General features: G+C 45.1%; 6 protein-coding genes and 6 long non-coding RNA genes across 19 annotated transcripts; 7 read left to right on the top strand and 5 right to left on the bottom strand.

Moving 5' to 3' along the window:
* Positions 1-6,620: 6,620 nt before the first annotated feature.
* Positions 6,621-7,856, bottom strand: LOC124657376 (putative F-box protein At2g02030). Its single transcript, XM_047195939.1, has one exon. It carries the CDS (start codon positions 7,854-7,856, stop codon positions 6,621-6,623), a length of 1,236 nt encoding a protein of 411 aa, XP_047051895.1.
* A 6,281-nt stretch (positions 7,857-14,137) lies between these two features.
* On the bottom strand, positions 14,138-15,795 carry LOC124654598 (protein STAY-GREEN, chloroplastic-like). The gene is made up of 3 exons (XM_047193594.1): positions 15,148-15,795; positions 14,707-15,054; positions 14,138-14,503 (listed from the first exon to the last, which is right to left on the bottom strand). The coding sequence occupies exons 1-3, from the start codon at positions 15,274-15,276 to the stop codon at positions 14,138-14,140; spliced, it is 843 nt and encodes a 280-aa protein (XP_047049550.1). The 5' UTR covers positions 15,277-15,795.
* Positions 15,796-38,144: 22,349 nt separating this feature from the next.
* On the top strand, positions 38,145-90,104 carry LOC124657377. Its single transcript, XM_047195940.1, has 11 exons — positions 38,145-38,183; positions 38,289-38,386; positions 85,515-85,706; positions 85,813-85,955; positions 88,485-88,630; positions 89,058-89,119; positions 89,280-89,348; positions 89,431-89,604; positions 89,689-89,813; positions 89,900-90,055; positions 90,087-90,104. Coding segments are annotated over exons 1-11 (1,185 nt in total). The 5' UTR covers positions 38,145-38,181.
* On the top strand, positions 44,101-46,294 carry LOC124657838. The gene is made up of 3 exons (XR_006988897.1): positions 44,101-44,234; positions 45,983-46,113; positions 46,233-46,294. It is a non-coding gene; the product is annotated as an uncharacterized LOC124657838 (long non-coding RNA).
* Positions 48,888-54,593, top strand: LOC124657835. Of its 2 annotated transcripts, none has more exons than XR_006988893.1 (6): positions 48,888-48,988; positions 49,084-49,247; positions 50,377-50,485; positions 51,201-51,298; positions 53,593-54,004; positions 54,401-54,593. It is a non-coding gene; the product is annotated as an uncharacterized LOC124657835 (long non-coding RNA). The 2 variants fall into 2 exon arrangements; XR_006988892.1 differs by having other exon boundaries at positions 48,899-48,988; positions 49,074-49,247.
* On the top strand, positions 54,603-56,470 carry LOC124657836. Its single transcript, XR_006988894.1, has 3 exons — positions 54,603-54,879; positions 55,021-55,130; positions 55,789-56,470. It is a non-coding gene; the product is annotated as an uncharacterized LOC124657836 (long non-coding RNA).
* On the top strand, positions 70,699-72,893 carry LOC124657839. Its single transcript, XR_006988898.1, has 3 exons — positions 70,699-70,832; positions 72,581-72,711; positions 72,832-72,893. It is a non-coding gene; the product is annotated as an uncharacterized LOC124657839 (long non-coding RNA).
* On the top strand, positions 75,380-81,129 carry LOC124657833. 6 transcript variants are annotated; one of them, XR_006988890.1, is made up of 6 exons: positions 75,380-75,587; positions 75,673-75,846; positions 76,976-77,084; positions 77,802-77,899; positions 80,195-80,606; positions 81,002-81,129. It is a non-coding gene; the product is annotated as an uncharacterized LOC124657833 (long non-coding RNA). The 6 variants fall into 6 exon arrangements; XR_006988887.1 differs by having other exon boundaries at positions 75,683-75,846; positions 80,146-80,606; XR_006988888.1 differs by having other exon boundaries at positions 75,683-75,846; positions 80,985-81,129.
* On the top strand, positions 81,203-83,070 carry LOC124657837. Its single transcript, XR_006988895.1, has 3 exons — positions 81,203-81,479; positions 81,621-81,730; positions 82,389-83,070. It is a non-coding gene; the product is annotated as an uncharacterized LOC124657837 (long non-coding RNA).
* Positions 90,105-93,165: 3,061 nt separating the features above from the next.
* Positions 93,166-93,858, bottom strand: LOC124653435 (NDR1/HIN1-like protein 12). The gene has a single exon (XM_047192502.1). It carries the CDS (start codon positions 93,856-93,858, stop codon positions 93,166-93,168), a length of 693 nt encoding a protein of 230 aa, XP_047048458.1.
* A 1,599-nt stretch (positions 93,859-95,457) lies between these two features.
* Positions 95,458-96,114, bottom strand: LOC124652596 (NDR1/HIN1-like protein 12). The gene has a single exon (XM_047191631.1). The coding sequence runs from the start codon at positions 96,112-96,114 to the stop codon at positions 95,458-95,460; it is 657 nt and encodes a 218-aa protein (XP_047047587.1).
* Positions 96,115-96,717: 603 nt separating this feature from the next.
* Positions 96,718-100,660, bottom strand: LOC124658268 (two-component response regulator-like PRR95). 2 transcript variants are annotated; one of them, XM_047196648.1, is made up of 8 exons: positions 100,363-100,660; positions 99,465-99,626; positions 99,243-99,373; positions 98,957-99,112; positions 98,731-98,866; positions 98,323-98,638; positions 97,236-97,929; positions 96,718-97,138 (listed from the first exon to the last, which is right to left on the bottom strand). In XM_047196648.1, the coding sequence occupies exons 1-8, from the start codon at positions 100,535-100,537 to the stop codon at positions 97,046-97,048; spliced, it is 1,863 nt and encodes a 620-aa protein (XP_047052604.1). In that variant the 5' UTR covers positions 100,538-100,660; the 3' UTR covers positions 96,718-97,045. The 2 variants fall into 2 exon arrangements, with proteins under 2 accessions (XP_047052604.1, XP_047052603.1); XM_047196647.1 differs by having other exon boundaries at positions 98,323-98,641.
* Between the last annotated feature and the right edge of the window lie 35,739 nt (positions 100,661-136,399).

Here is a 136,399-nt window from a genome sequence, read left to right on the forward strand (position 1 = left end):
CTGGGCGGCTAGGGTTTGGTGAGAGGGGGCGCCGGCCACTATGGGGTGCGGCCACCTTGGTGGTGTTTGAGGTGGACGGCCCCCTCCCCTTGGCCCCTCATTATATAGGTGGAACCCCAAGAGTTGGTGTCCAAGTCTTCGAATAAGACCCGAACCAAAAACCTTCCAAAGGGAGGGAAACCTAGCCAAGCTAGGACTCCCACCAAAGGTGGGAGTTCCACCTCCCATATGGGGGGTGGCCGGCCCCTAAGGGGAGTCCACTTGGGACTCCTCCCCCACTAGGGTTGGCCGGCCATGGAGGTGGAGTCCCATGTGGACTCCACCTTCCTTGGTGGTTTCTTCCGGACTTTTCTAGAACCTTCTAGAACCTTCCATAGAACCTTCCGCGACATTTTAATTCACATAAAATGACATCCTATATATGAATCTTATTCTCCGGACCATTCCGGAACTCCTCGTGATGTCCGGGATCTTATCCGGGACTCCGAACAAATATTCGAACTCCATTCCATATTCAAGTACTACCATTTCAACATCCAACTTTAAGTGTGTCACCCTACGGTTCGTGAACTATGCGGACATGGTTTGAGTACTCACTCCGACCAATAACCAATAGCGGGATCTGGAGATCCATAATGGCTCCCACATATTCAACTATGACTTTAGTGATCGAATGAACCATTCACATACAATACCAATTCCCTTTGTTTCGCGATATTTTACTTGTCCGAGGTTTGATCTTCGGTATCACACTATACCTTGTTCAACCTCGTCTCCTGACAAGTACTCTTTACTCGATACCGTGGTATGTGGTCTCTTATGAACTTATTCATATGCTTGCAAGACATTAGACGACATTCCACCGAGAGGGCCCGAGTATATCTATCCAGTCATCGGGATGGACAAATCCCACTTGTTGATCCATATGCCTCAACTCATACTTTCAGGATACTTAATCCCACCTTTATAACCACCCATTTACGCGAGTGGCGTTTGGTGTAATCAAAGTACCTTTCCGGTATAAGTGATTTACATGATCTCATGGTCATAAGGACTAGGTAACTATGTATTGAAAGCTTATAGCAAATAACTTAATGACGAGATCTTATGCTACGCTTAATTGGGTGTGTCCATTATATCATTCATATAATGATATAACCTTGTTATTAATAACATCCAATGTTCATGATTATGAAACTAATCATCCATTAATCAACAAGCTAGTTAAGAGGCATACTAGGGACTCTTTGTTGTTTACATATCACACATGTATCAATGTTTCGGTTAATACAATTATAGCATGGTATATAAACATTTATCATAAACATAAATATATATAATAACCACTTTTATTATTGCCTCTTGGGCATATCTCCAACACGATAAACTTGGACATGATCTCTTTTGAATTAGGGTTTCAAAAGAGGGGAACCATTTGAATTCAACACATACAATTGAGTATTAGCATTTGAAATAAGTTTGAATTGAGTTCAAACTTAAACATTAGTTGATATAAAATACCATGTATAATTCAAACAAATAATATTATATAGAAATAATTCAAACAATGTAAGAAAAGATAAAAGTTACAATTAGCTCAATAGATAAACTTTGAGCTTTATTAATAATCACACAAGATACATTGTCAATTACAATATTCAAACATATATCAAACTAGATGATTCCCCGCGACGTTGCTGCGGGAATAAAATCGAACTTGATGCCCAAGAAAATGTTCTAAGTATTATAGAAGGCACATTGAAATTTTGTAATGGCAATATATCCAAACACATTACATGGCAGATGCATAATTTTTTTATTCAATATACTTTGAAACAACATGAATAATTTATTGAATGATCAAATGATTTACACATACAATTTAAACTATTGTGCACAGTAAACAAAAAACAATTACGGCAGATGTCCATGTTCAATATGCATCAACTGTGCAAAACAGGTCCTTTTCAAGAAAAAATAGATGTATGTAATTTTTTATGAGTAGAAAAGGTACTTCTGAAACTTAGAAGAACAGACCAATTTGCGATGTTCAAGTATTGATGAAAAAATATACTTATATAAATATCCAGAAAAAAACTGTGGTTTTCATACCAGCCTCATTCCTGCATAATAGATAGTGTCACACACCATATGGTCGAATTGAGCAGCGATCTTTCTACAATAAAAAATGACAACACCATATGGTCCACATACTAAGGTACGAAATACGGAGTAGAATTGACAAAAACTTGGTAGACTTGGTCATTTAGCAAATCTTGCTTTCTTACTTTGAAGGAAATTAGCGACGATGCTACTGCAAATTGGTGTCAAGTCATGATCTTCCTAGGCCCAACTAAAGAATGGAAGGCAAAGGTGTTGCCGTGCATGCGCTTGCTTCTCCAAAGAATGCCAAAACAGAAGCACAACACCCCACGGTAGACGATTAGCTAGATGGAACTACAAGCGTGGAATCTGCAAATGCCTCATCTTTGAGGAATGTTTTGTTTGGAAATGCTTTGAGAACTATCGTGTACCTGAATTGGAGAGTCTGTCATCTTGTAGACAGCGGCGCATAAGCTCGAGTAGACTGGGCATTGAATGGGAGGAGGATGTGATATTAACGGGGGCTGCTTGAGATTTCACCATACAGATGGAGGGCAAAACATTGCAATGGGAAACCGAGTATTTATGCATTGAAGTAGGGGCAGAGGGGACCGGAGATGCAGCCGCATGATGGCATGCCTAGTGATTATTTCCGCCCGATGGCATGCCTCACTAACTAATTATGGGGATGGCTCGTTTCCAATGCGGGGAGTTGGGAGAGGAAAGGGAAGCCTGATGGCATGCCTCATTGATTAATTCTAGGAACGGCTCCTTTCTAATAGGCCGCATGCATGTGTAGACATGGACTCAAGTTGTGTGATATTGTGGGGCCGATGAGGTGGCATGCTTGCATGTTGAGAGAATTCAACTTAGTGGGTTGCTCCTATTTAGGTATTATAGATAAACATTTCAGAAATAAACAAAGAAAAAGAAAAGGGAAAATTACAAGTAAATCAAGTGACATATTCTAAAACCTAGCTACTATTTTTGATCTTCTTGATCATCCAGTGGACTTTGTTGATCTTAAATTCCTGCAAAAGATGATACAAGTACAAACATAATTGCCAATTGGTAAAGCCACTTGGAGATCAAAAAGAATTACACAGGGAGGATAAGCTCCAAACCAGCCGAGCTGATCCATCCAGAGAACAAGTTACAACATGGAACACCCACACTGCTCACAAGGCGGTGTGCATGCTGAACAACACACAAGCCTCGGGGCTAGTCAGCAACACCACAGCACACTGCTGTCGAGCAGAGAAGACATGGAGGGACAGTATAAAACCTTTTCAGCAGCCAACTCCAGTAATTCATCGACATAAACCAGCAAGAACAACTAGAACATCAAGAACAGCTAGTCCAGTACTCATTCCACCAAGAATAAGTTAATGTTGAATCAAGCCATGATGGAGTAGCACCATCACAAGCCAGCAAGGAGGAGCGGGGCAAGCATCAGCCAACCACACTGAAGCTAACCACTACATCAGCACAAATCTAGGAGCTGGAGTGAGGTATACCATTAAACATGAACAAACCAGATGGTTTTGTTCACCATTTGCACAAACATGCTACACACCAGCACACAAAGGGTGAAATTACCCTGTTTTGATCATCATTTGGTCAAGAGACCAAGTGAAGCCTGGTAGAAATGGCAAGGACCAGAGATGAATCAAAGCTAAGACCATGGTTATGCCAACCAGGATCGTAGCATCTTCCAAATGAAAATAGAAGGAAAACTATCCCAAATACTTACCAAAATACCTAGACTACACTAGCTCTTTTAAAAACCATCAAATATGCAAAATATATATGTATCTGCAAATAATTTTCAACATCAAAAAGGCTGCTGGCAATCAAATATGATCACCCAACAAGCTATAACAGATTTCCCAACAAGCCAACAAAAGGGAGAGCCACCTAGGCCAGCAGTTCATTACTGCAAAGGCTAACTCAATCCCCAAACCTTCCAAACCATCAAGCTTATTCAAACATCATCACCCAACAGGGTTTAGTTTGCAGCCAGGGTCCCCAACAATAGTTGGCATCCATCTAGCTGTAATAATACAAGTAAAAGAACCATCACTGCTAAACAGTTCATCTCATTTATCCACTAGAACAAGATACACTGCACAAATAAATGAATTAGTTAACTAACAAGTAACAACGACACTTGCTAAACATCAAATGGAGCACTGCAAGCATACACATGCTTTTCCAATTTGAAAGAAAAAAACAATTATGTCTATACCAGAACCATCCTTGGGTGGTTTATATGATAAATCATGTTCTGCAGTACTGTTTTCAGCTTTTGCCTTGTCATCAACATCCAAACTAGTATTCATCTTGTGATCGACTAGATCATCAATTTTCCAAGAGGGAGATGCATGATCCCTCAAAAAGTCAAGATTCAAAGTGCCCGTTTCTTGTTGACTAGATCATCAGTTTTCCTTGAATATTATTCAAAAAAATTAACATTTTAAAATAAATTTTATTTTTATTTTTCCTAATAGGTGTATCTACACCATGAGCCAAAACTCCTTGTCCCTTCTTTCACTACTAAGATCTTTTAGCTTTTTCGCACAACTTGTATCTACTTATTTCGGTCCATATCTAATCAATTCTGAAATATGTGAGAGGTTTACATTAGTGAAAATACACACAAAAATATGTCTAGATATATCTATTTTTAAATACTAATTATTTTGAAGCAGATGGAGAATTTTTTTAGGGGAGGGGGAGGAAATAAATACAAGGGACCCAACTACCCAATCCTATTGGACCGGTCAACCCTTCTCAATCAGTTTTTATTAGAAATATGAAAATGGTTTTAAGCTATGGGGCTGTTGAGCCTCTCGAACAAACTACACTTACATCGGGGCCTAGCTCGAGAGGGCACCTTCTCTTCTTGAATTTTTGTTCTTTAAAAAATAGGGAAATAAGATTTCACCCTGGTACGACAAATTAGGGTGCCTTCTCCTCTTTTATCCTTCTCCCCTGTATGAAGCGGTGGTAAAAGAAGAGGCACTGCTTGGTCAACGACAAGGGATTGGCTCCATCAGCTTGATCCGCAAGCTGTGGTAGGAGTTTAACATACAAGTCCCGCTGGATGTCGATGTTTTATTCCGTGTCGCCACCAGCTCGGTTGTTGGTGATAAAGAGGACATTCTATTCTTGGAGGAGGTTTGATTTACAGCACTCGACATTGCGATCATGTTCGAAAGCTTTGGGGTTTATGGTCCGCTTATTACAGAAGGTCTCTTGATAGGTGATGTTGGTCCGAACCTCGATGTCGCGGCGATTCATGAGACCATCTGGGCTAGATTGCAGGAGGTGGAAAAGCTCATAGTGGGGATGAGGGATGTGTGTTTTGTTGGGCATGGGAGAAACATGGGAGTTGCGGCCATATCTGAGTACATTGTCTTCTTTGCGGGAAGGAGAAAGGCGTGGCCAATTCGATATGAGAGTATCGGATACCTCTCAATGGTCACTTCTTTGTGTGGCTTTCTTCGAAGACCCGGCATTAACGGCAAAGAGACTTCCAGAACGTAACAATTTTGGTGATGTGGGTGATCTCGAAGCATTGGAATGGCATTGTCTTCGATGGAGTCTCATTGGTGGGTTCGACGTGAAGGATATGCGTGCTAAATTTGGGGAAGATAGTCAACTATTTTTAAAAATAATGGTGGCTTCCACCGCGCTGGTACGACATGTTGTACTCTTGTCTTATGTGGACTATCCTCTTTAATAACATGTTATGTGTGTTCTGAAACGAACAATTAGAGGAATCAATTAGCATCTTATATTAATGAACGGAAGGAGTATTAATTGGGTTGACTAACATGAAACGAAACGTGTTTCAGCTTGACGGTTAGGAGTAATAACTTTGAATGATCGATTAGGTACTTGTGTTGCAATATATTTTTTACCGACTCATGTTGCAGCCTTCCCCATCATGGGTCCAAACAAAATCAATCGTTCTTGCTGCCAAAATAATACTATAGTAAAAAATCCATTCAAACATGAAGGTTCATTATTTAGTCAATATGCCAGATTATAAAATTAATAAAACAAGCCAGGCATGTGGGGCCTATCAACATTGTGACGATATCACATCTATTTCGCAACAACATAACATTGTGACAACATGTCTTAAATATTACCACACACGTACGTTCTGTTGCAGTACCTACTTTTGCAACCAAAAAATTATATCAATGAAATAAAAACATTGCAATGTGTTTTAAATATTCGCACGAGCTGGCATTTTGTTGCACTAACTACCCTCTACTGCAACAAAAGTCTGCTTCCCACAACACAGTAAAATTGTACATAGAGTTGGTGTACATGCATGCCTCTTTACACCTGACGCTAAGATTTCCAGACTAATTAATTGTTCACACTGAACTTTTTTTGAGGGGTGATATTCACACTAACGAACTTGTTAAGGGTTTTTGGACTACTCATGATTATCAGTGCAAAACTCAAACCTTTCTTGCAGACTGAACTTAGTTACGAGCTTACGAGTGATGTCCTTCGACAGTGAAGTTTCTGATGGAGACGAGACTCTCCCTGTATGGGACGACGTGGCGAACATAATTGCCCTCCTCCAAGTCCAGAGCCTCTTCCAGGTCCACCACTTCCTCCACACCTTGGCTCTTCTCGTCACACCAGTACAGCGTCTCGTCGGACACCATCACCAGCATCCTGCCCCCGGTGGCCCAAAGCGGCAGGAAGCCGTAGCTCCCGAAGCACTCGTCGTCGTCCCCCGGATCGATCCGGCAGCGCAGCGACCACTGGGCTGGTCCTGTCCCGCCGTCATCCGCCAGCTGCCACACGTCAAAGGTCGTCAACGAGGCCCCATTGTTGACGTAGCACAGCTTGCCGTCTAGTTCCGCCAGATGGTCGAGGGCAGCGTGGTAGCCGAAGTTAGGAGGACATGGCACCATGTCGAACGTCCTGTGGCGCAGGCTGAACCGCAGCAGCGAGCTCGGCCGGGGGTGTTCGTCTTCATCGCACGCCCAGTAGAAGGCGTCTCCCGTGTACACGGGTCGAGTGCCGCCGATAGCGTGAGGCGGGTCCGCGGTGAGCTCCCAGGACTCGCCACCGAGCGTGAAGATCTCGTGCCCGATGTCGTAATCAAGCTTGCCGCCGGACTCGTCGTCGTAGCACCGGCGCCGGTAGAAGTACCTGGCGACGACGTACTGGTTTCGCCACCGGTCGAAGCCGATCGCCCCCGATGGAAACTTTGTGTTTTCCACGTTCGGGCTGCCGAACGGCAGCGCGACGAGCTCATTTGTGGCCGGATTGCACACAAACACCTGATCCGTGGCGGTTACGATGGCGACCAGGCCATCGCAATGCGTCGGTGAGATCGCCGCTTCCAGTGGGCACGCCTTCTCGAGCAGCAACTCCGCTTTGACCTTGGACTTGCCCGGTGTCTGTCCCAGCCGCAGGCGGTAGAAGGTGATGTCCCCGTAGGGTTCTTCTTCGTCTTCGGTGGAACTCTTGCGCCCGATGAGGAGCATTGACGGCGAACTCGCGCGGGAGAAATCACGGTGGCGGCGGACGAAGCCGGCGTCCGCCATGCCGACGCACCAGGAGCGGCAGACAGATTTGAAGCGCAGGAGGCATTTTGCAGGGAGGCGCACCAAGACTTCCATGAAAAGCAGGTCGTCGGGGAGGGCGATGCCGGCAGCCGGAGGAGGCGTTATTATCCTGCGGCGTTTCTCCGGGCGTCGCCGCCGATGATCCATCTTCTAATCCTTCGTGGCTTCCTTTGCTTGAGCCTGTGTATGCCTACTCCGAAGATTATGTACAGGTTTTAGATAGGTACTGCATTATGTATGCGCCAGTAAAAAAAACCTTCCAAATTAAAAAATGCTTTATATATTTCGATGTTGACTAGATACGTAATGACATGAATGAACACACTAAAGTATGTCTAGATACATATAATATTAAAAGAAAAAAACTCTCAAATTTGGAATAGACTCATGCCACTATACGAGGTAAAGCATAATTTCGTTCCCGTATATTCTCATGCGCTGGCGTTTGTTTTCTGTTCGACTTCAGGATTTTTGTGTGCTGGTTAGCGCATGGACTTGCTGGCATGGACGGATGGACCCAGCTTGTTGGTCCTTCCTTACTTATAAATAAGAGTAACCTAAATACTCCGTACGTAAATATTTGTGAGTGCGGCTTTTGTAGCCAGGGCTACATGTAGGCCACTTTTCAAAATTTTGAATATGGCATTTTATTTTCTAAAAAAAAACTGAAATTTTTAAAAAACTGCAAATACTCAACTCGAATTACCTTATATTCTAATAGATAGTGTAAAAATAACAAAAATGGATATCTCAAATAGTGAACAATGCAAACTTTGAAATCTACAAAATAACCAGATTTTATCATTGTTGTGTTGCCCAAAATACAGTGGTGTTTGAAATGAGATTTTATATGTTCATAGAATACAACAGTATCAACATCGGGATTATCTTTCATAATTGTTTGAAATTTAATATGTGAAAAGTTATTTTGGCTTCCGAGCACCAGGTGCTCTCGGCATATTAGAAAATTTAAAAAATTATATTTACAGGTTAAAAAAATTATGAAAGAAAATTCTAAAAGTAGATGATGATCTATCCCACTAACATGCAAAATTTGAATTTCAAATATTTTGTAGGCAATTATGAGCAAACAAAAATGACAAAGTATGTCCTTTTTAGAGATTTAAAATCACTATACCCACATATACACTTTGTTATTTTTGTGTATCCCAAACTACACATTGTTTCCAAATAAAGTTTTGCTCGTTTGTGAGATACAGGCTACATCATGCATCTTTCAGAATTTTTTTAAAACTTAATAAAAAAAATTGAATAAAGAGATCATTGGTGCCCATGTGTACCAAATCTATGTCCTTTCATATGTCATTTTCAAAAAATAAGACTTACATGTAGCCCGAGCTACATTTGTAGTTTCTGAATATTGTTCCGCAATATAACTATGGTCTATACGTGATAAACTCATCATAGACTAGAGCGACGGATGTGATTGATCGCTAATATTGCATCGTAACCCCTCGCATCGCCCCCTGTATGGCGATCGAGGGGAAGCCTTAGCCGCCGCCTACCTCTCCGTCCCCTTCCCACCTCCCACCTCGTTGCCACCAGAGGGTGCGGCTAGGCAAAGCCCTGGTGGCGGGGCCTCCCTCGCCCCATCACTTGCGCTCACTAGCACGGGACGGTGATCTAGGGTTTGGGCGTGGTGATATGGGCATTATCCTTCGGGTAACCCATATTATGTTACCTCCTACAGCCCAACCAGGCGCCCATGAAGATCATCCATCAACCAAGGTGAGCCGCTATGTCGGTTTCGAAGAAAGAGACTTGATGAACAAGGCAAGAAGGCAAAGAACAAGGAAAGTCTAAACGTAGAACTCTTTGTAACTTAGTCGAACCCGGACAGAACTCTCGGGACTCGGCTCACAATATAAAGGCCGGGAGAGGGTCTCGCCGAGGGACACACAATCAACTTAGCTAGAACCACCGAAATCTTAGCTTATCGACGAGATCTTAGTCTTAGCCTTCGGCTACCCCATTGTAACCCGATAGTTCCAATAATCAAGATCACAGGAAGTAAGGGTTTTACCTCATCGAGGACCCTGAACCTGGGTAAATCTCTCTCCCCGTTTTTTGGTATCCGATGTCTCGTGTTAGCCTGCAGGATTCCGTCAACCCTAAGCCCCAAAAGGTGGGCATTACCGATGAGCTGAAGAAGAAGCTGAAGGAAGAAGAAAAGCTATGAAAGGGAAGAGTGGTGGAAGTAATTTTCTTCCCTCTCCTTTATAAAAGAGAAGTTACCAAGAGAAATCTGTGATTAGGTCACCACGCGTCGTTGTGTCCATTATAATAAAGGACGTTTTCTCCACCACGGTCAATGCGCAAGGACAAGTCATTTCCTAACTTACCGCGCAGAAGCGGGGTGGACCCGTCAGGTCACGTCCTGTCAATTGAACCGCCGCAGTAACCACGTCATCGCTGATGTCATCAAAAGTATCGACTCGTAGTGAAGCATCCGAAGAAGTTTATACCATTCGAGTAGTTCAACTTGAGTCTACACACGGTTGCAAGCATCCGTGCCTAGACTCGGGGGCTACTCCCATCGGGAGCGCTGGACGCGCACCCGATAAAAACATGGACTCGAAGGATTCAGAAGACCCAGAATCGTGCCCGGGGACTTGATTCTGAAGTAGAGTAACATTGTTTTGCCATTGGCAGTTAATCAGTATCGATTCATCGAGTGAAACTGGGCATGTTACTCAAATCCCTTACGTATCATCAATTGGCGTGACTTCATCCGAAGGTATTGAAGACCCGATATACAAAAGATATCGGATGATTGCCATAGCTTGCAATGACATATCGACAGTTGAAAACGTTCGAGTAGTACAACTTGAGTCTACACACGGTTGCAAGCATATGTGCCTAGACTCTGGGGCTACTCCCATCAGGAGCACTGGTCGTGCACCCGATAAAACTGAAGTTTTATAGAGATCAAGGTCTTCCGAAGATTATGGATGTTCGACAGAAGACAACTTTAGTCCCTGCTCGAAGCTTCACTTCGGCCGATCACTCGGGGGCTACGATGTGGGCATTATCATTCAGATAACACGTAATATGTTACCTCCTACGGCCCAACCAGGGGCCCATGAATATCATTCATCAACCAAGGTGAGCCGCTATGTCGGTTCCGAAGAAAACGACTTGATGAACAAGGCAAGAAGACGAAGAACAAGAAAAGCCTAAACGTAGAACTCTTTGTAACTTAGTCGAACCCGGACGGAACTCTCGGGACCTGGCTCACAATATAAGGGCCAGGAGAGGATCTGCCGAGGGACACACAATCAACTTAGCCAGAACCACCGCAAGTCTAGAGCTAGGTCATACGAAATCTTAGCTTCTCAACGAGATCTTAGTCTTAGCATTCGGCTACCCCATTGTAACCCGATAGTTCCAATAATCAAGATCAGGCAAGCATGAAGTAAGGGTTTTACCTCATCGAGTGCCCCGAACCTAGGTAAATATCTCTCCCCGTTTGTTTGGTATGCGATGTCTCGTGTCAGCTTGCAGGATTCCGTCAACCCTAAGCCCCAAAAGGTGGGCATTGCCGAGGAGTACCCTCGACACGTGGCGTGGACGCGCGGCATAACAGCGCGACGCCCTGCAGCAGCACGGAGGGTGGCGGACGATGGTTTCCTCTCGGTTGATGGCGGCCGCATCCGTCGTCATCTGGGAGGGAGGGCGGCGAGCGGTGCAGACTTCGTGGCTGGTTCCCGGCAGAGTCTGTGTGGTGACAAGGCTGCTAGGTCTCGTCTACGGGCCTAGGCACATCATGGTTGGCATGCATCCATCGAGTCTCTCTCGGGTGGCTGCATCATGGATCGAATGGTGGTGATGTTGTTGGATATGTGCCCTAGAGGTGAATAAATAAAGATGTTTTATTGTAATATATATTTCGTAATAAGTTTTATGCAATGATATAACTGTATTAAGTAGAAGCTTTAATACACGTGTGGTATGTAAACAAAACCTTAGCCATTTGTCACCAAAGCTATTTTTATTATGTGGCATATTTAGCTTTTAGCAACACTATGGCTGCTCTTATGTCATCATTTTTCTCAATGAACGGATGGTGGAGCAAGGTCTCCGACCCCCGCTTCACACATGTTTCACTTCAATAAAATATCACACTCTCCAATCTTTTTTGTTAACTCGAATTTAGTATAAAGTTGTACTAAATTCTAATCAATTAAAAGGAGTAGGAGGGAAGGGAGTCCCTGTTGACCACCAAAACCCACCGACGAGTAGCGACGGGCAACACGTAGAGCCGGGAGGCTCCCAGAACTGCGGTAGGCCCTGGTCCCTCGGGCGACGACCCGCAATGCTCCGGCACGCGCGTCCGATGCTGGTGCAAGGGCGTGCCACCTGACCTATACCTGGTCAGGAAGGTGATGGATTGCTTCGCTTAGTTTCCTGCATGGCATACACGTAAACATTAAATACGAGCCTCGATCGGCTCTCAGGTTGTCCTGTGAATCGGCTCAAGGAGCCGATCCACCCATGATCCGTATGAGATCTACGATAACATGGTGGTCCTGCTTGATCAATATTAAGTTAAAACGACCTACGACGATTTAGGGTTTTCACCACATAACCGGAACGTCCTACACGTAATTGAGCCTGGCAGCCACGCAGGATGATAATAAACCAGCCCAAGATAAGGCCTAAAAACCAACGTGGAGTTGATTCTCGGAACATCTTCTCTAGGGCTAGCAAACTATACCCTACGTGCTACTGGATCCTTCAACCCATTTGCAAGACCTAACTATGTAGATATCAAACTAATCCTTGAAGAACAAGGAGCAATCATAACGGATCGGATCTACTAAACAAGGATCAAGCAAGGTGCTGCCCTTACACCTAAAATAGGTGTAAAGGCAGCTAGACGTCTAGGGGATAGCATAGATAAAAGCATATATCAAGGTAAAACAATGCTAACCCTAACACATCTACGATAACTACGTTGCTCGCCATCAACAAGGCTTCAACACGAGCAACGCATGAACAACGAATAAACGTGATACTGCCTAGATCGCGAGATGCGATCTAGGCAGCATGGTGCTTACCCGGAAGAAACCCTCGAAACAAGGGGTGACGATGCGCCTAGATTGGTTTGTTGTGAACGTGATCGTCCTCTATCTCAATAACCCTACATACATATTTATAATCCGTAGACTTTCTAACGTGGGAATAATCCCAACCGTGTACGAGCCAAATTCTACCTTTTAATCCTAACCGACACGTATCCTACTATATTTACAGATACATGGGCAAACTAGCCCAAACTCTTGTACAAGGCCGATTCATGTATATTTTCCGTGTATATTCTCCAAGTCCATCTTAATCACGGCACACCTCTGACCCGGTTAAATTCTGGTGATAACAGTCCCTCTATTCAAAATCTTCTTTTTTAGAAAGCTATGCTGGTTCCGGTAAGAAAAAGAAGGGTGTGTGTGTGTCACCTCAGAAAAATGCAACTGTAGTTTAAAGAAAAGTGTAACTCGATCTAGTTGCACATTTCTAATAGAAAAGTGCAATTGCACTCTTTTAACAGAAAAGTACAACTCAGACACTTTTTTATAAATAATTTAGATCTAAGAAAATCTCAGTTATCTGAGACGTAGCAAAACCGGAAAAAGAAACGACGTGGTTAGCGGTGAAGCCGTACGTTCTGGCGGTAGAAAAGTTGGCGAAGCTTGTACGCATGAACAACCACGGCTGGCTGAAGACAAAGTTGCAGATCCCAGCGATGACGCAAAACAAATTGAAGTAACCGTTCACCTCGAACAGCCGTGTCTCGGTCCACTAACCCAGTGATTCTGAATCGACCAACTCGACTCGATTACTCGTGAGAAAGTTCCCGGCCAGCACTCTCTCTCCAAGCCGGCACGCAATCGCCGACAGCTACCGCTACCAACACACTTTCAGAGTACCACGCTGCCGACAGTTGCCAAACTCGGAACGACTCCAGAGTCCCGAGCGATCTCGGCACCTTCCGATCGCGACATGGCTGAATAAGTTAACAGTTGACCATTTCGAGCTAATTACATGGTTTATTTCGCTACACAAATACATCCAAGTGCCAAACATTGTACAAATGAAATGGTGGATCTTGCTTGCTACCTAGTAGTGATGTGTTTGCCAATCGTCTAATAATTCTATTTACAAGATGGAGTATACAATGCTACTAGATCACCACATCCATGGCGTTAATTAATTAACTAACCTAGGTAGGAGTATGTGTGTATTGGCTAGAGCTGAGCTAATTAAGCTACCAATTAAAGAATAGCGCAGCGCATGCAGATGGGTGTTGTTGACGCCACCGCATGCGCTGTGTTGGCTGACCCGTGTACTTATGTACCTGCGCGGCTGCGCGAGCTGAACCATCCGGCTAGTCTATCGAAGGGCGTACATCACTGGGGCGGCGGCTGGCCGGCGTCGGTGGCCGCCGCCATGTCGCGCTCGTGCGGCCAGGGGATGAGGCACTCGGGCGGGAAGCAGCACTCGCACTTCCCGGCGCACCGCCGCGGCCACTCGCTCGCCGGCGGCATCGTCTGCGGCTCATCCGCGGCCGTCATGGCCATGGTAGGGTCGGCGGCCGGCGCGTCGACGGCGACTTCGTCGTCGTAGGGCGCGGCGGCGTCGTGGAGCGGGCCCCAGCACTCGACGCGGTTGAAGCGCGGGAGGTTGGAGTGGAAGTAGACCCACACCGTGGCCTCCTCCAGCTCCGGGTGGCTGCTGAACAGGCTGCCGTCGCCGTGCACGAACGCCTTCAGAACCTGCATACGTGAAGCAGAGTCATCAGAGGATAACACTAGAACTTGTACAAGTATTTCCATGAAACTCCGCACATTTTCATCTGAGAATCCGTACGAGAACAGAATAATGGTGACACGGCATCAATAAAGGATGCCCATGTCTCAACATGTTTTTGAGAGACACCGTTCGTCCATGGAGTTGTGGTCCAACGTCGGTAACCTACCACGGGTAGCTCCTTGCGGAAGATGTAGTAGCGGAGCGGCGCGATGAGGTCGAGGAGGAAGTGGCCGCCGGAGATGTGGCAGTGGACGTGCAGCGACATGGCGCCCTGCACCTTCTTCCACTCGGCCACCACCTCGTCCCGCTGCAGCCTGTTGTACCAGCCCTGCAGCTGCGCGGCGTGGATGGTGTGCGACACCGCCAGCGTGAGGCGCGCCGTGACGTCGCTGTGGGTGAGCGTGTAGGTCCGCGGCAGCTTCCCCGGGTGCTTCGAGTTCTCCTCCTCCACCCCCACGAACAGCACCTTGAGCTTCGACGCCTCGAAGATGGCCGGACCGAACAGGCGCGCCCTCTGCGTCACACAAAAAACAGAGCATCCAGTTCGTCAGCCGATCGAGTCACTCAACAGCAGACCAAAGAGATTGTCTATCCAGATGGTTCTTACCGGCACGACGAATCGCTTCCGCCGCCCGAGCACGAGCACGGAGCTGGCGCCGCCATGCCGGCGCTGCTGCTGAAGCTGCTTGAGCTGGGAGAGCGGGAGCAGGGACATGGTGGAAGCGGCAGTGGCCATGTCTGCCCTCCTTGGATCAGGCTCTCTGCTTCCACCTCGGAGGCTAACCAAAAGTAGGAGCTGAACCAGATGCCAAGAAAGGAACCCTATGAACTAGGTAGGATGGGCTCGATCGCGCAGGGTCGCCGGCTAGTTAACCGGCGTGGAGCAAAGGGCACGGTGTAGCTTGCACGCCTCAACCGGAAGAAATTAAGCAACGACCAGATCGATCCAGTAGCCCCAAGACTGCAGGAGAGAGCGGTAGATCGATCGGTGGAATCGCGTGTGCGTGCGGCACTGGCAAAAGGGAGAGCTCAATTGGATTCGTCGTTTGTTCCCCAAGTGGCTACTGATTGGATGGGGCAGCAGGTTTTGGGGAGTTATAGGAGGGCGGTTAGGGTCAAGGAAGCGACAGTAGGTGGTGGTGGTGGAGTGAGGGCTCGGGAAACGTCGCGGTTGTGTGTGGGAGCCGGCAAACGAAGAAGAAGCTCTGGATGCTCTCCGTCTCTCTTGTCCTCGGCGTTTCATCGGACCGGAGCGGAGGAAAAAGCGGCAAGCGATGGCGTGTCGGGGACTGGGAGCGGGGAGAAACTAACGGGATCCGTCCATCTCCCATGATTTTGGCACGTCCACGTTTGCGCCAGCGTGGAAGAACGCATGTGTGTTTTTCTTGTTATGGCAGGTGGCGCCTCCTTGTTGGTGCTTGACACACGCTTCAGTTAACCATGGTTTACCTCGGGTTAGAACACTAGATACTCTTTTGCGGTGGTACCCATGTGTCAGCCACATCTGGCATTAGGAAAACAGGTAATTTAGCTAGATATTGTGGATTTTATTGTTCAATATTTTTACCAGAGTAGTTTAGTAAGATCTCTTTGGCTAGGTTATCGACGTATCCTGTGAAACTGACCTACTGGTGCACCAGCTGAACCCGTGCCACTTGAGCTGTTAGATTTAAAAGTAAGGGACATGATCCATCGAGCTGGTCGCCTGCTGACACATTTCTACAAGGGACCTTCTAGTGTCTCAGATTACAACAAATCATCCTCGCCGAACACAATTTGTCTCTTGCTCTTTATCTCATGTACCTCTCTATCTCTCTCTCTCACCGGCCATGGATGAAGCTCCTCCTGGAACACCACACAAGCTAGGGTTAAGAAAATTGGGAATCGCCTCCCCCCTTATACTTTACCTATCTCTCTCTCTCACCGACAATGAAGCACTGGTGCCTAGATTCCAAATCACCCAGACCAGCGGGCCAAAAAATTTGGGAGCTTAAGAAAATAGAATCCACCAAAATCAGATGAGAAGTTGTAGCTTGAACAACTCAGTTCGTGCGGTTGAAGGGAGACATATCTCGATTGGTATAGGATAGGTAGCAAACGAAAGGAAATTTCTTAATCTGGCTCGCGTTCGTGGAAGATCTAAGAAGCTTTCCCTTATTCGCTAAATTTAGTGGGTCTAAAAGGTCCAATTTGTAAAATGTACCGCCAGCCCACCTCCTAACAGGATCAAGTCCCTCTATTTCAATCCAAGGGACCACTTTCTAGGGGTGCAGCAGGTGCATAAATTCTATCGTTTCATCGGATACGTTCTCGCTCGCTCCGCTAGTCATGCATGGTGGTGTTATCTCAAATAAAAGTTCTACGGCTCCAATCACATCTGGGTGATGCTTGGTCTCGTGTTGCTAGGGAGTTTGGTAGTTTTTTTTTTCAAAATCAGAAACAAAAGTTTTGCCTAATCTCAATAATTAATAAAGAATTTTGAGTCGTTGGCCGACTCCGATAATAAGGGAGTAAACCGGCACTCTTGCATTGCGTTTAGGCCCACCTTGCCTGGTGTTAATCTCGGGTGCTTGAAACCAAGACTAAGTGCTCTCCCAAAACCAATTGGAATGGTAGCATTTGAAAAAAAAAGTGTCGTGCTCTCGGGTGCTTGCTTCCAAAGTTGGCAAAGGGCGCAGCTCGGACATCCTCTTCTCTCAAGCATGCCAGCTATCCACACATTGTTTTGGGTAGTAAACAAGCAAAGAGCTTGCACTTAGGGGCGTCCAATTTTCCGGCACACAAGGGCTCGTGCGAGTGGATTCTGCTCCAACGAGCTAGATGTTTTAGGCCGACTTGGAGGAGTATTCACCCAAAGTCATCAACGGATGAGTGATGTCATAGGTCAAGCCCTCGTTGAGGTGGATGTCGCGAAGCAAGGTCCAAAGCTTGATAAATTCTGCGAGGTGCTTGATAATCCCCAAGAGTAGGGGATCACTATAGCACCTCTCAATGTGGAAGTATGGGTATCGAACCACGTGAGCAAGAAGGAAAATATATTTAATCTCTCCAACTAGAGTACCACAACTGTAGTTGCCTATGCACTAAGAAAAAACAAACTAACGAAGAGGTTTAACTTGATGCTTCAAAGTAAAACAAAACAGAAAATGCAAAAGTGTCTCGATCCTCTAAATGCAAGAGAAAAAGATGTATGCTTCCGCTTATAGGAACAATTGACCTCGAGTTCATGGTTTCACTTGATCTTTCTATCTCAAACAATGGTGGATATCATATTACAAGATGGTAAAAGTATACACAATTGCCATGCTTGTTTAACTTTTATAGAGGCTACATGTACTAACACATATAGTTCAAAAGAAGTTCACATATGACTGTTGTGTCATGCAGCGTGATATTATTGTCACTTCTCCTCGTCATACTTATCCCCTTTTAACTTCTAGACGGTGGTACAGTTTCCATCACTCGGCTATTCCATTGTTATCACTTGGCTACACCTCTCATCTACATGCATCATAATTCTTTATGTAAAAACACACTACAACACTACGTCAATGGTTTTTTTTATTGTGTGCATACCGAATCTCTCTCATCAACCAACAGTTAGTGTTGTCGAATGCCTCGTGATGTGGAAAGACAAGCCATTACCGCTAGCATTATCCCAATGCTTATGTGACATATATTAACAAACCAGTGCATAGAGATCATAAAAATGCTTCCAAAGTACGGCACCCTATAAAGTCTCAACACAACGGTGTATGCATAACATGTATAATCTCATGCCACAATATCTACCATAGGATGTGCGCTTCATGGACAAGATAATTTTCTTTTCTAAATTAAGAATATTAAGGGTGAAATATCTCTGGGCTTGCAAGCCATCCCCAATAGTGATCTTTGTGGCCACATAGAAAAGCTCCATGTCCTCTTCATTGCAGGGATTATCTAGCCCCACACATCCACAGTCGGGGTCATTCCATTTGAACCAAGTCCATCTAAGTGGAAATGCTCCCGCAAACGTTTCTTGGAAACCTATGACCCCTTTGTTTGGTTCACTGCACACATGATTTTGTGGGAGGGTGATGCAAATCGAAGGCGTTTGGTTGCCCACATTATCTTGCATATGGTTACCCCGTTCAAAATTTGGTGAGCTTACCATTAATCCGATCATACGCACAAGCAACAAGAACATAGAGAAGGATCAGAAGAAGAGTTGATTCACTATCACCATCAGCAGGACGACGATGATGAAATCTCTTAGCCTAATCTGTTGGGCCTGATCAGGCATTACCATATCTACGACATCCATATCTTGAACAACCATTACCTCCTCAATCAAGAAGTTCTGGTAATCCTCATCTGCCTCCTCGCTATTGTCATACCCTCTAGATTAGTTGTTTGGGAAACTATTGACTTCATCTAGGCAGATCCTCTGAGAACTGTAGAATCCTAGGTGCCCCCCTCTATACACAGCATACCACTAACATGGAACATATATACCAAGTACAACATCGCAAGCATTAAAATTTCACAGCAAATGATGAACTAAAGTGAGCATGTATGATCATTACAAAAAGGGGAGAACAAGTTCATCCTAGTTACCACTATGATGTTAACCTACCACCACATCAAAAGTGGGTGTCATCTTACCACTGCACATGACGGGTCAGTATATACCACCTCATCAAAATATACATGCCATAAGAAGTTTGTAGACCCTAGCTACCACGACTCACACTTTTGGATCAGGAGTCCCAAATACACGGGTAATCCACCGCATAGGATAGCTTTGAGATGGACCTAATATAAGGAAATTTGAATGGCTCAAAAGTGACATTATTCACAATACAAGGGAATAACAGTATATGCACCTAACCATACATTTAAGTGTGGACCCTCGCTGCCCCACAAATTTAATGTTGGCCCTCTTTGCTACCACACCAAACTGAATGTTGGCCGCGCTGAATTAGAAGGTGTTAGCTTAACATGTCAGCACAACATCTGGAGCGGGGCGGTGAAGGACACCAGGGCAACCAGCCTGGAGAGGTCACTAGGGCAGCCTGCACTACTAGGAAAACGCCTATAGGTGGAGGCAATATGTGCCGGCGCACCACCTTGCACGTGCGCCGGTGGAAAGTGTTGCCGGCGCACCCCTTTTCCGCCGCGCCGGCGATGGACCTATACTGCCGGCGCACAAAAAAAATTAGTGCGCCGGGGATAAAATTTGAACAGATCTGGCCGCCCTCAAAAATTCTGGGCACCTTACCCCCGGCGCACCTCTATGGTGGTGCGCCGGTGGTAGACTATTTACCACCAGCGCACCACCATAGAGGTGCGCCGGGGGTAAGTTGCCTAGATTTTTCTCTCCACCCCCCCCCGGGAATCGCCTTTTCAGTTTTCGAAAAAATAATAGAAAATGATAGAAAATTCAAAAAATAAAATCCTTTGAAATGCCCATGTAATATGTGATCTAGTTTTAGGGAAAATTTGAAAATTTGAATTTCGATGTATTATGCAAAATGGCATCATCTTTCGGTAAAACGGGATTTACGGTTGCATACGACCTCCGATGAAAAACTTTTTTATATCAAAATCGATCTACTCGAAATTTCCTACTCGAATTCAACCGCCTACGGCCGTTTGGAGAAAAAATGGATTCGTCAAATTCAAAACAGAAACAGGACTTTTTTCAGATTTAAGATTTGGGTGAAAAAAAAGAAAAAAATAGCCCCGGCGCACCACCCTACTTGGTGCGCCGGCGGTAAGGAGCGCTATATAGGCACAACTCAACCCGCGGTGCTCACTTTCCCCTTCTCTTTTCCTCCTCCTCCTCCTCCTCCTCCTCCTCCATCTCCTGCTCCTCCTTCTCTATACCGAGCATCTGCGGCGGCGAGCTACTCCGGCGACCTACTCATCCTCCTCCTCCACCGACGGCCACGACGTCCTCCGACCTCCTCCACCACCTCCAGCCTCCTCGACGTCCTCCGACCTCCTCCAACATCTCCGGCCTCCCCCATCACCGTCGGCCACCTCCACCACCTCCGGCATCCTCCGGCATCCTCCGGCATCCTCCACCTCCTCCGGGCTCCTCCACCTCCGGCCTACTCCTCCTCCTCTGGCCTACTCCTCCTCCTCCTACACCGGCCCGCCAATCTTGGGAGCTTCCGAGCATCCTCATGAACCTCATGCACCTCCTACATCGGCGCATAGACGACAACCTCGGTTGACTAGCTAGATCTAGATCTAGATGCTGGATCTAGATTTGAATTTTTTTGTTTTCTTGTATAACTTACCGCCGGCGAACTAGACAGGTGCGCCGGGGATAACGCGAGATACCGCCGGCGCACCGACTGGTGCGCCGGCAATAAGCTATTATCACCGGCGCGTTCGCACCGGCGGGCTCTTGGTGCGCCGGCAATAGCCCATTTTGGTGCGCCGGCAATAAGCCTTTTCCTAGTAGTGCTGGTTGGAGAGGACACCGGAGCACAAGCAAAGAGAACGGCCAACGGCCACTGGGTGTGCGTCATATCTTGACAAGGGATTCCGTCGATGTATCCCTGCGACTAGCGCGTCAATGCGCCTCACACACTCATTGAATTTGTGAGGGATGTGGGCTGGTTGGCGTAGTCACCGGTAAAAACTAGGGCACGACATCCTCCTCTCGCTGGATCATTGGAAGCGGGCGTCATGCTCACGTGGCCAGGAAACCTCCACCAGATCTTGTTCTCCTCCATGCCTGGGTCCTGAGGTCATCGAAGTCCTCCTCGCATGGCTAAGTGAGGTATACATGAGTTGAAACCATGAGCACCTGGGGAGACCATGCCACGATGATGGGAACACGTCGATCCCGACGGCGTGGGAACCTGCGGTGGCGGGGAACCAAGTTGGTCCAGGTGGCGTGGAACGTGAAGAGGAACCACGGCGGTCCCGGTGGCATGGAACACTACACCGGGGACCAATGTTGAGGATGCGAGCGAATAGAACAACCTCCAACAAGCTATCGACTTTTGTGCACTGGTTGAGTATAAAAGGCACGAGTGAGAACCAAATGAGATGGGAATGGTTGAAGAGATGATGAAAGCTCTAACAGGACTGATGAAGAAGGAACCTGAATAGTGAGCATTGCATGCTATCGTACACGACAACCTCCAATGGCACTTTTTGACTTGTTTGTATCGAGCAGATGCGAACATTAAACATGTGGGTCTAGGTCAGTTAGGATATTATCTGGAATATATATAGACATTTATACTGGGAGTATACATGTGCAACGGTGTGACACCCGGGAGCCACACTGTAATTATCCTAGCTACCACCAAAATATACAACATCAAAAAGTTCAGCATCATCGGCATCCTATCAAGCCATCATCAACAATCAAGCATGCATACCCCCCACGGCCCCTAGGTCAACACTGCAGATTGTGAATGCTTGTTGAGGTAGGTCCTGAGCTATAGGATCTTGTGTGGCTTAGCCATACCAAAAGTTTGGTTCCCTATGCCTTGTGGTCAAGGAGGTGGCCTAGAGCCGCCATGAGAGCCTCCTCGGATAACTCAACAGCCTTAATGACGGCCTGGTAGAGGTGAGGGCGCATGTGAGTTGGTTTGTTGTCGCTGAATGCTTGAGCGATGCCCTTGATGGCTTTAGTGATGCTACTAAAGGCATGTATCTCATCCTCTACCAGGGCGCCCCTCTTCCTCTTGCCTACACGTGCATGGACATGGGCAGGCTTGTCCGAGACATCGAGAATTATGTTCTCGGACTATTATGTGACAGCTGCTTCCTCAGGTAAAGGTATTCCTGTACCTAGGGGATCATTAGAGCCCATGGCAAACTTGCGAGTGGCGAGACCACCCGCAAGCATGGTGTGCATCTCAGTGTAGTTGATGATGGGCCTGTTGAGGAACTCGACGTCATTTGGGTTATCCTAAGGGAGACATTTAGTTGCGCAAGGTAGTTATAGATGATAAATTCACATGTGCAAGAGTGTACGGACTATGATTTGTCCATGATAGTGATCAACCTCTCCCACTGGGATCCTCTGAGATCTCTGAGCTTGCTAATCTGGATCTACATGACCTTCAATTTCCTTAGGTGGTTGTACACGTGAGTAGAAGTCACCTAGCTCGACAATGATCAAACACAGTCTTGAAATAGCAGACACATGGACTACTTTGAAACTTGTCAGTATAGATGCCGCTCTTGATGATCTCACACATCTTCACCGGTAGGAAGGAGGAACTGGTTGCCCTTCAACTCCGGATGTGCATAACCGAACCGGAAAAACTAACTGTAACCAAATTATGGTTTTTTCAGTTTTAAGTTAGGTTACAGTTAGCAAAATAGCTAACCATATGTCAAACAGTTAATTCAGTTTGGTTAAACCGAATGAAACCGAATGGGACAGCTAGCGAAGATTTTTTCTCTCGTGATTGAGAATATATCCTAGCTTGTTGGTTTAGGCGTGGATGTTTATTCTATTTGGGCTCTAGTCGTGAGTTCGACTTGCAACCTTGGGTGCAATTTTATTTTGGCTGCATTTTTTTGTATTTTTCTGTCTTTCTCTTGCAAAACATTCCGTTCAATCATACAAATAAAAATAATTGGAATTATATGTCCATAAAACTTTTATGCTTTTTAATAATTTGCGTCAACTTTGGTTAGTTTGGTTATTACCGAAACCGAACTGATATTTTATGGTTATTACCGAAACCATACCGTATTTTTGTACAAAACCGTATTTACCGAAGTACTGAAACCGTATTTACTAAAAACCGTATAAACCGAACCAAATTAACCAAATCAACCCGAACCGAATTAACCAAATTAATCGAACGTGCAGCCAGCTTCATCTACGCAGCTTGCGCTTTGCGCTTTTTGAGCATTGTGCCCCTCCTGCGCCTCCCGTTCCTTGGCAAGGTTCACAACCACCTTTGAAGCAACACTAGCACAAGACTGTGTACATAACTGTGCGACATGGATCCAAGCTGTGTATATTGAGGCAAGTTTGATGAATTCTGAGCCACCTCAACATTGACAATCTTCTCACCTAAGTGGTCATGTGAATCGCGGACATAGGAAGAGATCTGCGAGTCACCAACGTGGACTATAGAGCCTGACTAGGAAACTTGTCGCACAATGAGTCATACATTTACCGTGAAAGTACAAGGTAGTTAAACAAGACATGGACATGATCAGCAGAAAACAAAATCATACTAAAAGCAGTGTCATAGATTTCACTAATGTACCATGGAACAAGCTAGATAAACAATCAAGGGAAACAGGAGATGCTCATGGCTGGCATATAACAAGATCATACTACAAGCAATGCCATAGATTTGAACATAGAAGTGTCACGTGTTTACCCTAACTAGATGGGGGCGGAGGATGAAGTCATACTAATGTTACTTACAATCATCGCCAGACGTGGAGGACGAAGCAGGTAGCTTGAAGAAGTGCTTGAAGTCTCCAGGCCGCCAATGTCGCCCACGTACTTGCACAGTGACTGAAGGTGAGAGCTTGAAGGGGCGAAATGGTGGTTTGAATTTGGGTTGTGGCGGAGGTGGTGGAAATGAGGGGAGGGTTTTGGTGGGAGGTGACCGACACATTCCCACCCCTTTTTCGCTGCAGTGTGGGAGCTCGCACCATCTCCATGGTTGCAACATCTTTTGCAGATGGCACCACTTTTTGGAAAACAACCGATTTTGACGTTTTTTTTTGGCCTGGCATGTTAAGAAGAGAGTGTCTAGTGTCTAGTTTTTACGAGAAAACTGAGCGAAAACCTACATCAATATGGCCGGACCTATGATTGGTTGTCTGAATGAAGTCTAAGAGCGAGTACAATAAGTCCTAGTCAGCTAGCTACAAGGATTTAATTAACATTTTATGTCTAGTTGGAGGAGAGAGAAGAGGAGAGAGAATGTAACCGGACTCTTATGCAAGAGCTAGTTCTAGCATGTGCTCCTAAGCAAGTTGTGTGAATGAAAGGTGGGTCATCAATCGAGAAAGTAGTATATTCTTATAGCCAACTATTGTACTTGTTGGCTACTTATTGGCTATAGATAACATGGAATCTTGCTTAATTATAACCAACTATTTACTATTGGAGTTGCTCTAACTAAGCCAAAAACTGGGTGATTGGTTGGTTGGGCTCACTCTGCGATGTGGCTAGCTAGTGCTCGTCAAAGTAATTCCGCCTGGATTGATGGGAGCAAACGCGTTGACAGTATTCACCAAGATATTTTGCAGTCTTTCATACACGAATCCAGTGGTACGTGGAGTGAGGATACTTCACACAGCACAGTTGCTTAATTGGAAGCTAGGTGTATGTATACGGGTCGTTTGACTGAATCCGTGCACTACAACAAGTTTGTATCAAGCGTGAGAATTGTGGTGGAATCTCTCTCTGTCTGACTTTTTTCTTTGAGAGATCTCTCTGCTTGGCTTAAGAAGGAACCATCATCGCACTAACCCCTGGCCATATATGGCCATGCAAATTGATCAAATAGGAACAGAAGACATGTGTTTAATTTGATCACCTGCTGGCTGCTACGTCTCCAGTCTAGTCTAGAGTCATCGTACTGCATTTTCTACATGTAATTATCTGTTAATCCTGGTACGTATTTCCATGAAATAATACGAATCCGGCACGTATACTTCGGCCGGCGCCGGTCGACGTCGATCGATCAGGACAGTGTACGTGGTCACGCGGACGTACAGGCGTGTGGAGCACGCGGCGATGCTTACAAGGCACTGCTGAGTGGCTTGTGTGGCTGCCTCTCTTTCCATCTGACCAGCTCCAAGTTCCGATCAACGTGGACATACAGGCGCGTGCTTGTGAGCGCGGCGTCGGTCCACGTATGTACGTACGTCTGGTCCGCAGCGCCGCCTCGACGGCGACGGCGAGCAAGCCGTTTCTCCACGACACGTTACGCGCGTGCTCCGTAGCTCGCCTTGGTCTTGTCTCGGCCTGCGGCGAACACGTGCTTCGCCGGCAACTAGGTCGATCGGGGCCGGGAGCAAAGCCACCTACAGACTTCTAGGTTCCGGCTTCTAGGTTTACACTACAAACCCAAAAGCACCTCCGGAGGTACTTCTTCCTGCTTCCCGCAGCTTGTAAACCATCCCGCTAAGGAATGCCACCGAAGAACGACGTATTTACAGCTGAAATGCCCCCACCTATATAAAAGACAATCCCTTCACAAAATCCCCCACAACCCCACCCCGGTTCCAATTTCCCCATCCTTCTCCCGAGACGCACCCAACAGGAGAGGGCAGCTAGGGTTTCCCCTCACCGCTGGCCTCTCCGGCCGCGCTGCCGCCCTCTCCGGCCGCGTCGCGGCCATCTCCGTCGCGCCGCCGCCCTCTCCGTCGCGCCTCCTTCCTCCCACAGCGGAGCTCCTCCCCACCGCCGGTCTCCGCGCCTCCTCCCCACCGCCGCTTGTCGCGCCTCCTCCCGACAGCCGACCGGCGCGCAGCCGACCAGCGTGCATCCTCCCCACAGCGGAGCGGCGCCATCGACCTTGTGCCGTCGTCGCCGACCAACTGTCGCCGTCCCTGACCAACTGTTGAAAGATGCCGACCCTGATGTTATGCGTGATTCATATCTGTGCCTTATGTTTGTTTTTGGACTGAATAATTGGTGTGCAATTATGAAAATTGTATGTGTTGTCCAAAAATCTGTGTACAATATTGGCATATACTTGTTCAAAGTTATGAAAATGTATATTTTATTTTAACCAGGAAAGTCTTATGACAATGTATGTGTTGAATCTGTCATTTGTTGGTTAAAATAGAGATGCATATATATGTCTTTTTGACCTTACAGTTATATTTATAATAATCAGTTATTAACAAATAAACAATACCTTGATATTGAAAAATGTGGTAAGCATATTATTTGAGATAGTACAAAGTATAATCAGCTAAATCGGGCCTGGCCTGGCCCGAAGGCCTTTAGTCGCGGTTGGCCAGGCCAACCGGGACTAAAGGCCCATCCCTATAAATGCACTTCAACACACTTCACTTAGCAACTTGGTGTGCCACTTCTATTCACAAGGGGTGGTGGGTTTGCCTTTGGATCCACTTATGCACACAAGGTGTTCGATGAAATGCCCGAGAGCATGAAACAAACATGATATGAAGTGTCCGAGCCACACTTGAGATCGCGGTTAGCAACTTGAACCTTTCATGTGTCATTGATAAAATATGCATGTGTGTATTTCATTGTTTAATTTCTATTATTTCTAGCTAGTTAGTTTAACAAATGCATGATGGTTAATTATATACTTTATAATTTCTAGGCGATGCGCCAAGGCCAACAAGTCCACCCCCCTCCGGTGGTGGTGATGGTTCACCTACACCTCCTTCAAGTCAGCCGACACCGCCCCCCAATCCACCTCCGGCGGGTAAGCAGCCGCCGCCCCCAGTCTGCCTCCGCGGGTACGCCGCCCCCAATCCACCTCCGGCGAAGAAGCAGAAGCATGCGGACAGCAAGGCAACCCCCTCCTGGACTATTAACCCGGAGCCTTATGTACCTAAGACCACAAAGGTACCAATGCCATCACGGAAGCCTCTCCTCCCGAGACCTTGGAAACTTAGCGTCGAGGAAACCAACGTGGCCGCGGCTGCTCACCATGAGAAATGGAAGGCGAATATGAAGGCGAAAAAAGAGCCTGAGCCCAAGCCAGTATTTACTGAGAAGCAAAAAGAAGTGGGCTAAGGATTTTTTGACGACACCGTCCCAAATCTCGCTGCAAGAAGACTATGGACGTGAATTTCGTAGGCAAATAGAAATATTGGAGAAGAAAGCCTTGGAGGAGGAGGAGAAGAAAGCCTTGGAGGAGGAGGAGAAGAAAGCATTGGAGGAGAAGAAAGAAGCAAGTACAAAAGGCGGGAAACAAGTTTCCCAGCTCGGGGAATAGAGAAAACAATTGATCCCCCCGCTCATAGTGGAAGCCGGTCCTTCCCATACGACGGCGTCCTTCAGAGCCGATATGGATAAGGACATGGAACTATTAGACCCCGCTATCATAGCAGCTGCTGGAGCACAGGGAATGACTGTAACGTCGGCCAAATAAAGAGCGGCCGAGGATGCGCCAATAAGTGAGGTAGCATTTACATATGTGCAGAATGGGCCTTTGTCGAGCCTGCGCAGGAAGCGAGTCTACCAACACATATGTGAAGTCTGCTACGCTGGTGACGAGGGAACACCTCGGCAAAGCCTACATATTGTAGACTAGGGTTTTCGGGAAGAGCGACGGTGGAGATTCCGGGGACGAGATTAGGCACACGACGTACCCAGCTTCGGGTCCCCTCGGTGGAGGATCCCTACGTGCTGCTAGCAATCCACTATATGAACACAAGTATCTTTACAGGGTGCCGCCGTAAGCGGAGCTATGTTGTCTATCTCCTCTCTATATGTTTTTCCTCCCTCTATTGGGTGCCCTGGCTAGCTTTATATATGCAACCAACCTAGGGTTTTACAAGAGTCCTAGTCGACTACTTCTTCGGGTTGCCTTGTTGGGCCTTCTCCATATTTGGTCTTCTCCATATTGGGCCGAGCCAGGTATACTAATAATGGGTACCCGAAGGGTATGCCCATGTCAGTAGCCCCCGAGTTTATAGGGAAGTCGAAGACTTGCGTAGAAACTCCAAGCATAACCATCTCGTGAGTCGAAGAAAATACAAGGCGAGGTCCATGTCGTAGATCATGTGTAGCGTAGATGATGTCGACGATTCTTGAAATTATCGGGTGCGCGGCAGCGCTCCCGATGGGAGTAGCCCCCGAGTCTATGGGCAAGTGCTTGCACTTGGGCATAGACTCAAGTTGTACTACTCCATGAAGAACTTAACTATATTTCTGGAGGACTCGATGAAATCCATGCGCTCCCGATGGGAGTAGGCTCCACTCGAGTCGTAGAATCGAGTTGAGTCTGCAAACCTTGATTGTCATAGATGCTGTCGAAGTTATTTTCTATCGGGTGCGCGACCAGCGCTCCCGATGGGAGTAGCCCCCGAGGCTACAGCCAAGTGTTTGCACTTGGGTGTAGGCTCAACTTGCTTTTAATCGACACCACAATTTTTCCTCTTTCTTGTATCTTATCGGGAGGATGAACAATACTCTCGATAAGAGTAGCCCCCGAGCCTATGAGCAGGTGCTTGCACTTAGGCATAGGCTCGAGTTGTACTACTCAATAAAGAACTTGGAGCCCCTCTTTTTATCGACTCCAGGCCGTTGCTATTTTTATTTGACATCCATATCTATATTGTACAGGGATAATGGTAATTGGGGCTAGTTCATCTGACGGATCAGGTACTAGTTAACTGCTCTAGTGGCAATCCGCAAAAACCTACTTCAAGATCACGTCCCTGGACATGATCTCGGGATACTGGTGTAAACTTCGACAGGTGCCGCTTAAGGTCTTACCATTCCGTCGAGTCCCGGTCATATTTATCGGGTACCTAACGCGTCCGTTAGGATTTTTCTTCGTATCCGTTGATACGGATAAAAGTAGCAGAGCGCAGTCTTCGGCGATGCCACGCCCGGCAGAACGGATCCGGGGTCTTACCTTCGCAAATTTGCGGCATTCGAAATTGATCGCAACTTTGGCGTTCTGAGAATATATTGTCGAGTGCCTTGTTCGGCTGATGCAATGACCCATTTTGCGGGTTCTTCTATATTTTTCTCTCGGGCTTGATGAGACAGCCGAATATATTGGTGCTTCTATATTATCGTCAAGCACATCGCCGATGCTCTTGCTCAGAACAAATGACGAGTCAATGGACCCTAAGATTTGTCCATCCTCTTTTTTTTTTCTACTCCTCTTTTTTTTTTTTTTTTTTTTTTATCCTTGATGATAATTTCGTCGAGTTCCTCCTTCAGGAAAATTTCTTCGGGTCCTCTTTGAGGACAATTCTTCGGGTCCTCCCTGAGGACAATTCGTCGGGTCCTCTTTTAAGATAATTCTTCGGGACCTCCTTGAAAATAATTTTTCGGGACCTCCCTGAAGATAATTCTTCGGGTCCTGTTCTTTCTTGAAGACAATTCCGTCGAGTTCTCCTTGTAGACAATTTCGTCGGGTTCTCTCTTATATACTTTGAATTTTGCTTTCTCCTGCACAAATAAATAAACTTTTTCTATCTTTCCCTTGACTCTCTTTTTCGCATGCGGTGTCAGATGCTCAGATTCGATGATATGTAAAGTGAATATATGCCGCGCAGCCCCCAACTGTCGAGTGCGACGAAAGTAAACGATAATCAACTTTGTGCAAAATAAAAGAACACTTAGCTTTTTGGACACGATGAAGTCGATGCATGATGAAGTCTTCGAGTGTAGATAAGAAATCTAGCTAAAGTAGAAACCACCAAATAGCAAAAGTGGATGCCGCAAAATTGTTGATGAAGAAATAGCCGAGCCCCCGAGCGTTGCTGCGGTGATGTCATGATTGTTGTGTCGCAGTCGTGACCCGAGTCGAAATCGTTGTCGAGCCTCCGAGCGTTTAGGCGTGACGTCGAAATAAGTTGATGGAGTCGCGGCGTCATATTTGGTGAAGCCATTTAGGATGAAGCCACAAACAATAATATACGAAGATGAATCCCAGATGAAATATTTGAGATGAATCCATATTTGAAGATTATGCCATTAAATATAGAGTATATATTGAAGATAAATCCATCGATATCATAGAGGATGAATCCATTAACCCGAAGAATCCAGTAATAACCATAGAAAGTGAATCCGTTGATATCATAGAGGATGAATCCATTGAACCGAAGAATCCAGTAATAACCATAGAAGATGAATCCATTTAGCCGAAGAAAATAATTTCAGTAATAACCATAGAAGATGAATCCCTTGACTCGGAAACGCATCGGGTAATATTGTATAAGAGTGAACCAATAATAACCCAAAGAAGATAAATCCAGTAAACCGAAGAAAATGAATCCACTGAACCACGGGAGATATAACCAGAGCCAAAAAAAGATAAATGCACCGAGTAATCAAGTGTATTTGCGGTAACGATGTAATGGCGCATCCCCGAGTATGTGGCGAAAGTAAATAACAATTGACTCTTGGAAGATGGATACTTAGCTTTTTTATCGACTGTGACGGAGCCGATGTGAAAACATGTCGTGCGGCGGACACAGTCGTTGTAGTCGCGCAGCGCCTGGCCGGAAGTAATCGATAAAGAGAACGTAGTCGATGTGGCAGATCCGCGACGGGCAAGCACCCGAGTGTATTGAGTCCGCGGTGTCGAAGTAGTCACGCGGTGGACACAGTCGATGAAGAAGACACAATCGATGTGGTGGATCCTCGTCAGGTGAGCCCCCAAGTGTGGCGAGTGCGCGATGGCAGTATCGGTTCCTCCGACACTGATGTCAGGTCCTTGAACGTGGCAGGTGTGCAGCCTGCGAATCTTGTATTTTTTTACGGCGTAGAGGCTCCGCTTTGTTCGTGTATGCTCCACAATTTTTCTTCGTCTGCCAACTTCTATGTTGTCTTGGACTCATGATTGTTTCAGATGAGACCTTGGATTTCTGTTGACACCTCAAGTGCATGTGATGGACGTGGTGCTTTACCAAGAGTCCTGGATACTAATGAACTGAACAGCTGCGTTAGCAAGAAAGCAGTAAAAAATTGCATGTTACCGACTGCAGCCACAGCCACGAGAGGTCGTATTCGTCAACTACTACAATCTGGAGTATCTTTGTTTCAATCCAGTCTTCGCACCCGAGACTTGCTCCTTAGATGATTTTGTCTAGATTAAGTCCTCGCGTCGGCTCTGCGTAAGCACCTGCTCGCCACGCGACCGGGCGACTCCGATGGCTTCATGCATGGTAGGCGCGATCGCCTTCTAGCTGTGCTCCGATTGCGCATAACGTTCTTTTCACCGAAAGACCACCACCTGTGATAATCGATGGCGCTTGGCGTGATCATCCATGTGCATCCGAGGTTTTCCGATGGTTGCCGATGTAAATGAATATTTCTTGATTGCGCCTTGTGCGAGTAGCCGCCAAAGATTGGCTAATATTTCCTCTGACTAGAGACGAAGCCGGCCTTGATTTCCAACTGCGTTTTTTTTTTAATCCCGAAGTTGTTCTCCTGCCTATGAAAACGACATAGTGATCCAGAGGTTGTCCTGGCCGCCGTACCGCACTTGGTCTTGTATTTTTAGATCACCCCTCCAATTGATGGTATATGAAGCAACATGTATGAATGTGTCAGATTTGAACACAATAAACAATTGGATTAGTAATCAATGAGAGAGAGAAACGAGTTAAATTTGAGTCAGATTTGAATACAATAAACAATAAACAATTAGATTAGTAGTATGTCCAACCAAGCGCTGCCTGAGCTTTTCTTTTTTCTTGGGACTTGACCCAATGACGTGATCAGCATGAGGCACTGAAGTGGTAGCAATACGGCAGATTGCCGGCGAGTTGTCCCTGCTTGAACTCGAAGGTGTACGTTTTCGCGACTGGTGATGGCGAGCCTTGGTTGGGACGCACGTACCCGGAGAGAAGCTTACCAGACATGTTAAAATAGATGAATCGCTGGATGTGATTCAGCCACCGATGTAGATGATATCTCGCCCGGATAACGAAATCCAATCGCCGCGATTCCCACAGACGGCGCCAATTGACGAGGGAACACCTCGGCAAAGCCTACATATTGTAGACTAGGGTTTTCGGGAAGAGCGACGATGGAGATTCCGGGGACGAGATTAGGCACACGACGTACCCAGCTTCGGGTCCCCTCGGTGGAGGATCCCTACGTGCTGCTAGCAATCCACTATATGAACACAAGTATCTTTACAGAGTGCCGCCGTAAGCGGAGCTATGTTGTCTATCTCCTCTCTATATGTTTTTCCTCCCTCTATTGGGTGCCCTGGCTAGCTTTATATATGCAACCAACCTAGGGTTTTACAAGAGTCCTAGTCGACTACTTCTTCGGGTTGCCTTGTTGGGCCTTCTCCATATTTGGTCTTCTCCATATTGGGCCGAGCCAGGTATACTAATAATGGGTACCCGAAGGGTATGCCCATGTCAGCTGGTACAAGGATTTCATAAAAAATAAGACCAGCAAAGAATATATTTATGCGAAAGTTAGAGAGGAGCATCACTTAAAACAGTAGCATGTACAAGTTCATACGAGTGAATTGTTCCAGTTGTTCAATCTGCTCGAGCTCGACAAATCTATCCTAAATTGCTACGTTCTGTAAGTGATTTATTTCTTCTGTACGCTATCATTGCCTGCACTATATTGTCCTAACTATATTCTTGTGTACGCTATTATGCAGAATGAAGCTTGGGGAATGCAAAAGAAAGAACATCCTTGATGTTGGATTCATTGACCCACATATCATTAATGTATATGTGTTAGAAAGATATCCCCAAGACGTGGAGAAAGACTTGTATCGGTTTCTTACAAAGCATGAACTCAAAAGTCAAATTCTATTTCCTTATCATTTTGGGTGAGTGTTTCTGTCTTGTGCACATTCTCTTTTGTTTACTCCATGCATGTTATGTCTAATCGATGACTTATGCATGACTGTGCGTGTAACGTGTCCGCATGTTCCACTGGATTCTGCTAATAATTGAATTTGACAACTCCAGAGTTCTCGTCATGGACTCTGTGAATATGGATTCAAAGCATTGGTCCGGTATAAGAGAAATGCTGCAAAAGTAATTATTTTTAATCATTTGCGCACTATATCGGCCTCTTTCGTTCGTTTCCTTATATTAAGTAACTAATAACTCCCTTGTTCATTTAGTTTCTTTGCCATGTAGGGTTTGGAAACGGTTCAAACATAAAATAACCGGTGAATTCAAAGATGAGCTAACATTTTCAAGGATAACTAATCTGGATATTCAGCCACCGGGGACCAATCTATGTGGATACTATGTGTGTGAGTTCATCCGGCGATACACCTCTGAGCGGAGGGCTGAGGATATCAACATATGGAGGAATGACTTGCGGAAGAAGCTTAATCCAGAAGCTCGCTTCCGACCAATTCAAGAGGAATTGGCAGGATTTTTGATTCGGGAAGTCATCCATCCTAAAGGAGAACACTATTACGAGGACGAAGAACTTCTAATTTGATAAATTGTATATGGAAACTTGTTTGAAGTTGTTCTTGTATATGGTCACCCGAGACTGAATATTATATATTCCTCTTGAATTGTTAATTTCAAACTTGTTTGAAATTGTATATTCATATGCATCAACGTGTAACGTATATATAGTAGCGTAGAATATGTGTAGTGAAACTTCTTTAAAATTAAAATAAAACACAAAATAAAATATAAAAGAAATAAAACACAAAAAAAAGAAACCAGATTTAGGGGGGTAAAAACCCTAAACATGCGGAGACCTTTAGTCCTGGTTGGTCTGGCCAACCGCGACTAAAGGTCCTCCGCCCCGACGAGCGCCTGCCGCCCACGTGGATGGGCCTTTAGTCGCGGTTCGTAAGCAACCGCGACTAAGGGGGGGGGGCTTTAGTTTCGCATAATTAGTCCCGGTTGAGCAACCGGGACTAAAGCCCGTTACCAACCGGGACTAAAGCCCCTTTTTCTACCAGTGATACAGACTTATCGCTCGCTTGCGTGCCCCAGTCCGACCTGACTGCCCTACCTCCCTCGCGCGCATGGCCGCTCCGCCGAGTCCGGCACTAGCTCCGGCGGGAACATGATGTCTTCCTTAGTTCCTCTCAACCCTCCCATTGACGATCTCTTCCTTACATGCAGCATCACCATGCAAGGAGGAGCAGCGGCGGCAGAGCTGCATGAGGAGTGTAGCAAGCAAACTGTCGCACACAATCTTCCTGAGAGAGTGGATTTTGCGATCAGGGAGATACGTGAGCACCTGGTTATCATCGTTTGATTTGGTTCACCATCGTTGAATTCTGCTACTCACTAACGGCCACTAACGGTCACTCACTAACGGTCACTACCTCGCCGGCCTCCACCTCGTGCATCTGAGGTCGCGCCAGTGTCTCCCCGCCAAGCGCGTCGCCGTGCACCTTCCCCGCGTCTCTCCGTCCTTCCACTCAACGCGCTGGACCGCGTCGATGCGTGTACAGTGCTAACGTCGTTAGACATGTGTCGAGCAGAGAAGGGGTGCTCACGTATTCCCCTGATCACCAGGCTTCATCCGATCTTTCTGGTATGCATGACATCAAGATACCAGGAGCGTGATAGTTGTCCACAAAGCCTTTTCTCTCATTCGTGGGTCAAAAAATGTTAATAACGGAAGCCCAGGTCGCACCGAAATCTTGCATGGCACGATGTTTAAATCAGGCCAAACGTTAACTCGAGAGGAACGACCAAATCGGCCGTTTTTTGAGGGGCATGCCTAGCCAAGTGCCGTGTCTCTACTGTTTCGCACGTGGAGCGAAGCGCGGGAAACGAGGCGAAACCCATTACTCCAGAAACGCACTCCCCTCACCGCCCATCAGGTACACTCACTTCCTCGGAAACTCCATGGCCGCTGCTCGTCCTCCTCCTCCCCCTCCTCCTCTGCCCAGCGGCCTCCCCTCGAAGCGGAAGATGTCCGCACAGGAGGTGTGGGAGGCTCGTCATCTGGAGCTGCTCGCAGCCGTCGGGGTCAGCAGGCGATTTACACAAAATAACCCTTTTGAGAAAAAATGCACGAAATGACCCTCCGACCCAACTATTTCACGCTTCTAACCCTTTTGTGTGGGGCCTTTCGCAAGCTAGGGCGCCACACCTTTTTGTGAGAAGGGCGGTGTGGCACCCTTCGCAAGGGTGCCACATATTTTGTCATACGTGGCGGCTCGAGCCTGCCAGCAATGTGTGGCACCTTTCCAATGGGTGCCACATAGACAGGTGTGGTGCCCTCGCAAGGGCGCCACACATTTTGTCATATGTGGCGGCTCGAGCCTACAAGAAATGTGTGGCGCCGCTCCCATGGGCGCCACACATTTTGTCATATGTGGCGGCTCTAGCCTGCAAGCAATATGTGGCGCCGCTCCCATGGACGCCACATAGACAGGTGTGGCGTCCTTCGCAAGGGCGCCACACAAAGGGGTTAGAGGCGTGAAATAGTTTGGCCGGAGGGTCATTTCGTGCGTTTTTTTTTCCACAAAGGGTTATTTTGTGTAAATCGCCGGGTCAGCAACCTCGCGGCCGCTCCGAAGCTGCCGCCCCCACTGTGTTCAAGGCCTCCCGCGACGAGGGCGGCGACCATGGCGGTTGCATCGGAGATCACGGATCTGACCGGCGGATCGTCATCGACGACGACGCCCACTCTGTAGAGCCTGGCAAGGCTCCTGCCTACGCATGGCCTAGCCTCGCCGATTTGGCATGATTTTTTTCGACCCCTCCGACGACCGCCTCGACCAGGCTATTCTCTTCTTCCCGGGCTCTGGCGCGTCAGTCCTGCACTTAGAGGCTCGGAGCGTTCCTCCACCATTGACGATGCCTGATTTCTCCAGGGCACGCGCAGAATCTCGCAGATTAAGGATGCAGTTAGGGTTTGGTCGATTTTGGTACCATCCGAGGAATGTGCTATGTCCGGCGAACGGCCGGCCGGCGGTAGGGCTAAAATGCATGCTTAGTAGAGTTTCTTCGCCTGGTGCATTTCAAAAGATGAACTACTTCACCCAGACCCAAAGTTCTATGGCGGTTCTCAACTTTTCTGAAGCTACAAAGGAGTGTAACATAAATGCAGATAGAAGCAGACCTATCTAATGCCATCGTTCAGCCCAGATGCATTCTCTAGGGGACAAAAAGGTACATATATGAATGAACCACTACCGATTACCCTCAAAAGAACTATGCTTGCTATATGTAGTTGTTTTTGAACATTAGTCCTTCCTTCCTGTTTAGCTCAGTAGTGTTGCCTAAAATCTAAATTCATTGATCATTGATCTAGATAAAAAATAGTATTTAGGGTATATGCTTTGAAATGCATCTGTGTTTCATAGAAACTTTCTTTTACCAACCTCTCACTCATTAAGTAATATAGGTGTATTTTACCAAGAGCTTTTTTTTTTTGCAAACCAAATTAATCTTGGACGTGGGCCATTTGTTATTTTTGTACATGAATCCTTCTTTCCTGTTTAGTTCAGTATTTTGTTGCCTGAAATCTTTTTTTTTTTCGAGAACACGTAAAACGCGTGCCTTATCTTTATAGAAGAAGAAGCCAAACATTTACAAGAGAGCACCAGAGTGCCCGAACCCACGCACACCACCCCCCTCCTCCTAGGGCTACTCTCTCGCTATATCTAGCCTCCCTCCTCTCTTAGCCCTCTCCCAGAGGTGGAAATCATCTCTAATCTGTACTAACATTTGGTCCACCGTCTTAACCTCCCTCTCATTTCCAAACGCCCTGGCATTCCTTTGCTTCCATAGAGTCCACAGCGAGCTAATAACCATGGAATCAAAACGCTTCCTGTCACTCTTCCGCACTCGCTTGCGAGCCTCCGTCCACCAGCGCTCAAGGTTCCCCGTGAACCCCGGGTCTGCGATCCGAAGGTTAGCACTCCTAAGAACCCTGCACCACACTTGTCTCGCATACGGGCATTTAGTAAAGATATGGTCGATGTTATCCTCCTCTTGTAGGCATGTGTAGCACGAGTCCGGATGCTCCTGGAGTCCATGCCTTGCCCGCCGATCCGAGGTCCACAACCTGTATCTGAGTGTCAGCCATGCAAACACCTTACACTTCATGGGGGAGAAAGATCCCCACACCGGTCTACTCATGCTCCATCGAATGCCTCCCATACATAGCATCTTGTAAGAGCCCTTGGCTGTGTATACCCCTGATTCCACTCCTTTCCAAGCTATATTATCAGGCCTCGTATCATCTCTCTCTACTCCTTCCACCATGTTGCCTGAAATCCAAAAGAAAGTTTCTATGAAACACTAATTCGGTAATTTACCAGGTGCTCCTTTTGTTTTCAAACTGAATTATAGGTTCTCTCTCACACTCTTAGGATAGTGCTGGTCATATATTGGGTACCCGGATACGTATAGTGTACTTAGTACATGATTAGTGAGCCACAAGTATTCTCCATCATATTGTTATTTGCATACAGCAAGCAGCATGGCCAGCAGATTACAACGCGGCATATGTATGTGTTCTACTGAATAGCCAATTTGACAGTTTAGAATTGTGTTCTAACCTCCCTGAATTTTTGTTCTGTGGCACCAAAGCAGCAGGACGCTGGCTGCCATGGTGGATTGGACATGATCGCCCGCACCTGTCCTGGTCCATCCCTGCTGTAGTGCCATGGATATGCCATCCGGTCCGACAGGGCCGACAGGAGGTATTGAACCCAGCCTGGGAGCGGTCGTCCTACTCGTCGGCGTCGTGTGCGCGGTCGTACTGCTTGTCGGCGTCATGTGCGCCGTCCTCCTGCTCGGGTGTTGGTTGTGGGCGAGATGGAACTCAGATAGATGGAACGGGCGGGTGCATCGCAAATTGCGATTGGTTTCCCCGGCGATTACGGAGTGTGCTGGATGCCCCTTATAAAAACTTTTGGATCTCCAACCCTAGCCGCCAAGGCACAATCGCTAGCGGTGCGCGATCTCTACTCCCGAAGATCCGCCGCGCGCTGCTCCTCACTTCCGCTGCTAAGCTACGCCACCCTGCCTTTGCTCGCTCCAAGATTGCGCGATGTGAGTCTCTGTTTCTTCACGAGCTTAATTTCTCACGGAGCAGTTCTCCAACCAAGCGACTTGATCCGTCGGGCTCGGAGATAATCGAACTCTGTTATGTTTCAGGACTGCCACGACCATGGATAAAAGGACCAGCGGCGAGGAGGGCAGCAGCAGCGGGTCGAGGCTTGCGGTCAAGGAAGCCTACATAAAGAAGATGCAACGTAAGTCCCGGATCGATTTCTAACCTTTCTTGCTTCTGATTCTTCCAGGAGGTAGGCGGCGAGGAGGAGGTGGCTGGCGCCGCGGCCGCGGTGAAACTCGCACTGGTACCTCTTGGATGTCGCCATTGATCTGGGGTTGCGCTTGCGCCGACGTTTGGCATCTTGCTCGGACGCTCGGAGCTTTATGTGGTTGTTTGTTTGCCACGTACGCGCGCGCCGCCGCTGGTTTTCGGGTTCGGTGTTTCGTGCGCAGCATCGCGAGTTTAGCTGTAGGTGGGCGGTGCGCGAGGGTGCCGCACGCACGGTGGCTGCCCATGAGGGAGCCGACTATGAAGAGCGTGGAGGAAAGGCTCTGCTCTGGGTTTGTGTATGCGCACGCGCGTAGACCGTAGACGTCCGTCCTTAATTACTGGTGGTGTTCCTTTTCGATTCCTGCCCCGCGCACAAAACTGTGTAGGCCGGCTCTTCGGTCCTTGTGCAGCGATTCGTGACCGACCAAGTCAATTATTAATTGTGCACCTGTCTGCGCCCGCGCACGCACGTAGTAGTAGTACTCGGAGCGTCCATTACGTGCGCCGCGCATTGAATCTTGATCAATTAATTCTGCACCGGTCGCATGCTGCCAGCCTCGTCTCTACGTACAGCATGTACACAACACCACACCAAAAAAATTCCCAGCCCGGCCACCAGACAAATAAAAATCCTCCATCCAAATTCTAAAACTACCGCTAAGACGAGCTAGCATGCATATTCTCTCAGTCTCAGCTCACCTACTTCTTCCTTCCCTTCTAATAAAATCTTCTTATACTTAATAAAACAATTCATGATCACAAAACATATAAAGTCTTGACAATATCGACTACAGCAACACATTCAAACCCTTGCATATATCCATATATATCCTCTGGCAGCAGCAACCTAGGCAGGCAAAGTCAGATGGGTTCATGTGATCCGATTGACTGCACGCATTCTTTTCCTTCCTCCCGCTAATTAATTAGTCGTGGTGATGACGACCGGGTAGGCAAACGGCGGATCGGGAGTCTAAGCTTTCGGTTTAATGAACAACCACATTGATCGTTTAGTAGCTAGGCTACCTCACGTACATGTACACATGTAATCCTAGCCCCAAAAAACCATGCAATTAATCTCACCTACATTTACATGTGCATGTAGTAAAAGAAGTACAACCTAGGTACGCGAGTAGCCCTAGGTCGCAAATTTAACCTATATAATTTAAATTATATAATACAAAATTTATATCATTAGAAAATAGAACATATGAACTTTCTAATGATATAATTTTTATAACATATAACTAATGCTAACTTGATCAAATTTGCGACCTAGGGGTACGCGCGTGCCTTATAAACTGTGAGAGAGGGAGTAGTGATCATACTGTCCACCCCTAATCCGCTTGTCCTCTCTCCTAGGGCGATGGCTGCCCATCTCCACCGGCCAAGGCTTTGGTTCCTCTTCTTCTTTGCCACTCAGGCGATGAGGGAGGGGGATTGAACCTCGTTCCTCCGTTCTGTAGTTAGGGTTAGGGTTTGTCTAATGTGATGTGTCGTTGGGGTGGTGGGAGCACGGGTTGACCGGATCCATCGACTTGAGCTCAGCTACCTGCGCGCGGCCTGGATTTTTTTTTTTTAGCTCCACACGCCAGGTGTCTAGCGGAAATTTATCACGACGCTCGCATTTTTCCCAATCGCGCTCTCCTTCGCCAAAATTAACACCAAATCAATCCATTCACTGACAGAAAAAGAAAAGGATAGTAATTGCTTCTTTGTTTTTTCAACCTGACCGAGCAACTCCAGCTCCGTGTGCCTTTCAGCCCTACTATAGTCTTTTCAATGCATCTCTACGTACATCATGTAGTACACAACACCACACCAAAAAATTCCCAGGCCACAATACTCCATCCAAATTCATGACCACAAAAAATAATAAAGTCTTGACAATATCGACTACAGCAACACATTCAAACCATCGCATCCTCTGTCAGCAGCAACCTAGGCAGGCAAAGTCAGATGGGTTCATGTGATCCGATTGACTGCATACATTCTTTTCCTTCCTTGATCCCGTTAATTAATTAGTCGTGGTGATGACGGCCGGGTAGGCAAACGGCTGATCAGGAGTCCAAGCGTTCGGTTAAATGCATACCCAGACCCGATCGTTTGTTAGGCAAGCTCACTACATGTACACATGTAAGCCTAGGCCCAAAATCCATGCAAGCTCACTACTCGTTTTGTAGTTAGGGTTATGGTTTGTCTAATATGGTGCGTCGTTGGGGTGGTGGGAGCATCGCCTCGACGAATAAATCTGCCTCAAATCTACTCCCACAGTGGTGGTGTTTCGGAATTGATGGCAACATGTGCTCGTTGATTCTTCAGATGGACAGCTTGGTCTTCTCGTCGTTCTCAGATCTAGCAACATCTGTTTCTCAAAGCGTCGCCGACGCCTGTCGTTATATATCCATGGCAGCGTTGGGAATCAAGGCGAGGTGGATGCTTTAGAGCGAGGATGTTGGTCCGGAGATGGTGGATTTATCGTTGTTCCCCGACTTTGTCGATATGATAAGGTGGATCTTGCTGGTTCAAGGAAGCCCGGTGACGTCTGCCGGTTGATGTGCCAGACCGACATGTGCCTCGATGGTTGTAGAGAGCCTGTTCATCGACTTCTAATTAAAGCCTCGTTGGTGATGGTGCTTCTTAAGATCTAGCAATGGTGGAGGCTCGCCGTGTCCTCGAACGTGTGCCTAGGCGGCGTTGTAACTTGCCATCGCCCGCTAGCTTGGTGAGTGCAGGGAAAGCCTAGGGATGGTTCTATATTTTTCTATCCTTTAGGGTTCTACCTGCAAAGTTTCCAGGAAATCTATTTTATTCTGGTCCGTGTTTCAGTTTCTATATTTTGTTTGTTGATGTAACTTGTTTTTATATTAATGAAATATGTTGTTGTTCTAAAAAAATATAAACAACCTAATTGGATAGCTCTCGATCGGTCTTTTTTTCTTGATGTGCCAATGAAACTTCGTTGGCTCTTATTATAGCAACATCAAGAAATGTTATATCTATTTAGGTAGCACGCCCAAGTAAACTCGCCTCCCACTTAATTATAGTTGGATGGCTCTTTTTCTTTTTCTCGTGCGACTTCATTTAAAATCTAGTTCCATGGGCCCCACTGCTTCTACCCTAGCTTTCCATACAAAAAGTGATTCCATGTGACTTTACGTTTTTTTTGTTTATGTTAGCATATGCCACAGGTACATGTCAAATAAAAAAAAGGCCAAGGTCTTGAAAGGGGTGCGTCAACGGCCTCGAAGTGGAAGTTTTAGACTATATATCTAGAATCACCCGTGGGCTAGCCTTGTTTGTGAAGGAAATTTCACTTGAAGTTTCGTCGTGGTTTTTCTTCTTCACATCACCCTTATATATCTTTTTTAGGACCCTATGCAAAAGGGCAGTCATTCCGACCCTACCTTGTGAGATTTCATGTGAAACCCTTCTCCGTGAGCCAAACGACGTCTATCCAATAGCATTTCATCACAAATGGTGATTACATGTGACTTTATGCTTTCTTTATATTATGACAAGCCATACGTACATGGAAACCCCAAAAGTGGCCACGTTCTTGAAAGAGGTGTGTTAGCATCCTCGAAGTGGGACATTCGCATTATAAGTCTAGGATCTTCATGTGTGATAGTTATGTATGTGAAGAAAGTGCTACTTCAAGTGCGGTATAGCACCATCCGGCCTAGCCCTCTACCTCAATCGCCCTAGAAATTTTCTGTCGTCACTCGATTCCTACGTGCATTCATAGCCCGTTCGGGAGAATGCCTTGGGGACCTACGCTCGATTTATTTATGAAGTAGTTAAGTAGATTGAAACCAAGAGTCCTCACGAGTGTTCTTCATCATGCACCCCTACCTCCGTCATTGAGATTCTAGGTGCGGGCCGGGAGGGGGGACATCAATTGTCCATCATCAATTGTCGAGGAAGCGGTGCCGAGGCGGTTGTCCGATCAATTTATGCCAGTGTGTTTAGCGAGCGAGCTCGATGAATAATGGGGTCATGTACATTGACATGGAGTCAGAGGGAGTACTATATGCTAGCATGGCCTTTTGGTTTGCACGTAGTACAAGTTAGCACACTAAATTTGGTAGGAGTATAAATTTAAAGGAAATATACTAGTCCCCATAATTTTTGGACCAGAATTAAAGCACAGCTAGCCTCCTCGAAATACAAAGCAAACCTCACTTAACGCCTCACTTAACGCTACACTACATTGACATTGAAGTATTTGAGGAAAAAAAAAAGAAGGGAACGGACGCCTCACTTAACGCCTCCTCGATCCCCAATTTCCCATTCTCTGCTCTCCTCCAACCTCCCAACCCGCCGCCGCACCTCCGGCTACTCCTAGCAGGCCGGCATCGACGACGACGGGCCCCGGCCGCGCGCGGAATTCTATCGCTCGTCGACCCACACCGCGCCCAGGTCCCGCGGCGGCCTTGCTCGCCGGAGCGCGCGGGGGTCGGCAACACGATGCGCGGTGCTCCGTCGAGCTCGTCTGCCGGCGTCCGCATCCGCGCGGCGATGGGGTTCAGGCCATCAGGACGCGACCGCCCTTCGCGTGCGCCACCGATGGATGGCGGCTGCTGAGGCGCGCCCGCTCGACGTGCCGCTGGCGGCGCCATTCACCCACCTACGACGCATTCAACCGCCGCAGCTGTCGGCAGCAATCTCTCCCCGGCACCCCCGTATGCGTATCAAGAGGCTCAAGGTATGAGTTTTGCATCATAGTACATACTCCGCTTCTTCCCCCAATTCAGTTACTTCAACGTCAACACTTTCTCTTCTGCTCCGTCACCGCTATGGTAATCACGGTCCTATTCCTTCCAGCTCGACTAGGTGTAGACGCTCTCTCAAGTTGGTCATGTTCCAGCCTTGCTACCAACACTTACCCATGGCAATAGTAAAGCACGGCAAAACTGCCATCTTATTTTCCTGATGCCGTGGTGTTTCAGCTTAGCTACCAATGACATGGTGAGGTGAACAAGCAAGACATCGCTACTTAAGGAAAGGAAACCTGCTAATGATACTTACATTTGGGTAAAGCCGTAAAGGAAATGAACTAGTGATAAGCTACTGAAGATTCATGTACACTGGAATCCTAGTAATCTGCAAGCAACAATGTTCTCAACAGTGAACCATTAATAGTTTGTCAACATTATGTATTTTTGGGATGTCCCGTTTGAGGCGAAACCAATCTGTTTACACACGCATGTTAGATTCTCCGTATGCAAACAATGTTGTCTGTATACTTTGTTGTTTGCACAAATGTGTCCCTGTCCACTCATTAATACTGTGGTGTACGGCCCTGGATTTCACTTGGATGGTTTCTGGGTGTCCTAAGAATCTCCTATCTGCATGGATATTACTAAATTGGCTTTCAGTATAACTGACTCCGCGGTGCAATTTCGTTGCATTGTAATTCTTCTATCTTTTTTAATGACTAGAACCAGCAACATTTCTTATCTTTTGGTTTTTTGACTTGCTGCATGGTCATGGTCAGGAAGTTGAGGTTTAGAGTTTGCTACTGTTAGTAATGTTTGCTTCAGCTTTAATCTTGACTTTGGGGGATTGTTATTTAAACTGATGGTTATGTTTATCCATCTTTTGCAGGCCAGCAATCGAGATGTGCAGCTGGCCGGGAGGGCGCCAGGTTGGATGACCCGACCGTTTTGGCTCTGGCGGTGCTGATGCTGTGATGTTTGCGGTCTGCCCTTGCTGTCGTGCGATGGTGTTAAGTTCACCCCGGCAACAGTGGACTGTTCTTCGCCTCCATGGTATAGGTGAGCCATCATCCCCATCCTCTAACGATGGTAAGCTACAGTTTGCTGAATTATGTACCATAGGATAATGGAATTCTTGATCAGCCATACATATTTCCCTGGTTGAGATATTTATGTGTATGATAAATTCGTTGAAGACATGATAAACTGATATTATCCATTCTTTCTCCGTTGAGCATGGATTCTTGACCTCTTCCTGAGGGTTGTTCTTAAATTGGATGCCATGTTATAATCATCAAGGAAATAGGGTGTAGCATTCATGGTCTGTTTATTCACTTTTGTTGATGAATTCAGTAGCATCTAATTTAGAGCTTTATCTAGTCAACCTGGAATTGGCCAATTATCCAACGTTTAGGAAACATACTTATCTAATTAATTGACACATAGAGTAGAATAATCGTAAGCATCAGGTGGTCATTAGATGCTAATCCTCTGTACCCAGAAGTTGATAAACTGATATGAATTAAGCACATTTAGTTTCTACTAGAGTGGATTTGTCTATTCCTCTAATAATCTCGTTTTTTGTTTAGTGGCTGATATAATTAACTTTCGAGTGCTCTTGTTATATATGTACTTGACAGTAAACTATTTTTTCCTATTGTAGGACCAAGTGTTGTTGAATCGCCTCTAATCCCCTCGTTTTGTACGACCCTTAAGGTGAACAAAGAGGGGACGACCTGGACATTCTTCACCTCAAGGGACACTAAACACAAAAGGCTGGCCGCCGCAAAAGGTCCATTTTTTCACATGAGCTGTCTTGTGCTCTAGCATAGTTTCCACGTTCGATCCATAAAGTGTTATAGCTAGTAACACTCGTTGACTTGTGCAAATCCTTTTGCTTTTATGTAGAATCATATGTGTTCATTAAAATGAAGAAGTCTACCGATGACATCTGCCTCTGTGAACTCTAGCATGGTGGCTGGCGATGGCCTGCCAATGCCTATCCGCCGGCCAGCCTCCGTTTCCTTTGGCGTGCTCAAACAAGGTGCAACTGGTGAGCCACCCCTCGTGCCTTGTCTTCAGAGAGATGTGTTGTAGGACAAACCCATCTTGCAGTAAGCTGTCCGTGGTCTGCCCTTGCTGTGGTGTGATGGTGACAAGTTCACCTCGGCAACAGTGGACTCTTGTACGCCTCCATGGCATAGGTGACCATTGTCCCCATCCTCTAACGATGGTAAGCTACAGTTTGCTGAATTATGTACCATAGGATAATGGAATTCTTTATCAGCCATACATATTTCCCTGGTTGAGCTATTTCTGTGTATGATAAATTCGTTGAAGACATGATAAACTGATATTGTCCATTCTTTCACCGTTGAGCATGGATTCTTGACCTCTTCCTGATGGTTGTTCTAAAATTGGATGCCATGTTATAATCATCAATGAAATAGGCTGTAGTACTCATGGTCTGTTTATTCACTTTTGTTGATGAATGCAGTAGCATCTAATGTAGAGCTTTATCTAGTCAATCTGGAATTGGCCAAATATCCAACGTTAGGAAACATGCTTATCTAATTAATTAACACATAGAGTAGAATAATCGTAAGCATCAGGTGTTTATTGGATGCTAATCCTCTGTACTCAGAAGTTGCTAAACTGATATATATATTAAGCACATTTATTTCCTAGTAGAGAGGATTTGTCTATTCCTCTAATAATCTCATTTTTTGTTCAGTGGCTGATATAATTAACTTTCGAGTGCTCTTATTATATATGCACTTGACATTAAACAATTTTTCCTATTGTAGGACCAAGTGTTGTTGCATCAAGGCTAATCCCCTCGCTTTCTAAGATGCTCAAAAGAGAACAAAAGAGTGGATGACCTGGACAGTCTCCACCTCAAGGGACATTAAACACAAAAGGCCGACAACCGCAAAAGGTCCATTTTTTTTTACCTAAACTGTGTTGTGCTCTACCATAGTTATCACGGTTGATCCAAAAACGTGTTATAGCTAGCAACACTCATTGACTTGTGGAAATCTTTGTGCTTTTCTATAGAAGCATATGTGTTCATTAAAATGAAGATGTCTACCGATGACATCTGCCTCGTTGAACTCTAGCATGGTGCAGTGGCTGGCGATGGCCTGCCAATGCCTATCTGCCGAGCGGACCAGTCTCCGTTTCCTTTGGCGCGCTCGAACAACGTGCATCTGGTGAGCCATCCCTCGTGCCTTTTCTTCAGAGAGATGTGTTGTAGGACAAATCCATCTTGCAGTAAGCTGTCTGGTTGTAAAAAGAATCATCTTTCACTATTTTACGATTTGGATCTTGAGTGTTGCTGGTAGCCTGGACAATCGAATGATAGTGTAATTTGTTTGTTTGTCCAGGCTGAAGTGCTGATTTTGATTCATGATTGTTACTTTCATTCCCCTGCACACGTGTTGTATATTGTGCTGCCGCTTGTTTGAGATTATTCATGTCTCGGCTGTGTTGTAGAAAACTGTTCCAGCTTTGTATTTAACTTACTTGGTTAGATTACTTTTGTGATGTTGTACTGTAGCCTTTTGTCCTGCCTCATGTACCTATAATGTGTTCATCTCCCGCACTTGGAGAGTTGGCTCGATAGAGAACTGAATCACTTTTTGTTCTTGCAGATGCTTGCAACATACTAGTTTTTGCCAAGATTGTCTGATTAGGAGCAAGATATCATGTGTTCTCAAGAGTCTAAATCATGCATGCATTTTTTAGATTCCTGTTAGGTATGTGCTGAGGCAAAGCATTCGACATGCAGTTTCTGTAGCATGAGATGGCCCGAGAGAAAAAAAATAGTGATGGTATTGCGCTTTGCATATCTCAGCTCTTTTTACGTCACAGTTTGTGCTTCCTGAGGTATTAAAAAGTCCACAAGCTATTGTCGAGGCAAGAAAACTTGATCTGAGCACAAGTTGTTTGTTGAAGTATGTCCGCCGGTCAAAGCACCTTCTTCTGCTATGTCACTTCTGTTGTCATAAAGGTGATGCAGCACAAGGGGAGATGAAGAGGGGCCGCAGATGCTGCATGTCTACTTCGAGCAGGAAGGACGTGGTGGTGATTCTGGTGTGGTGCCTTCGCCATCTCCGCCAGACATTGCACTGCTGATATCTCCGGAGAGGATGACCATGACTTCCTTGAAGAGGTGCAGACAGTTTCTTGCTCAAACACATGCATACTTGATTTGTATGTCCTGGATTGATTATGTTGAACAATATTTCATCTCAAAATATTCTTTGCTGCTTTGGTGGTTAGCTTTGTGCTTAATTTACTTGATCAGTTTACTTCTGAGATGATGTAATGTAAACCTATAATAATGTGTCCATCTACTGCACTTGGAAAGTTGGCTTGACAGAGAATTGCATTTCTTCTTCAGTTACAGAAGAAAGAGTGAAACTTCTTGGCCTAAGTTGCCTATTTGGTCATGGAATTTAGTTGTTCTACATGTCTCTGGTAGTTTCATATTTGACATGGTGCTGAGTATGTTAAATCAGTTTCTTGTACATGTTTTGTGATAGGATAACATACTATCCAGTTGTGCTTTATCTTAGTATTGTATCGTGCATTAACCACATGGTATGCTGAGTGCCTTCTATACGAGCACATCATGTGTATGTGCTCCCATCAAATTCTAGATAAATCAATGCATGGACATGCTACTACCGTATATGCGTTCATGTATGCTTGTGTACGTCCCTGCTTTACTAGGTTTGGTGATATATTCAGGTTTAAATAGAGGAGCTTGGACCCGAGAACCCAACAGGTTATGCATTAGACAGTGTTGACCCTACTTTTGGACTGTTTACTTGAGCATAGATGGTGGTTAGTAAGTGCAAAAGTCGTGAGTGAGAACCACATACTGAATATAAATGGATGTATGATCTGTCCTATCTGTTTGATTATCATTTGAGAAAGATCTTGCTTCTGGGCATCTGAGTTCTATCTATCGCAAGTAACTGAATCATTTCTTATTGCTATATTGGCACAATGTCTTGTTACTATGACCATAGATTGAGCGTGTTTTCTGTATTCAATGGATTGTTTACTAAGAATCAATTTTGCACCCCGTTCCTTCATTTTATTGGTGTCTTAGTTAGCCATTCCATCTTTCAATAATCCATTTTGATATCCATTTCCCTCCTGTCAATATTCCTGGTAGGGCTAATCATCTATGTTATGAAGTCGTGGCAGATAATGCTTATTAGATCATGGCACCTTTTTTTATTAGACTTGTCCAACAAGCCCTAGCATCCATAACATTTTTATTAATACAACTGTGGGTCGAGCCTCGAAAATGGGTGACTTGGGTGCACACCCATGCATCTAGCCAACTGATCACACTTAGTTCTGTATCATTAAGGATTTATGAGATCACTATGTACAAACATATCTATGATAGCAGCTCATGATTATGTGCTTTTCTGAGATATGAATAATTATGTAATTTACATGAATGATTACTTGTATTGCCATACTGCTGCAGGTTTTGATATAATGATGGCATCTCCTTGTTTGAATAAATTTTAAGGTTTGGATAATATTTTGTATACTTATAGTATCTTCAATTTGCAGGTTCTGATCGCCAGAAAGGCAAAAGGTGGCAAAAGGTATGCAGAAATTTAGTAGAAGATTGCACTCTCCGGAGCAGAAAAGAATGCACTATCGAGCAAGATCCTTATACAGCATATGCTGACGGAGAAAGATAGTTCCAAAAGGCAGCCGAAGATTTCGAATGAAATGTTTCTTGCCCAGTAGAGAGCGCTGGCAGATTCAAACTATTACAGGTATGGAAAACATTGTTGTTTCTTTATTTTGTCCTACTTATGCATGTTTCCTGTTAACTGACTCCATTTGGTCTGATCTATCGAGGATTACGAAGGAAGTGTAGGAAGATAAAACTTACACCGGAGTATCTTGAGTAGGCTTGGCTTACCATTGGCTTCAACTACTTCATCCTTGACCTCCTCCCTCCCTGTTGTGTCATGGAGTCGAGTTCATTATGCGAATGCATTGGTGTTTTTTTCTTCGACTCCATGGGTTTAGGTAAGTTTCTGGTTCCTGTCCTGAAGCTTTTAAATCGTTGAGGGGTGCTGAAGCTCTGTTGTCGGTTATGTTTGGTGGCCTATAGAGAGTAATTAGAATCTGTTTATCCTGTTTGACTTCCAATAGTTAAACGCTTTTACTTTACAACCATTATTCTGGTTGGTGTGGATGACCGAATGGCGTCCTTTTCAATTTTTAATAGTAATGCATTTTAGTAAGATGTTCATTCCATTTCCTTGTTACTTGTGTACATATATAGTTCGTAATAATATCAATCTCTAATTCACTTTTGTTGGTTCATAATGAATATATATTGTCAGTCATGTTGTTGGCCTACAGAGAGTAATACGTATATTGATCTTAAGCATTGTGTGTCATACTACTGTTGTGGCATGTGCCTCTTGTCTTGTATTATTGTAATGGATGCCAGATGCAAGCATCAAACTGTCTTTGCAAACTCAAGTGTGTTGCTACTGATGCCAGATGCAAGCAACAAACTGTCTTTGCAAACTCAATTGTGTTGCTACTGTTATATTGTTTCTGCATCATTTCGTTCTAATTGCGTGGATGATATGACCGCTTTGTTTTGTGTTTCCCAAGTTGTCTCAACAATGCTTAATTTGTGAGAATGATGAATGTAGTTTGATAAATCAAGTGTAGACTTTAAGTATATCAACATGAAACCAGAGCAGAATATTCTTCAGTAAACTTTACTCTTATCGTTGTGAGCTCATATCAACCTGTTTTCCACCGTTCGCTTGTTTTTCGATGAGTTCTGCAGCAACATTGTCCTGCTTTAATTAGCTATCATTCTTACTGTAGAAAAGCTGATAGTTGATATTGTGCCACTCGAAAGAGTGACCATATGGTATTTCTTGAATATAACAAAAAAAATTGCATGTAATCTCTGACATTTTTAGAGTGGGAAATCAGTTTTCTTTCTCTTACTGTGAGCTTGAAATTTGGATGTTATTATGAATGTTGGGCTACTTGAATATTTAGTATATAGGGGCTACTATTTTGTCAGAGTTAAACAACATATATAGGTTTCTTCGCATGGAACTGGAAATGGGATTCTTTTGGTTGTTCAGGTACTTGGGTGTATCGTGACTATTTCTTCACTTGGCAGGAGCTAACAAGAACTGCATGCAATTTGGCATACACTTGTAAAAATGGAGATTGGAAGGCATCACTGCATTTATACTGAACACAAACACCACTTTCAGAATTATGGTCAGGTATATATGAACTCCTCAAGTCCACGGTTCACTTTTAAATATCGTGCAAAAGAATATGTTCCAAAAAATGTATGCGCAAAAAAGCGCGGATATCCATTTCTGGTGTCCAAATTCTTATTAGGCCTTTCTTAACATTTGTATTTTTCTAACTTAATAATACATCTTCACCAATAGTCAAGAACTTTTTCCTGTTAAGTTCTCTATTATCGGTTGTTTTGTTCTAGAGTTGATTAATCTGTAATGATTAGCTGATGGGGAAGTAATATGATTGGTTCAGCAGTTGTTCTCAGCCCTCCTTCTCTTCTTATATATATATGTTTTTTGATATCGGCTTAACTTCATAATTGAAGCCTTGTATAGGCTATGCATTCAAATAATCAAATGAAGTGTTGTTATCTCATGTCATGACACGGATAGCACTGCACAAAGAATGATAACGAGTTACTTCGCCGTCAATGCTCGCAAAATTGCATGCCTTTCTGCTAGCAATTTTGACATACCTATCGTGGTTGATATAACTAGCCATTTTAGACTTCAGCGACCCACATACTTGCAGGAATGCGTTAACTTTTAAGTCTAGATGTGGAGATCTTTTATAGTTGAGGTACAGATCTAGTGAGCATAAATGACTTTATATTGCACATCGTTATTTACTGAGTATCCTTGAGATATGATTCTGTCTGCACCGTTGTTAACTTTTGAGCAACCTATGCAGGCTTCAACTACTTCCGCTCCCGCTGTTGTGCGATGGCAGCAAGTTCACCTCGCCGCAACCATGGTGACGATGGCCTCATCTTCGACTCCGTGGTTTTGGTGAGTCTCTAGTTCCCCCCCTAGCCTCCTATACGTGGTCGTTAGAGAAAATGTCTATGGGTTGTTGGTTTGATGGAAATAGTATTGGCTAGCGGTTGTGATAGGTCAAATAAGATTAGCTCTGCGGGACTTCTGTTTTGCGTAAGCCATAGATGCAATGATATTGCTTCTACTATTTTCACTTGAATCGGTGGAATGCGACTTTTTCTTTGTTGATTAAATGAATGAAACTGGTAGAGCTTTCCATAAATTGCTATCCTTTCATCTATTTGCAAACAAATAGTCAATTTGCAGAGGAAAAATTTTGCGGCATGTATTCTGTTTGACCCAGCCATTCTTCGAATCAGTACTACTCCCTCTGTCACGGAAACATGTCGAACCATCCATTTTGCAAAAAGCCCATTTAGTTTGAACTGAATAAACCTGCAGTCATTTACCAGCTGGATAATCCTGTCCTCCTTCCCGAGCACTCCCATCGCCGCATGCTCCCTCCCGTCGCTTTTGCTCCCCCAAGCCCTCACCCGCACCGCCTGCTTCGCTACTCCCTCTCCAGCCTACTTCCTTCCTCCTCGTCTCTCTGACTTCCTTCCTCCGCCAACCAAAATGAGGAGGAAAGAAATCCCCTTTTCTCCAAAGCAAAGGTGTCGCTTGCTTCAAGGTAAGAAGAGTGTGTCCCGCTGATATGTGTATTTTGGTCGATGCGATTGGTGTGTTTTGTTTTGATGATGACTTGGAGCTGGTATTAAAATCAATTCCCATAAATTCTTTCTTCAGATTTGGAGCTTTGGCTTACTGAACTATTGAATAAATCTATTGAAGAATAGTTGGATGCGGGCACATTCATTTACTGTGCATATTTGTTGGATGTCCATAGGCTTTATATTTTGTTCTGTCGTACATGATAATACCAAAAGCAAAGAGTGTTCTTGTGGATCTGCAAAGAAATACAAGGCTTATTGTAATTTAGCATGAGCTGTAGCGTCAAAAGAACCTCCAACGTATCACTTTGAATGTTCCCATCCTCTCTTAGTCTTTTAGCATATTCTTTGCTACTTGTGAGCCCCGTTCCTATTTTCCTATTGCTTCCATGGCAAATATTCTTCAAATAAATTCTTGTAGGTAAAAAACAATATCGCAATTGGCCTTTCACTCAACATGTGTACTGTACAATTTATCAAATATAAACATTAGTTAATGTTAGTTAAGCATTCTATACTTGGCTTCTAAATTTTCCTAAATTGAGCGTATTTCTCCAAATCTGCCCAATTCTAGGGCGTAAGAACTTGGCTGGAAATCTAGTTCTTTTTGTGGGGGTGATTGGTTGTTTCTGTGGTTTTGATGGTGGTATTGCGAGTGTGAAATTTGGGGGTTCATAGTTAGAGAAGATCTGCCTTAGAATCTGCTATCTATTTTTCCCTGAATATTTTAAGTCATGTGGCACGAAATTAATGAGTTTCGAAGGTAGTAGTAGTTGTTGTTCAGTGACTCTGTGTGTTTGTGCATCTCCATTAAATCTTTGGTTTAGTTTAGTGGGCTTAGGCCTTGTTTTACAATTTTAGGATTGACCTATGTATGGTGAATTGGCGATTCTATTGTAAAATAAGCAATCTGATGTGTGCCTTTGGTCAAAAGAATCTTCTAATTTTACCTTTTCTTGTTCCGTTTCCTGATCTGGTTGTGAGCCAAATGGTTTAGATGGTCACTTGTGCCAACAGACAAAGAAAAGGACAAGCTGGGAGTTGGAGGAATATACCATTAATTTGACCTATGCACTGGACTTGCTCCATTTTATTTTTTGTTCCTTTCTTTTGTCAGTTGTGCATGAACAGAAATCTGAGATAAATATATTCCCCAAAATGAAATTCACTCTGTTCCATGCTTGTTCAATACCTTTCCGGAATATAGCATGTCAGTTCTTCAAACACTTTCTTGTGTTTGTACATGTATTGATCGAGTGACAGCATAACTGTTGAGTTCTAGACTTCAGGTAATTATGTATTCCAACATGAACTGAATTGATGTTGAGTTCTGTGATCAGTAAAACCCACAAAGCAGCTGTTCTCTGCTGTATACTACAGTTGCATTGTGAATTTTGGTTATATAACTAGCTAAGCCATGAAGGTGCTTAAGAATGTCTTGATTTTGTAAAACTGTTCTCTTTTTAAGAATATATTGATTTAGATCAATTGTGTTCTTTTTCACGAGTATGAGTTTTGCCTAAATGGTCTTTCTTTTACATATGTAGAGCCATGCTCATTTCAAAACTTAACATATGGCCATTTCTGCATCTCCAGATGAGAGTGTGGTTGCTCTTGCAAATGGATCCCCTCACCTTCATTTATTGGGGATGTACTACTGCCAGAACATCACCGACTGGGCCATGTACTCGCTCGCAGCAAATAGCCGCTTCTGGAGTAAGGCCATGAGCTGGGGCACATAGGGTGGAAACAGGCATAGCCATGAGGACAAGGACGGGCTCTCAAACTCGAACATCATCCAGTTCACCGCACTGACGCCCCTGGCCATCCAGTCCACATGTGCCCAGAGGCATTCACTCATCGCCAGCGGCTGGCTTAGCCTAACCACCATCCACTGCGCATGTGTTACTGATTTTTTCTCTGATCCTACCTACTCTATAACACCATCTGGAGAGATGAGGTGTTCTATCGTTGTCATAGTCATTATCAGGATGATCATTGTTCCCAGGTATATCATGATTATTGCACTCTCTCTTCTTCATTTTTAATCTGCTGAAGAAGCTTGGTTCGTAGTCATACTCATAAAAATACAATTACTGTTGCTCTTTGGAGAGTTTTGCAACATCAGGGCCAACAATTATGAACAACAAACTACCCATAACTGTATAGTTTATAAATTTTATCCATTTTATACATAGAGTGATTTGTTATTCTGAAAAGCATGTGTTTTTTTAATTAAAGCTGTGTGTGACGTAACAAAGACTGAAACTCCTTATCTCATGACTTACTGATCTCAATTTGAGAAATGTAACATAAATGTTAATTTTCTCCTTGGAACAATTACAGTTTTGTGCTAGTATTTAATTTGCAGAGATGAATTGTTACAGAGTTGCAGTACATGCAGGCTCATCAGCTGCATCAGAGCGGTGGCAAAAACACAGCGGTGGGATCTCGGCACACTCGAAGTAGGCTGGTTGGTGGGAGCCCTCCGACAGTGAGCACGGTGACGACGAGGAGCTCTGCATGCGAGGACGGCGGCGGAGTTTTTCCGGGGCGGTGGTGGGAAGGTGACGATAGTGCCGACGGGATGAAGGGAAGCAGAAGTCAGAACGCCTACAGGGAGAAGGTCTTCTCATCCCTGCTGCAGCATGAACCTGGTCATGGTGGAGCTCGTCTGTGGGAATGTGCAGGAGCACCTGACCACTCTACAGCAGGGAAGGGAAGACAGAGGCGCAACGGCTGGGCCTAGGTGGTGGCGGAGCGGGAGCTCGATGTGCTGGAGCCGGAAGTGGATTCCTGCTGCTGGAGATGGAGCCTGAGGCAGTGACGGCGGGACCTCGACAAACTGGCACCGGCGGCGGGATCCAGGTGATGGAGCTCGAGGTGCTGCGTGGCGGGATCTTATTGTAAAATTACTTTGTTCACTAATCTTATTGCATTGCTTATTTTGATCTGGTGTTCTTAACAAGAATTTATTTCACTTGTTTTATTAGTTCATGTGTCCTATTTTTATCTTCATTTCAGGTGCTATGCATGCCTACATGGAGTACCTGCAACAGCCAGTGTTGAGGACACTTCCGTGCTCTTCTGCAACAACGCCTTTCACGTGTTCTCGGCTGCTCCAGCCCTGGCTGGTGCGTGCTCGAGAACCTCCTATCTTCTCTATTCTACTCGTCTTCTAGGACATGTCGAAGTGTGGATGTGATTCCTTGTAGCGACTTGTGGTCTGCATTTAGCTATAACATGGGTATTTCGAGTGCATCTGGTTTGGTCGTAGCTGAAAGTGCGAGATGTCAAATGCATTTTATGAGTTCTGGGATTGGATGCTTATTCAGTTAGAGGATTACAAAGAACTAATCATGTATGTGGTAGTTACAATAAAAAAAAAAATGCTTGTTTTCGTTTTTTCCTGACATCATTTAATCAATTTTGTTTATGTATGAACCTAGCTATACTTTTGCCAATGTTCAGTTTAAACATGGTATGGTATCTTCAGCTATGCTACGCCACATTGTTATGTCGAAGGTTTTAAGTAAGGTTGCTCTAAACATTTCATCAAACTAAGAGATGATGCTTTTTGGACATAATTGCAAGAGAAGCAATACCACAAGGAGTATCGAATTTGTCTCACGAAAATAGGGACATGTGGATGATCCGATTAAGCTTAGTTGATTAAATGAATGATGGAGCTTTCCATAAATTGGTGTCCTTTCATATATTCGTTTGTACATGTCTGGTGCAAAGTTATTGATTTTATTCTTCTTCAACATACTAACATTTGATTTTTGGCAGGCCAGTGTTGCGATTGCTAGGAAGAGAGGTGTCTGCTAGTTTCCATGATGGCTGAGCAGAGCAGCTTGAGGACGGTGACCCTTTATTTTATCTGACAATGACTACATCGGCTATGGAGTAATGGCATGACCATTGTGCTTTTTGTTTGGCTGCACATGCTGGCACGAAGGGGCTGCCAGACTGTTGCTGACATGATCAAGGAGCTGCCAAGCTGAAGAGGTTCAGTTAACTCGAGCATTGAAGAACCCCTATCCATAATGCCACTTACCGATCTGGCTTCGCTGGTTGCGGCCTCCAGTAGTAGCCCATGTGCCTTTTAGTAGCAGTGATGAAGAAGCCTGGATGGTGTAAGAGAATAAGAGTAGATGATTTATGTTTCAATCGTGGCGGCGAGTACATGGCTTGGATGGAGGAGGAAGGCACGGAGCAGAACCAGTGTGTGTGCGCGCGTGCGCCTGCCCACACACAAGTCCAAAAGGTTGTTATAATTTTTTGCCTTGCTGGAAGAGTGAGTAGGCTAAGAGCACATTAGCTACCCAAGGCATTAGTTGTTGTATGTGTAGGTAAAATTTTGGTGATGATCAAATAATTTATTTTGGAAAGTTTTCATTTGTTGATGCGTTACAGTGCACATGAGATTTGTTGCATATGTGCCTCTGCAAGCGAGTATGTGTACCCAACAATATATATGAACCGAGCTGTTTGGCTACTATGTTTATACCCCCTCCATTTTTCTTGAGAAATTGAGACAAACTAGTGTTCATTTGTTAGTACTACTTTGGTGTGAGAGCAAGCAATCCAAACTACATTGCAAATTACAAGGTCCAATAAAAAGAGCAAAACCGCGTCATTTTCGTGTGTTGTTGTTGATTATGTCAGAACAGAGAGAGTATATCAAGAGAAAGCCGCCCATTTCAGAAAAAAGAGTTTGAGGCTAAAATTTAGGCTATTTTAGAGCATGGAGAGTATATGAGACAAGCACATGCTAGAAATCCGTCTATATCCAAGAAAGCTAGGAAAAAGGTCCCTTGTATGTTCTGAGATCGAAAATGGGGCGCTATCAACAAGCAATCAAGTAATATGCATGCCACCGCGATTAACTTGATATGGAAGTTAGCAGCTCGGAATTAGTCTACTACTAAATGAATTTTCTTTGACACAGTTCACTAATTGAATTGACCGTACCTATTAATTAGGAGTCCCCTCGAGTTCGATGTTGGTGGTTCGTTTTATACCACCAGCTAATAAGTGCTGTGTTTCATTTATACCAGCTATCACGCCATCGATCTACAACACCAGGCACATCTCATCCGTCCAAGAGAGAGAGGAGAAAAATGATCTGAAAACTCTCTTCCTTTCCCGCTCCACATTTTCCCCTCCTCAAAAGTTCAAACCTACCTTTCTGGCTCTATAAGTAGAAGTCCCCTGGTTACATGCCGCGCGTCGGCTGCGCGTGCGTGTAAGTTCATTTAGGGTTAGGTCTATGCCGAGGGCCGGCTCTACGCCGACGGCAACCCTCGGCATAGCCCATTTTTTTTCTTTTTTCTTTTTTATTTCATTTATTTTTATGAATATAATATACTAATATATATGTTAAGAATAGGTCAATATAATAATAATAATAATATATAATTATAATAGATCTAGCTAAGGCGCGTGGGGCTATGCCGAGGGTCAGATCTACCCCTTTGACCGGCGTCCGATGACAGCTGCCCCCGTGACTTTACTCTGCCTTTTTATGACACATAAAATGACGCCACGCAGCTCCGCTCGATTTTTTGGCTCCGTTTGCTTTGCCAACTGCGCAAAACGGGGCCGCCGGGACATGCGGTATGGCCGTACCGGGCGCGCGCGTGCACCCGTCCGCCAACGCGCGAAACGGAAAACATTTAGCACATAAAATGACGCGTCCTAGACCTAAAAACATTTTTCCCTCCATTTATTGAGTGAAGGAAAGTGTCGCCCGGCTCAAATCCGGACGGCTTCCGACGGATTCGGCGGGGCACCGCAGAAGCGGGTGGGATTCCCGGATGGCTTCCGCGCGCATATGGCATGTGATAGGTGGTGCGTAGGAGGTATCCTACCGCCGCGCGGAGGTCCCGCGCGATACCGAAATGCGCGCCATGTAGCCGCTTCACAAAAAAAGCCCTTCCGGCACCCCGAAAATGGAAAAACCGTCGCCCGTGGTTCGGATTGGAAATCCGCGACCGGGGCCTTGCTTCCCATCCTAAGGCCCACGCACGTGCCAAATATGGCCTCGTTCCGACAAACTATGTGGTGAAACGGGCCGTTTCCTACTCATTTCCCCTAAAAGCCATAGAACTCCGGACGAGATAGCCCCGTTCGTGAAGGGTTCTCCAAGATAATTGCCGTATCCCAGTTCCGTCTTTTGCGGTGGTTACTAGGACACATAAAATGACGCCACGCGGCTCCGCTCGATTTTTGGCTCCGTTTGCTTTGCCAACCGCGCAAAACGGGGCCGCCGGGACATGCGGTATGGCCGTACCGGGCGCGCGCGTGCACCCGTCCGCCAACGCGCGAAACGGAAAACATTTAGCACATAAAATGACGCGTCCTAGACCTAAAAACATTTTTCCCTCCATTTATTGAGCGAAGGAAAGTGTCGCCCCGGTTCAAATCCGGACGGTTTCCGGCGGATTCGGCGGGGCACCGCAGAAGCGGGTGGGATTCCCGGATGGCTTCCGCGCGCATATGGCATGTGATAGGTGGTGCGTAGGAGGTATCCTACCGCCGCGCGGAGGTCCCGCGCGATACCGAAATGCGCGCCATGTAGCCGCTTCACAAAAAAAGCCCTTCCGGCACCCCGAAAATGGAAAAACCGTCGCCCGTGGTTCGGATTGGAAATCCGCGACCGGGGCCTTGCTTCCCATCCTAAGGCCCACGCACGTGCCAAATATGGCCTCGTTCCGACAAACTATGTGGTGAAACGGGCCGTTTCCTACTCATTTCCCCTAAAAGCCATAGAACTCCGGACGAGATAGCCCCGTTCGTGAAGGGTTCTCCAAGATAATTGCCGTATCCCAGTTCCGTCTTTTGCGGTGGTTACTAGGACACATAAAATGACGCCACGCGGCTCCGCTCGATTTTTGGCTCCGTTTGCTTTGCCAACCGCGCAAAACGGGGCCGCCGGGACATGCGGTATGGCCGCACGGGCGCGCGCGTGCACCCGTCCGCCAACGCGCGAAACGGAAAACATTTAGCACATAAAATGACGCGTCCTAGACCTAAAAACATTTTTCCCTCCATTTATTGAGCGAAGGAAAGTGTCGCCCCGGTTCAAATCCGGACGGTTTCCGGCGGATTCGGCGGGGCACCGCGAAGCGGGTGGGATTCCCATATGGCTTCCGCGCGCATATGGCATGTGATAGGTGGTGCGTAGGAGGTATCCTACCGCCGCGCGGAGGTCCCGCGCGATACCGAAATGCGCACCATGTAGCCGCTTCACAAAAAAAGCCCTTCCGGCACCCCGAAAATGGAAAAACCGTCGCCCGTGGTTCGGATTGGAAATCCGCGACCGGGCCTTGCTTCCCATCCTAAGGCCCACGCACGTGCCAAATATGGCCTCGTTCCGACAAACTATGTGGTGAAACGGGCCGTTTCCTACTCATTTCCCCTAAAAGCCATAGAACTCCGGACGAGATAGCCCCGTTCGTGAAGGGTTCTCCAAGATAATTGCCGTATCCCAGTTCCGTCTTTTGCAGTGGTTACTAGGACACATAAAATGACGCCACGCGGCTCCGCTCGATTTTTGGCTCCGTTTGCTTTGCCAACCGCGCAAAACGGGGCCGCCGGGACATGCGGTATGGCCGTACGGGCGCGCGCGTGCACCCGTCCGCCAACGCGCGAAACGGAAAACATTTAGCACATAAAATGACGCGTCCTAGACCTAAAAACATTTTTCCCTCCATTTATTGAGCGAAGGAAAGTGTCGCCCCGGTTCAAATCCGGACGGTTTCCAGCGGATTCGGCGGGGCACCGCAGAAGCGGGTGGGATTCCCGGATGGCTTCCGCGCGCATATGGCATGTGATAGGTGGTGCGTAGGAGGTATCCTACCGCCGCGCGGAGGTCCCGCGCGATACCGAAATGTGCACCATGTAGCCGCTTCACAAAAAAAGCCCTTCCGGCACCCCGAAAATGGAAAAACCGTCGCCCGTGGTTCGGATTGGAAATCCGCGACCGGGGCCTTGCTTCCCATCCTAAGGCCCACGCACGTGCCAAATATGGCCTCGTTCCGACAAACTATGTGGTGAAACGGGCCGTTTCCTACTCATTTCCCCTAAAAGCCATAGAACTCCGGACGAGATAGCCCAGTTCGTGAAGGGTTCTCCAAGATAATTGCCGTATCCCAGTTCCGTCTTTTGCAGTGGTTACTAGGACTCATAAAATGACGCCACGCGGCTCCGCTCGATTTTTGGCTCCGTTTGCTTTGCCAACCGCGCAAAACGGGGCCGCCGGGACATGCGGTATGGCCGTACCGGGCGCGCGCGTGCACCCGTCCGCCAACGCGCGAAACGAAAAACATTTAGCACATAAAATGACGCGTCCTAGACCTAAAAACATTTTTCCCTCCATTTATTGAGCGAAGGAAAGTGTCGCCCCAGTTCAAATCCGGACAGTTTCCAGCGGATTCGGCGGGGCACCGCAGGAGCGGGTGGGATTCCCGGATGGCTTCCGCGCGCATATGGCATGTGATAGGTGGTGCGTAGGAGGTATCCTACCGCCGCGCGGAGGTCCCGCGCGATACCGAAATGCGCACCATGTAGCCGCTTCACAAAAAAAGCCCTTCCGGCACCCCGAAAATGGAAAAACCGTCGCCCGTGGTTCGGATTGGAAATCCGCGACCGGGGCCTTGCTTCCCATCCTAAGGCCCACGCACGTGCCAAATATGGCCTCGTTCCGACAAACTATGTGGTGAAACGGGCCGTTTCCTACTCATTTCCCCTAAAAGCCATAGAACTCCGGACGAGATAGCCCCGTTCGTGAAGGGTTCTCCAAGATAATTGCCGTATCCCAGTTCCGTCTTTTGCAGTGGTTACTAGGACACATAAAATGACGCCACGCGGCTCCGCTCGATTTTTTGGCTCCGTTTGCTTTGCCAACTGCGCAAAACGGGGCCGCCGGGACATGCGGTATGGCCGTACCGGGCGCGCGTGCACCCGTCCGCCAACGCGCGAAACGGAAAACATTTAGCACATAAAATGACGCGTCCTAGACCTAAAAACATTTTTCCCTCCATTTATTGAGCGAAGGAAAGTGTCGCCCGGCTCAAATCCGGACGGTTTCCAGCGGATTCGGCGGGGCACCGCAGAAGCGGGTGGGATTCCCGGATGGCTTCCGCGCGCATATGGCATGTGATAGGTGGTGCGTAGGAGGTATCCTACCGCCGCGCGGAGGTCCCGCGCGATACTGAAATGCGCACCATGTAGCTGCTTCACAAAAAAAAGCCCTTCCGGCACCCCGAAAATGGAAAAACTGTCGCCCGTGGTTCGGATTGGAAATCCGCGACCGGGGCCTTGCTTCCCATCCTAAGGCCCACGCACGTGCCAAATATGGCCTCGTTCCGACAAACTATGTGGTGAAACGGGCCGTTTCCTACTCATTTCCCCTAAAAGCCATAGAACTCCGGACGAGATAGCCCCGTTCGTGAAGGGTTCTCCAAGATAATTGCCGTATCCCGAGTTCCGTCTTTTGCGGTGGTTACTAGGACACATAAAATGACGCCACGCGGCTCCGCTCGATTTTTTGGCTCCGTTTGCTTTGCCAACTGCGCAAAACGGGGCCGCCGGGACATGCGGTATGGCCGTACCGGGAGCGCGCGTGCACCCGTCCGCCAACGCGCGAAACGGAAAACATTTAGCACATAAAATGACGCGTCCTAGACCTAAAAACATTTTTCCCTCCATTTATTGAGCGAAGGAAAGTGTCGCCCCGGTTCAAATCCGGACGGTTTCCGGCGGATTCGGCGGGGCACCGCAGAAGCGGGTGGGATTCCCGGATGGCTTCCGCGCGCATATGGCATGTGATAGGTGGTGCGTAGGAGGTATCCTACCGCCGCGCGGAGGTCCCGCACGATACTGAAATGCGCACCATGTAGCTGCTTCACAAAAAAAAGCCCTTCCGGCACCCCGAAAATGGAAAACCAAGTGTGGGCCCATGTATGCGGAAATCGTCAACACCGGGTACATGCAAGGTTAGACAAACCTTACATCACACTTGTACACATATGTTAGGGACAAATGCAAGTTTTCAAGCGATTCCGACGCTCCGGTGATCTGTATCTTGGGAAACCCTAGGGCGCGGACCCTGCAGATCTACCCCTATAGCTTTCTCCGTGCGAGGGTTTACCAATGGATTTTTTTATTTGCTTTGCTTTGTTTAGGACATATGCACATGGAAACCATAGGTTTGGAATGAAATAGGCCCCGGATGAGCCGTAGCAGGAGTTTCCACATACAAATCCTGGATTTTACCAAGTGTGGGCCCATGTATGCGGAAATCGTCAACGCCGGGTACATGCAAGGTTAGACAAACCTTACATCACACTTGTACACATATGTTAGGGACAAATGCAAGTTTTCAAGCGATTCCGACGCTCCGGTGATCTGTATCTTGGGAAACCCTAGGGCGGGGACCCCGCAGATCTACCCCTATAGCTTTCTCCGTGCGAGGGTTTACCAATGGATTTTTTTATTTGCTTTGCTTTGTTTAGGACATATGCACATGGAAACCATAGGTTTGGAATGAAATAGGCCCCGGATGAGCCGTAGCAGGAGTTTCCACATACAAATCCTGGATTTTACCAAGTGTGGGCCCATGTATGCGGAAATCGTCAACGCCGGTACATGCAAGGTTAGACAAACCTTACATCACACTTGTACACATATGTTAGGGACAAATGCAAGTTTTCAAGCGATTCCGACGCTCCGGTGATCTGTATCTTGGGAAACCCTAGGGCGGGGACCCTGCAGATCTACCCCTATAGCTTTTTTCGTGCGAGGGTTCACCAATGGATTTTTTTAATTTCTTTGCTTTGTTTAGGACATATGCACATGGAAACCATAGGTTTTGAATGAAATAGGCCCCGGATGAGCCGTAGCAGGAGTTTCCGACGATTCGGACGCTCCGGTGGTTTGTATCTAGGGAAACCCTAGGGGCGGGGACCCCGCAAATCTACCCCTAGGGTTAGGGTTAGGGTTAGAGTTAGGGTTAGCAATGGACTTTTTTCCTTTGTTTTAGGACATATGTACATCGATAGCGGATGTTGGGCCTCATCGGATCCCGTCGACCCGTCTACGAAGAGCGTCACTCGTGGGATCTACATAAGCCATCTACCATTTTTTTCTTTAAAAAAGTAACTATTTTTACATAATTCATACTAGTACATAAATAAAACAAACATAATATAAAGTTAATGACCAAAAAGAAAAAAAGAAAAAAAAATGTATGCCGAGGGTGGCCGTCGGCATAGGTGGGTGATGCCCTATGCCGAGGGTGGCCCTCGGCGCCTCGCGGACGCCGTGACCGGGCCGTCACGGCCGGAGCGGGACCGGAGCAGATGCTCGTGCTACGCCGACGGCCTTGGGTACGCCGAGGGTGGCCGTCGGCGTATCCGTCTCTTCGCCGAGGGGATGTCTACGCCGAGGGGCTCGTTGGGCCGCTGCCCTGGACCGGACGTACGCCGACGGCCCCGACATTTGGCCGTCGGCGTACGCCACGGCCGTCGGCGCATCGCGCCATTCCTGTAGTGTTTAGCTCAGTAGTGTTGCCTAAAATCTAAATTCATTGATTATTAATCTAGATAAAAAAAAGTAGTATCTACGTTATAGTGGTACTCAGCTTTGAAATGCATCTGTGTTTCATAGAAACTTTCTTTTACCAACCTCCCACTCATTAAGTAATATAGGTGTATTTTACCAGGTGCTCTTTTTGTTTGCAAACCAAATTAATCTTGGACGTGGGCCATTTGTTATTTTTGTACATGAATCCTGCTTTCCTGTTTAGTTCAGTATTTTGTTGCCTGAAATCCAAAAGAAAGTTTCTACGAAACACTAAAGCTGTAATTTGCAGGTGCTCCTTTTGTTTTCAAACTGAATTATAGGTTCGAAACACTAAAGCTGTAATTTGCCAGGTGCTCCTTTTGTTTTCAAACTGAATTCTAGGTTCTCTCTCACACTCTTAGGATAGTGCTGGTCATATATTGGGTACCCGGATACGTATAGTGTACTTAGTACATGATCAGTGAGCCACAAGTATTCTCCATCATATTGTTATTTGCATACAGCAAGCGCATGTTAACAGCATGGGCAGCAGATTACAACGCGGCATATGTATGTGTTCTACTGAATAGCCAATTTGACAATTTAGAATTGGGTTCTAACCTCCCTGAATTTTTGTTCTGTGGCACCGAAGCAGCAGGACGCTGGCTGCCATGGTGGATTGGACATGATCGCCCGCACCTGTCCTGGTCCATCCCTGCCGTAGTGCCATGGATATGCCATCCGGTCCGACAGGGCCGATAGGAGGTATTGAACCCAGCCTGGGAGCGGTCGTCCTACTCGTCGGCGTCGTGTGCGCGGTCGTACTGCTTGTCGGCGTCATGTGCGCCGTCCTCCTGCTCGTTGGCGTCGTGGGTGTTGGTTGTGGGCGAGATGGAACTCAGATAGATGGAACGGGCGGGTGCATCGCAAACTGCGATTGGTTTCCCCTGCGATTACGGAGTGTGCTGGATGCCCCTTATAAAAACTTTTGGATCTTCCAACCCTAGCCGCCAAGGCACAATCGCTAGCGGTGCGCGATCTCTACTCCCGAAGATCCGCCGCGCGCTGCTCCTCACTTCCGCAGCTAAGCTACGCCACCCTGCCTTTGCTCGCTCCAAGATTGCGCGATGTGAGTCTCTGTTTCTTCACGAGCTTAATTTCTCACGGAGCACTTCTCTAACCAAGCGACTTGATCCGTCGGGCTCGGACATAATCGAACTCTGTTATGTTTCAGGACTGCCACGACCATGGATAAAAGGACCAGCGGCGAGGAGGGCAGCAGCAGCGGGTCGAGGCTTGCTGTCAAAGAAGCCTACATAAAGAAGGTAGGCGGATCGATTTCTAACCTTTCTTGCTTCTGATTCTTCCAGGAGGTAGGCGGCGAGGAGGAGGTGGCTGGCGCCGCGGCCGCGGTGAAACTCGCACTGGTACCTCTTGGATGTCGCCATTGATCTGGGGTTGCGCTTGCGCCGACGTTTGGCATCTTGCTCGGACGCTCGGAGCTTTATGTGGTTGTTTGTTTGCCACGTACGCGCGCGCCGCCGCTGGTTTTCGGGTTCGGTGTTTCGTGCGCAGCATCGCGAGTTTAGCTGTAGGTGGGCGGTGCGCGAGGGTGCCGCACGCACGGTGGCTGCCCATGAGGGAGGGAGCGATTATGAAGAGACAGCGTGGAGGAAAGGCTCTGCTCCGCGTTTGTGTATGCGCACGCGCGTAGACCGTAGACGTCCGTCCCCCCTTAATTACTGCTGGTGTACGTTCCTTTTCGATTCCTGCCCCGCGCGCGCACCAGGCCAGCCAGCTGTTCGGTCGTGTGCAGTGAACCATCAATTAATTGTGCACCTGCGCCCGCGCACGTAACTCGGAGCGTCCATTGCGTGTTAATTGCGCACCTGTTGGGTCCTTGTGCAGCGATTCGTGACCGACCAAGTCAATTATTAATTGTGCACCTGTCTGCGCCCGCGCACGCACGTAGTAGTAGTACTCGGAGCGTCCATTACGTGCGCCGCGCATTGAATCTTGATCAATTAATTCTGCACCGGTCGCATGCTGCCAGCCTCGTCTCTACGTACAGCATGTACACAACACCACACCAAAAAAATTCCCAGCCCGGCCACCAGACAAATAAAAATCCTCCATCCAAATTCTAAAACTACCGCTAAGACGAGCTAGCATGCATATTCTCTCAGTCTCAGCTCACCTACTTCTTCCTTCCCTTCTAATAAAATCTTCTTATACTTAATAAAACAATTCATGATCACAAAACATATAAAGTCTTGACAATATCGACTACAGCAACACATTCAAACCCTTGCATATATCCTCTGGCAGCAGCAACCTAGGCAGGCAAAGTCAGATGGGGTCATGTGATCCGATTGACTGCACGCATTCTTTTCCTTCCTCCCGCTAATTAATTAGTCGTGGTGATGACGACCGGGTAGGCAAACGGCGGATCGGGAGTCTAAGCTTTCGGTTTAATGAACAACCACATTGATCGTTTAGTAGCTAGGCTACCTCACGTACATGTACACATGTAATCCTAGCCCCAAAAAACCATGCAATTAATCTCACCTACATTTACATGTGCATGTAGTAAAAGAAGTACAACCTAGGTACGCGAGTAGCCCTAGGTCGCAAATTTAACCTATATAATTTAAATTATATAATACAAAATTTATATCATTAGAAAATAGAACATATGAACTTTCTAATGATATAATTTTTATAACATATAACTAATGCTAACTTGATCAAATTTGCGACCTAGGGGTACGCGCGTGCCTTATAAACTGTGAGAGAGGGAGTAGTGATCATACTGTCCACCCCTAATCCGCTTGTCCTCTCTCCTAGGGCGATGGCTGCCCATCTCCACCGGCCAAGGCTTTGGTTCCTCTTCTTCTTTGCCACTCAGGCAGAAGGAGGGAGGGGGATTGAACCTCGTTCCTCCGTTCTGTAGTTAGGGTTAGGGTTTGTCTAATGTGATGTGTCGTTGGGGTGGTGGGAGCACGGGTTGACCGGATCCATCGACTTGAGCTCAGCTACCTGCGCGCGGCCTGGATTTTTTTTTTAGCTCCACACGCCAGGTGTCTAGCGGAAATTTATCACGACGCTCGCATTTTTCCCAATCGCGCTCTCCTTCGCCAAAATTAACACCAAATCAATCCATTCACTGACAGAAAAAGAAAAGGATAGTAATTGCTTCTTTGTTTTTTCAACCTCGACCGAGCAACTCCAGCTCCGTGTGCCTTTCAGCCCTACTATAGTCTTTTCAATGCATCTCTACGTACATCATGTAGTACACAACACCACACCAAAAATTCCCAGGCCACAATACTCCATCCAAATTCATGACCACAAAAAATAATAAAGTCTTGACAATATCGACTACGAGCAACACATTCAAACCATCGCATCCTCTGTCAGCAGCAACCTAGGCAGGCAAAGTCAGATGGGTTCATGTGATCCGATTGACTGCATACATTCTTTTCCTTCCTTGATCCCGTTAATTAATTAGTCGTGGTGATGACGGCCGGGTAGGCAAACGGCTGATCAGGAGTCCAAGCGTTCGGTTAAATGCATACCCGGACCCGATCGTTTGTTAGGCAAGCTCACTACATGTACACATGTAAGCCTAGGCCCAAAATCCATGCAAGCTCACTACTCGTTTTGTAGTTAGGGTTATGGTTTGTCTAATATGGTGCGTCGTTGGGGTGGTGGGAGCATCGCCTCGACGAATAAATCTGCCTCAAATCTACTCCCACAGTGGTGGTGTTTCGGAATTGATGGCAACATGTGCTCGTTGATTCTTCAGATGGACAGCTTGGTCTTCTCGTCGTTCTCAGATCTAGCAACATCTGTTTCTCAAAGCGTCGCCGACGCCTGTCGTTATATATCCATGGCAGCGTTGGGAATCAAGGCGAGGTGGATGCTTTAGAGCGAGGATGTTGGTCCGGAGATGGTGGATTTATCGTTGTTCCCCGACTTTGTCGATATGATAAGGTGGATCTTGCTGGTTCAAGGAAGCCCGGTGACGTCTGCCGGTTGATGTGCCAGACCGACATGTGCCTCGATGGTTGTAGAGAGCCTGTTCATCGACTTCTAATTAAAGCCTCGTTGGTGATGGTGCTTCTTAAGATCTAGCAATGGTGGAGGCTCGCCGTGTCCTCGAACGTGTGCCTAGGCGGCGTTGTAACTTGCCATCGCCCGCTAGCTTGGTGAGTGCAGGGAAAGCCTAGGGATGGTTCTATATTTTTCTATCCTTTAGGGTTCTACCTGCAAAGTTTCCAGGAAATCTATTTTATTCTGGTCCGTGTTTCAGTTTCTATATTTTGTTTGTTGATGTAACTTGTTTTTATATTAATGAAATATGTTGTTGTTCTAAAAAAAATATAAACAACCTAATTGGATAGCTCTCGATCGGTCTTTTTTTCTTGATGTGCCAATGAAACTTCGTTGGCTCTTATTATAGCAACATCAAGAAATGTTATATCTATTTAGGTAGCACGCCCAAGTAAACTCGCCTCCCACTTAATTATAGTTGGATGGCTCTTTTTCTTTTTCTCGTGCGACTTCATTTAAAATCTAGTTCCATGGGCCCCACTGCTTCTACCCTAGCTTTCCATACAAAAAGTGATTCCATGTGACTTTACGTTTTTTTGTTTATGTTAGCATATGCCACAGGTACATGTCAAATAAAAAAAGGCCAAGGTCTTGAAAGGGGTGCGTCAACGGCCTCGAAGTGGAAGTTTTAGACTATATATCTAGAATCACCCGTGGGCTAGCCTTGTTTGTGAAGGAAATTTCACTTGAAGTTTCGTCGTGGTTTTTCTTCTTCACATCACCCTTATATATCTTTTTTAGGACCCTATGCAAAAGGGCAGTCATTCCGACCCTACCTTGTGAGATTTCATGTGAAACCCTTCTCCGTGAGCCAAACGACGTCTATCCAATAGCATTTCATCACAAATGGTGATTACATGTGACTTTATGCTTTCTTTATATTATGACAAGCCATACGTACATGGAAACCCCAAAAGTGGCCACGTTCTTGAAAGAGGTGTGTTAGCATCCTCGAAGTGGGACATTCGCATTATAAGTCTAGGATCTTCATGTGTGATAGTTATGTATGTGAAGAAAGTGCTACTTCAAGTGCGGTATAGCACCATCTGGCCTAGCCCTCTACCTCAATCGCCCTAGAAATTTTCTGTCGTCACTCGATTCCTACGTGCATTCATAGCCCGTTCGGGAGAATGCCTTGGGGACCTACGCTCGATTTATTTATGAAGTAGTTAAGTAGATTGAAACCAAGAGTCCTCACGAGTGTTCTTCATCATGCACCCCTACCTCCGTCATTGAGATTCTAGGTGCGGGCCGGGAGGGGGGACATCAATTGTCCATCATCAATTGTCGAGGAAGCGGTGCCGAGGCGGTTGTCCGATCAATTTATGCCAGTGTGTTTAGCGAGCGAGCTCGATGAATAATGGGGTCATGTACATTGACATGGAGTCAGAGGGAGTACTATATGCTAGCATGGCCTTTTGGTTTGCACGTAGTACAAGTTAGCACACTAAATTTGGTAGGAGTATAAATTTAAAGGAAATATACTAGTCCCCATAATTTTTGGACCAGAATTAAAGCACAGCTAGCCTCCTCGAAATACAAAGCAAACCTCACTTAACGCCTCACTTAACGCTACACTACATTGACATTGAAGTATTTGAGGAAAAAAAAAAGAAGGGAACGGACGCCTCACTTAACGCCTCCTCGATCCCCAATTTCCCATTCTCTGCTCTCCTCCAACCTCCCAACCCGCCGCCGCACCTCCGGCTACTCCTAGCAGGCCGGCATCGACGACGACGGGCCCCGGCCGCGCGCGGAATTCTATCGCTCGTCGACCCACACCGCGCCCAGGTCCCGCGGCGGCCTTGCTCGCCGGAGCGCGCGGGGGTCGGCAACACGATGCGCGGTGCTCCGTCGAGCTCGTCTGCCGGCGTCCGCATCCGCGCGGCGATGGGGTTCAGGCCATCAGGACGCGACCGCCCTTCGCGTGCGCCACCGATGGATGGCGGCTGCTGAGGCGCGCCCGCTCGACGTGCCGCTGGCGGCGCCATTCACCCACCTACGACGCATTCAACCGCCGCAGCTGTCGGCAGCAATCTCTCCCCGGCACCCCCGTATGCGTATCAAGAGGCTCAAGGTATGAGTTTTGCATCATAGTACATACTCCGCTTCTTCCCCCAATTCAGTTACTTCAACGTCAACACTTTCTCTTCTGCTCCGTCACCGCTATGGTAATCACGGTCCTATTCCTTCCAGCTCGACTAGGTGTAGACGCTCTCTCAAGTTGGTCATGTTCCAGCCTTGCTACCAACACTTACCCATGGCAATAGTAAAGCACGGCAAAACTGCCATCTTATTTTCCTGATGCCGTGGTGTTTCAGCTTAGCTACCAATGACATGGTGAGGTGAACAAGCAAGACATCGCTACTTAAGGAAAGGAAACCTGCTAATGATACTTACATTTGGGTAAAGCCGTAAAGGAAATGAACTAGTGATAAGCTACTGAAGATTCATGTACACTGGAATCCTAGTAATCTGCAAGCAACAATGTTCTCAACAGTGAACCATTAATAGTTTGTCAACATTATGTATTTTTGGGATGTCCCGTTTGAGGCGAAACCAATCTGTTTACACACGCATGTTAGATTCTCCGTATGCAAACAATGTTGTCTGTATACTTTGTTGTTTGCACAAATGTGTCCCTGTCCACTCATTAATACTGTGGTGTACGGCCCTGGATTTCACTTGGATGGTTTCTGGGTGTCCTAAGAATCTCCTATCTGCATGGATATTACTAAATTGGCTTTCAGTATAACTGACTCCGCGGTGCAATTTCGTTGCATTGTAATTCTTCTATCTTTTTTAATGACTAGAACCAGCAACATTTCTTATCTTTTGGTTTTTTGACTTGCTGCATGGTCATGGTCAGGAAGTTGAGGTTTAGAGTTTGCTACTGTTAGTAATGTTTGCTTCAGCTTTAATCTTGACTTTGGGGGATTGTTATTTAAACTGATGGTTATGTTTATCCATCTTTTGCAGGCCAGCAATCGAGATGTGCAGCTGGCCGGGAGGGCGCCAGGTTGGATGACCCGACCGTTTTGGCTCTGGCGGTGCTGATGCTGTGATGTTTGCGGTCTGCCCTTGCTGTCGTGCGATGGTGTTAAGTTCACCCCGGCAACAGTGGACTGTTCTTCGCCTCCATGGTATAGGTGAGCCATCATCCCCATCCTCTAACGATGGTAAGCTACAGTTTGCTGAATTATGTACCATAGGATAATGGAATTCTTGATCAGCCATACATATTTCCCTGGTTGAGATATTTATGTGTATGATAAATTCGTTGAAGACATGATAAACTGATATTATCCATTCTTTCTCCGTTGAGCATGGATTCTTGACCTCTTCCTGAGGGTTGTTCTTAAATTGGATGCCATGTTATAATCATCAAGGAAATAGGGTGTAGCATTCATGGTCTGTTTATTCACTTTTGTTGATGAATTCAGTAGCATCTAATTTAGAGCTTTATCTAGTCAACCTGGAATTGGCCAATTATCCAACGTTTAGGAAACATACTTATCTAATTAATTGACACATAGAGTAGAATAATCGTAAGCATCAGGTGGTCATTAGATGCTAATCCTCTGTACCCAGAAGTTGATAAACTGATATGAATTAAGCACATTTAGTTTCTACTAGAGTGGATTTGTCTATTCCTCTAATAATCTCGTTTTTTGTTTAGTGGCTGATATAATTAACTTTCGAGTGCTCTTGTTATATATGTACTTGACAGTAAACTATTTTTTCCTATTGTAGGACCAAGTGTTGTTGAATCGCCTCTAATCCCCTCGTTTTGTACGACCCTTAAGGTGAACAAAGAGGGGACGACCTGGACATTCTTCACCTCAAGGGACACTAAACACAAAAGGCTGGCCGCCGCAAAAGGTCCATTTTTTCACATGAGCTGTCTTGTGCTCTAGCATAGTTTCCACGTTCGATCCATAAAGTGTTATAGCTAGTAACACTCGTTGACTTGTGCAAATCCTTTTGCTTTTATGTAGAATCATATGTGTTCATTAAAATGAAGAAGTCTACCGATGACATCTGCCTCTGTGAACTCTAGCATGGTGGCTGGCGATGGCCTGCCAATGCCTATCCGCCGGCCAGCCTCCGTTTCCTTTGGCGTGCTCAAACAAGGTGCAACTGGTGAGCCACCCCTCGTGCCTTGTCTTCAGAGAGATGTGTTGTAGGACAAACCCATCTTGCAGTAAGCTGTCCGTGGTCTGCCCTTGCTGTGGTGTGATGGTGACAAGTTCACCTCGGCAACAGTGGACTCTTGTACGCCTCCATGGCATAGGTGACCATTGTCCCCATCCTCTAACGATGGTAAGCTACAGTTTGCTGAATTATGTACCATAGGATAATGGAATTCTTTATCAGCCATACATATTTCCCTGGTTGAGCTATTTCTGTGTATGATAAATTCGTTGAAGACATGATAAACTGATATTGTCCATTCTTTCACCGTTGAGCATGGATTCTTGACCTCTTCCTGATGGTTGTTCTAAAATTGGATGCCATGTTATAATCATCAATGAAATAGGCTGTAGTACTCATGGTCTGTTTATTCACTTTTGTTGATGAATGCAGTAGCATCTAATGTAGAGCTTTATCTAGTCAATCTGGAATTGGCCAAATATCCAACGTTAGGAAACATGCTTATCTAATTAATTAACACATAGAGTAGAATAATCGTAAGCATCAGGTGTTTATTGGATGCTAATCCTCTGTACTCAGAAGTTGCTAAACTGATATATATATTAAGCACATTTATTTCCTAGTAGAGAGGATTTGTCTATTCCTCTAATAATCTCATTTTTTGTTCAGTGGCTGATATAATTAACTTTCGAGTGCTCTTATTATATATGCACTTGACATTAAACAATTTTTCCTATTGTAGGACCAAGTGTTGTTGCATCAAGGCTAATCCCCTCGCTTTCTAAGATGCTCAAAAGAGAACAAAAGAGTGGATGACCTGGACAGTCTCCACCTCAAGGGACATTAAACACAAAAGGCCGACAACCGCAAAAGGTCCATTTTTTTTTTACCTAAACTGTGTTGTGCTCTACCATAGTTATCACGGTTGATCCAAAAACGTGTTATAGCTAGCAACACTCATTGACTTGTGGAAATCTTTGTGCTTTTCTATAGAAGCATATGTGTTCATTAAAATGAAGATGTCTACCGATGACATCTGCCTCGTTGAACTCTAGCATGGTGCAGTGGCTGGCGATGGCCTGCCAATGCCTATCTGCCGAGCGGACCAGTCTCCGTTTCCTTTGGCGCGCTCGAACAACGTGCATCTGGTGAGCCATCCCTCGTGCCTTTTCTTCAGAGAGATGTGTTGTAGGACAAATCCATCTTGCAGTAAGCTGTCTGGTTGTAAAAAGAATCATCTTTCACTATTTTACGATTTGGATCTTGAGTGTTGCTGGTAGCCTGGACAATCGAATGATAGTGTAATTTGTTTGTTTGTCCAGGCTGAAGTGCTGATTTTGATTCATGATTGTTACTTTCATTCCCCTGCACACGTGTTGTATATTGTGCTGCCGCTTGTTTGAGATTATTCATGTCTCGGCTGTGTTGTAGAAAACTGTTCCAGCTTTGTATTTAACTTACTTGGTTAGATTACTTTTGTGATGTTGTACTGTAGCCTTTTGTCCTGCCTCATGTACCTATAATGTGTTCATCTCCCGCACTTGGAGAGTTGGCTCGATAGAGAACTGAATCACTTTTTGTTCTTGCAGATGCTTGCAACATACTAGTTTTTGCCAAGATTGTCTGATTAGGAGCAAGATATCATGTGTTCTCAAGAGTCTAAATCATGCATGCATTTTTTAGATTCCTGTTAGGTATGTGCTGAGGCAAAGCATTCGACATGCAGTTTCTGTAGCATGAGATGGCCCGAGAGAAAAAAAATAGTGATGGTATTGCGCTTTGCATATCTCAGCTCTTTTTACGTCACAGTTTGTGCTTCCTGAGGTATTAAAAAGTCCACAAGCTATTGTCGAGGCAAGAAAACTTGATCTGAGCACAAGTTGTTTGTTGAAGTATGTCCGCCGGTCAAAGCACCTTCTTCTGCTATGTCACTTCTGTTGTCATAAAGGTGATGCAGCACAAGGGGAGATGAAGAGGGGCCGCAGATGCTGCATGTCTACTTCGAGCAGGAAGGACGTGGTGGTGATTCTGGTGTGGTGCCTTCGCCATCTCCGCCAGACATTGCACTGCTGATATCTCCGGAGAGGATGACCATGACTTCCTTGAAGAGGTGCAGACAGTTTCTTGCTCAAACACATGCATACTTGATTTGTATGTCCTGGATTGATTATGTTGAACAATATTTCATCTCAAAATATTCTTTGCTGCTTTGGTGGTTAGCTTTGTGCTTAATTTACTTGATCAGTTTACTTCTGAGATGATGTAATGTAAACCTATAATAATGTGTCCATCTACTGCACTTGGAAAGTTGGCTTGACAGAGAATTGCATTTCTTCTTCAGTTACAGAAGAAAGAGTGAAACTTCTTGGCCTAAGTTGCCTATTTGGTCATGGAATTTAGTTGTTCTACATGTCTCTGGTAGTTTCATATTTGACATGGTGCTGAGTATGTTAAATCAGTTTCTTGTACATGTTTTGTGATAGGATAACATACTATCCAGTTGTGCTTTATCTTAGTATTGTATCGTGCATTAACCACATGGTATGCTGAGTGCCTTCTATACGAGCACATCATGTGTATGTGCTCCCATCAAATTCTAGATAAATCAATGCATGGACATGCTACTACCGTATATGCGTTCATGTATGCTTGTGTACGTCCCTGCTTTACTAGGTTTGGTGATATATTCAGGTTTAAATAGAGGAGCTTGGACCCGAGAACCCAACAGGTTATGCATTAGACAGTGTTGACCCTACTTTTGGACTGTTTACTTGAGCATAGATGGTGGTTAGTAAGTGCAAAAGTCGTGAGTGAGAACCACATACTGAATATAAATGGATGTATGATCTGTCCTATCTGTTTGATTATCATTTGAGAAAGATCTTGCTTCTGGGCATCTGAGTTCTATCTATCGCAAGTAACTGAATCATTTCTTATTGCTATATTGGCACAATGTCTTGTTACTATGACCATAGATTGAGCGTGTTTTCTGTATTCAATGGATTGTTTACTAAGAATCAATTTTGCACCCCGTTCCTTCATTTTATTGGTGTCTTAGTTAGCCATTCCATCTTTCAATAATCCATTTTGATATCCATTTCCCTCCTGTCAATATTCCTGGTAGGGCTAATCATCTATGTTATGAAGTCGTGGCAGATAATGCTTATTAGATCATGGCACCTTTTTTTATTAGACTTGTCCAACAAGCCCTAGCATCCATAACATTTTTATTAATACAACTGTGGGTCGAGCCTCGAAAATGGGTGACTTGGGTGCACACCCATGCATCTAGCCAACTGATCACACTTAGTTCTGTATCATTAAGGATTTATGAGATCACTATGTACAAACATATCTATGATAGCAGCTCATGATTATGTGCTTTTCTGAGATATGAATAATTATGTAATTTACATGAATGATTACTTGTATTGCCATACTGCTGCAGGTTTTGATATAATGATGGCATCTCCTTGTTTGAATAAATTTTAAGGTTTGGATAATATTTTGTATACTTATAGTATCTTCAATTTGCAGGTTCTGATCGCCAGAAAGGCAAAAGGTGGCAAAAGGTATGCAGAAATTTAGTAGAAGATTGCACTCTCCGGAGCAGAAAAGAATGCACTATCGAGCAAGATCCTTATACAACATATGCTGACGGAGAAAGATAGTTCCAAAAGGCAGCCGAAGATTTCGAATGAAATGTTTCTTGCCCAGTAGAGAGCGCTGGCAGATTCAAACTATTACAGGTATGGAAAACATTGTTGTTTCTTTATTTTGTCCTACTTATGCATGTTTCCTGTTAACTGACTCCATTTGGTCTGATCTATCGAGGATTACGAAGGAAGTGTAGGAAGATAAAACTTACACCGGAGTATCTTGAGTAGGCTTGGCTTACCATTGGCTTCAACTACTTCATCCTTGACCTCCTCCCTCCCTGTTGTGTCATGGAGTCGAGTTCATTATGCGAATGCATTGGTGTTTTTTTCTTCGACTCCATGGGTTTAGGTAAGTTTCTGGTTCCTGTCCTGAAGCTTTTAAATCGTTGAGGGGTGCTGAAGCTCTGTTGTCGGTTATGTTTGGTGGCCTATAGAGAGTAATTAGAATCTGTTTATCCTGTTTGACTTCCAATAGTTAAACGCTTTTACTTTACAACCATTATTCTGGTTGGTGTGGATGACCGAATGGCGTCCTTTTCAATTTTTAATAGTAATGCATTTTAGTAAGATGTTCATTCCATTTCCTTGTTACTTGTGTACATATATAGTTCGTAATAATATCAATCTCTAATTCACTTTTGTTGGTTCATAATGAATATATATTGTCAGTCATGTTGTTGGCCTACAGAGAGTAATACGTATATTGATCTTAAGCATTGTGTGTCATACTACTGTTGTGGCATGTGCCTCTTGTCTTGTATTATTGTAATGGATGCCAGATGCAAGCATCAAACTGTCTTTGCAAACTCAAGTGTGTTGCTACTGATGCCAGATGCAAGCAACAAACTGTCTTTGCAAACTCAATTGTGTTGCTACTGTTATATTGTTTCTGCATCATTTCGTTCTAATTGCGTGGATGATATGACCGCTTTGTTTTGTGTTTCCCAAGTTGTCTCAACAATGCTTAATTTGTGAGAATGATGAATGTAGTTTGATAAATCAAGTGTAGACTTTAAGTATATCAACATGAAACCAGAGCAGAATATTCTTCAGTAAACTTTACTCTTATCGTTGTGAGCTCATATCAACCTGTTTTCCACCGTTCGCTTGTTTTTCGATGAGTTCTGCAGCAACATTGTCCTGCTTTAATTAGCTATCATTCTTACTGTAGAAAAGCTGATAGTTGATATTGTGCCACTCGAAAGAGTGACCATATGGTATTTCTTGAATATAACAAAAAAAATTGCATGTAATCTCTGACATTTTTAGAGTGGGAAATCAGTTTTCTTTCTCTTACTGTGAGCTTGAAATTTGGATGTTATTATGAATGTTGGGCTACTTGAATATTTAGTATATAGGGGCTACTATTTTGTCAGAGTTAAACAACATATATAGGTTTCTTCGCATGGAACTGGAAATGGGATTCTTTTGGTTGTTCAGGTACTTGGGTGTATCGTGACTATTTCTTCACTTGGCAGGAGCTAACAAGAACTGCATGCAATTTGGCATACACTTGTAAAAATGGAGATTGGAAGGCATCACTGCATTTATACTGAACACAAACACCACTTTCAGAATTATGGTCAGGTATATATGAACTCCTCAAGTCCACGGTTCACTTTTAAATATCGTGCAAAAGAATATGTTCCAAAAAATGTATGCGCAAAAAAGCGCGGATATCCATTTCTGGTGTCCAAATTCTTATTAGGCCTTTCTTAACATTTGTATTTTTCTAACTTAATAATACATCTTCACCAATAGTCAAGAACTTTTTCCTGTTAAGTTCTCTATTATCGGTTGTTTTGTTCTAGAGTTGATTAATCTGTAATGATTAGCTGATGGGGAAGTAATATGATTGGTTCAGCAGTTGTTCTCAGCCCTCCTTCTCTTCTTATATATATATATGTTTTTTGATATCGGCTTAACTTCATAATTGAAGCCTTGTATAGGCTATGCATTCAAATAATCAAATGAAGTGTTGTTATCTCATGTCATGACACGGATAGCACTGCACAAAGAATGATAACGAGTTACTTCGCCGTCAATGCTCGCAAAATTGCATGCCTTTCTGCTAGCAATTTTGACATACCTATCGTGGTTGATATAACTAGCCATTTTAGACTTCAGCGACCCACATACTTGCAGGAATGCGTTAACTTTTAAGTCTAGATGTGGAGATCTTTTATAGTTGAGGTACAGATCTAGTGAGCATAAATGACTTTATATTGCACATCGTTATTTACTGAGTATCCTTGAGATATGATTCTGTCTGCACCGTTGTTAACTTTTGAGCAACCTATGCAGGCTTCAACTACTTCCGCTCCCGCTGTTGTGCGATGGCAGCAAGTTCACCTCGCCGCAACCATGGTGACGATGGCCTCATCTTCGACTCCGTGGTTTTGGTGAGTCTCTAGTTCCCCCCCTAGCCTCCTATACGTGGTCGTTAGAGAAAATGTCTATGGGTTGTTGGTTTGATGGAAATAGTATTGGCTAGCGGTTGTGATAGGTCAAATAAGATTAGCTCTGCGGGACTTCTGTTTTGCGTAAGCCATAGATGCAATGATATTGCTTCTACTATTTTCACTTGAATCGGTGGAATGCGACTTTTTCTTTGTTGATTAAATGAATGAAACTGGTAGAGCTTTCCATAAATTGCTATCCTTTCATCTATTTGCAAACAAATAGTCAATTTGCAGAGGAAAAATTTTGCGGCATGTATTCTGTTTGACCCAGCCATTCTTCGAATCAGTACTACTCCCTCTGTCACGGAAACATGTCGAACCATCCATTTTGCAAAAAGCCCATTTAGTTTGAACTGAATAAACCTGCAGTCATTTACCAGCTGGATAATCCTGTCCTCCTTCCCGAGCACTCCCATCGCCGCATGCTCCCTCCCGTCGCTTTTTGCTCCCCCAAGCCCTCACCCGCACCGCCTGCTTCGCTACTCCCTCTCCAGCCTACTTCCTTCCTCCTCGTCTCTCTGACTTCCTTCCTCCGCCAACCAAAATGAGGAGGAAAGAAATCCCCTTTTCTCCAAAGCAAAGGTGTCGCTTGCTTCAAGGTAAGAAGAGTGTGTCCCGCTGATATGTGTATTTTGGTCGATGCGATTGGTGTGTTTTGTTTTGATGATGACTTGGAGCTGGTATTAAAATCAATTCCCATAAATTCTTTCTTCAGATTTGGAGCTTTGGCTTACTGAACTATTGAATAAATCTATTGAAGAATAGTTGGATGCGGGCACATTCATTTACTGTGCATATTTGTTGGATGTCCATAGGCTTTATATTTTGTTCTGTCGTACATGATAATACCAAAAGCAAAGAGTGTTCTTGTGGATCTGCAAAGAAATACAAGGCTTATTGTAATTTAGCATGAGCTGTAGCGTCAAAAGAACCTCCAACGTATCACTTTGAATGTTCCCATCCTCTCTTAGTCTTTTAGCATATTCTTTGCTACTTGTGAGCCCCGTTCCTATTTTCCTATTGCTTCCATGGCAAATATTCTTCAAATAAATTCTTGTAGGTAAAAAACAATATCGCAATTGGCCTTTCACTCAACATGTGTACTGTACAATTTATCAAATATAAACATTAGTTAATGTTAGTTAAGCATTCTATACTTGGCTTCTAAATTTTCCTAAATTGAGCGTATTTCTCCAAATCTGCCCAATTCTAGGGCGTAAGAACTTGGCTGGAAATCTAGTTCTTTTTGTGGGGGTGATTGGTTGTTTCTGTGGTTTTGATGGTGGTATTGCGAGTGTGAAATTTGGGGGTTCATAGTTAGAGAAGATCTGCCTTAGAATCTGCTATCTATTTTTCCCTGAATATTTTAAGTCATGTGGCACGAAATTAATGAGTTTCGAAGGTAGTAGTAGTTGTTGTTCAGTGACTCTGTGTGTTTGTGCATCTCCATTAAATCTTTGGTTTAGTTTAGTGGGCTTAGGCCTTGTTTTACAATTTTAGGATTGACCTATGTATGGTGAATTGGCGATTCTATTGTAAAATAAGCAATCTGATGTGTGCCTTTGGTCAAAAGAATCTTCTAATTTTACCTTTTCTTGTTCCGTTTCCTGATCTGGTTGTGAGCCAAATGGTTTAGATGGTCACTTGTGCCAACAGACAAAGAAAAGGACAAGCTGGGAGTTGGAGGAATATACCATTAATTTGACCTATGCACTGGACTTGCTCCATTTTATTTTTTGTTCCTTTCTTTTGTCAGTTGTGCATGAACAGAAATCTGAGATAAATATATTCCCCAAAATGAAATTCACTCTGTTCCATGCTTGTTCAATACCTTTCCGGAATATAGCATGTCAGTTCTTCAAACACTTTCTTGTGTTTGTACATGTATTGATCGAGTGACAGCATAACTGTTGAGTTCTAGACTTCAGGTAATTATGTATTCCAACATGAACTGAATTGATGTTGAGTTCTGTGATCAGTAAAACCCACAAAGCAGCTGTTCTCTGCTGTATACTACAGTTGCATTGTGAATTTTGGTTATATAACTAGCTAAGCCATGAAGGTGCTTAAGAATGTCTTGATTTTGTAAAACTGTTCTCTTTTTAAGAATATATTGATTTAGATCAATTGTGTTCTTTTTCACGAGTATGAGTTTTGCCTAAATGGTCTTTCTTTTACATATGTAGAGCCATGCTCATTTCAAAACTTAACATATGGCCATTTCTGCATCTCCAGATGAGAGTGTGGTTGCTCTTGCAAATGGATCCCCTCACCTTCATTTATTGGGGATGTACTACTGCCAGAACATCACCGACTGGGCCATGTACTCGCTCGCAGCAAATAGCCGCTTCTGGAGTAAGGCCATGAGCTGGGGCACATAGGGTGGAAACAGGCATAGCCATGAGGACAAGGACGGGCTCTCAAACTCGAACATCATCCAGTTCACCGCACTGACGCCCCTGGCCATCCAGTCCACATGTGCCCAGAGGCATTCACTCATCGCCAGCGGCTGGCTTAGCCTAACCACCATCCACTGCGCATGTGTTACTGATTTTTTCTCTGATCCTACCTACTCTATAACACCATCTGGAGAGATGAGGTGTTCTATCGTTGTCATAGTCATTATCAGGATGATCATTGTTCCCAGGTATATCATGATTATTGCACTCTCTCTTCTTCATTTTTAATCTGCTGAAGAAGCTTGGTTCGTAGTCATACTCATAAAAATACAATTACTGTTGCTCTTTGGAGAGTTTTGCAACATCAGGGCCAACAATTATGAACAACAAACTACCCATAACTGTATAGTTTATAAATTTTATCCATTTTATACATAGAGTGATTTGTTATTCTGAAAAGCATGTGTTTTTTAATTAAAGCTGTGTGTGACGTAACAAAGACTGAAACTCCTTATCTCATGACTTACTGATCTCAATTTGAGAAATGTAACATAAATGTTAATTTTCTCCTTGGAACAATTACAGTTTTGTGCTAGTATTTAATTTGCAGAGATGAATTGTTACAGAGTTGCAGTACATGCAGGCTCATCAGCTGCATCAGAGCGGTGGCAAAAACACAGCGGTGGGATCTCGGCACACTCGAAGTAGGCTGGTTGGTGGGAGCCCTCCGACAGTGAGCACGGTGACGACGAGGAGCTCTGCATGCGAGGACGGCGGCGGAGTTTTCCGGGGCGGTGGTGGGAAGGTGACGATAGTGCCGACGGGATGAAGGGAAGCAGAAGTCAGAACGCCTACAGGGAGAAGGTCTTCTCATCCCTGCTGCAGCATGAACCTGGTCATGGTGGAGCTCGTCTGTGGGAATGTGCAGGAGCACCTGACCACTCTACAGCAGGGAAGGGAAGACAGAGGCGCAACGGCTGGGCCTAGGTGGTGGCGGAGCGGGAGCTCGATGTGCTGGAGCCGGAAGTGGATTCCTGCTGCTGGAGATGGAGCCTGAGGCAGTGACGGCGGGACCTCGACAAACTGGCACCGGCGGCGGGATCCAGGTGATGGAGCTCGAGGTGCTGCGTGGCGGGATCTTATTGTAAAATTACTTTGTTCACTAATCTTATTGCATTGCTTATTTTGATCTGGTGTTCTTAACAAGAATTTATTTCACTTGTTTTATTAGTTCATGTGTCCTATTTTTATCTTCATTTCAGGTGCTATGCATGCCTACATGGAGTACCTGCAACAGCCAGTGTTGAGGACACTTCCGTGCTCTTCTGCAACAACGCCTTTCACGTGTTCTCGGCTGCTCCAGCCCTGGCTGGTGCGTGCTCGAGAACCTCCTATCTTCTCTATTCTACTCGTCTTCTAGGACATGTCGAAGTGTGGATGTGATTCCTTGTAGCGACTTGTGGTCTGCATTTAGCTATAACATGGGTATTTCGAGTGCATCTGGTTTGGTCGTAGCTGAAAGTGCGAGATGTCAAATGCATTTTATGAGTTCTGGGATTGGATGCTTATTCAGTTAGAGGATTACAAAGAACTAATCATGTATGTGGTAGTTACAATAAAAAAAAAAATGCTTGTTTTCGTTTTTTCCTGACATCATTTAATCAATTTTGTTTATGTATGAACCTAGCTATACTTTTGCCAATGTTCAGTTTAAACATGGTATGGTATCTTCAGCTATGCTACGCCACATTGTTATGTCGAAGGTTTTAAGTAAGGTTGCTCTAAACATTTCATCAAACTAAGAGATGATGCTTTTTGGACATAATTGCAAGAGAAGCAATACCACAAGGAGTATCGAATTTGTCTCACGAAAATAGGGACATGTGGATGATCCGATTAAGCTTAGTTGATTAAATGAATGATGGAGCTTTCCATAAATTGGTGTCCTTTCATATATTCGTTTGTACATGTCTGGTGCAAAGTTATTGATTTTATTCTTCTTCAACATACTAACATTTGATTTTTGGCAGGCCAGTGTTGCGATTGCTAGGAAGAGAGGTGTCTGCTAGTTTCCATGATGGCTGAGCAGAGCAGCTTGAGGACGGTGACCCTTTATTTTATCTGACAATGACTACATCGGCTATGGAGTAATGGCATGACCATTGTGCTTTTTGTTTGGCTGCACATGCTGGCACGAAGGGGCTGCCAGACTGTTGCTGACATGATCAAGGAGCTGCCAAGCTGAAGAGGTTCAGTTAACTCGAGCATTGAAGAACCCCTATCCATAATGCCACTTACCGATCTGGCTTCGCTGGTTGCGGCCTCCAGTAGTAGCCCATGTGCCTTTTAGTAGCAGTGATGAAGAAGCCTGGATGGTGTAAGAGAATAAGAGTAGATGATTTATGTTTCAATCGTGGCGGCGAGTACATGGCTTGGATGGAGGAGGAAGGCACGGAGCAGAACCAGTGTGTGTGCGCGCGTGCGCCTGCCCACACACAAGTCCAAAAGGTTGTTATAATTTTTTGCCTTGCTGGAAGAGTGAGTAGGCTAAGAGCACATTAGCTACCCAAGGCATTAGTTGTTGTATGTGTAGGTAAAATTTTGGTGATGATCAAATAATTTATTTTGGAAAGTTTTCATTTGTTGATGCGTTACAGTGCACATGAGATTTGTTGCATATGTGCCTCTGCAAGCGAGTATGTGTACCCAACAATATATATGAACCGAGCTGTTTGGCTACTATGTTTATACCCCCTCCATTTTTCTTGAGAAATTGAGACAAACTAGTGTTCATTTGTTAGTACTACTTTGGTGTGAGAGCAAGCAATCCAAACTACATTGCAAATTACAAGGTCCAATAAAAAGAGCAAAACCGCGTCATTTTCGTGTGTTGTTGTTGATTATGTCAGAACAGAGAGAGTATATCAAGAGAAAGCCGCCCATTTCAGAAAAAAAGAGTTTGAGGCTAAAATTTAGGCTATTTTAGAGCATGGAGAGTATATGAGACAAGCACATGCTAGAAATCCGTCTATATCCAAGAAAGCTAGGAAAAAGGTCCCTTGTATGTTCTGAGATCGAAAATGGGGCGCTATCAACAAGCAATCAAGTAATATGCATGCCACCGCGATTAACTTGATATGGAAGTTAGCAGCTCGGAATTAGTCTACTACTAAATGAATTTTCTTTGACACAGTTCACTAATTGAATTGACCGTACCTATTAATTAGGAGTCCCCTCGAGTTCGATGTTGGTGGTTCGTTTTATACCACCAGCTAATAAGTGCTGTGTTTCATTTATACCAGCTATCACGCCATCGATCTACAACACCAGGCACATCTCATCCGTCCAAGAGAGAGAGGAGAAAAATGATCTGAAAACTCTCTTCCTTTCCCGCTCCACATTTTCCCCTCCTCAAAAGTTCAAACCTACCTTTCTGGCTCTATAAGTAGAAGTCCCCTGGTTACATGCCGCGCGTCGGCTGCGCGTGACTTTGTGACTTAGACTTTGACTTTGTCGAGGAGAGGAGAGGAGAGCCATGGCGCTATGGAGGCAAAGGCTAGCACCGGTGGTTCTTTGATGATCTTGGTTTCATGAGCTGTCCGACTGCTTCGGGTTGGATTGATCTTTAAGGTCAGGTGAGATGCATCTATCTGCTGGTAGGATGATTTCTTCTTCTCTATCCCTGTCTTTCCGGATCATTCGAATGATACGCGTGAGCTGTTGCAGACGAGATGCCCTCCGGAGAAGTAGGCAGAGAGTGGCCGTCGCGCGCCGCCGAAGGAGATGAGGGGTTGAGACAGTTGCCGTCTCTGCCGTGCGCCGACCATGGAGAAGCTGACTGGTTTAGTCGCGCCGCTGCCAACGTGGGACTACGTATAGCCTGGTATGTGTACGATTGGCCTCTGTTACCTTGTTATGTTCCTTGTACGCATCAATCATAACATATGCATAGATCAAAGTTGAGCGGAATCCATCAAGGTTTTTATGCATGGATGAATCTATCGCGGTGCTTGGCACACATACCAGGACTCCAGGAGTTTAACTCGATTTGTTTTGCCGTCAGATTCCGGGCCTCGATTTGTTTTGCCGTCAGATTCCGGGCCGAGTCTATGAAGAGCGCGAGCGCGGCAAATAAAGGGGAAATAAAACAGTGAACCAAGTGGCAATACGGGGCCTAGTCGGGAATTTACTAGGCTCCGGCAAATACCCAGGTTTTGGCCTAAATTACTACTCCGTCATATTGTTATTTGCATACAGCAAGCAGCATGGCCAGCAGATTACAACGCGGCATATGTATGTGTTCTACTGAATAGCCAATTTGGCAGTTTAGAATTGTGTTCTAACCTCCCTGATTTTTTGTTCTGTGGCACCGAAGCAGCAGGACGCTGGCTGCCATGGAGGATTGGACATGATCGCCCGCACCTGTCCTGGTCCATCCCTGCCGTAGTGCCATGGATATGCCATCCGGTCCGACAGGGCCGATAGGAGGTATTGAACCCAGCCTGGGAGCGGTCGTCCTACTCGTCGGCGTCGTGTGCGCGGTCGTACTGCTTGTCGGCGTCATGTGCGCCGTCCTCTCCTGCTCGTTGGCGTCGTGGGTGTTGGTTGTGGGCGAGATGGAACTCAGATAGATGGAACGGGCGGGTGCATCGCAAATTGCGATTGGTTTCCCCTGCGATTACGGAGTGTGCTGGATGCCCCTTATTAAAACTTTTGGATCTCCAACCCTAGCCGCCAAGGCACAATCGATAGCGGTGCGCGATCTCTACTCCCTTCCTCAGCTAAGCTACGCCACCCTGCCTTTGCTCGCTCCAAGATTGCGCGATGTGAGTCTCTGTTTCTTCACGAGCTTAATTTCTCACGGAGCACTTCTCCAACCAAGCGACTTGATCCGTCGGGATCGGAGATAATCGAACTCTGTTATGTTTCAGGACTGCCACGACCATGGATAAAAGGACCAGCGGCGAGGAGGGCAGCAGCACTGCGTCGAGGCTTGCGGTCAAGGAAGCCTACATAAAGAAGATGCGACGTAAGTCCCGGATCGATTTCTAACCTTTCTTGCTTCTGATTCTTCCTTTACTAATTTCTTACTGCTCAGCCGCACGCTCTAATTAACTGCTACAGCACCGTTGTTTCACCTTCTTGATTCTAATTAGGCCAAATTGCTATGACAAAGGCATATGAAGCTAATCTAGAGAGGATCAGGGACGGTCTTGTCGGCCTCAAGAATGAAGCAGACATTACTAAATTCGAACCGCCCAAAGAAAGATTTGGCGATGATCTTGGCCCTTGTAAAATTTCAGCTTCAAACTTTCACCGCAGTGTCGCCTCGATTGCTCTGTTCCATGGTGATTATTATTCTGCTATGTACAATACTACTACTTTTCTCCAAATTCTTATTATTCATTGGTCACCAATTGATAACTTGGACCATGCATGATCTTGGTTGTGCAGACGAAGTGATGGTATTTGCATGCTCGGCCACAGCTGTGCGTCTCAGGCATGGTTACATACAAGATCGCCATAAAATATTTGTGACCTCGGCGCGATTCGCCCACGAATTTAACGCTAACAGAACCAAAGATGATAAACTGAGGGTTAGTAGGTGTTCTGCTGCTCAACTGTTTTCCTATATTATCTGCTTCGTTTATTACTTTCAAGCTAATTGATCATGGATGATCATTCAATTTACTGAGGGGCTTTTCTCCCTATATATAGATTGAGCTGCGTATTCCTAACAACATTAACCCAACTATGAATGGGTACTTGGGACTACACGACGAAAATATTGCTATCGTCACGTCTTTTTGCCCCCGCGCCCTCCACACTATGGAAACGTCTAATCCTGCGGATCTGCCCCCAGGCCGAGGCAATCACAATAATAAGCTATTCGCATTTGCAGAACACGAGAGGTTTTTTGCATGCACAGGCCTGCTTATAACGTGGGGCCCCGGCACGTTCGTACTTACTTCGGCCAGTTTGGTTAGGACCGGTGATGCTCCAGACGAAATTGATGAGAACCTGAGGGTTAGTTGCTGACACTATTTGTTTTCTTGGTCTTTTAAGCTACGTGATGGTTAATTACTCGAGCTGTATCACTCTGTTTGTTGCAGTTTGAGGTGTTTCTCCCTCCAGGACAATGTGTGGATGGCATGCTGGAATTGTATCATTCAAATTACAACATTGCTATTTTCAGTCTCGGAAAGGATCTCAGTGATATTTCTCCAGTAGATATTATCAGTGCCGAGGTCGCATGCCCACGCAATAAGGTGGTAGCAGCAATAGGTCGTCGGACTAAAGAAACTCATGGGTTATTGATGGCCTCAATGGGTAAAGTGATGTGTACAATTAATTGTCGCCCAAAAAAGAAAGAATGCCAGGGTTTGGATCTTAATTGCGAAGACCTTGTTTTGTCCACTTGTAAAATCAAGAAGGTACAGTGGTGAATTTCTTGGTCAGTTTTCTACATGGTACCTGTGTAGATAGTTAATCCATTTGATTTGTCTGATGAGTTTATTGATACATCTACTGAACTGTTAGTACAAACCTGGTGTAACATTATGTGTTTTTTTTTGTTATTAGGTTGGTATTGGGGGGCCCCTTGTGGGTTTAGATGGTAAATTCATGGGCATGAACTTTTATGATGAAAGTCGAACAACTCCTTTTCTGCCAAATACGAAGATTACGGAAGTTATGAAGAAAGGGTTTAAACTTCTGTTTGAAAGGTATTTTTTTCTCCATGCTTATTGTAGAGATATATGTGTTCAAGCGTTCAGCACTAACTTACTTGAAAATATCTTGGATCAGAGATTCCAGCGGTCCTCCTATCAAAAACATGGAAACACCGACTAGAAAGATGGAACGACCGACTAAAAATAGGAAGAAGAGAAACCAGTAATTCTTCTGTTTCTCAAGCCCCCACTTGTTTTTAGTAGCATGTACTATTAATGCGTCCATGAAATTATATTGAAAAAAATAATATTGAATGACAGGTGGCCTGTGCCCAAGCCATATTGGTATCTTGCTGGCCAACAGGATGTCCTAGACCAGCATTGGGGAAATGTTTCCCTCAAAACAAAGCATGGCGGAAAATTTTCCTTCAAAAGAAAGCATGGTGTTGTAAAAGTTCGTGGAAAAGTTCTTACTTAGACGGCAAAGCTCTCAGATCATTCATTGTTGGCCTTGGTAACAATATTAGGACTATGGAACTTTTGTATGGTTTGTAGCTTCTGGTCTCCAAGCGCTTGGTGCTCCTAGGTTGACCTCAAGCGCCATTGCGCGCGCCCGGCCGAGAAGGGCCACGCAAGCTAGCCTTGCATCCCGTGGTGCTTTGTGTGCTTCCAAAATCTAGGCATCCAAACGATTTAGTTTCCCAAATTTTGGTTCCAAACATGGGTTGATGGATTGGAAGTGGCTATTGCCTTGGTCTTCTTGAGGACAGAATGAACAAAATATTCCTAATATTTCTAGTCCGGAAGAGTTGACTAGACACAATTTGTGACTATAGATAGAGAACAGTAATACTAGAGTACAAAAGTGTAAATATTGTCGAGAACACTACAAGGTCAGCAGTCATGATTTCGGGGTGGAATCAACGGAATTGAGGAAGGGGGAGTATTTAATCAGTTCCTCTGTTGTTCTATCTTTCAGCTCCATGACTGCGCGATCATGCTTGCTGGTGCATATTAAGGTGTCTAGTGTTATTGTTGTTCTGTCTTTCGGCTGGGACACATATTCCTCAGGAATAATAGGACTATGCACAACACATGTACATATCATAATTTACACTAAATTATACCAACAACAGTGCGCGTCCTACAAACTTATCTGTCAACGCCTGCTTCAGCCTTTGCGTTCTGCCTCACTAGATACCTTAATGTATTGTCAGGCATTAGTCACACGGGCTGCCACCCAAGGAAATGTGCGTCAATAGCATCCAACTTTCTGCAAGTATGATTATGTATTTCTCATCCCCTGATCCCGTCAGCAAATGAGGATGTGCTCACGCTGCTACCCTCGCTCGAGCTGCTGCTTTCTGGTAGATGTCCTCCTAGTGCGAAGTTGAAGTGTCCCAGCTGAATATGTGTGTGAACCTCTTCCGTTCTGATCCACGACGCTTTTACTAGACTGCACTGGGAGGGGCAGTTATATGCTTTGGTCATGATAGATCGGGACACTTGGCTGGTGTTATCGTTGGATGTTCTGAAGGCAAAACCACCTTCATACCAACGAAGATGCTTCATGAATTGTTGCAGGCTCTTGTGATAACCAGGTATATGTTCTGCCCAAGTACAATACTTATCAGCCATTAGTGAATAGCCCGGGAACAGTAATTAAGTTAGAATTTGATCTTTGGACTCGAGGGGAAGTAGCTTTCAGTTCACGTCACATAACTTGCCTAAATGGATACTAGCTAGGAAACATTGGAGTCTTACAAGTTTTCGCAACAGTAATCAGTGGTGGATACTAATGTCGAATTTAGTGTTCTTGCTACAATGTTGAACCTTGTGTATTTGCCTAACTGAAGAAGATATTGGTGAAGGCTGGACAAAGTGACTCCCTTTTTTTGATATCTTGATCCTCGTGCTATTTTTTTGAATATGTATAATCTGATGTCCAAGTATTTTCCATACTTGTTTCCTTTTGTAGAATTTGGTTTATGTGTAGGTTTTACCTGTATTTAACATGTTTCATTGCAGTAAAACTTCCGTCTTCCGTGGATATTCGTTGCCTCAAGGTGTAAAGAGTGTCATCCCTTCAGGTATAAATTATCATGCAAGCCATCATTATATATATATATATATATATATATATATATATATATATATATATATATATATATATATATATATATATAGATTATGTGAACACCATATTGTGCACACCATATTGATTATGTGAATGTTATCTTATTGCATCAGGATTTATGGTAAGATCTACGATTCTTCAATCCTTGGGCTATCCCCAGCCACCGCCACTTGTTTTTGAGCGTAAGTCGTATTTCATATTGCTAACTTCTCATATGTGCACTTCTTCATTGCTTACTTGTGTATTTCTTTCTTAATTAACCAGTCAATGGGGGCTTGGCTGGTACGTTTGAACACGATTTTGGTCAATTTCATTATTGGGAAGGGTTTCCTTTCGATTACCCTTACAGTGGTCCTGGGAAGCCTATCTGGGAGCAACTTGGAGAACAAGTCACTGAGAAAATGTCAAAAAGTGTTGTCTCAATCGCTTCATTCAAGGGTGATCCTTATAGCCGTATGCTCGTTATTCTTTCGTGATAGTATTTTACCCTCACTAACTAATGCTCATAGTTATTATTTGCAGAACACGAGAGGTTTTTTGCATGCACATGCCTGCTTATAACGTGGAGCCCCGACACGTTCGTACTTACTTCGGCCAGTTTGGTTAGGACTGGTGATGCTCCAGACGAAATTGATGAGAACCTGAGGGTTAGTTGCTGACACTATTTGTTTTCTTGGTCTTTTAAGCTACGTGATGGTTAATTACTCGAGCTGTATCACTCTGTTTGTTGCAGTTTGAGGTGTTTCTCCCTCCAGGACAATGTGTGGATGGCATGCTGGAATTGTATCATTCAAATTACAACATTGCTATTTTCAGTCTCGGAAAGGATCTCCGTGATATTTCTCCAGTAGATATTCTCAGTGCCGAGGTCGCATGCCCACGCAATAAGGTGGTAGCAGTAATAGGTCGTCGGATTAAAGAAACTCATGGGTTATTGATGGCCTCAATGGGTAAAGTGTTGTGTACAATTAATTGTCGCCCAAAAAAGAAAGAATGCCAGGGTTTGGATCTTAATTGCGAAGACCTTGTTTTGTCCACTTGTAAAATCAAGAAGGTACAGTGGTGAATTTCTTGGTCAGTTTTCTACATGGTACTTGTGTAGATAGTTAATCCATTTGATTTGTCTGATGAGTTTATTGATACATCTACTGAACTGTTAGTACAAACGTGGTGTAACATTACGTGCTTCTTTTTTTTGTTATTAGGTTGGTATTGGGGGGCCCCTTGTGGGTTTAGATGGTAAATTCATGGGCATGAACTTTTATGATGAAAGTCGAACAACTCCTTTTTTGCCAAATACGAAGATTACGGAAGTTATGAAGAAAGGGTTTAAACTTCAGTTTGAAAGGTATTTTTCTCCATGCTTATTGTAGAGATATATGTGTTCAAGGGTTCAGCACTAACTTACTTCAAAATATCTTGGATCAGAGATTCCAGCGGTCCTCCTATCAAAAACATGGAAACACCGACTAGAAAGATGGAACGATCGACTAAAAATAGGAAGAAGAGAAACCAGTAATTCTTCTGTTTCTCAAGCCCCCACTTGTTTTTAGTAGCATGTACTATTAATGCGTCCATGAAATTATATTGAAAAAATAATATTGAATGACAGGTGGCCTGTGCCCAAGCCATATTGATATCTTGCTGGCCAACAGGATGTCCTAGACCAGCATTGGGGAAATGTTTCCCTCAAAACAAAGCATGGCGGAAAATTTTCCTTCAAAAGAAAGCATGGTGTTGTAAAAAGTCGTGGAAAAGTTCTTACTTAGACGGCAAAGCTCTCAGATCATTCATTGTTGGCCTTGGTAACAATATTAGGACTATGGAACTTTTGTATGGTTTGTAGCTTCTGGTCTCCAAGCGCTTGGTGCTCCTAGGTTGACCTCAAGCGCCATTGCTCGCGCCCGGCCGAGAAGGGCCACGCAAGCTAGCATTGCATCCCGTGGTGCTTTGTGTGCTTCCAAAATCTAGGCATCCAAACGATTTAGTTTCCCAAAACTTGGTTGCAACGTCACAGTCTACAACATGGGTTGATGGATTGGAAGTGGCTATTGTCTCGGTCTTCTTGAGGACAGAATGAACAAAATATTCCTAATATTTGTAGTCCGGAAGAGTTGACTAGACACAATTTGTGACTATAGATAGAGAACAGTAATACTAGAGTACAATAGTGTAAATATTGTCGAGAACACTACAAGGTCAGCAGTCATGATTTCGGGGTGGAGTCAACGGAATTGAGGAAGGGGGAGTATTTAATCAGTTCCTCTGTTGTTCTGTTTTTTAGCTCCATGGTTGCGCGATCATGCTTGCTGGTGCATATGAAGGTGTCTAGTGTTATTGTTGTTCTGTCTTTCGGCTGGGACACATATTCCTCAGGAATAATAGGACTATGCACAACACATGTACATATCATAATTTACACTAGATTATACCAACAACAGTGCGCGTGCTACAAACTTATCTGGCAACGCCTGCTTCAGCCTTTGCGTTCTGCCTCACTAGATACCTTAATGTATTGCCAGGCATTAGTCACACGGGCTGCCACCCAAGGAAATGTGCGTCAATAGCATCCAACTTTCTGCAAGTATGATTATGTATTTCTCATCCCCTGATCCCGTCAGCAAATGAGGATGTGCTCACGCTGCTACCATCGCTCGAGCTGCTGCTTTCTGGTAGATGTCCTCCTAGTGCGAAGTTGAAGTATCCCAGCTGAATGAAATCCGTCCTCATGTCTGCCCGGTTGAAACGAGCCGGCAAACTGGAGTTGAGCATCTGTTAAGCCTGCAAGTGATCGGTGGACATATTGGGGAAAGTGCTGGTGCACAGGAATCAGACGGGAGGGGATACATTAGAAAGCATTTAATGTCTCCTAGCTTCAACCTAATATACTGATCTGACTTCTCTACTATTCTGAGTTATGTGTTTTTTAATCAAGACATAAATAACCGAATCACTACAATTCGAGTAGGTAATTCGATCTTTTCTGAAAATTGGTACTGGAAGTGGCCTTACGCGTGTGAAACAAACTGCCGCTTGCAGATCAAAGGGAGTTGACACCATCCATGATTTTTCATGCTTAATAATTGTTTCTATGATTTTTTGTTTGTTTGGTTGATCCAAGAATAAGAACGTTCTGCATATTTCCATTTTATGTGTTCATGCTCTTTCTAATAAATAGTAAAAATGATCCAAAATCAAGAGCAGTGGGAAGAGATGGTCAAGGAGAGGAAAAAAAGGAAAGTTTCTTTGATCTCTCATGTCATCTTGGATCCCTCAATAGGTTATAAGAATTGCCACTTTGCTGAGCGCCACGAGAGCTGCCGGAAGAATGTCAAGCGAGTATTATGTGTGCTTCAAGCTCAATTTGCTATTGTTCGGTATCCTGCTCTTTCATGATTTCCCGATCAACTATGGGAGGTGATTCAATCTCGTGTGATCATCGAGAATGACCGCAAAGCTCGAGCCAGACAAGTTGGTCCCTGCGAGTGTCAGGAACCTCTTGCGGAGGTTGATCACCAAGTGCCTGCAGAGTTTGGAGATTTCGTCGTTATTCATACAGAAATCCGTGAGAGCAATATTCATGCTCAGATGCAATATGATCTCGTAGAGCATCTATGGAGGCTCAAAGGAGAGGCATCAACTGCACCGGCATCTTATCTAGCCCAACTTCTATTTGTTTGATTTGTTGTTTGTTAAACGCTTAATTTATTTGATGTTTGACTAAACTTAAAAAAAAGTTAGGGGACGCGGCTAGAAACGAACGTGCCGGCACTAAGGTGTGGTGTCCCCCAAACGATCAATCCGGATGCGATTTAGGGAACCCGAGTGAAGATGCTCTTGGTCGTTCAAGTACGGATCTACGTAGGGTTTCAATTGACTAAGATTGACATGGCGAAGAAAGAAGAGATGACTCGTGCCCAAGGTAAAATTATGCTTTCTTCAGTTCATATAATTATGTTTTTTCTTCAACAAAACTCATCAGACCTGGCTCCAACGGATTCAAGCATCCACGGCGCACCGGGGGTACTCGAGCAGCGGCACGTCCCCGGCGGCGCCACCGCCCGCAGCTGCCTCCGCACCTAACCCGACGACGGTGTCGCACCGCACGTACAGGTCGCGCCACCCGCTCCTGAACGGGCCAGCCCTGTACCTGACCCGTCCCACGACGACGAGACGGAGCCGCACGCGCCTCGCCGCGCCGTCCGCGGCCAGGGCGCGCACCGCGTCCGCCGACACCGGCATGAGGGCGTCACCACCAAGTACCGGAGACAGCGCCACGTCTGCGCCGCGCTCCTGGACCACCGGCGGGAGCCGCGCGGGCGGGGTCACCGCCTCCCCGCGGTACGACGCGAAGGCGACCAGCCCGTCGTAGAGCACGGCGGCGCGGTCGCTGGGGTTGTGCAGCAGCAGCGTGAACTGCAGGCTCGCGCAGACCGCGTTGGGCAGCAGCGGCGCCGCGCTGCCGTTGTTATTGCTGCCGCCGGCGACTGTGCCGCTTGAGATCGAGAGGCGGTACACGGCGGCGCGCGCCACGCTGGCCTGCGGCTTGATCGGGCGGTAGACGATGAAGAGCGCGAGCGCGAGGAGGACAGCCGTGGCTGCGGCGGCGGCCAGGAGGTAGGCGACGAGGAGGAGGTGGCTGCCGCCGCGGCCGCGGTGAAACTCGCACTGGTACCTCTTGGATGTCGCCATTGATCTGGGGTTGCGCTTGCGCCGACGTTTGGCATCTTGCTCGGACGCTCGGAGCTTTATGTGGTTTGTTTGCCACGTACGCGCGCGCCGCCGCTGGTTTTCGGCTATGGTGTTTCGTGCGCAGCATCGTAAGTTTAGCTGTACGTGGGTGGCGGCGTGGCGCGTCTAGAGTAGAGGTGTCTGGATCGTAGCACAAAAGTGTGGTGACGCACGGTGGCTGCCCATGAGGGATCACGCGAGTTTTTGAACTTGGCTATTGTCCATTTGTCCTGAAAACTTCGGCCCTGCGATCTTTCACTTTGAGTGGAAACTTCAGAAATATCTACACACATTGAGAAACCAATGTTTTCATGCCATTTATATCAACATGCAATACTTCCAGAATCAAGATCATATCGATTCTTATATGTGATGTATGAAAAGATATAACTGAACCTTGATATTATAAAATAGTAATAGACCAGCAACAACCAGTATGGAATGAAGGAAGTAGAATTCAATCACTACTCATAATGCTTTTGCATTTACTGCCTTCTTGTTTCAAATGCAGCCGAAACTGAACTTCAAATTTGACGTGTTTATCAAACATTACATCATCCACTTATGATATTACAAAAGATACATGATTTGTACAAAGATTTTCATGGAGTTTCATTGTAAGGACAATTTTTTTATACCATAGATAAAATGTTAGGGTTCTCGTTGCATGTGTGAAATGTTCTTTTAGTGTGAAGCGATGTTCCGTCAATAATGAGCCAAATTGTTCCCCACCATATTTCCCACCGCATGCGATCCTCCTCCATCGTGTCCCATCCAAGTTCCTATTCCTCCTCCAAAATTGCCTCCATTCCCTCTCCCATCTCCATGCCAGACCTCGTGTGGTCCACCTCCGCCCGCCATCACCTTCACCGCCAATGTTTTGGAGAAACTACACCGTGGGGGATCAATGTCTACCATGGATAACATTGATGATAGTATGTATTCCCCTGCAACATCAGGATGTTAACCAACTGTGAATTCCGCAAATATGAAACCCTCCTTCCTCCCCAATCGCTATGGAGAGGCCTGAGTTCGATCAGCACCGTGTGAACGACCTTGAGATCGTCCGCCACCACCGGAAACACTAGCCTACCACCTGAGGACTGCGCTCACTCTGGCGTCCCCTCTCAGTCCTCCTTCACCAACGTGTGCACCCCTACGATGGGAAGCTTGCTTGCTGGGAGTTGCACCTCCCTATCGCCTTTTCACCATTTCGACTTCCCCTCTACTTGTGTGATTGTAACCTCGGGCCATAAGGTGCTAATTGGTAGATCATTCTCTTTTCTTCCAAATTTGCTCGAGTTGTGAATTAACGATTCGTGAAGACCCAGCCCCCGTAAGATTTATACTCCGTAAGTATTGACTTATTGGTCAGCTTTCAAATTTACATAGGATTTCAATGTGATATAACACATGCAATTTGTAAGGCAAAGTTAGAATAGAGTCAATAGATGATCCCAAGTCATGAAATGGGTTGGCCCACAATGTAATGATTTTTTCAGTTCATTATTCTCCAACAATTTCACACCAGAACTTATGAGAGGTCTGGCGCCAACTGAATCAAGCGTCCACGGCGCAGCGGGGGTACTCGAGCAGCGGCACGTCGCCGCCTCCCGCGGCGGCATCCACGCCCAGCCCGACGATGGCGTCGCAGCGCACGTACAGGTCCCGCCACCCGGTCCTGAACGGCCCGGCCCTGTACCTGACCCGTCCCACGACGACGAGCCGGAGCTGCACGCGCCTGGCCGCGCCGTCCGCGGCGAGCGCGCGCACCGCGTCCGCCGACACCGGCACGGGGGCGCCGCCGCCGAGCACCGGCGAGAGCGCGACGTCGGCGCCGCGCTCCTGGACGAGCGCCGGGAGCTGCGCGGGCGGGGTGACGGGCTCGCCGCGGTAGGACGCGTAGGCGAGCAGGCCGTCGTAGAGCACGGCGGCGCGGTCGCTGGGGTTGTGCAGCAGCAGCGTGAACTGCAGGCTGGCGGAGACCGCGTAGGGCGCGGGCGGCGCGGAGGAGCTGTTGTTGTTGGTGCTGGCGCTGGCGAGGCGGAACACGGCGGCGCGCGCCACGGAGGCCTGCGGCTTCATGGGGCGGTAGACGAGGAGGAGGGCGAGCGCGAGGACGCCCGCGACGACGGCGGCGGCGAGGAGGTAGGTCGCGAAGAGGCGGCCGCCGCCGCCGCGGTGGAGCTCGCAGAGATGCTTCTTGAGTTTCTGCATTTGAGCTGTCGGTGGTGCGCCGGCGTTTGGCTTCGCTCGAAGCTTTATCGGCGGTTTTGGCACGTCCGTCGCCGCGGGTTTTCGTGCACATCATCGCAATGTTGTTTAGCTGCACGCGCGCGGTGGTGCGCCGAGAGGTCGCTGGATCCTACAAAAAGGGTTGGTGCCTTGCGGTGGCTGTGCAGCCGATATGCGAATGTGCTGGACTGTGCGTCATCGTACTGGACTGTTCCTTTACTTGAACGAAACAAGACAACGGCGTCCGATCAATTCGTTCGTCCGAAACAGAAAGAGAGTTGCAGCAGCCATAGGAACAAGATTACAAAATGTCATCGAGCATGAATGTTGCTCGCACAAGTTTGGGCAGCCCTCAAAGTGTCAAATGGCAGCATCTCAGGCAAAGGAGGGGAAGATTGAGATATGTGTGGCAGCCGCCCAGCTGCCGTGGCGCCTTCGGCAGCTGAGATATGTGTGGCAGCCGAATTTTTCAGCTAACCTATCTCCAACTTTTACTTAACGAAATCCTCAAATATAGATCGATGATGAATTCGCTGCAAACTAAGAAGATGACACCATTTTTCTGACATTTGAACCGTGGCAGTCCAACAAGCCCACAGCTGTGCTCATTATAAGAAAGCGCAGAAAAGCATGTCTTATGGACATCCATCGTACCTTACATCTAGAGACAGAGAGTTACAAAGCTTCTACGGAGTAGAGATATCTTATCTTGATCCGAAACAAGGTGTGTTCTCTAGTGCCTACTAACAAATTCAGCTATGTACAAGGTCCAGGGCCTAATCTACTAGAAGTTAGCCTGTATATAGAACAAACTTGAGCATACAGTTGGTGTGATTATCTCCGATCACCTGACACTGACTGTCAGGATACTCTTAGGCGCACACAGCAGTCGGTTGTCACCTGTGGCAACACCTTAGCTTCCCTGTATGCTTTGATCTTGACGAACAAACTGACCCTTCACGCGGGGGCGTTGCTCTGCAAGCAATTTCCTGCTCTGGTATCGTACCTGCACAAGAATGCAAGAATGTAAGCCTCAGATCCTAGTAGATGAGATATTACGAATTGGATCGAAATGAAAAGTTAAGACTAGTTCTTGTGCCTACCTTCTTCTCGAAGCACCGTTCTTTCCTCTTAAGCCGGAACTTGTTCAGTGCAACTTCTCGCTGGCTCAGGTGATGCGAACCCTCCATGCTTGGATTCTCCGGAACACCACTGGATGTGTTGCATGGTTCAGTGGGGCTAGTTATCGGGTTGGAAGAGCTACCGCAGGCACTGCCACTGAGACCATTGCCGGAGCTGTTCAGCACATTGCTGCTTCCGCTTTCACCAGTCATCAGAGAGACGTGCCGCTGGTTGTCTGTAGGAATTTCAACTTGCAGATGCTTTTCATTTGCGTTTGGTGTACGTAGAATTTCATGTCCCTGTGTGTTCTCAGTCTGCTGAGAGTCCATCTCTGTTGGATCGTTCTGTTGCTGCTTCTGCTGTGAAGATGTTTCTTGTGTAGATGCTTGTTGCGACATTGCAGTTTCGCTATTCCAAATGGGGGGTCCTGACTGTGGATAGAGAAGGGGTGCCACGGGCGCACCACCCCAGAATGGCTGCCCATCAAACGTGAGGCCTGTAACTGCGACAGGAAATGGTACAACTCTTATAGGAGGACGAGTTGTGTTGGCCTTGTCTTGAGAGGCAGCTGTTGGCTCTCCATTTTTGTTTCCCAGATCTTCATGGTTTGCTGAGGTGCTACATAGCTGGGCATCAGTAGCGTTACCGAAAGAGGATGTAGGCTTGCAGTTGTACCTGTTGTAAAAAATAATTTTAACTGTAAGATGGTTTTCATGTCAAAAACTATAATATTTGACTTGTGAAACAGGGAAAACATATATATGGTGCATAAGTTTAAGCAGCAAAAAGTCACGGCAAAAAAATCCATTGCGTTGTTTGTGGGTTGACCATGCATACTAGTTCACTTTTTTCCTATTAGACTTGTACTAAATTAAACATGCTAGTTTCATTTACGTGATCAATATTGCTAAGTAATACAATGAATGGTAGTGACACAATATCTTTCAGCTATACTACAATAGAAATAGAAACTTCAACCCAAACACTAGATTTTTAGCTATGCTTATTACTGTCTATGGATGACAAAAGCATCAACAGTAGAACATGCAAAACAAAAGGTGCACTTACAATGAAAACGCAGATGCTGTTGAGTGGTTCAGAGTTCTTTTATCACTTTTCTCAGCGTCTTCTGATCGGCTATAATCAGATCTTCTGAGAGAAAGCTCCAACTGATGTGCTGGGATGGAGAACCACTTATCAGCGTTTCCTTGAGAAGCTCTTGTCACAACATTCACCTCATTCTGTGTGTTGGCCTTCTCCTCCTCATCAATAATATGGACTACCTCGACATCTCTTGAAGCTTTCTCACAGTTATTACGATTAGGAAATGTCCATCTCTTTGGTGACAAATCCCCTTCTTTCCTTGAAACCTGGCAGTCTCTAACTGCTACAAAATCAGAAACAGGTAAAATTAGTAAAAAGCACTTGCAGAAAAATGATTTACTAAAGAAATACAACAACCAGAAATATCATTACTTTGAGTGTTGGTCTCTTCATTTCCCTTGGTACTCTTGGGGACAGCAGATGAATGTCTTCCTGCTAGCTGCTTAAACTCTAAGAAACTGTTGGTGTGCTTACTGTCAGCCTCCACTTCTGACCTTGTGCAAGAACTCTGCAAGAGCGAATCAAAGCAGCAGTAAGATATCTGAATTCAGCGCACTTACAAATTCAGAAAAAAATTATATTAACTTCTGAAACTTACTTGAGCATCACTTTCTTGTTCGCTGCATTCCCTATTCCTGCAGGCCGCAACATTTTCGATCAAACGTTCAGCTTCTGCCACTTTAGCCTTCTTCTCGGGCCGTTCTGCGACATTCTCTTCTTGTTGTGCATGCTGCACATCAAGACCACCATTTGCCTATAAAAAAGCGCAAGCAAGGTTTAGTGATACTACTCGAGCCTTGTGAAGAAAGCATGTTCAAGTTATAATCGATTTTTTTAGGAAAACTGCACTCGAGCTAAACTGATACAGGTATGTGCAGTCTTACCAGCTGTTTTCTCCAAACGTGCTGCCACAGGTTTCGTAGCTCGTTCTTTCTTATCGGCTTCACAAGGAAATCTGCCGCACCCTTGAGCATGCATTTGAAAACCATGCTGACTGCATCGTTTGAGGACATCACTGCATAACGAGAAAAGAAAAGACGGAATTAGGATAAGTAGCAGAATTTATAAAAGAAACTACAGAAACATAGCATAAATTGAGCACATACTTATGACAGGGATATTCTTGCAGGCCTCATGCTCCATGATCGTGGAGAGTAGCAGGAACCCAGACATTAGAGGAAGCTCAACTTCAGTCAGAACAAGGTCTATCTTGAATGATTTTTCCTTGAGTATTTCCCACGCCTTGACACCATCGGAAGCCGCAGAAACTGTAAGAACAATAGGACGTGTAAGTGTAATGGAAAAATTGACAATTTTAGATCGAAACTTGCTTAAGGCGTGACAAAAAGATGAGCAGAACAAACATTATTTGGCCAAACATGATGAAAAGGAACTTAAAAATTAAATTTTCATCTTTGCAATTGGAGATACTCCCTCCTCTAAAAATAGGTGTCTGAACTTTATCGTCTAGACTATTTTTAGACGGAGGTATTACAACAGATCTCTTGGGTGTAGACCGGGGCAGGGCGATTTTGCAATTAACCGCGGCTACACTTCAGAAAGAAGAAAAGTCAGATCAAGAGAGGAGCTAGCTACCAACACCGCCGGTGGCAACTGCGTAGCTGAGCTAGTATATCTGACAAACGTATCGTGCGGGAACTAGACAAGTAGTAGGAAGTAGCAGAGGACAGGTTTAGTTCTACCGCATCACCATGGTGGAACTCTGTAATATCTGCCGGCAGCTACCTCCGCAGCTGATTCTGAGCACGGAGAAAGCCCAGAGACTAACTGGAACCTTGTTTTTTACGGCGCAACAGGAGAGAATTCGTTCCATGTTGAGAAGCCGGCAGGAAAGATACCCCATCCCACCCAGCAGCGAATCAGCGATGATCCATCGACCCCATGGTCGTGCAACTAACCGCTCTCCCCTCTCGACCCGAAATACCAAAATCGGCAGCCCGACCGAAATCCCAGCAGGCAGGCAAGGTAGGTTGAGATGCGCACCGTGGTATCCGCACTTGCGCAGCAGCGCGGAGATGACGTGGCGCGTGGAGTCGTCGGCCTCGGCGAGCAGCACCTTGACGGGCATCACGGGCAGCGCCCGGCGCGCCTCCTCCCCGTCGTCCGCCATGCTGGCAAACCCCCTCTGCTCCGCTCCTCCTCCTCCTCCTCGACCCATTTCGGTCGTCTGTATTCCCTCTTCGCTCGATCGAAAAGCAGCTCGCCCAGTCTCTACTCCTTGTGGCTGTGGATGGATTGGAAGCTTCGAGATCGAAGGAATGGCGATGACGATGCGACGGGGACGAGTAGTGATAATAATTAAAATGAGCTGCGGCAGGGGCGGGGCGCTATATAGCCCGAACGGTACACGTTACGGACAGGTGGGGCCGCACCACCTCGGGGCCCGCGTCGTCAGTGGGTGGCTGTAGTCTGTAGAGCACGTGAGGAGGAGGGCGGGCGTCGGGCGGAGCGAAAATATCTGCGGCCGCTGGACCGGCGGGCGGGGCCGCCACGTCAGGCGGCCCGATACGCATGCGCGGTGAGGATCGGGCCGGGAGTGACGTGGCGCTCGCGGGGCCAGCGGTTGGCGATACGCGCCCACGCCGCGCGCGTGCGACTGTCCGCGGGAGGATCGCGCGCGCGATATTTTTTGAGGTGGAGCGGGGACACGTGGTAGGCCGAGCGGCGGAGGATCGCGATGTGCGGTCTGGGCGGGCGACACGTGGTCGGTCAGGGATGCGCGCGCGAAGGGAGATGGTGGATGGGTTGCTTTTGATCTGTTCGTAAAATCGTGCGGCTGTGGAGGGACGTGGGGTCGGGGTTGCGAATAGTTTTTTGACTTTGTGGGGCTGGCAATGGCGTGCGGGATGGGTGGCTGGCTGGCGTCGCGCCGCCCGCCCGGGCCACGATAATATCTGGAGAGGGTTTGGACTTGGTGGTGGGAGGAGGGAGTAATTGACGGGGTCCAAAAGTAATTATGGTGGCGGTTTACTTTACTTTTTGGATACATCGGAAATATCTTCCTGGCCCGGTTGGGGAGAAGCAGCGAGATATTTTCCCCAGGGTAGGGCGCCTTCGTGTTGGCCCCGTGATCACCCTGGATCAGGATATTGCTGAATTGAGCCTACCAGGGCCTAGTGCCGCCAGTGCTACAAAATGGGATAAGTTTGACAGATGGATAGTGCAGTACAATGACCAGTGCACGAAAAAAAGGTTCTTAGGGTCTATGTGACAGCCATGTCCGCCGAGAAACATTCCTTGTGCAAACTAGGGCTCGAAATGCGTCGCCGCGGACAACACCCGCATCCGCACAAGTGCCCTTGTATTCCTCCCCAGACCCGCCCACTAGGGACGGCAAATCCACAAGCGTGAAATTGTGTCCCTTCCCCTCGTTTCCTTTGCAACCCTAGGGCGACGCTCTCGCCCTGCCCATGACCGTAGCTGACACCGTGAGTTCGGGTCGTGGAGTGCCCTTGCCAACATCGTTCACCCACTGTTGGGCGCGCATCTGCTCGGAGCCGCCTGCGCCAGCCTCGACAACTTGGACCTGTTCAGCTATTTGCGCCAACTGCACTGGCCATTGATTCATTGTTGTTGCCTCGCTTGTGGACCTCAGGCAGTCACTCAAGAGGTTGTGTAGCTACAAACATTGAGCTCCGTCATGATCATATTTTGAAACGTCTCCAAATAAATAATATGGCTGAGCATCTGTGGTCATTGGCAGACGATGCAGAGAATGAGGAGTAGTCAAACACTCAAACTCATCTTATTTCTATTTGTATACACCTATGAACCGTGTCCTCCTTTTCCCTTCGTGATAGCTAGTAATTGCATGTAAACTTTGTCTTTGATGTGGATATAATAAGTTTGTTTAACACTGTGACACTGCAACATTTGATATCTATGCCTATGTTGTGCCAATTGGGGAGAATAGAGGAAATTGAAAAAAAAAATGACCAAGCTGTAATAAAATGTGTTGCATTGCTGGGTGCATTTTCGTGTCTGTCGTCTGACCTAAACAAACAAAAGAGATCATATTTGGTGGCTGAAATGCAATTGACATCCGTAGAATCATTTTATTACCACAGATTTAAACCTGGAATCACGAGACGAAACGTTGCTAAAGAATCATTGCACCTCTTGAACGCGAGAGAAAAAAGGTGCATGTAACTTGTAGCATTGTAGGTGGCGTGAACGGAGGGGTGCGAAGAAAGAATGGACGGGAATCGTCGGTCGGCATCCATCCGCCACGGTCGTCCACAAGCCACCACACTATGCATCGACTTTTCTCTGCGTTCCTTGCACATCGACGACGTAGAAAATTGGAAAGTGAACGGAAGGCCGATTGAAAACTTGCGGACAAGCCGAACATATCTTCTGGAACGCGAATAAAAATATCCCGTCAGGCAGCCCGCACCAGGAGAGCTAGCTAGCTCCAGCCAGAATAAAACGCAGTGGTAGTAGCTGTAGTCCACCCACAATGATTACTCTAATCACCTGCGCGCAAAGGTAGGTTAGATATTTTCGCACCAGCTTGTAGCGCAGTACAATGGCGACAAAGACAGGCAAATGCTGCAGCACACATCCACGTACAACAATGAAAAAGGATCGAAAGGGTATTTTTTTTGTGAGGCGGTCCGCACCGCACGCACCACGAGCTCGCTCAAACCAGAACAACGATAGCTGCTGTCCACCCATCATGGTTACTCTAATCAAAGTACTCCTAGCTTAGATATTTTCTCTCCAGCGTGTACAGTGTACAATGGCATGGCAGGAGGTGGTGGACGATCCATTGGGCCAAGTAGACGCTTCTGGGGACGCTCTTGTGGACGAGGGGTCGCCTTCGCCATCGGGAGTGAAGAGCCACTTGGCGTCATGGCGTGGAGATTGAGTGGTTGTTGTCCCCCTCCCTCCTGTTTCTGATTCTCCAAGGTATCCTGTACGTGGCAACAAATATCTCCGTCCGGTCTAAATTGCAAAATAAACCTGAGTTAATGCACGGCCTAAATGTTTGTAATTTTAGCCCTTCAAAATTCGCAAATTATATATACCTTAATTAAAAATGACAAGTTTCAAACAAACCGTCTAAAAGAAAACTTTCTTCTCTCGAAAATTCTATAACTTAAAGGTCGCTATACTTTGTAACTTAATCTTCGACTAAGTTTAATTAGATTTCGTAGTACCCATGTCCAAAAAGAAATTCTTTAGTCGAAGCTGAATGTAGCAAAGGCAGCCATGCGGTGGCCGGCATATTAAGTCTTGTTATTTGCCAACATATTATCATATTAGCTGATATACCGTCGGCTATTAAGTTTCACGGTTGAAAAATTGGGGGATTTCTTGTAGTGGCCGATGGTGGCCGCCGCAAGCTCGTGTCTTGTTATTTTTCAGCTGGAGGTGCTCATGTGCAGGTTCCAGTAGATCGGTCTCATTCTGGTGATTTGATTTGCAGGTGTGGGCGTGTGGCTACCGGGCATTGGCTGAGTTGAGAACTTGAGATGTCGCCGTACCTCGTGAGGTGATTGCATTAGTAGACCGATGATACAGGATCATGTGGCCCGGACATAAAACCTATGGAGCTAAGAGCATATCCACTCGCCGCCCCAGCACTCCCTCTTCAGGCCCATTCTTATTGTCGGATGGAATTATTTTTCTCAGTCGTGCCCCCCAACAGCTCACAAATTGCCGGATTGGGCCATATTTTCATCCGGCGATCGCATGTCGAACCCAACGTGCCTGCGAGCGCCGGATGGAGAGAAAGCGGGCGTGGGACCGTGCAGTATGTGACACATGTTAGATTTCCCTCCTCTTTGCACTTTCCCTCCTTTTCTTGCCGCCATATCCCCCAGCCCGCCGTCCGCTTGCGCCAGCCCTCCCGCCATTTCCCCACCAGCTCCGCCCGCTCGCGACGGACGAGACAGGGTCATGTGGCTCGGGCGTAAAACCTTTCGAGCTAATGTTGGTTGGCTAGCTTGATTTGCTACCTTCGCTGCTGCGCGTTCGTGTTCCGGAACAGAAAGCAGAACGTTCGCAGCACCCAACTCATTAGATATTTTCGTGGGTACTTTCATCCTTCTCGATCAAACCTTGATTTTTCCAGCGAGAGGAATCAGCCATTGATTCATGACTGGCTGGCCAGGCCGTGCATGTGACAAGTGTAACACTACACGTTGTTGCAACCGATTCCCCGCACGTTTACGACCATCTTTTATCTTTACGTGGTTCAGGGTCTTTGGTTTGCCAAGCCAATGGTTTGGTTCAACCTGCTTTTTTGGCCTTTTGGCCGCCGGTCGATAGATGGATTAGGTTGCCAGCACTCTTTTCTCTCAAGTTGTGTGGAGCAGTGTTGCATATGGACGAGCAAGATTGGAGCTGCTGGACCGACGGCCAAGCCCCCAAGCATGTGGACTACCGTCGTCGGCGGCTACAGCTATCTTCGCAGCGCGCGCGGGTCACCAGCAGAGACCGACAGCAGGCAGCCAACACAGCACGAGATATTTTCCCCGGTACGTACAAAGGCCCAAGAGCACGTAGTACGCAGGAGATCGAGTCGAGATCTTTTCCAGGCCGATGCTGCAACTATCTCTCCTTTTTTCACGGCACGTTCGAGCTCAGTGGTCGGGATCGCACGACCCGTCACCATCCCTCGCTCGCCTCTATTGAGGACCCTGTGGAGTAGTGGTCTAGTGGAGGGAGGTGCGTCGAACGGAAGCTGGATATGGAACATTCTCGCCGGTGATCGATCCGGGATCAGCGAGGAATAAACAAGTGGCGGTGGAACGAGAGGTGGAGCTGCCACCGCCACTATCATCTCGGTGCTCCACTCCCGTCCACGGAAGCTTTGGCCAGAAGATTGCATAATTAATGATCAGATGACGGCTGATCCATCCGTCTGATCCAGCAGGGCGATTTGCACAAAAATAACCCAGAACTTAAAGAAAAGCACAGACTGACCTTCCAGTGAAACTATTTCACCCATCTAACCCTTTTGTGTGGCGCCCCGCACATCGGCGCCACACATGCCAGTGTGGCGCCCCTCCTGCCGGCGCCACACACCCAGCCGACGTGGCGCCCGCGACGCTGAGCTGGTCCGCCGATCCGACGTGGCAGCATGTGTGGCGCCCCTCCCAACGGCGCCACACATGCCAACTTATATCAAGTTTTTGGTCGAAAACATCCAGGGGCTTAGCCGTTTGGCGAGGCTCTCTGTGTGGCGTCGATGGCACGGGCGCCACACTAGCATTTGTGGCGCCGATGCCACGGGCGCCACACATCCACTTAAGTGTGGCTCCCGCGCCCGCCCCCAGCCCGACCCTCTTCTTCTTCTCTGTTTCTTCAAGACTCCAAGGCGGCCGGCGGTTCCTCTCCTCCCCCCTCTCCCCCCCAACAAATCGGCCACAAATTCGTCAGATCTGACCGGCCAATCTCTTCCCCATCCATTCCTCAAGGTAATCCCCTTCGAATCCCTCACATTCATCCACTAATTTCATAGATCTTGCTGAAAGATCGAGATGTCGCCTAGAGGGGGGGGGGTGAATAGGCAATTACAAACTCTTACGGATTTGTCTTGTAAGAATGCGGAATTAAACTAATGTTTAGTTTACAAGCACAAACCCTAAATATGCTAAGCTCAACTAAGTGTAACAATGGCAACTAGAGCTAAGCAAGATAGGCACAAGATATATGTAGCACAAGTGATAGCAAGATATATGTACTTCAAGCACGATGGCTATCACAAGGAAAAAGAGCTCGGGTATAAAAATAACCGAGGCACGCGGAGACGAGGATGTATTCTCGTGTTCCCTTGCTTTGCAACAAGGTACGTCACGTTTAGAGGAGTGGAGGTCCCACGAAGGATTCCCCGCGCCACGAAGGCTCACCCTATTCTCCGAACCACACCCACGAAGGATAATGGCCCTTTCCTCCGCTCCGGAGATGGCAAGCTCCACAACCACTTCACAAGCTCCACGAAGGAGAAGCCCGGGCCTCTTCACAATCTTCTTGAAGAGATCACCGGAGCACCAACCGCCAAGCCAACTAGGAGGTTTCCCTCCAAGAGTAACAAGCTCACGGTCTCTCACTCGAACTAATCGTGGTAGAGAGCTCAACACTATGCAATGATGCAAAGCAAGAACACTAGAGGTGTTCAAATCCTTCACTCTCAAATCCCACCCAAACAACAAATGCTAGGATGAGATTGGAGAGGAAGAACAAGGGAAAGTCAACCAAAGACTCCAAGATCTAGATCCCAAGAGATTCCCTCACTTAGAGAAGAAATGGTTTGGTGGAAGTGTAGATCTAGATCTCCTCTCTCAAATCCTCAAATATGAGCAAGAATGGTTGGAGGAATCAAGGGAGAGAGCAAGTTCTTCAAATAGCAACAATGGAGGTGAGAGAATGGGAAGAACTAGTTTTGCCCAAGGTGGAAGAAGCCTATTTATAGCTAAAGGGGAAAAATAGCTGTTGGGGGAAAAAGACAGAAAATCGGGCGAGAAAAACGATCGGAAAACGGCCCAGTCGGTGGCCCAGCCGGCTGACCGGGGCTGAGGCCGGACTGGCCGGTCTGGGATCCGGCCCTGCCGGACCAGCAGCCGGGCGCAGCAGCGCGTCGCACAGGCGACGGATAGGCCAGGCCGCGCGGGGGGGAGCTGGCCAGGCTGTGGGCCGAAGGGAGAGAGGCGGCCCGGTGCGGTATCCGGTCGGGCCAGAGGAGCAGCCGGGCAGGCCGGTCACGGACCGAGCCCAAGGCCGGTCAAGGCCGCGCGGGGTTGGCGGAGACGGCCCAGCCCGGCCGAGAGTCCGGTCGGGCCGGGACTCCGCCGAGCGAGCCGGCGTGCGCCGGGAGCCGGGCCGGGCAGGCCGGGCGCCCTTACAGAACCTGGTCCGGTCGCACCAAGCCCCAGATCCGGTTCGGACCGGGTGGGCCGGCGGGTGGGCCGGTCGGCCGGCCGGCCACCACCACCCCTTTTCTTTTTCTTTATTCTTTTCCCTTTTTCTTTAATAACAAATGCTCCCGAACTCCGATTGACATGAAACCAATTTTGTTGGAAAGATAACGACAAATGCTATCCTATAAAAAGTGCAAACTCAAGAATCTGTAGGAGGGAATTTTATCATGAATATAAAAGGGTAGAACCTTATATCATGAATAACCGGTAAAATCACCCAACCTCAAAAACGCAATAGAAGATGCATGCGAACTCTGTTTTCGATGAACTTGGGCTTGTTGTAAAGCTAGCAACAAGCTTAAGAACCTCACATAGAGAAACACCAAGGAGCAATAAGGATATGCAAAGTATGCAAAGGATTGAGCTCCCTAAGACGATGTGATCAAGTTACTCAACCGAAATCCCCTCTTAATAGTGCGGCTATCTATCCTATAATCCGGTCTCCCAACATCCACCTTGAGACCGGTAAAAGGAAAACCTAGCAAGGCCATACCTTTGCCTTGCGCATCCCGCTTGATCTTGATGATAACTCTTCAAGCTTCACTCAAGCCGGAATGCCTCACTTGACCAATGTTGCTTCGTGAAGACTCACAAATGCTCCCCCATACACTATGATGGGAAAGCCCCATTGATGCACATCTTCACATGTCCATTATCACCAAATGGACGACAAGCTTCAAGCATGTGATCCACTTGAGATGCTCATCTTGAACTTGCCCGACTTAACCTTCTACCTTCTCATACTCTCATAAGATAGAGCATGGCTAGTATTGAGTTCCACATAAGAACTCCATCTTCATTTCTTCTTCTTGATCATATCACATATGTATCTTCAAACCGATGATCTTGATGCCAATACACAAGGTATACCTTTATCTTCATGGCATCCATACTTGAATCCAACACATGGAATACAAGTAGTACCTATGGAATATTCCTTCATATAAACTCAATGAAAACATTAGTCCATAGGGGTTGTCATTAATTACCAAAACCACACATAGGGGTGATGTACCCTTACAATCTCCCCCATTTTGGTAATTGATGACAACCACAATAAGAGGGTTTATATAATGAATATTAGAAACAAGTACGCAACTTATCCGAGAATAAGTTGTATACAAGAGGTTGTATTTGATATGGTCAAGTAACACAAAGCTACTAGCCCATATCAAAACCGGCTCTACTCTCACAACTACAACAAATGCAAGAGATGTGAGTAGAACCAATATATATAGTGAAAACTCCCCCACAATGTATGCACGTGTGATGAACATGAATTCATTGCATATATTGTCAAGATTAACCTTTGGGATAGTTTCCACTATATATATACAACCATGCAAGACATATAAATATGGAATGCATGAGAGGCAAAACACTTAAGCACAAACCAAACTTAAGTATAAAACCATTCCCTTAAACCCTCTAAACTTCTCCCCCATTGGCATCGATTGTCAAAATGGGTGAAAAATTTAGAAGGCCAATATAATGTGAGTTCCTCCCCAAAGTGTGCACTTCTCATAATTTGAGTGGAATCAAGTGCACATATCCAATGATGAATACTTGAAGGAAGTCAAACTATATTGAGGATCAAAGATTGCATAAAGATAACATGGTGAAGTGAGCTTCAACAAATAAAGCAAGCAATCAAAGATCCAATTGGACAAACAAAGATATCATGATAAGAGAGATATAGTGCTCTAAATAAAATAAGAAAGCTCCCCAAGGTTTGTGCACAATTTATAATGTTTGCATTTGAATACAATATGCACAAACATGGAATCCTCACTCCCTATATATCATTTAGAACGCAATTAGGATAAAGAGAATATGCTTATCAAGAATAACTTTAGTCCAATAATTACGAGATATGAGTGCAAGAAGGAAAACAAATAAACCAAGCACTCATAAGTCTCCTTTACCAACACCACTAAGAATTAAAGGATAAAAGATGGTCGGCAAAGAACAAAGATATCAAGGTGATGGATTAACGCTCTTATGTATATAAGTTTCTAAAGTGGACAAAATGATCCACAAAGGAACATGCACACACAAGAGATTAACAAAATAAATAGGACTAGATATCTAAGATGAAGTAACAACATATACCAAAGGATGTTTGCTTAAAAGCATATATAGCCTATGGCTCTGATGTCTACGTTCCCCCTCCTTTCCTGTAGACAGTGTTGGGCCTCCAAGAGCAGAGGTTTGTAGAACAGCAGCAAGTTTTCCCTTAAGTGGATCACCCAAGGTTTATCGAACTCAGGGAGGAAGAGGTCAAAGATATCCCTCTCATGCAACCCTGCAACCACAAAGCAAGAAGTCTCTTGTGTCCCCAACACACCTAATAGGTGCACTAGTTCGGCGAAGAGATAGTGAAATACGAGGTGGTATGAATATATATGAGCAGTAGCAACGGTGCCGGAAAAGTGCTTGCTGGCGTGTAGTTGATGGTGGTAGTATTGCAGCGAGTAGTAACACAGTAGAAACGAGTAAACAAGCAGTAGTAACGCAGCAGTATTTAGGAACAAGGCCTAGGGATTACACTTTCACTAGTGGACACTCTCAACATTGATCACATAACGAGAATAGATAAATGCATACTCTACACTTTTGTTGGATGATGAACACATTGCGTAGGATTACACGAACCCTCAATGCCGGAGTTAACAAGCTCCACAATAATGCTCATGTTTAAGTAACCTTTAGTGTAAGATAGATCAACATAACCAAATAGATCACATCAATACCATCATAGTAATAGTTAACTTCACAATCTACAAGAGATCATGATCATAGCCTACGACAAGAACCACATGGTGCACACACTAGTCACCTTTACACCAATGCGAGGAGGAATAGAACTACTTTAATAACATTGCTAGAGTAGCACATAGATAAATTGTGATACAAACACATTGCAATCATAAAGAGATATAAATAAGCACTTCACTATGCCATTCAACGAGTGAATAAGTATTCTGTGAAATATAGCCTAAGAGACCCACACGGTGCACACACTAGTCACCTTTACACACGTGGGACAAGGAGTCTCCGGAGATCACATAAGTAAAACTCACTTGACTAGCATAATGACATCTAGATTACAAGCATCATCATATGAATCTCAATCATGTAAGGCAGCTCATGAGATTATTGTATTGAAGTACATAGGAGAGAGATGAACCACATAGCTACCGGTACGGCCCCGAGCCTCGATGGAGAACTACTCCCTCCTCATGGGAGCAGCAGGCGGTGATGAAGATGGCGGTGGAGATGGCAGCGGTGTCGATGGAGAAGCCTTCGGGGCACTTCCCCGCTCCGGCAGCGTGCCGGAACGGAGACTCCTGTCCCCCGGATCTTGGCTTCGCGATGACGGCGGCTCTGGAAGGTTTCTGTGGGTTTCGTCGTTCGCATCAGGGTTTTCGCGACGGAGGCTTTATATAGGCGAAGAGGCGGTGCAGGAGGGCTGACAGGGGGGCCACACCATAGGGCGGCGCGGCCCCCCCCTTGGCCGCGCCGGCCTAGGGTTTGGTGGCCCTGTGCCCCCTCTCTGGCGGTTCTCGTGTGTTCTGGATGCTTCCGGGCAAAATAGGAACCTGGGTCTTGATTTCGTCCGATTCCGAGAATATTTCGTTACTAGGATTTCTGAAACCAAAAACAGCGAGAAAACGAGGATCGGCACTTCGGCATCTTGTTAATAGGTTAGTTCCAGAAAATGCATAAATATCACATATAATGTGTATAAAACATGTAGATATCATCAATAATGTGGCATGGAACATAAGAAATTATCGATACGTCGGAGACGTATCAGCATCCCCAAGCTTAGTTCTGCTCGTCCCGAGCAGGTAAAACGATAACAAAGATAATTTCTTAAGTGACATGCTATCATAAACTTGATCATATTGTAAACATATGTAATGAATGCAGTGATCAAAACAATGGTAATGACATGAGTAAACAACTGAATCATAAAGCAAAGACTTTTCATGAATAGTACTTAAAGACAAGCATCGATAAGTCTTGCATAAGAGTTAACTCATAAAGCAATAATCCAAAGTAGAGGTATTGAAGCAACACAAAGGAAGATGAAGTTTCAGCGGTTGCTTTCAACTTATAACATGTATATCTCATGGATATTGTCAACATAGAGTAATATAACAAGTGCAATATGCAAGTATGTAGGAATCAATGCACAGTTCACACAAGTGTTTGCTTCTTGAGGTGGAGAGAGATAGGTGAACTGACTCAACATAAAAGTAAAAGAACGGTCCTTTAAAGAGGAAAGCATCGATTGCTATATTTGTGCTAGAGCTTTGATTTTGAAATCATAAAGAGAGCATAAAAATAAAGTTTTGAGAGGTGTTTGTTGTTGTCAACGAATGGTAGCGGGTACTCTAACCCCTTGCCGGACAAACCTTCAAAGAGCGGCTCCCATTTTATTTTATTTTTGAGTGGCACTCCTTCCAACCTTTCTTTCACAAACCATGGCTAACCGAATCCTCGGGTGCCTGCCAACAATCTCATACCATGAAGTAGTGCCTTTTTATTTTAGTTTTATTATGATGACACTCCTCCCAACCTTTGCTTACACAAGCCATGGCTAACCGAATCCTTCGGGTGCCGTCCAACAATCACATACCATGGAGGAGTGTCTATTTTTGTTAATTAATTTGGGACTCGGGAATCCCATTGCCGGCTCTTTTTGCAAAATTATTGGATAAGCGGATGAAGCCACTAGTCCATTGGTGAAAGTTGCCCAACAAGATTGAAAGATAAACACCACATACTTCCTCATGAGCTATAAAACATTGACACAAATCAGAGGTGATAAATTTTGAATTGTTTAAAGGTAGCACTCAAGCAATTTACTTTGGAATGGCGGAGAAATACCATGTAGTAGGTAGGTATGGTGGACACAAATGGCATAGTGTTTGGCTCAAGTATTTTGGATGCATGAGAAGTATCCCTCTCGATACAAGGCTTAGGCTAGCAAGGTTGTTTGAAGCAAACACAAGCATAAACTAGTACATCAAAACTTACATAAAAGACATATTACAAGCATTATAAGACTATACATTGTCTTCCCTGTTGTTCAAACACCTCACTAGAAATTATCTAGACCTTAGAGAGACCAATTATGCAAACCAAATTTTAACATGCTCTATGTATTTCTTCACTAATAGGTGCAAAGTATATGATGCAAGAGCTTAAACATGAGCACAACAATTGCCAAGTATCACATTACCCAAGACATTATAGCAATTACTACATGTATCATTTTCCAATTCCAACCATATAACAATTTAACGAAGAGGAAACTTCGCCATGAATATTATGAGCTAAGAACACATGTGTTCATACGAACCAACGGAGCGTGTCTCTCTCCCACACAAGGATGAACTTATTCAAACATAAACAAAAACAAAAACAAACGAGACGCTCCAAGTAAAGTACATAAGATGTGACCGAATAAAAATATAGTTTCAAGAGAAGGAACCGATAATTTGTCGATGAAGAAGGGGATGCCTTGGGCATCCCCAAGCTTAGATGCTTGAGTCTTCTTGAAATATGCAGGGATGAACCACGGGGGCATCCCCAAGCTTAGACTCTTCACTCTTCTTGATCATAGTATATCATCCTCCTCTCTTGACCCTTGAAAACTTCTTCCACACCAAACTTTAAGCAAACTCATTAGAGGGTTAGTGCATAATCAAAAATTCACATGTTCAGAGGTGACACAATCATTCTTAACACTTCCGGACATTGCTCAAAGCTACTTGGAAGGTAATGGAACAAAGAAATCCACCCAACACAGCGAAAGAAGCAATGCGAAATAAAAGGCAGAATCTGTCAAAACAGAACAGTCCGTAAAGACGAATTTTAAAATGGCACCGGACTTGCTCAAATGGAAAAACTCAAAACTAATGAAAGTTGCGTACATATCTGAGGATCACTCACGTAAATTGGCATAATTTTCTGAGTTTCCTACGGAGAATTAGGCCCAGATTCGTGACAGACAGCAATGCTGTTTCTGCGCAGCAATCCAAATCTAGCATCAACTTTACCATAGAGACTTTACTTGGCACAACAAAACACAAAACTAAGATAAGGAGAGGTTGCTACAGTAGTAACACAACTTCCAAGACACAAATATAAAACAAAGTACTGTAGTAAAAAAAAACACATGGGTTATCTCCCAAGAAGTTCTTTCTTTATAGCCATTAAGATGGGCTCAGCAGTTTTAATGATGCACTCGCAAGAAATAGTAGTTGAAGCAAAAGAGAGCATCAAGAGGCAAATTCAAAACAAATTTAAGTCTAACATGCTTCCTATGCATAGGAATCTTGTAAATAAACAAGTTCATGAAGAGCAAAGTAACAAGCATAAGAAGATAAAACAAGTGTAGCTTCAAAAATTTCAGCACATAGAGAGGTGTTTTAGTAACATGAAAATTTCTACAACCATATTTTCCTCTCTCATAATAACTTTCAGTAGCAACATGAGCAAACTCAACAATATAACTATCACATAAAGCATTCTTATCATGAGTCTCATGCATAAAATTATTACTCTCCACATAGGCATAATCAATTTTATTAGTTGTAGTGGGAGCAAATTCAACAAAGTAGCTATCATTATTATTCTCATCATCAAGTATAGGAGGCATATTGTAATCATAATCAAATTTATCCTCCATAACAGGTGGTAACAAAAGACTACTATCATTATAATCATCATAAATAGGAGGCAAAGTATCATCAAAGTAAATTTTCTCCTCAATGCTTGGGGGACTAAAAAGATCATGCTCATCAAAACCAGCTTCCCCAAGCTTAGAATTTTCCATAGCATTAGCAACAATAGTGTTCAAAGCATTCATATTAATAACATTCCCATTAGCATGCATAAGTTCCATGGGTTTTTTAATTCTCTCTTCAAACACATCATGTCCTAATTCAAGATAAAGTTCATAAAGATCTCTCATTTTGTTGTTGTCTTCCATTAAGCCTTACTAGTGTAACAAGAAACAAAAAGATGCAATTGCAGAGTCTAAAGGAAATAGCTTCGAGTACTTACAACGGCGAAAATAGCTTAGTAGCCGAGATCCGAAGTGTGAGTACCTTTTACCTTTCCTCCCCGCAACGGCGCCGAGAAAATAGCTTGATGTCTACGTTCCCCCTCCTTTCCTCGTAGACGGTGTTGGGCCTCCAAGAGCGAGAGGTTTGTAGAACAGCAGCAAGTTTTCCCTTAAGTGGATCACCCAAGGTTTATCGAACTCGGGGAGGAAGAGGTCAAAGATATCCCTCTCATGCAACCACCGCAACCACAAAGCAAGAAGTCTCTTGTGTCCCCAACACACCTAATAGGTGCACTAGTTCGGCGAAGAGATAGTGAAATACGAGGTGGTATGAATATATATGAGCGGTAGCAACGGTGCCGAGAAAAGTGCTTGCTCGGCGTGTAGTTGATGGTGGTAGTATTGCGGCGAGTAGTAACACGATAAAACGAGTAAACAAGCGAGTAGTAACGCAGCAGTATTTAGGAACAAGGCCTAGGGATTACACTTTCACTAGTGGACACTCTCAACATTGATCACATAACGAGAATAGATAAATGCATACTCTACACTTTTGTTGGATGATGAACACATTGCGTAGGATTACACGAACCCTCAATGCCGGAGTTAACAAGCTCCACAATAATGCTCATGTTTAAGTAACCTTTAGTGTAAGATAGATCAACATAACCAAATAGATCACATCAATACCATCATAGTAATAGTTAACTTCACAATCTACAAGAGATCATGATCATAGCCTACGACAAGAACCACATGGTGCACACACTAGTCACCTTTACACCAATGCGGGAGGAATAGAACTACTTTAATAACATTGCTAGAGTAGCACATAGATAAATTGTGATACAAACACATTGCAATCATAAAGAGATATAAATAAGCACTTCACTATGCCATTCAACGAGTGAATAAGTATTCACGTGAAATATAGCCTAAGAGACCCACACGGTGCACACACTAGTCACCTTTACACACGTGGGACAAGGAGTCTCCGGGAGATCACATAAGTAAAACTCACTTGACTAGCATAATGACATCTAGATTACAAGCATCATCATATGAATCTCAATCATGTAAGGCAGCTCATGAGATTATTGTATTGAAGTACATAGGAGAGAGATGAACCACATAGCTACCGAGTACAGCCCAGAGCCTCGATGGAGAACTACTCCCTCCTCATGGGAGCAGACGGCGGTGATGAAGATGGCGGTGGAGATGGCAGCGGTGTCGATGGAGAAGCCTTCCGGGGGCACTTCCCCGCTCCGGCAGCGTGCCGGAACAGAGACTCCTGTCCCCCAGATCTTGGCTTCGCGATGACGGCGGCTCTGGAAGGTTTCTGTGGGTTTCGTCGTTCGCATCAGGGTTTTCGCGACGGAGGCTTTATATAGGCGAAGAGGCGGTGCAGGAGGGCTGACAGGGGGGCCACACCATAGGGCGGCGCGGCCCCCCCCCTTGGCCGCGCCGGCCTAGGGTTTGGTGGCCCTGTGCCCCCTCTCTGGCGGTTCTCGTGTGTTCTGGATGCTTCCGGGCAAAATAGGAACCTGGGTCTTGATTTCGTCCGATTCCGAGAATATTTCGTTACTAGGATTTCTGAAACCAAAAACAGCAGAAAACAGGGACTGGCACTTCGGCATCTTGTTAATAGGTTAGTTCCAGAAAATGCATAAATATGACATATAATGTGTATAAAACATGTAGATATCATCAATAATGTGGCATGGAACATAAGAAATTATCGATACGTCGGAGACGTATCAGGCTCCACTTTTCACTTATGGTATATGAAAGAACTTCAACCAAATAAAATCTCAAAAACATCACAACTAACAATAAGGGAAGTAAAGCTAGTTGGAATATTTTGAGAGAAGCAACAAGTATCACAAGTACGGATTTATTTCACAATTTCATCAATATTGTACACAAGAGCTCTTTGAGGAATTGATATGCAATAAATTGCTAGAGGGCATATTTGTGATAGGTGAATCATAAATATGATATATATATATATAACCTATCATATGCATCTTCTCAAATTACTCAAATGTACAATAAGAAGTTTTCTTTAAAAGGATTTTTCAAGAATCGCAATATTTTCGAAATAAAGAATTTCATGCCAAGATGCAACCTACACGAGGTTGGATGCTATATGAGTATGCATGTATAGGATACTTGTTACCGAGATAGCAATGGCTTGATGTAGTAGATAAGAGTTCATCGATCATCCTAGCTTGACTCCAATTCTCATATGGTGACAACACCTTCCTTATAGATGAGACAAGCCTCCATTGCATCTCCAATGTACCTAAAACATCATTCAAGTACATCTTGGTCCCCAAACTTATTGGGTCCAACATGGTTAGACTAACCACAATATATAGGACATACTCCATAAAAACATGTGCATATTTAGATGAAATTTGTATTTCATGCACATCTTAGCCATTTAGGATTTGATGGAGTATATCCTACATAATGGATCAAAAGAAAGCAAGCATGCTACAAGTATAAACAAATTACATATAAGCATGCACCAAAACTTTTAAAGATCCAAGAAAGATATACTTTGGACAGAACACCAAAAGAATTAAATAAGGCATAGAGGTGTCACAAACAAATTTGTTGTCCAAATTATATCTAAGAAGCAAATCAAAAAGATTTGTTCAACAAAGTTCAACAAATGAACTAAGAAGAAACCATTGAGCATAAGGATGAAATAAAGCAAACATGCTCAAAGTTTTATCTCATTCAACAAATAAAGCATAGAAGAAGGAATGAGATAGCAAAACCCCCAAAGGAGCAAGGTTCGAACAAATAAACCAAACCCACTACACTTTTCACAATGGCACAATGTACCGTAAGGAAAATGTATGTATTCCAAAACAAACACTTGATATGAATCAAAAGAATTTATCAAAAGATTTTTCAAAGGAACAAGGAAGACATATGGGAGCTATAAAGATTTCTTGGAAATAAGATAAGGAAGTAAGGAACAATCCAAGGTGAAGATGATCCAAAAATTCAACCACATACAAGGTTATCAATTGTCGAAGACAATGAGTATATTTGGAAATAATTTCCGGTGGAGTATTGACAATGATAGTAAGGATCAACTTCACAATAAAAGGCATAGGATAAGTATATAGAATTATGCACTATGCACGGATGAAGATTCTTGATAGCTTCAACTAGTCACCCAATCACGCACGGCAATGATTAGAATAACTTGAAGCAAACGGTGTCCCAAATAAGATATAGAGATATGTATGTGGGGAAAAACCGTACCAAGAATTTCATATTCAAACAAGAGCCCACAAGATGAGCAATAAAATATTTTTATTAGGAATGGAGCTTGTTTGAGCAAACATGCCACCTAGGAACAAGATAATTAAGAGCAACAACTCTAAGTGGCATAACCTCACATGTTCACATTTTCTAGGCTTGTGATATGTACAAAACATATTACTCCCCCATAATGTGATAAAACATTTCTTCTACATAAGAGGCAACTAAAATTCAACTAGAGATGATTAATGGATATTTAGAATTTGAATTTCTCATGAGTATGACACACCACATAGTGACTAGATAATCTTGCAATATCAATACTAAGTGGTGGTACACATGAACACACATTTTAAAGAAAGAGAGATGCACAATGCATATCACTCCCCCAAAATGGGATGTTCCATTAATCACTCAAAGAGAGCCAAATAAGATGTCATCAAGATGCATTAGGCTCACAACAATACACAAGTATATGATGAGTCAAACAAACATACTTGAATACACAAGATAGGTAAGTAAGACACAACACATACACACACATATTTGGTACAAAAACCAAACATTCAAAGGGGCAAGTAACTTACAATAAATATGATGAGTTGAAGTATAAGTTACCGCAAGGAGGAACATTGGATAAAAGATATAGATAATGATCCATACGACTTGGCTTGGTCAAAATATAATATATGAAGATCCCTTAATTCTTCATGAAATAGCCAAGTCTCCAATGACCTCCACATGTACCTATTGATCAAGTTTGAGCTTGTTGGTCCCCAACCAAGTTGGGTCCTAAGAGGTTAGTCACAATAGGCTTGGCAACCCAAATGGTTCTTTTCTTGAAGCCACTTTGAGTTCCAACAAACTTGGCAAATACATTGCCATCCTTATCCTTCCCTAGAGAATAATCATCATCAACAATTATAGGGTTAGATAAGGTACCACCTAAGCAAGAAGAAGCAAAGTGCCCCTTCTCACGACATAAGTAGCAAGTGTTCCCCTTTCTCTTCTTTATTGATTTCTTCTCTTGGGGAACAATATCTTGATTCTTCTTGGGAAGTGGCCTATCTTCAACTTGAGGTCGAGCATGAGCTTGACCTTGACCTTGTGGCCGTTTCCCTTGTTGTTTCTCACTCAAGTGCTTCTTCTTCTTCAATGGGCATGATCTAACATGATGCCCTTCAACCTTGCACTTGAAGCAAACCAACTTGGCCGGATCCTTGACTTTGTCTTGGCCCTTCTTCTTGTTGCTCTTGCTCTTGGACTTGTTCTTGTTATTGGAGTTGAATCCAAGTCCACTCTTGTCATTGGGGGATTGTTGCATACTCAACATCTTGTCAAGTGCGGATTTCCCTTCATGACGCTTTTCCAAGTCTTTCTTCAAAGAAAGGACTTGGGCCTCGAGCTCTTTTATTTTCTCTACATGGTTAGTAGAAATACAAGTACTAGAGGAAGTAGAAGCTTCATTGTTGGAGCAACAAGGCAAATCAAGTAATCCAACACAAGGTGTATCACTAGTTTGACTAGATGGATTACAAGGACTAGCACATGGCAATATAACATTTTGGGTAGAGATTGTGCTAATGTCCACATGAGGCTCACAAGATGTTACCTTAGTGATACTAGCCTCATGAGCTAACTTTAGCTCATCGTAGGAAGTTAGAAGATCCTCAAGAGAGTGTGAGAGCGTTTTATTGCTTTCTTCCAATTCCCTACAATTGCTAGTTAGCAACTCAAGTTGAACCCTTAGCTCAACATTCTCCTTTAAGGTAGATGCTTCACAAGAATTAGAGTTAGTAGCACAAGCATCAACAATAGTTTTCTCATTTTCATGCATATAGATTCAATTTTTTGTGTAAGCATAAAATTAGTATGCTTCTCATCTTTTAGCTCATGCTTGAGGAGAGTGAATCTCATTTCCCCATTTTCAACATGGGACTCCAACTCCACTATGGTTTCCCTATATTTACTCAAGGTATCCATAGAGTGTTCGAGATTAGCACGAGCTTCTTTATTACCATGAAGAGAAGCATATACCATTGCCATATTATGCACCAAGATATTATATTCTTCATCATTATCATCATCATCACTCTCATCATTAGAGGAAGTGTTAGGAGTCAAAGTAGGAGATACCTTTGATCCATTTGCCATAAGGCACATGTGCATACCGGAGGATGAAGATGAAGAGATTCTTGAATCCTCATTTGAAAACATGTCTTGATCCATAGAGTGTTCGATTTCCTCTACATTGTTAGTCAACAAACAACTAGAGGAAATAGAAGCATTTTGATTATGGGAGCAAGACAAGGCAAGCATATAATCATGGGATTTATGTACGCAATTTACACATGATATGCAAGGACTATCAACACAAGCATGTAGAATATTTTCAATGCTAGATGTGTTTAAGTCCAAAGAGGAAGCATTGCAATGGGATAGAGATGAAGAATCATCACTATTGAGCACAATATCAACATTGCAATTTTCCTCACCACTCACCATATCATTACCTCGTGTCTTGCTACATGTTGGTGAAGTGGAAGAAGATGATAACTCATCACGACCGGAAGTGGAAGCAACTTGGAGCTCTTCATGATGTGAAGGAGAAGAGAGCTCCTCGGAGTCACCACCGACCAACTGATAAGTGGATCCACCAAACATTTCTTTAAGCTTGATCCACATCTCATGAGACGACTTTCGCTTTATATATATCAAGAACCTACGAAAATCGGGTCTCAAAGAGAATAAAAGCTCATTAGATACTAGAGCTTCAAGATGTAAGTTTTTCTCATCCTCTAAAGATAGATTTTGAGGATCCATCGGAGGAGAAAAACCTACATCTAGAAATTGCTCAATGTTTGGACACAAGGTCCGAAGATTGCAAAGCAAGAAATTTCGCCACAAAAGATAATTTGTGCCAACAAAGATAATTGTGTCATTGTGCACTAAATTACTAGCCGACATCTTTACTCTCAAGGCGGTGAAGCCTAAAACAAGGAGAGACCTTGCTCTGATACCAATTGAAAGATCGAGATGTCGCCTAGAGGGGGGGGTGAATAGGCAATTACAAACTCTTGCGGATTTGTCTTGTAAGAATGCGGAATTAAACTAATGTTTAGTTTACAAGCACAAACCCTAAATATGCTAAGCTCAACTAAGTGTAACAATGGCAACTAGAGCTAAGCAAGATAGGCACAAGATATATGTAGCACAAGTGATAGCAAGATATATGTACTTCAAGCGCGATGGCTATCACAAGGAAAGAGAGCTCGGGTATAGAAATAACCGAGGCACGCGGAGACGAGGATGTATTCTCGTGTTCCCTTGCTTTGCAACAAGGTACGTCACGTTTGGAGGAGTGGAGGTCCCACGAAGGATTCCCCGCGCCACGAAGGCTCACCCTATTCTCCGAACCACACCCACGAAGGATAATGGCCCTTTCCTTATGGTTAGCTTTTCCTCCGCTCCGGAGATGGCAAGCTCCACAACCACTTCACAAGCTCCACGAAGGAGAAGCCCGGGCCTCTTCACAATCTTCTTGAAGAGATCACCGGAGCACCAACCGCCAAGCCAACTAGGAGGTTTCCCTCCAAGAGTAACAAGCTCACGGTCTCTCACTCGAACTAATCATGGTGGAGAGCTCAACACTATGCAATGATGCAAAGCAAGAACACTAGAGGTGTTCAAATCCTTCACTCTCAAATCCCACCCAAACAACAAATGCTAGGATGAGATTGGAGAGGAAGAACAAGGGGGAAAGTCAACCAAAGACTCCAAGATCTAGATCCCAAGAGATTCCCTCACTTAGAGAAGAAATGGTTTGGTGGAAGTGTAGATCTAGATCTCCTCTCTCAAATCCTCAAATATGAGCAAGAATGGTTGGAGGAATCAAGGGAGAGAGCAAGTTCTTCAAATAGCAACAATGGAGGTGAGAGAATGGGAAGAACTAGTTTTGCCCAAGGTGGAAGAAGCCTATTTATAGCTAAAGGGGAAAAATAGCTGTTGGGGGAAAAAGACAGAAAATCGGGCAGAAAAAACAGTCAGGAAAACGGCCCAGTCGGTGGCCCAGCCGGCTGACCGGGGCTGAGGCCGGACTGGCCGGACTGGGATCCGGCCCTGCCGGACCGGCCAGCCGGCGCAGCAGCGCGTCGCACAGGCGACGGATAGGCCAGGCCGCGCGGGGGGGAGCTGGCCAGGCTGTGGGCCGAAGGGAGAGAGGCGGCCCGGTGCGGTATCCGGTCGGGCCAGAGGAGCAGCCGGGCGGGCCGGTCACGGACCAGGCCCAAGGCCGGTCAAGGCCGCGCGGGGTTGGCGGAGACGGCCCAGCCCGGCTGAGAGTCCGGTCAGGCCGGGACTCCCGCCGAGCAGGCCGGCGTGCGCTGGGAGCTGGGCCGGGGCAGGCCGGGCGCCCTTACAGAACCTGGTCCGGTCGCACCAAGCCCCAGATCCGGTTCGGACCGGGTGGGCCGGCGGGTGGGCCGGTCGGCCGGCCGGCCACCACCACCCCTTTTCTTTTTCTTTATTCTTTTCCCTTTTCTTTAATAACAAATGCTCCCGAACTCCGATTGACATGAAACCAATTTTGTTGGAAAGATAACGACAAATGCTATCCTATAAAAAGTGCAAACTCAAGAATCTGTAGGAGGGAATTTTATCATGAATATAAAAGGGTAGAACCTTATATCATGAATAACCGGTAAAATCACCCAACCTCAAAAACGCAATAGAAGATGCATGCGAACTCTGTTTTCGATGAACTTGGGCTTGTTGTAAAGCTAGCAACAAGCTTAAGAACCTCACATAGAGAAACACCAAGGAGCAATAAGGATATGCAAAGTATGCAAAGGATTGAGCTCCCTAAGACGATGTGATCAAGTTACTCAACCGAAAGTCCCTCTTAATAGTGCGGCTATCTATCCTATAATCCGGTCTCCCAACATCCACCTTGAGACCGGTAAAAGGAAAACCTAGCAAGGCCATACCTTTGCCTTGCGCATCCCGCTTGATCTTGATGATAACTCTTCAAGCTTCACTCAAGCCGGAATGCCTCACTTGACCAATGTTGCTTCGTGAAGACTCACAAATGCTCCCCCATACACTATGATGGGAAAGCCCCATTGATGCACATCTTCACATGTCCATTATCACCAAATGGACGACAAGCTTCAAGCATGTGATCCACTTGAGATGCTCATCTTGAACTTGCCCGACTTAACCTTCTACCTTCTCATACTCTCATAAGATAGAGCATGGCTAATATTGAGTTCCACATAAGAACTCCATCTTCATTTCTTCTTCTTGATCATATCACATATGTATCTTCAAACCGATGATCTTGATGCCAATACACAAGGTATACCTTTATCTTCATGGCATCCATACTTGAATCCAACACATGGAATACAAGTAGTACCTATGGAATATTCCTTCATATAAACTCAATGAAAACATTAGTCCATAGGGGTTGTCATTAATTACCAAAACCACACATAGGGGTGATGTCTACGTTCCCCCTCCTTTCCTGTAGACAGTGTTGGGCCTCCAAGAGCAGAGGTTTGTAGAACAGCAGCAAGTTTTCCCTTAAGTGGATCACCCAAGGTTTATCGAACTCAGGGAGGAAGAGGTCAAAGATATCCCTCTCATGCAACCCTGCAACCACAAAGCAAGAAGTCTCTTGTGTCCCCAACACACCAAATAGGTGTACTAGTTCGGCGAAGAGATAGTGAAATAAAGGTGGTATGAATAAGTAGCAACGGTGCCGTGAAAATAGCTTGTCAGGCGTGTAGTTGATGGTGGTAGTATTGCAGACAGTAGTAACGCAAGTAAAACAAGAAACAAGCAGACGATAGCGATATTTAGGAACAAGGCCTAGGGATTAGACTTTCGCTAGTGGACACTCTCAACATTGATCACATAACGTAATAGATAAATGCATACTCTACACTCTTGTTGGATGATGAACACATTGCGTAGGATTACACGAACCCTCAATGCCGGAGTTAACAAGCTCCACAATTCAATGTTCATATTTAAATAACCTTAGAGTGCATGAAAGATCAATTCGACTAAACCAAGTACTAGCATAGCATGCACACTCGTCACCTTCATGCTATGTAGGAGGAATAATACACATCAATACTATCATAGCAATAATTAACTTCATAATCTACAAGAGATCATAATCATAGCATAAACCAAGTACTAACACGGATGCACACACTCGTCACCATTACACCGTGCGGAGGAATAAAACTACTTTAATAACATTGCTAGAGTAGCACATAGATAAATTGTGATACAAAATACATTGCAATCATAAAGAGATATAAATAAGCACTTCACTATGCTCTTCATAACAAGTTGAATAAGTATTCGTGAAATATAGCCTAAGAGACCCACACGGTGCACACACTCGTCACCTTTACACACGTGGGACAAGGAGTCTCCGGAGATCACATGAGTAAAATTCACTTGACTAGCATAATGACATCTAGATTACAAGCATCATCATATGAATCTCAATCATGTAAGGCAGCTCATGAGATTATTGTATTGAAGCACATAGGAGAGAGATGAACCACATAGCTACCGGTACAGCCCCGAGCCTCGATGGAGAATGATGCGCGTAGATGTACACGTCCGTTGGGAACCCCAAGAGGAAGGTATGATGCGCACAGCGGCAAGTTTTCCCTCAGAAAGAAACCAAGGTTTATCGAACCAGGAGGAGCCAAGAAGCACGTTGAAGGTTGATGGTCGCGAAATGTGATGCGGCGCAACACCAGGGATTCCGGCGCCAACGTGGAACCTGCACAACACAACCAAAGTACTTTGCCCCAACGAAACAGTGAGGTTATCAATCTCACCGGCTTGCTGTAACAAAGGATTAACCGTATTGTGTGGAAGATGATTGTTTGCAAGAAAACAGTAGAAAACAAGTATTGCAGTAGATTGTATTTCAGTAAAGAGAATTGGACCGGGGTCCACAGGTCACTAGAGGTGTCTCTCCCATAAGATAAAAGCATGTTGGGTGAACAAATTACAGTCGGGCAATTGACAAATAGAGAGGGCACCGCGATGCACATACATGACATGGTAAATATAGTGAGATTTAATTGGGCATTACGACAAAGTACATAGACCGCCATCCAACCGCATCTATGCCTAAAAAGTCCACCTTCAGAGTTATCATCCGAACCCCTCCGGTATTAAGTTGCAAACAACAGACAATTGCATTAAGTATGGTGCGTAATGTAATCAATAACTACATCCTCGGACATAGCATCAATGTTTTATCCCTAGTGGCAACAAGACAACACAACCTTAGGGGTTTCGTCACTCCCCCGCATATCAATGCGGGCATGAACCCACTATCGAGCATAAATACTCCCTCTTGGAGTTACTAGCATTAACTTGGCCAGAGCCTCTACTAATAACGGAGAGCATGCAAGATCTTAAACAACACATAAACATCGATTGATAATTACCATAGCATAGTATTCTCTATCCATCGGATCCCGACAAACACAACATACAGTATTACGGATAGATGATCTTGATCATGTTAGGCAGCTCACAAGATCCAACAATGAAGCACATAAGGAGAAGACAACCATCTAGCTACTGCTATGGACCCATAGTCCAGGGGTGAACTACTCACTCATCACTCCGGAGGCGACCATGGCGGTGTAGAGTCCTCCGGGAGATGAATCCCCTCTCCGGCAGGGTGCCGAGGCGATCTCCCGAATCCCCCGAGATGGGATTGGCGGCGGCTGCGTCTCCGGAAGGTTTTCCGTATCGTGGCTCTCGGTACTGGGGGTTTCGCGACGGAGGCTTTAAGTAGGCGAAAGGGCAAGTCAGGAGGGGGCACAGGGGCCCCACACCACAGGTCGGCGCGGCCAAGGGTGGGGCCGCGCCGCCCTATGGTTTGGCCACCCTGTGGCCCCACTTCGTTGACTCTTCGGTCTTCTGGAAGCTTCGTGGCAAAATAGGACCCTGGGCGTTGATTTCGTCCAATTCCGAGAATATTTCCTTACTAGGATTTCGAAACCAAAAACAGCAGAAAACAAAGAATCGGCTCTTCGGCATCTTGTTAATAGGTTAGTTCCAGAAAATGCATAAATATGACATATAATGTGCATATAACATGTAGATAACATCAATAATGTAGCATGGAACATAAGAAATTATCGATACGTTGGAGACGTATCAGCATCCCCAAGCTTAGTTCTGCTCGTCCCGAGCAGGTAAAACGATAACAAAGATAATTTCCGAAGTGACATGCCATCATAAACTTGATCATACTATTTGTAAACATATGTAATGAATGCAGCGATCAAAACAATGGTAATGACATGAGTAAACAAGTGAATCATAAAGCAAAGACTTTTCATGAATAGTACTTCAAGACAAGCATCAATAAGTCTTGCATAAGAGTTAACTCATAAAGCAATAAACCAAAGTAAAGGTATTGAAGCAACACAAAGGAAGATTAAGTTTCAGCGGTTGCTTTCAACTTGTAACATGTATATCTCATGGATATTGTCAACATAGAGTAATATAACAAGTGCAATATGCAAGTATGTAGGAATCAATGCACAGTTCACACAAGTGTTTGCTTCTTGAGGTGGAGAGAGATAGGTAAACTGACTCAACCATAAAAGTAAAAGAATGGTCCTTCAAAGAGGAAAGCATCGATTGCTATATTTGTGCTAGAGCTTTTATTTTGAAAACATGAAACAATTTTGTCAACGGTAGTAATAAAGCATATGAGTTATGTAAATTATATCTTACAAGTTGCAAGCCTCATGCATAGTATACTAATAGTGCCCGCACCTTGTCCTACTTAGCTTGGACTACTGGATCATCACAATGCACATGTTTTAACCAAGTGTCACAATGGGGTACCTCCATGCCGCTCTGTACAAGGGTCTAAGGAGAAAGTTCGCATTGGATTTCTCGCTTTTGATCATTCTTCAACTTAGACACCCATACCGGGACAACATGAACAACAGATAATGGACTCCTCTTTAATGCATAAGCATGTAACAACAATTATTATTCTCACTGGAGATTGAGGATATGTGTCCACACTACAAGAAAAGTTGCCATGGCCGACGAAGTTGAAGTCGCGCCGTGGTTGCTGGTGTACCATGGCCGACGATTTTGGTCCCTCCGTGGTGCATGTCAAAACTTTTTTTTTCTCGTTTTTAAGGCCACCTAGCCCGACGAAAGCGGCCAAAACGTCGCGTATGGTGGCCCGGGACGTGGTGCATCGCGAATTCTCGGGTTCGCCGGCCGAGTCAACGCAAATCCGCACCGCCGAGGGATGTAGGGCCCGGATGGCAGCCTCTCCGGCATTGTTTTTTTTCTCGATCGCGCCATCTCGTTCAACGTTCTCCGATCGAGCCGTTTACGATGCAGGATCATGGGTCCCGCATGTCATCCTCTATGAACCAAAATTCTTTCTATTCTTGGATTTTTTTGACCCCCGATTTCCGGCTACTTCCTTTTTCTTTTGATCCCTTGCCGCCTTGGAAACGTTGAGACCGCTGCTGCTAAATGGGACCCGCATGTCATCCTCTATGTGCAATCAACTTTCTTTTCTTGGATTTTTTTTGGCACCTCAAATTTGGTCACTTGCCTTTTTCTTTCGATCCCCTGCCGCCTCTCAAACGGTGATACCGCTGCTGCTAAATGAGACCCGCATGTCATCCTCTATGCACTATAAAACTTTCTTTTCTTGAATTATTTTTGGCACCTCATATTTGGTCACTTACCTTTTTCTTTCGATCCCCTGCCGCCTCTCAAACGGTGATACCGCTGTCTGCTAAATGGGACCCGCATGTCATCCTCTATGTACTATAAAACTTTCTTTTCTTGAATTATTTTTGGCACCTCATATTTGGTCACTTACCTTTTTCTTTCGATCTCATGCCACGTTTGAAACGTTGAGGAACCTCGCAGGCTCATGGGACCCGCATGTCATCCTCTATGTACTATAAAAGTTCATTTTCTTGGTTTTTTTTCACCCTCTCGATTTTTGGCAATTTCTTTTTTCTTTTGATCCCCTGCCGCCTCTCAAACGGTGATACCGCTGTCGCTAAATCGGACCCGCATGTCATCCTCTATGTACTATAAAACTTTCTTTTCTTGAATTATTTTTGGCTGCTCATATTTTTTCACTTGCCTTTTTCTTTCGATCCCCTGCCGCCTCTCAAACGGTGATACCGCTGCCGCTAAATGGGACCCGCATGTCATCCTCTATGTACTATAAAACTTTCTTTTCTTGAATTATTTTTGGCTCCTGATATTTTTTCACTTGCCTTTTTCTTTCGATCTCATGCCACGTTTGAAACGTTGAGAGACCCGCTGGCTCATGGGACCCGCATGTCATCCTCTATGTGCTATAAAAGTTTCCTTTGTTGGATTTTTTTTCACCCTCTCGATTTTTGGCTTGCCTTTTTCTTTTGATCCCCGCCCCTTTGAAACGTTGAGTAAGCCGTTGGCTCAAGGGACCCGCATGTCATCCTCTATGTCCATCAACTTTCTTTTCTTGGATTTTTTTTCACCCCCTAATTACTAGCTACTTTCTTTTTCTTTTGATCTCAAGCCGCATTACAAACATTGAGACCGCTCCTGCAAAATGGGACCCACATGTCATCCTCTATGTACAATAAATCTTGGATTATTTTTGGCTCCTGATATTTGGTCACTTGCCTTTTTCTTTCGATCTCATGCCACCTTTGAAACGTTGAGTAAGCTGCTGGCTCAAGGGTCCCGCATGTCATCCTCTACGAACAAAAAAGTTTCCTTTCTTGGAGTTATTTTTGACCCCTAATTTCTTGCTATTTGCCTTTTTCTTTTGATCCCCTGCCCCCTTTGAAACAATGAGGACGCTGTTGGCAGGTCGGTCCCACATGTCATCCTCTATGAACAATAAAAGTTTCCTTCGGTGGATTTATTTTTGACCCCTAATTAATTTCTGGCTATTTCCTTTTTTTTTTTTTATCCCCGCCGCCTTGGAATTGTTGAGAATGCCGCCGCCTCATTTTTCTTTTGGTCCCGTGCCGCCTTGGAAACGTTGAGACCGTCTGCTACAAAATGGGACCCGCATGTCATCCTCTATGTACAATAAAGTTTCTTTTCTTGGATTATTTTTGGCTCCCGATATTATGTCACTTGGCTTTTTCTTTCGATCTCATGCCGACTTTGAAACGTTGAGGATGCTCGCTGCCTCATGGGTCCCGCATGTCATCCTCTCGTAACGATAAATGTTTTCTTTTCTTGTATTTTTTTACCAACTGATTTTTGGCTTTTTTTTTATTTTCGATCCCCCGCCGCCTTTGAAACGTTGACGACGCCGCTGGCTCATGGGTCCCCGATGTCAGCCTCCCCGTACAAGAAACATGTGATATTTTATTTTGCAGACAATAAACGTTGTATTTCGCTCTGAGCTATTGCAAACGGATAAATTAAATCTTTATATCTACATAAACAAACTTATATGTTGAATCTCCTTGTTTTTTGTTTTTGCGAAGCATAGGACTTTCCTATTTTTTTTTGAGAAAAATTCGACCTTTCCTGTTTTGGAGTGGGCTGAAATTGTACGAGTCAAAAGGCCCAGCAGGATAGTTCGAAAGCCCAGATGTCCAGATACAGCCCAATTGAAATCTTTCTTTTCTTGGATTTTTTTTCACACCCTGATTTCTGGCTACTTCATTTTTCTTTCGGTCCTGTGCCGCCTTGGAAGCGTAGAGACGGCTGCTATAAATTGGGACCCGCATGTCATCCTCTATGTACAATAAAATTTCTTTCTTGGATTATTTTTGGCTCCTGATATTATGTCACTTGCCTTTTTCTTTCAATCTCATGCCGACTTTGAAACGTTGAGGAAGCTGCTGGCTCATGGGTCCCGCATGTCATCCTCTATGAACAATAAAAGTTTCCTTTGTTGGATTTATTTTTTCCCCTAATTTCTCGCTATTTGCCTTTTTCTTTTGATCCCCTGCCCCTTTGAAACGATGACGACGCAGACTGGCAAGTCGGTCCCACATGTCATCCTCTATGAACAATAAAAGTTTCCTTTGATGGATTTATTTTTGACCCTAATTAATTTCTCGGCTATTTCCTTTTTTTCTTTTGATCCCCGCCGCCTTGAAATAGTTGAGGATGCCGCTGCCTCATGGGTCCCGCATGTCATCCTCTCGTAAAGGTAAATGTTTCTTTTCTTGAATTTGTTTACCAACTGATTTTTGGCTTATTTTTCTTTCGATCTCCTCGCCACCTTTAAAACGTTGACGACGCTCGTCGGCTCATGGGTCCCCAATGTCAGCCTCCCCATACCGCAAATCCTCTTTCCGCAAAGTTGTATTTCTAGATAGATAAGGTGGATTCGAATCTGCCATGGTTCAGCAGACTCGAGTAAGCCTTCTTGCACCGATTAATGGAAGTAGTGTATAGCAAGGTCAAGACATGTGGCTCGGTGTAATGAATCTATTTGAATCATGGTGTGGGTTCAATCCGATAGTTCTCTAACAAGTCAGCCAAAATAGAAATTAAGTTTTTTTCTAAAACGGAAATGCAAATTAAGATGAACACAAACATTAGTTATCATAATAGCCGATCATACATACATACTTGCTAAGAGCAAAAGCTTGCCGAAGTTTTACCACCCATACAATTAATTAGCAGATTCAGATAAGATAACCTTATATAAGTATAACTACAAATGCATTTGCTAAGGGCTCATGGGGCAACGTGAACTAGACAACCGCGAACTTTATGACCAAGCATGTCACAACGGCATCGAAAGATCTTGACCTTCAACTTTGATCCAATGCGAAGTTTGGCACCGTCAATGAACTTTTTCCACCTGGAAGTAACAGCCAAGCGGCCATCTCGTGGGACCGACGGAGTACCGTCCCTCCACGGTGAGACCTTCACTCTCCATGACGAGGGAAATCTTGCCCCTTCGGCCAGCATTGAGATCCTTGGCGATACTTTTAGGCAATTTCTGATTCAAAGCAAGAGATACCACCAAAAATTAGTCAATGGCACCAATGCACTGAACCATGTGAGACTTTGAGCGGAGAAGACATCAAGATAAGAGCAGTTATGCTGTCATATACTCACGAACATAGCCTTCGGATGCGTCCCGGTCACCACACGGGTGGCCACAAGCAATGAGCCGAGACCTCGGTGATCCGGGTCGGGCAGGTGCGGAGCCCGGGCTGGTACACGAGCCGGTGCCGATGCAGGAGACTCGCCGGGCGGTGCAGTGAACGGTGCCTCTAGAGGAACCGGTGCCGATGCAGAGACTCGTTGAGCGGGTGCAGTAAACGGTGCAGCTAGAGGAACCAGTGTCGATGCAGGAGCCTGCTGGGCAGGTGTAGTATATGGGGCCTCTACAGGAACCAATGCTGATGTAGGGGACTGCTGGGTAGATGCATGAACGGAGCCGGTACAGGAACCGGTGCCGATGCGGGAGAGTGGGAAGCCGGTGCCGGTGCCGGTGTGGTTGCCCTTTGTGACATCCGCTCATGTTCCATCGTGGGATCTGCAGCTTTGATCATGTTAAACCCAAGCAAGCTAGAACATAGGGAATGGTTTAGAACAACCGATCGTAACAGTTATCAAAAGATATGAGTAGAAAAAAGTTACATATTATATATTTGGAAGTGTCTCCAACTCGTAAGCGATTACGTATATCCGCCCGTTTGAGTTTCTGATCCTCCGCTCGTCGCCCTTCTTCAGACCGTAGTCAAAAGCAAACTTTCTCCAATCATGTCCATACAAATATGTGATGGCCTGCGTCTTGTAGACATACACCTCATAGACCGTGTAGGTGTTCATCAATTTGCCATTGCCATGCATAGTGAAAGACCCTTCATGCGGACACATCTGGTTAATCATAGGACGAAGTTCACAAGGTACAGTCTGCATGTGAAATTTTTTTTTTTTGACCAACCAACCACTGTGAGGCAACAGCCCCACAGCCACAATTTATTCCAAAACCAAAAGAGTCTTATGTACAAACAGGAAATAAAAAGAGAAAGAACCCTACCTAACCAAAGATTTAGACTCTAAGGCAGAGACCTAATCCAATCTAGCAAACTGTCTCTATGCTTAACTTTTATTCTATGTCTCAACAAATAAACATCATGTAAAAATCCTGCCTTCCACCTTGCAAAAGTGGGTCTCTCTCCTCTGAAAATTTTCCCATTCCTGATAATCCAGATATGCCAACAGGCTAGCATCAGAACCTCCATAAAAAATGGCTTCGCAAAATCCTTCCTAGCATGAGCTATCACCATCTGTAGGTCATCATAATTTCTCCAATCGAACTGCAAGTAATTCCAAATCCTGACACTGAAGTTACACTCAAAAAATAGATGAATCCTATCCTCATAGATATGCAAAGGACACAATTCGCAGTGATAGACATCAGTGACATGCCAATGCCGGCGCTTTAATAAATCCTTTGTATTCAGACGATCCACTAAAAGGAGCCAAGCAAAAACCTTAGTTTTCATCATGCAACTAGACTTCCAGATCCACTCATAAACTTTAGGCACTTTCAGATGTTTGTGAATATGGTAGTAAAACTTAGCAGATGTATAGTCATTACCCCAACAATAAGTCCATTTATCAGTATCTCCAGTAATAGGATTTGCTTGCATTATCACCCTAAGTTGCTGTAACTCTGCAAAAGCCGACTGAGACAATGGAGTATAAAATAATTCTGTTATATCCTCCATAGCAAATACCTCTGCTGCCATTATCTCCTTTCTGAGCACAAAAGAAAATAACCTGGGAAACTTATTCTGCAGGATCACAACACCATCATCCAATAGCCAATTGTCTGTCCAAAACAAAAAAGTATCCCCAGTGCCCAACTTCACTTGGGCCACAGCCCTAAAATTATCCACTTGCCTAAGCACATCCTTCCACCAAAATGAGCCACACAAATTTTCCGCATGAGGTACCCTCCCATTATAGTGATTCTCCCAGATTAAGTTGACCCAAGGCAAGTCTCTTTTATTATAGAACTTATCCAAAAATTTAATAAGCAAAGCTGCATTCTGCTTTTGGAAGTTGACAACACCTAAACCACCTCTCATCTTGGGCTTACAAATCATTTCCCAAGCAGCTAAAGATTGCTTTGGCTCACCTTCCTTGTCCCTCCAGAGGCACTGTCTCAAAATTCTATCCAACTGGACAGTAAGACCCACTGGCAGCTGCAATGAACATAGAAAATGCAATGGCATAGAAGCCAATGCAGAATTTATTAACTGCAACCTAGCACCTTGGGAGAGAAAACTAGAACTTGCAGACAATTTCCTTTCCAACCTACACACCAAAGGAGATAACTCAGTGATTGTAGGCTTCATTGTACCCAAAGGCAACCCCAAATAGGTGAAAGGCATCTTCCCAATCTGACAGCCAAAAACCTCTGCCAGTTGTTTAAGATCATCTTCTGGAACATTTATTGGCACCATTTGGGACTTGTCAAAATTAATCTTAAGGCCTGTGGAGTTTGAGAATTTATGCAACACCTCTTTCAAAGCCAACAACTGAACTGTATCAGCTGGTAAAATGAGAAGTGTATCATCAGCATATTGGACAATAGGGAAGTCTACATCATTTGTCTCAATTGGTCTACATAAACTACCAATCTGGACTAACTCATTCACTGCTGATTGCAACAAATCTGAACCAAATAAATAGAACAAAGGAGAAATAGGATCCCCTTGCCTAACTCCTCTTTTACACTCAAACTGTTTGCCTGGAACCCCATTTAACAGAATTGATGAGGTTCCAGTAGACAGAATAGACTTTGCCCATCTCAACCACTGATCATTAAATCCTTTATACTTCATCACCTGCAGAATTGCTTCATGCTCAATTGTATCAAAAGCCTTGGCAAAATCCAATTTCAAAATGATGATGGGCTTTTTAGACACATGGCAGAGATATAAATACTCAAAAGACCATGCCAGACAATCTTGGATAGATCTATTTCTAAGGAATCCATACTGATTTTTATGCAGGCACTCCAAAATTCTTGACTGCAATCTATTAGCAGCTAACTTAGTCAAGAATTTGACACAAACATTAGTTAAGGAAATAGGCCTGAAATCATTTACTGTCATAGATACTTGTTTCTTTGGAACCAGAGTAATATAAGATCCATTTATATTCTGCAACTTAATTGAACCATCATGGAAATCAGCAGCCAATTTGTAGAAATCCTTTTTAATTATATGCCAACATTTCTTCAGAAATAAACCATTAAAACCATCTGGACCAGGTGCTCTATCAACTGGCATATCCTTAATCACATCATCCATCTCCTTTTCTGTGAAGGGTGCAGTCAATTTCTCTAAACCATCAACTCTCTTGATTAAAGAACCCAGATTAAACTCCATCCTAATACCTTCTGATTTCCCCATCCTGTTCTTATATTCAGCCCACAGTAAGGAAGCCATAGCATGGTGATCAGACACCTCATTACCATCATTATCATGCAACATGGCTATTGTATTCCTCCTAAATCTCTCAGTAGCCATTGCATGAAAAAATTTAGTGTTGTCCTCCCCTTGCTTAATCCAACGAATAGTACATCTCTTCTTCCAATAATTACATTCAGCCACCAACAAATCCTCCAAATGCATTTTCACAATCTGCCTAAAATTAAACTCAGCCCTATACAAAGGTCTCTCCTCTTCCAAGGTATCCAGAGTGAGAAGAACTTTATTGCAGTTCTGTATCAAAACTTTTAGTCTGGCTAAGCTCATGTGCCATTTCTTCAGATTCTGTCTTAATCCTTTTAACTTATCTGCAATAATTGCTGAGCTGTACAACTTAGATGAACCTCTCTCCCAAGACTGAGTTACACATTCTTTAAACCCAGGCATATCAACCCAATAGTTCTCAAATCTGAAAATCTTTGCCTTGGGAATTGCAGTGTCAATATTGACCACACAAGGAACATGATCAGATCCTTTTTTTGCTAAAGGAAGCACCAAACTATTGGGATAATCAGTTATCCAATGTTGACTTGTGAAAAACCAGTCCAATTGCTCTAATAGAGGTTCTCTTTGCATATTAGACCAAGTATATCTTCTTCCTTTCAAGGGTAATTCAAGTAAACCCAAGTGACCAATAATATCATTGAACAAAAACATCTCATTCACATCACCTCCTGGCCTATTCCTGTTATCTTGTGATCTTATGAAATTAAAATCACCAAGCAACAACCAATTATCATCACAAGAAATATTCAAGTTATATAACCAGGAAACAAACTGCTCTCTCAGTTCCCCATGACAAGGACCATACACACACACCAAGGTCCATTTTTCATTATTATGTGAAGAGGCAAAATCAATTCTGATCCCATATCTTTGTGTCTCCACAAGCATACCATGGAAAATAGAAGAGTTCCAAAGAACTAATATACCCCCTGAAGCTCCCACCGATGGAGAAAAAGCGAAATTATCAAATCTTTTGGGGCAAAAAGTCCTAATGAAACGCCAATCAAAGCTCTCACATTTAGTTTCTTGTAGACATATAATATGACAGCCACTTTCATCAATTTTAGCTCTAACCTCTCTCTGCCTGTTTTCAGCATTTAGCCCTCTAACATTCCAACAGAGAATACTCCATTTTCTTCTACTCAATCGATACATAATAAAAACTGATAAAACACAGATATAACATGTGTAGCTGCATAGCACCCCACATTCCAGAAACCCATATAGAGTGGCATAAAGTCTTACATAACACTGAACACCCACCCAGGCCAAAAGACATCATCCAACTCACACATAAATAAGGTCCACTGACATCTACCAACACCAAGTACCCAAAAGCACACTCATGTACCCAAGATACTCCAGCCAAAAGAACTTCATAGAACAACTTATTCATCATCACTCTTTCCTTTAGCAGAATCCTCAGGAGCAGCTTCAAGCTTTTCCTTAGTCAGCAAACTTTCATTAATGCCCAATTGCCTCCCAATCCTCTGCAGCACATAAATTGGGGTTGCAGGAACCCTAACAAACCTCTCTTCCTCCCCAGTAGGGCCATTATTATGAGCTGAATCAGCAGAGTCAGGATGAACAGTTTCCTGAACAACCAGAAGCTTTGCCCTTCCTCTAGACTTCTTCTTGGGTTGGACCTCAAGCACAGGAGCAGGTCTATATCCTTCCTTCAAACAACTCCTAGTGAAACGACGCTCCTGTGAATGCACCACAGGTGTAGCCAGCTTTTTCCCCTTTTTATTTTTACACTTCTCAGGAGTAGCAGAAAAAACCACAGGTAAAACTGCATTGGTCTCCTTTTCATCCTCCACTGATTTTTGCACATTCAATGCCTTCCTCCTAGGGCAACACTTAACCCTCTGCTGCATATTAATCAAGGAATCCTTCAAAACCATCCAACCTTCCTTCTCCTGAATATCAAAAGCAGCAGACCAAGATCTCTTTAACTGAATAAAAGGAGAAATCTGCAGAGATAAAGGAACTGAAGAAGATAGCAACTGAGGAATCATAGTCTGAAATATCTGAGCCCATTGCATATCAGGTGGAGGAACAGGGCCATAAACCACTCTATCCATCAGCTGCTGTGGCACTAAAGGGCAGTCCAATTGATGGAAATTGATACAAATGTAAGAAGCAGGAAGACTAAAAACAAGACTTTACTATATGCCAATTCATGC

Source organism: Lolium rigidum, chromosome 5 (assembly GCF_022539505.1).
Source record: "Lolium rigidum isolate FL_2022 chromosome 5, APGP_CSIRO_Lrig_0.1, whole genome shotgun sequence".
Taxonomy (NCBI): domain Eukaryota; kingdom Viridiplantae; phylum Streptophyta; class Magnoliopsida; order Poales; family Poaceae; genus Lolium; species Lolium rigidum.

Bases quoted from the DNA above. Each gene is read 5' to 3' on its own strand.
- LOC124657376 (XM_047195939.1), bottom strand. From the start codon at position 7,856: ATGGATCATCGGCGGCGACGCCCGGAGAAACGCCGCAGGATAATAACG.
- LOC124654598 (XM_047193594.1), bottom strand. From the start codon at position 15,276: ATGGCCACTGCCGCTTCCACCATGTCCCTGCTCCCGCTCTCCCAGCTC. The intron at 15,055-15,147 runs GTAAGAACCATC...TGTGTGACGCAG, and splicing joins GGAAGCGATTCGTCGTGCCG to AGGGCGCGCCTGTTCGGTCC. The intron at 14,504-14,706 runs GTAGGTTACCGA...TCACGTATGCAG, and splicing joins TCCGCAAGGAGCTACCCGTG to GTTCTGAAGGCGTTCGTGCA.
- LOC124657377 (XM_047195940.1), top strand. The intron at 89,120-89,279 runs GTATAAATTATC...TTATTGCATCAG, and splicing joins AAAGAGTGTCATCCCTTCAG to GATTTATGGTAAGATCTACG. The intron at 89,605-89,688 runs GTGATCCTTATA...TATTATTTGCAG, and splicing joins CTCAATCGCTTCATTCAAGG to AACACGAGAGGTTTTTTGCA.
- LOC124653435 (XM_047192502.1), bottom strand. From the start codon at position 93,858: ATGGCGACATCCAAGAGGTACCAGTGCGAGTTTCACCGCGGCCGCGGC.
- LOC124652596 (XM_047191631.1), bottom strand. From the start codon at position 96,114: ATGCAGAAACTCAAGAAGCATCTCTGCGAGCTCCACCGCGGCGGCGGC.
- LOC124658268 (XM_047196647.1), bottom strand. From the start codon at position 100,537: ATGGGTCGAGGAGGAGGAGGAGGAGCGGAGCAGAGGGGGTTTGCCAGC. The intron at 98,867-98,956 runs GTAAGTTTCAGA...TCGCTCTTGCAG, and splicing joins AACAAGAAAGTGATGCTCAA to AGTTCTTGCACAAGGTCAGA. The intron at 97,930-98,322 runs GTAAGTGCACCT...TTTTTACAACAG, and splicing joins ACAGCATCTGCGTTTTCATT to GTACAACTGCAAGCCTACAT.